Here is a 144,179-nt window from a genome sequence, read left to right as displayed (position 1 = left end):
ATAATAATAATAATAATAATAATAATAATAATAATAATAATAAATGCCCTGATGCTGTACCAGGCACTGGCTCTCATGGCTTCTGATCTTAACTGATTGGAAGTGTTATCATGTACATTGTTTTATCTTGGTATAAAAGATGGGCTACAGCAAATATTCTACTCAATACCACAGATTTGCTTATCAGTTGCTTGACCATAACCAGTTGACCATGTCCCTTGGTGGCTGACGGTATGTGCATCTCTGATCATGAGCAGAAGTAGTGGGGGAGCATCATAGCCATGTGTTGAAAGGAATTCTTGGAGGTTTGGATAATTCACCTTCGGAAACATGGGTAGTTTGTTCAACATCCTTAAACAATCCTTATTCAGGGATCTTTTAAGCAGGATGGGCTACTCGACCAGAAGAAAATTCTAACTGGGCCCATCTGCAAGGTCATGTGCTGTTTATCTTGATATGAGATCACCATGTCGCGCACAAATGGTTGTGATGCATGTGCCTGGTGTACCCTTATCAGAAGGGTTGTCATGATGGGTATACTGGGCTTCATATATTTGTACCCCAGTGTCACTTTCATGGCATGCACTGCTCTCTCACTCAATAATAATAATAATAATAATAATAATAATAATAATTCTTTCTTATAAAGGCACAAGGTCTGGAATTGGTGGGAAAGGGACTAGTCAATTACATCAATCCCAGTGTTCAACTGGTATTTAATTCATTAACCCCGAAAAGATGAAAGTCAAAGTTGACCTCAGCAGAATTTGAACTCAGAACACGAAGATATGAAATACCTCTAAGCATTTCACCTGGTGTGCTAATGATTCTACCAGCTCACCAATCCTTTCTAAGGATTAAAAGCTAAGTCAATCCTTTATAAAAATATATAACTTTATCTTACTCTCCAACTCACTTTCCTTTGTTTTCCAACTGGGTGTCCATGTTGCTACTCTACAGCAAGACACATATATCTGTCCCCTCTAGACCTTAAATCTCTCAAATGGCACAAAGCCACCAAACCCCACTAATAATACCTTCCCCCAGCTGAGGGGTTTTTGTCTTACAAGTTACTTGGTGACCCTGTCAGTGCTGGTGCCATGTAAAAAGCACCCAGTGCCCTTTGTAAAGTGTGGAGCTTAGGTGGAGCCGTGTGGAGCTTAGGTGTTTCGCTCATAAACTCACACATTACTCGGTCTGAGATTCGAACCTGCGATCTCTCGACCGCGAGTCCACTGCTCTAACCACTAGGCCATGTGTCTCCACAATGATAATGACATTATATGTAATAATAATGTCTCCTTTATTAACCCCTATGGGTTGACAAAAAGTTTAGGGATGGTACACGACAATACTATGTGGGGTTACATAAAGGAGCAGGAAAAAAAAAGGAAAACAGTAACTCCAACAAAGAAGAGTTCCCCAAAAGAGGGAGACTTCCTAGGACTGCTTGTGGAAACCCCACAAAACCACAGTTACCCTGACTACTAGAGCAAGTGCCTGCCCCTCATCCACTTCATTCAATCTATAGCTAAATACTTAGAGAAGGCCTTTAACCACTCAGACCATTTTTGCCAATCTCACTCATCTTTCAACAAAATTGCTGGAAGGCACCACTTCCATGTTGACCCACAGTTTCACAATGGACTCAACCAATGGTCAGATCCATCCTACACGTGACAGCAGGTGTTCAAGACAATGCTTGGGCACTGGACAAGAGCAGCAGAGCAGTTTCATTGCTCTGTGTGCATCTCCAGCAGGTACAACTGATGACAAGCACCAATCTCTTCACGAACATTGGCCAACAGAATCAAACACTGTTACCTTTTCGTTGATCGGTGTATCTTTGCTATGCTCTTGCTTGATCCTTTGTTGGTCAGTGAACACCATATGTCCATCTGGTTGCAGCCCGACCATGTCTAGTTCTTCATATAACACTGCAAGTAAGAGTCAGGGCAATATAGTTAGAACAACAACAACAACAACAACAACAATAATATTAATAATAATAATAATAATAATAATAATAATGATAATAATAATAACAATGATCTTTTCTGCTTTAGGTATAAGGCCTGAAATTTTGGCAGAGAGGACTAGTTGATTACATCAACACCAGTGTATAGCTGGTACTTATATCATTGATCCCAAAAGGACAATGACCAAAGTCAGCCTCGGCAGAATTTGAACTCAGAACATAAAATGCTGGAAGAATGCTGCCAAACTTTTTGTCCATTGTGCTAAAGACTCTGTCAGCTCAGGACCTTAATTTGAAGAAGAATGAAATCAAAACCCAGAACTATGGAGTTGTTAGCCACAATTCTTCACCCCACAATCATCAATGCAGAATATTTGACTGTTAGAAATAGCAGCAGAAGCAGCAACAACAACGAAGTCTCGGATTTGTGAGTTGTGTCTACACACACACACACACACACACACACACACACACACACACACATATTGATAGATAGGTAGATAGATGGATGGATGGACAGACGGACGGACGGACGGACAGACAGATAGATGGATGGATGGATGGATGGATGGATGGATGGATGGAAGGACAGACAGACAGGCTTTCTTTATTGACCAAACAGGGCTGAACACACAGGCAGATAGATAGATGGATGGATAGATAGATGGACAATGGATGGATAGATAGATAGATGGACAAATGAACAGACGGATGGACAGACAGACAGACAAATAGATAGAGGGGTAGATAGATGGACGAATGGACAGACAGACGGACAAACAGACAGATAGATAGATGTATGCATAGATAGATGGACGAATGAACAGACGGACGGATAGACAGACAGAGGGACACATAGAAGACGGATGGATGGATAAATGGACGATTGAACAGACAGACAGACAGACGGACAGACAGACGGACAGACAGACAGACGGACAGACAGACGGACAGACAGACAGACGGACAGACAGACGGACAGACAGACAGATAGACAGACAGACAAATAGATAGATAGATAGATAGGCCTCATGAAGGCAAAGTGGCTGAGTTCCATTCGAGCATTGGGTCTCACAGAGGCAATGACCGAGACCTTTGGCATTATGTCGTGCTTGAGAAGAAGGCCTATCAAGTCAAGTAAAATCGCAGTCACAGCAGATACTAGCATCACACAAATGGCACACGTGCTAGTGGCTCATACAAGCAGCCTGGTGTCATGCAAATGGTACCAGCCCCAGTGGCACATAAAAGCACTCATTACACTCTCAGGGTGGTTGGCGTTAGGAAGGGCATCCAGCAATAGAAAACCATGCCAAATCAGACTGAAGTCTGTTGCAGCCTTCCAGCTTACTAGCCCTGGTCAAAATGTCCATTGTCCATGCCATCATGGACAATGGAGATGATGATGATGATGATCATCATCATCATCATCAAAATCTCAAAATATCCCATCACATAGATAGATAGATAGATAGATAGATAGATAGATAGATAGATAGATAGGCAGTGAGCTGGCAGAAATGTTAGCACACTGGGCGAAATGCTCAGCAGTATTTCGTCTGCCGTTATGTTCTGCATTTAAATTCCACTGAGGTCAACTTTACCTTTCATCCTCTCAAGGTTGTTAAATTAAGTACCAGTTTTGCACTGGGGTCGATGTAATCGACTTAATCCCTCTGTCTGTCCTTGTTTGTCCCCTCTACGTTTAGCCCCTTGTGGGCAATAAATAGTTAGATAGATAAACAGGTGGTGGTGGTGGTGGTGGTGGTGGTGGTGGTGGTGATGGTGATGGTAATCAAAAGTGAGAGGAGAGAGTAGGAAAGAAAGAAGAGAGAGAGAGTGAGTTGTAGTGATGGCAGAGGATGAGTGGTATTGGAAGGGAGGAAGGGTATGAGAGAGGAGGAGGAGAAGAGGTAGGTGTTAGGTTGTTGAGTGTTACGGGGCCCCCGGAGTGGAGAGGTAGGAGGAGTTGTAAAGTTAGGGGAGGAGGAACGAATGCTGAATTCCTGGTTGAGACATAGAAAATCTACTCACCAATATACGGGGTATTCTGCAAAGACTTGACAGCTTCTCTGCATAAGGCCCAGATTTCAATTTCATCAAAGTACAATCCACTGACGTCAATAATGTCCTGCAGTGTAATCACCTACAATAGGCAACACAAACACACTCATATACACACATATACACACATATACACACATATACATAGACTTGTTATATATAAAAAGGAATACCAAAAATGGTACGAGAATGCAAAACATCCAGACAGTTAGATGATACAAAAAAGGGACAAGAAAAAAATGGACGGGTCATTGAGAGTTTTCTTTCGTCAGTCGAGTTCCAGATTATCTTTGCAGTTTCGGATATATATATATATATATATATATATAATCATTATAATCATCATCATCATTTAACGTCCGCTTTCCATGCTGGCATGGGTTGGATGGTTTGACTAAGGACAGTTTGACTGGTGAGCCGGCTGCACCAGGCTCAATCTGATCTGGCAAAGTTTATATATATATATATACTACCAGTATCGCCCGGCGTTGCGGTTTGTTTAGACCCTTTAGAATTGGAATTTTTGAAAAGTAAAAATTTGGCAGTATGTAGCTTGTTATTCTCTTTATGTGAAATACACCGAAAAATGGCAACACAGCAGTCAAAACATTGTAAAAAATAGGGATTTTCATAGAAAAAAGGCACCTTTTTGATGCAAATAATTTTTGGTGTTAACATGGTCTGATTTGAATTTTTTCTTCTACGGAAGGAAGAGTTAGCCTTCTTCTATCATACTCTCATATATATATATGCATATATGTATATATATATACATACATATATATATATATATATATATTAATACAAAAAAACCCTCCAGGCTACATCCCGAAAATTCATTTCTTTGCCAAATTTCTACAATGGTTACGGCGATTCATTTTTATATCTTGATTTTTTTATTTTTCATGCAATTTATGCATGCTTGCACGCGTGGTGAACACAGTTCACGTCAAACAGCTGACTGAGTAAAGTTCACTATTCAATGCATGGGATAAGGCCTAAACAAACACATTATCGATTTTTTCACTTGCGAGATGAATTTCGGAACAGAAATAGCGCAGTTCAATTTTCATTCGCTTAAACTTTAAGTGACCCATTTTTGGTGGTTCTACAATTTGTTGGCTAGGAGGAGATGTGCCGGGAAGTTAAACACAAAGACACACACACAGATACACACACAGACATACAAGTTGAGTTTATATATATATATATATATATATATTATATATATATATTATATATATATATACTTTCTGTATATATACAGGGTGGGCCAAAAGTCACGCACCAAAACATTATACTTATGTTATTATTGTTGTTGTTGTTATTCATTTTCTCCATCTTGTAAAAGTATGTGTATGTGTGTTTATTGTTATTGTATTTATTTTATTCAATTTTAGAAAATTTGAAGCAAGTCTTTGACTCTTCCATAGCCTATGGAGCTTCTTTGGTGCGTGACTTTTGGTCCAATAACATATACATGTATATATAAATCTATGGGAGGAGGGTGGTGGGAGGGGAAGAGGAGGATGGTGATGAGGAGCAGGTGGAGGAGGAGGAGGAGGAGGAGGGGGAGGGGAGGAGGATGGGAGGAGGATGGGAGGAGGAGGATGGGAGGAGGAGGAGGAGGATGGGAGGAGGATGGGAGGAGGATGGGAGGAGGATGGGAGGAGGATGGGAGGAGGATGGGAGGAGGAGGAGGAGGAGGATGGGAGGAGGATGGGAGGAGGAGGAGGAGGAGGAGACGACATTTACCTTGGTCTGAGCAATGTTTCTTAATTTCCTCTGGGCCTCTTCTGCTGTGATGTGTGTTGGATCCTGCATCTCTTCCAACAGAGACTCGTTGTTATCCTCTTTTCCCTCGTCATCCTCATCCTCATGCTCACTGTCAGGGCTGCCCTGCTTTCTGCAATTCTCTCCACTTGCCATTTCTCTGTCTTCAGTGGCATTAATTCCTTCAGCTGTGCATGTCAGCTGCGAAGTATTCTGACATTCAGGAATCTTGTCGAATGATTCGTTGATGAAGTTTGTACCAGAAAGAACGGTTGTTGTCTGAAAATTAAGGCTGGCACCAGACATAATACTTGTTGCTTCTTGAGTAACGCTGGTTCCATATGTGTCACAAAATGTCTGAGATTCTCCACTTAAAATTCTTGAAGTGTTTCCACTTGTAGAAATATTGGTTTCTTTGTCAAATGTCCTCTTTAGTTCTATTCTAGGGTTGTCTCTCTTAATTGACTCATTCTCACCATTATCTCCAAGTATGAGATCAACAAGGTTTACTTTGCCCTCCTCAAAATTCCAGAGAACACTACGGTCTGCATTACCAAGACGGATAAGTTCCACAGCAGAACCGTCATCTAAATTGCTACAGTGATCATTGGCCAAAATCTGTTTCCCATGTGTTTCTGTGTTGTTAGGTAGGAAATCGGTTGCATGATCTTGTTGAGTTAGAATGTTGTTATTAAAGACTGACCCTTCACAACTTTGGATTCTTTCTGTTGTGACATCATCATCTTCATTATCAACATCACCCTCATCAGCCTCATTATTATTGTCACCACTCACAATGTCATCTGCTTCTACGCTTGACATTGACCCACGAATAATATCTGGATTATAAATTTTAAAATGTTCGCTTTGGGAAGGAACTTCTTCAAAAGTCTTTACAGATCTACCCTTAAAACTGTCCACCTTTAATTCATGACCCTTACTCTTGTTGTTGACTTGGTTTGGTGAGAAATTCAGTAAAATATCTCCCTTTTTCAGGGTTTCTTCTGGGACAGAATTCTGTTTGTCTTCCTGGTTGCTTTCCTTCAATTCACAAATTTCAACACAAGAGAAATCAGCAACTCTTTCACAGCTGACTGGTTTTACTTCAACAACAGATTTTCCAACAGAGCATTCCACTTTGGTAAATGGTAATCCAGATTCCAGAGGGAATGAACTTATCTGTGGTTCTAATTGCCTGCAACTTTCAATTCCTGCTTTAGAAGAACATCCTTGGTGGTATTCGCCTGCCAGTTTGGTGTCTTTGAGGGCTGAGAGTTTTACATCATTTGGTACCAGTTTCAAAAAATCTGCTTTGGATAATTCTTGCTTTATGTTCTCAGCAAACTTAACACAATTATCATGGACACCTGGAAATAATAAAATCATGTATATATATGAATGTATATGTATATGTACATATAAATGTATACATGTGAGTGCATACACACACATGTACACACACACGCATGCATGCATGCACACACACATGCACACATTCACACTTACAGACATATATATTTTGTTTTGGGCCCCATTCATTCTGTACAGGTTTCGGTGGAGTGGGCCCTTTGTCAGGGGAACCTGTGGTGCTTCATGGAGTGGTTTGTCCACTTTGGTCCTCACCTGACAACCACATCTCACCTGTGGCTCCTTGAACTTATCTGCATGCAACAGTGGCCACAGCCCAGATAATGGCTTCCACAGGCTGTCTAAACCATGATGAGGGTAGCCAATGGATCTCAAACCCTTGGTGAGTTAGGGCTTGTCTCCCTAATACTGGGCCCAACAGACTGTACAGAGGGAACCACCAGATTGGTTGACTGGACAGGAAAAAGTGGACCAGCAAGCATCGTGGGGAGCAAACAAGGCACATTGTGACACAAAGGACATTGTGGCCATATATATTACACACTTGCACACACACACACACACACACACGCACACACTCACACACACATACACACGTGCACACACACACACATATATACACACATGCACACACACATATACATGCACACACACATACGTGCACATGCACATACAAATACACACACATGCATGCACACACACACGTGCATGCACACACACACGTGCACATACACATGCACACACATACACACACACACTTGCACACACACACACACACATACACGCACACACATACACAAACACGTGCACACACACACACACTTACACGCACACACTCATACACACACACGCATGCACACATAGTCTAAAAAAGTCGATGAGAAAGTAGAAAATTGATATAGAAACTTCCCACACCTGAATTGTGTTGCTGCTGCGGCTGCTGCTGCTGAGGGTCAGTGTCCACTGCTCTGTTGAACAATTTCAGACAGATGGCTATGGGGTCCTCCCTTCCTAGTGACTCTAAACAAACTCGTTCCACCTCCTCCACACTGGGTCGTTCCTCTGGGGCACGGGAGGTCAGCCTGGTCAGTAAAGTGTTGTAGGTGTCACTCGTTTCTCTTGGTGGATGGGGCTTGGCTGAGAGGAGAGTCTTGCCTAAGGAATAGAGGTGAGACTGGAAGAAGAAACAGAGATGAAGAAAAGTTAGAATCCATAACAAAACGTTTTCAGTGGTAATGATGGTGATGCTGGTGCTGGTTATGGTGGTTGTGGTGTTGGTGGTGGTGGTGGTGGTGGTGGTGGTGGTGGTGGTGGTGGTGGTGGTGGTTTTGGTGATGATGGTGGTGGTGGTTGATGCTGGTTGTGATGGTAGTAGTGGTGGTAGTAGTTGTGGTGATGGTGCTGGTGTTGATGGTAGTGGTGTTTTTGCTGTTGGTGGCGGTGGTAGTAGTGGTGGTAGTGGTTGTGGTGATGGTGCTGGTGTTGATGGTAGTGGTGTTTTTGCTGTTGGTGGTGGTGGTAGTAGTGGTGGTAGTGGTGACAATGGTTGTGGTGCTGGTGATGGTGCTGGTGTTGGTGATGGTGGTGGTGGTGGTGGTGGTGTTTGAGATGGCAGCAGTTGTGGAAATGGAAATTGTCATGGTGATCGTTATTGTTGTTGTTCTTTAGGCCTAGGTCAGCATTCCAGCCATGACCATCCCAATATTTTGCTAGAGGATTCTAACCCAAGAACATATTATTCAACAAATGTTTTTTTTTAAATAATGGATTATGATTTTGAAGGAGATTTGTTTGCCATTTCTAGCAGGTCAAATGACCATGCTCTAAGGCTCCCTCCTTGACTCATGATGAGAATCTTTGAGATTGTGATGGAATAATTGAGTTCATGATAAACGATAATTATAGGGATCATCATCATCATCATTATCATCAATCATCGTCATCACCATCATCATCATCATCATCGCTAGCATCACTATTGTTGTCATCGTTATCATCATCACCATCATCATCATCACCACCACCATCATCATCGTCGGTGTCAACAGCAATTGACAACATCCATGCATCCACTTTTCATCCTCACCTTGTAGCTGTTTCCTTGTATCTCGTATTCTGGGGGTACAAACTTCACATCTGGGTCTGTAAGGCAAGAGACAGAGAAAGAAAGAAAGAAAGAAAGAAAGGATCACTAAAAGATGTCTTCCAGTGATTACACCAAAACTTATGGATGAAAATTGGACATATTATCCATAACCATATAATTTTTCACATATAATTTATAAGTTGTTTATAATTTTAACCTTTAAAGGTATTTTTTAATATGCTGGCCATTGATAAAATATTTTTTTTCGAAAAAAATTTTATCCTACATTAAATATAAATTTAATTGTTCACTTCCGGACTCTTTCACTCAGTGAGAGCCTCAGTTCAAATCACACGTGTCTTTAATGGGCTGGAGTATTTCTATTTTGGATATATTTGGGGTACTTAATTGTGCTCATGACTTAGTATTTTACTTCTTCCATGGGTATAAGTAAGTATCTCATTTATTTCTTTTGCCACATTTATCACTGACGAAGGGAGGGTTCTTACGAACTAACCCTGAAATCGGTCCGATATGGTAATAATGGAATTTTTTAGAAATTTCTATCGGTTTTTTTTTCGAGTAGCGTGCGTATTGTGAAAAATTATATGGTTATGGATAATATGTCCAATTTTCGGCACATTTGGCATTAGAAATTTTTTCGTTTGCCCTTATTTATAAGTTATATACATATATATATATATATATATATAAAGAATACACACAAAAAAAAACAAAAGACGAAGACAGGTGGTGTAGACAACAAACAGATGTATTAGTTTAACGCTCGGGAAGTAAAAAAGTTTTTAACTTTTCGAGCCTAAGCTCTTCCATAGAAAGGAACACAGAAAGAAACAAGGAGAGAAAATAAAGAATGTGTAGTGGCTAGCAATCTATCATAGATAGATAGATAGATAGATAGATAGATAGATAGATAGATAGATAGATAGATAGATAGATAGATAGATAGATAGATAGATAGATAGATAGATAGATAGATAGATAGATAGATAGATAGATAGATAGATAGATAGACAGACAGATAGATAGATAGATAGATAGATAGATAGATAGATAGATAGATAGATAGATAGATAGATAGATACATACATACATACATTGACATATTCCTCCCCATGAACTGTAGAGAAGTTATGTACCTCTGGCCAAAATGTCTGACAGCTAATGGTCACTTTCTGACCAGCCATAGCAACCTCCTATATATATATATATATAGAGAGAGAGAGAGAGAGAGGGTGGGATGGATGGATGGATAGATAGATAGATAGATTTCTTTATTGGCCACGCAGGGCTGAACACAGAAAGAACAAAATACAAAGTAGAGCTTTTCTTTTTGGGAAGAAGGAAAGAAAAGGGTGGGGGGCAATTCCGATCAAAAGGGATTGTGAAAAAAAAAAGTGGGGCCAATCAAAAGGGATCGTGTATCACAGAAATGTCAATGTAAAACGGGGAAACAAATTAGGTTTGTCCGTGGATAGAACAGCCTATGGAAAAGACCACGGAAACCTTGGGCAATAGGGTCATGCAAAAAGAAAACACATTACAGTAAGTGGCTCTCTTTTTTCCTTTCATTTTTCTTTTTATAGATAGATAGATAGATAGATAGATAGATAGATAGTCAGATAGATAGATAGATAGATAGATAGATAGATAGATAGATAGATAGATAGATAGATAGATAGATAGAGAGAGAGAGAGAGATGTAGACAGACAGATAAATAGATAGATAGATAGATGGATAGATAGATAGATAGATAGATAGATAGATAGATAGATAGATAGATAGATAGATAGATAGATAGATAGGTAGATAGATAGATATTTCATGTTAAACAATGCATGTTATTGGAATTTCCAACTCAAGCTGAACAGAGCAGACAGCTCCAAATCTTTGTAATAGTACCCGTGTAGATGGAGTTAGGACTGGTTAGTTTAGACTGGCATCATGGAAGAGAGAAAAGGGCCAAACTGAGGAATATTTTGCATGAGAGATAAAATTCTCTTTTTATCTATTGTACAATTATCTGAAACATTGAATGCATTCAAAATATCACTACTTTGTTTGCACACACACACACACACAAACGTGTGTGCATGTGTGTATATGTGTATGTGTATATCATCATCATCATCATTTAACGTCCGTTTTCCGCGCTAGCACGGGTTGGACGGTTTCGACCGGGGTCTGGGGAGCTCGGGACTGCCCCAGGCTCCAGTCTAGTCTGGCAGTGTTTCTACAGCTGGATGCCCTTCCTAACGCCAACCACTCCGCGAGTGTATATATATATATATATATATATATGTAGGTCCCGGGTTGAGTCAGGGTTAACCACAGTAAATAAGGTACTCAATACATAGCAGAGTAAATAATTTATTTTATAGAAGGAGCTTCTACAGGACTAGAACTGTTTCATTCAGATGAAATCTTCCTGAAGATTTCATCTGAATGAAACAGTTCTAGTCCTGTAGAAGCTCCTTCTATAAAATAAATATATATATATATATATATATATATATATATATATATATATATATATATATAAAAGAAGTTTGAAAGTGCCACTATATAAGATAAATTTTAATTTTCTTAGAAATTTAAAAATATGGAGCACTTCATCATCCTTGTCCAGGGGCCATGCTAATCTTCTCTGTATCGTTCCAATTTTAGTATATGTACTGCCGAAGCATTACAGTATTGCTTCGGCACTACATATACTAAAATTGGAATGATACAGAGAAGATTAGCATGGCCCCTGCACAAGGATGATGAAGTGCTCCATATTTTTAAATTTCTAAGAAAATTAAAATTTATCTTATATAGTGCACTTTCAAACTTCTTTTTTATAAATATTTACCTACTCGTATGCCACCTACCCTTTTTATAAATATATATATATATATATATATATATATATATATATGAGAAAGATAGATAGATAGATAGATAGATAATAGATAGATAGATAGATAGATAGATGATAGATAGATAGATATAAATTGTGTCAAGTAGTGTACAGGTTTTATATATATTAAGAAAAAGATGGTAGTCAAGACTTGGATGAAAACTATTTATTTAGTGCTTCAATTCCTTCAGGGAATCATCAGGAATGATTCCCTGAAAGGTACAAAATGGCTACTTCTTCTTAAATACACACACGCACACACACATGTGTATATTAATTCATAAACATATATACACATCTATATAGAGACATACATGACTCCTGTGGTAATATCTGGCCTTACCAAGGTTTATAGAAAGTACCAGAAAAAATAACTTAACATATGAACTTATCCCTGAAAATAAGTACCCCTATGTAGAATTTCCGTTCCCCAGATGCAAAATATACCCTGCAATACTAAGACATAGGCATATATGCAATATATACACAATTATCTAATATATACACACATATACAATATATATACACATCCATATATATATATGATGGATACAGACAAGGAATTATAGCAGCGTTACTTCCTTACCTTTCAGTAAGACATCTTACTTAAGACTGAGTAAAACACTTAAAAAATAATCTTGAAGGTGTGGTGCTTGTGTGTGTGAATGAGTGTGTGTGTGTGTGTGTGTATGTGTTTGTGTGTGTGTGTGTGTGAGTGCTTGTGTGCGTGGTGTGTGTGTGGTTTGTTAAGTGCTTGTGGGTATGTGTGTGGTGTGCATGTAAGAACAATGTCTTAGAGTGCTCTGCTTCCTTCCTGCTGTTGTATAACCCCAGGTCATTCCTACTGAGGACACCTGTGATGAAAATATTCTCACCATGACCATCCCATCTGGGAATACATTATTGACAGTGGCTTTCCTGTTCTCTCTCTCTCTCGTTATCCAAAGTAATTCTCCATTATATTCATCAGAAAGCACACGTGAACACATATAAACATTGCACCATAGATAATTCATATGCACACACACACACACACACAGACATACACACACACACATGTACACTCATACATATACACACATATGCACATAAATGCATTCACATACACACACACACACTGGCTCACTCACAAAACTGCATACACATACTCATACATGTACACACAGACAGCTATGACTACACACACACACATACACACACACACACACACTTATACACACACCCATGTACACAAAACAGTGACCAAGCTGGCCTTAGCAACCAGTACAGTCATTACCAGTAAGTACCCTATTAATAACACTACCACCACCACCATCATCACCACCACTACTGCTACTACTACTACCACCACTTCCACTACCACCAATACCACCACCACCACTACCACCACCGCTACTACTACCAATAACAGCAATACTACTATTGCTACTACTACCACCATGACCACCACCATTATCGTCACAACCAAACAACAACAACAACAATACAAGTCAAGAAGGGAACCGCCTTTGACCTGCAAAAAATAACACCCAAATCCCTACTGTTTCATATAAAGGAAACATTGAACATTGTAGATGTTGTCTGCCAAAAGACGGGATGGTCAAGGATGGAATGCTTTTGATCATGTAACCAGCTCAATTAGAGCTGAACCAAAGGAAGTGGGTGGGGTGGGGATATATACATATATATATATATATATATATATATATATATATATACATATACATACCCATAGGCATACATACATGCAAACATATTTATTTCACATTTTCTCTCTCTCTCTCTCTCTCTCTATATGTGTGTGTGTATGTGTGTATAAAAGTTTATGTGTGTATGAGTATGCGTGTGTGTGTTTGAGAGACAGACAGACAGACAGACAGATAGATACATACATACATAGACTTACTGACATACAAATACAAAGAAAAAGAGAGAGAAAGAAAGAAAGATAGATAGATAGATAGAAAGAGATAGATAGATAGATAGATAGATAGATAGATAGATAGATAGATAGATAGGGAAAAACCTGCCAGAAAAACCTACTTCTTAGGATCGTGTTTGAACATGTCTACCACAAACACACACGCACACACATTACCAGTTCCACTGCCACCACCCACACCCCTTAACCACCCTTGGTTTGTTACATACACAGAATGCTGTGTGGGTTGGTTGGGGGTCTGATTTTAATTATGTTAAGAGCTGCTTTCCTTTCTTTGACTTCCTCTGACCTCTGTGTCATAACCTCCACTGACCTTATTGCATCTCACTCCAGTTCCTTCTGTTGAAATGACTGGACTTGAAGAGGCTTTCACACAGTTTTCACTGGTAACATTACATGTGTGTGTGTGTGTTATGTATGACTGTACACAAGACATCATCATCACCACCATCATCATCATCATCACCATCACCACCATCACCATCACCACCATCATAATCACCACCATCATCATCATTATCACCATCACCATCATCACCACCACCACCACCACCACCACCACCACCATCACCACCATCATCATCATCATCATCCTTTTACTTTTCATCCTTCCATGCTTGCAAGGGTCTGATGAAGTTTTATTGAGGTAGATTTTTTCGGCTGGATGTCCTTCCTGTTATTAACTCTCACCTGTTTCTTAGACAGGTAATATTTTCTCATGGCCAGACTATTCACACTCATCATCATCATCATCATCATAATCAGCCTTTAACATCCGCTTTCCATATTGGCATGGGTCAGATGGTTTGACCAGAGCCGCACCAGGCTCCCTTGTCTGACTTGGCCTGGTTTCTACAGCTGGATGCCCTTCCTAACGCCAACCATTTTACAGTGTGTGCTGGGTGCCTTTAACATGGCACTGGCGCAAGGGCTTTTATGCGGCACCAGCACAAGACACTTGCAGGCCAATCTTCTTCACCAGGGAATGTGGCCCTTAACACTTCTGCTGTGGAGCCAGGTGCCTCAGTTCTGGAAAGGAAAGGCACTGCTTGTATGAGAGTGACACTTGTTTTGTAACTCTTACACAATGTTAAGACAAGGAAACACAAATATACATACATACACACACTCACACACATGATGGGCTTCGTTCAGTTTCCTTCTGCCAAATTCACTCACAAGGCTTTGGTTGGCCTGGGGTTATAGTAGAAGACACTTGTCCGAGGCACCTTGCAATGGTATTTTATTGCTTTTAATGTTTAATGTTGGACCAACTAAAATTATGATCAAAATCATTCCAGCCATGACTATCCCATATTTTTACTATGTCCAAGGAACCCAGAACCATATTATCCCACATGTCCTTCTTTTAACACAGTAGGAGGATGTGATTTGAAGAAGATTTAGCTACTATTACTAACAGGCCAAATGACTCCCTAGAGACTCCCTTGCGTATATGACTACACTAGTATACATGTGTAGATGTTTTAACATATGTGTGTTTGTACATATCATCATCGTCATCATCATCATCATCATTTTAATGTCCACATTTTCCATGCTTGCATATTTTAGACAGAATTCACTGAGGCAGATTTTTTGTAGCTGGGTGCTCTTCCTATTGCCAACCCTCGCCTCTTTCCAAATATACTCTTTTACTTGTTTCAGTCATTTGACTATGACCATGCTGGAGCATTGCCTTTTAAAATGTGTGATGCTTACAGCATCTAGATTTCCCAAGCAGTCACCCATCTAAGAACTCACTAGGTTCGACGTTGCTTAACTTCGGTGATCAGACGAGAACTGGTGCTTTCAACATGATATATGGGAATATTTCCCCCATGGCCTGGACATGCTTTCACGGATACTGGAAATTAATGACACTGCTTGTATGACTATCACATAATATCAAGACAAGGAGAAACAAACACATATACACACACAACACACACACATAACACACACACAACACACACACAACACACACACATAACACACACATACACACACAACACACACACATAACACACACACACAACACACACACACACAACACACACACATAACACACACACACACAACACACACACATAACACACACACACACACAACACACACACATAACACACACACACACAACACACACACAACACACACACATAACATACACACACAACACACACACAACACACACACACACAACAAACACACACAACACACACACACAACACAGACATGCACACAACGCACAACACACAACACACACATGCACACAACAGTCACAACACACCACACACACACACACACACACATACATGTACACATACTCACACACACAACAGTTTCAGTCTACCAAATCCACTCACAAGACTTTGGTCATTAGAAGATCCTTGCCCAAGGTGCCAAGCAGTGAGACTGAATCCAGAATCATGAGGTTGGGATGACACACGCACCAGACTTCTGTATCAGTTTTGGCAAGGTTTTTACTACTGGATGCCCTTCCAAAAGTGGTTGACATTAGGAAGGGCATCCAGCTGTAAATCCCTTGTCAAAACTGACCTTGTCTGTGCTTGTGCCACTTGAAAATCACTCAGTCCATGCTGCTGGGTGGGTGGTGTTAGGAAGGGCATCCAACCATAAAAACCCTGCCAAAACAGACACAGAGGTCAGGTGCAGGTTCTTGCCTGGCCAGCTCCTGTCAAACCATCCAACCCATGCCAGCATGGAAGGTGGACATTAAGTAATGATGATGGTGGGGGGGGGATATCATCATCATCGTCATTTTATATTTGCTTTCTATGCTGGCATGGGTTGGACATGTTATCATAGCTTAAGTCAGTCCCTATTTGGAGTTGCCACTCTCTTAGATGTGGAGGTGAATAGCTTAATGGTTAGGCTGTTGGACACATTCTCATAAGATTGTGGTTTCGATTCTTGGGCCAGGCAATGCATTATGCTCTTAAGCAAAACTCTTCACTTCACATGGATCCAGCAAACTCAGCTTGCAAAAGGGAGCAACTTTGCAATGGACTGGTGTCCTATCCAGTGGTGTTTTATATACACCACAGAATCTGGGGAAACTGGTTTTATGAGCTTATGGCTTGGAAAAAACCTTTAATCCCTTTTTTTTATTTTACTCTCTTAGATGAACCAGAAGACTGTATTCCCCTTGTGGGTTTCATTTTTGACTTGGTATCTATGGTTGGATGTCCTTTCTAACAACTTTACAGATGCAATTTATCATAGTACTAGATGTTAACAAACTCTTCACCACAAACTGCATGATCCCTGTAAACTAATATATACATATATATATGTATATATATATATATTATATATATATATATATATATATATATATATATATATATATATATACATAATAATAATAATAATAATAATAATATAATAATAATAATAATATAATAATAATAATAAAGGGTAAAATTAATTAATTAATTAATAATTAATAATTTTACCAAGTAGTTCGGTATGTTAAAAGAACCATTATCAGTAAACTTATACATAAAAATCTTATAATTATGAGTATAATTATAATTAGGGTTCAGCAAAAATTTGCTTCGCCACATACCGAAATTTAGAAATAGCAGTTAAAACTAACTATTTCACTACCATAAGAAAAAATCCCTCATTATAATTATACTCAGAATTATAGAATTTTTGTATAAGTTTACCGATAATGGTTCTTTTAACATACCAAAGTACTTGGTAAAATTATTAATTAATAATTGATTAATTAATTTTACCCTTTATTATTATTGATAGTATAATTCTCTCCCTGATAGTAAACTGCAGTTTTTTCTGTGGAATTTTACTCGTTATCACACTTGGGTGAGTAAGGAGGAATATGAGATCTCATCCATCTGTTTGAATTCGGGAGTACTGGTCGTTGGATATGTGTTATTTGATGTCGCTTGGTCAAATGAGTATGTTAATTTTTCAGTGCTCTCAAATTTAAAATCTTGAATTACTGTACTGAAGAGGAGAATGAGAGAGTAGAAATATGATTTTTACATTTTTCACATCTCTCTAACTCCGAAACACGTATACAGTTAATCAAAGCTGGTTGGATTCGTTATTTTTTTCTCTTTACCTGCGTGAGTTGTTGAGTATTGCTGTCTTGGAGATTTTTCTTATGGTAGTGAAATAATTAGTTTTAACTGCTATTTCTAAATTTCAGTATGTGGTGAAGCAAATTTTTGCTGAACCCTAATTATAATTATACTCATAATTATAGAATTTATATATATATATAGTTAATCCAAACATGAAAACACAAAGAGAAAACACAACACGAGGACGTGGAACAAGTATAGTATTATTGGATGCTCAGGAAAGAAGGAAAGAAGGAGGGTTTAACTTTTCGAGTGGAGCTCTTCGTCAGAAACATAGGTAAAGGAAAGATCCAAAGAAGGGAAGACGGAGGAAAAAAAATCGCCAACGGTATGCACGCGGTCACATTTTGAATGACCGGAAGGGAATGGGTGAAGATATCGTATTAAGTATAGGTAATAAAGATATAGTATTAAGTATAGGTAATAAATCTTATTAACGGATCATAAATCCCAATGAAAATACTGGTTAGTTACCAATCCATAGAAAGTTCAGCTATAAGGTAACCATATAAACCATCATGGTTCATTTATGTTTTTAAAGAATAAGGAGAATAATGGAGAGGTAATTAATAAAATTGTTTATTAATTATAAAATCTGACAACATCTCTGACAGCTGTTAACGGGTGTATAGCCATTATCTCAACATGTATTTCTAATCGGTATATCCTTACTACCTCTGAAGAGATTCATCTTATAATGATTTTAATTTTATAAATTAATTATCTAAAGATTTCTGAATTGAAACAGCTGCCAGAGATGTTGTCATATTTTATAATTAATAAATAATTTTATTATTTACCACTTCATTTTCTCCTTATTCTTTATATATAAAGAATAAGGACATGATACATACAAACCCAGAAACTTGGGTCCGTGTGTATCACGTCAGGCTGGAGATGGGAATGATGACTTCCCTTTGCAAATACTGATAGAGCACAGATAGTGTGTCAGCAGCCAGCTGGAGGAGATGTCTTCTTGGGGCTACAAGCTACAGTAGCATCAACCCTTAGGGGTTAGCCACATTTAAGTGGCAAATATACTTCACGATTTTGTGCAGCTACTGTTTATACCTCGCTCGAAGATTTATTATTGCTGTGTGTGTGTGTGTGTGTGTGTGTGTGTGTGTATGTGTGTGTGTGTGTGTGTGTGTGTGGTGTGTGTGTGTGTGTGTGTGTATCTTCTTAAGCAAGAATATCATTGACAGCAACTTGAGAGTTTCAGCCAGCTGGATTGTCTGATGACAGCTCAACTGACTAAAGTCACTGACAATAATATTCCTGTTTAAGAATAATAAATTTGTATTCCATGAAAGTATTGAGTCACTCCATCAGATTAATGCAAAATTGTTCATATTATAATGTGAAGTATATTTGCCATCTAAATATGGCTAACCACTAAGGGTGGATGTTACTGTAGATTGTAGCCCCAGGAGAACATCTTCTCCAGCTGGCTAGTGACATACTTTCTGTGCCCTATCAGTATTTGCAAAGGGAGGTCATCCTTCCCTCGTCAACCTTAGTGATATGCACAGACTGCAGTTTCTGGGTATTGACCCGTCATCAGCGCACAACAATCACCGGTTTTCGATGGAAGGGTCCCAATGCAACTAAACATAAAAGCAAGCATTGATTTATATCATCATCATCGTTTAACATCTGTTTTCCATAGTGACATGGGTTTGTTTGGCAGTTTGACATGTAGTGTGCATGTGTGTGTGTGTTTACATGTGGTGTATGCACATACATGTTTGTATTTATTATATATTCTTTTACTCTTATATTCTTTGATCTGTTTCAATCATTTGAGTGCGACCATGCTGGAGCACCACCTTTAGTCGAACAAATCGACCCCAGGACTTGTTCTTTGCAAGCCTAGTACTTATTCTATCAGTCTCTTTTGCCAAACCACAAAGTTACAGGGCTGTAAACACACCAGCATCAGTTGTCAAGTGATGTTGGAGGGACAAACACAGACACACCAACATATACACACACATACATACATACATACATACATACATACATACATACATACATACATACATACATACAACGGGCTTCTTTCAGTTTCCGTCTACCAAATCCTCTCACAATGCTTTGGTCAGCCCGAGGCTATAGTAGAAGACACTTGCCCATGGTGCCACGCAGTGGGACTGAATCCAGAACTATGTGGTTGGTAAGCAAGCCACTTACCACATAGCCACTCCTGCGCTTATATGTGTCTATACTATCAAATAATTAAGAAGTTTGTTTTGCAATTACTAAGTCCTCAGTCTGATCCTGCTACATGGTGACTAGAGCTATATGGTGCCTAGAGCTACATGGTGCCTAGAGCTACATGGTGCATAGAGCTACATGGTGCGTAAAGCAAGTGGTCTCTACCTTAATGTCAGTTCAGCCAAAACCTGAGCAAAATTGAGCTGAGGGAAGCAGTTTGGAAGCAGATTATCAGAAAGAAGGACTTTATCTGAAGCTGAAAGGGCTAGCCCCTTGCCAGACAGCATGTCACATTGAACCTGCCTCAGGACTGCCTTGTCAATGGTGTAATATAATGTATGGCAGTGGAGGCAGAGTTTGTGTAAGGAGTGGAGTATGGTGTATGTATCAGTGATGTGATGTATGGCAGTGTAAATTTGAAGACCTGCAGTAAATGGAGAGATGATTGGTGTTGTGCAGCAGTGAAGGTGGTGGTGGGGGGGATTCGTAGAGACTGAAAGGAACATATGGTGTATATATTCAAGGTATGGTGTGGTATCGCAGTGATGGTAGAGAACTTTCAGGCTTAGTTCCTATGAACTTATTTCGTAAACTATCACACACATAAACACACACACACACACACATAAACACACACACACACACACACACACACACACACATGCACACACACACACACACACCGACTTATAAGCACATTTCCATTGACACATCTATATTATGAGGTTACTGTGATGGTAGTTAAGGCGGGAGTGATGGTGCAATGGTATTAGTAAAACAACAGTGGACATTGGCGGACAGTGTTGTATATGATATGAAGGTCAAGAAATAATGGACTTACAATGACATTTGTAGAGCTGAATCATTAGTTTTACTCACCTACATACAAATCGAGAAGCCGCAGGTGACCAGTGTCCAGTTCAAAGGCAAGAGTTGAAGGCGTGATACAAAGCGTTTGGAAAAAATCACCAAGTTTGTTAACCTCTCTTAAGATCTTCACACTCTGCCAACAGACGGCCCATAGTTCTGAGCTTGTGGGTCCTCTAGAGCCAGGGAGCTTGCTTAAGAGACTGGCAAAATTTAGGGTCTCATCACCTTCATTGAGAGGGGACAGTCGATATGTCCCAGCCATTCATAAAACCTATAGTTTTGCTACGTTATCCAGAGAGGAGCCAACACAAATGAAATGACAAGAGATGGTGGGGGAACAGTGAAACAGGTGGTGGTGGTGGTGGTGGGTGATAATCAGTTTAAAATTTGAGACATTGATCTGGCCGGACTGGCTAAACTGATGTGAACTGACCGATCAGTAAGAACAGTTTCAGGTGTCTGTTTGTCATGTTATGATTGATGTAAGAGGATGATGATATTGATGGGAGGGGGGACAGTGGTGACAGTGGGGAGGCATTTGTGGTGGTGGTGGTAGTGGTGGTGATGGTGGTGGTGGTGTTATGTTAATCAAGACAGTGTTGTGGGGTGGGCAAGAATAGTAGTGTTATGGTATAGATGGTTGTAGATATGGCAGCAGTAATTACAGTAAGGGTTGGTGGGAGGGAAGGAGGATTGGTGGGAGGAATTTCTTGACAGATTAAGAAGGGAGATGTTGGGGATGTAAGATGATGAAGATTAAAAGGTGAAGATAAGAAGAGCAGAGGGGAGGGGTGTTTACATAAAGAAGAGGAGAGGATACAGTTGTGACGGTGATGGTGGTAGAGTGTGTGGTTAAGGTTGCTGTGGTTGTCATGGCTGTGGTTGTTATAGTAGTGGTGGTGAATGTGGTGGTGGTGGTGGTGGTGGTGGTGGTGGTGGTGGTGGTGGTGGTGGTGGTGGTGGTGGTGGTGGTGGTGGTGGTGGAAAGTTAAGAAGTGAAATGAAACGTAATTCCACAACAAACACTGTAGTAGAGATATATATGATTTTATTAATGAAACAACATTTAACACCAGACATACCCACACACACACACACACCCGCCACACCCCTACACCACAACCCCTACAATATCACACTCTTGCACTGGACCAGTGCACCATATTAGTACACTGCACCACACCTCCACACTTAATGTTACCTTTTCTACTACCACAGTGACTGTTTACCAACACTTGCAATATATGTTTACCAACATTTACTGTGACTCTTCCCCTACATCTGCCAACACCTGCTGTGTCTGTTTTCCTACAACTATTATACACAGCTGATGTATATTCACCTACATGACCAGCATCTGTGTGTTCACCAACAGCTCCCATTTTTATACAACTATAGCCATTCCAAATCTCAGTTACAGTGTATGTAAAACCAGATTGTTCTGTATTTAATGTTCATTTATCATGTTTTTGTGATTAAAGTATAAATTTGATTTTATCTATCATACTTGTACTATCTACACAAGAAGCTGCACTCTCCAATCTCCCACTTAAACAGACTCTTTCATTGGGTATTTATTACACTCGTTACTGTTAATTGAGGGAGACAAAATCTCCCACCTAAATGCAATTAATCCACTGAGTGTCTTGATCAAGGAAGACTACTAAACAGAATATGTAACTTGATACCAGCTTTACCATTTATTTTCTCAGAATGTCTTTCCACATCTACTTCCCATAAGATAAAACAATAATCTAGATACCATTTTCCAATTTCCTGTCAAATAATTATCAGAATAGTTTCCATATGTCTGCTTGGATTTTTCACATATTTTTATTTCAAGGTATCCCTTTACTAAATTTGCTTATGTTGTTGTTACTTTGGTTACCATTGCTGCTCCTAATTTTTGTTTTATATATATATACTCTTTTACTTGTTTCAGTCATTTGACTGCGGCCATGCTGGAACACTGCCTTTAATCGAGCAACTCGACCCCGGGACTTATTCTTTTGTAAGCCCAGTACTTATTCTATCGGGCTCTTTTGCCGAACCACTAAGTAACGGGGATATAAGCACATCAGCATCGGTTGTCAAGCAATGCTAGGGGGACAAACACAGACACACAAACACACACACACATACACACACACACACACACATATATATATATATATATATATATATATATATATATATATATATATATACATATATACGACGGGCTTCTTTCAGTTTCCATCTACCAAATCCACTCACAAGGCTTTGGTCGGCCCGAGGCTATAGTAGAAGACACTTGCCCAAGGTGCCACACAGTGGGACTGAACCCGGAACCATGTGGTTGGTAAACAAGCTACTTACCACACAGCCACTTCTGCGCCTTATATATATATATAACTCATGAGGACATTTATTCAACAACAAAAAAATGTTTATGCAATATATTTGAATGCAAGTTAGCTACATGAAAAGTAACTATTAAGGTTTCTTAATTCATTGTACATAGAAGGTGGTTTAATATATCTAAGTCATATTTTATGCACCCTTGTATATGTTTTGAATATGGTTTTAATGATATGTCAAAGAAATTGCTCAGTCAGTGAGTTTCACAAAATGATTTTGCCACTATTTGTTGTAGTTTTAAATCCTTTAAACAAGAAAATGAGGTTTCTTTACAAGCGTAATTTATAACATTACCTTTTATGAACGTTTGGCAATCCATAAAAATTACTTGTTTTACATTTTAAATTGGTTAAGTAATCATATTCTTTATTAGTTAAGTCTTTTTATAAATATAAATTGACTTGGAAAATAAGTTTTTGTATTATTATTTTGCTGATTTTGTTGTTAACTTTTTTCTTTTTGTTGCTGCTGTTGTCATGAAGCATGAATAGCCCAGGGTTTGTTATAGTAGTCATTTATCAGCTTCTTTTATTACCAGTTTTATGTCAGGTTTTCAAGGTGTTAATATCTTCTATTCTTTGACACTGAAATTAAAATATAACTTATATTTTGATAGAAATTCATATGGAAAATAAGTTATATGATCACAAAAATAATCAAGTTCTCTATTCCTACCTTTTTTGTGAATGACATTTAGTTTTATTTCTGATTAAAGATTCCATGGTGTTGTCTTTATCAGACATAAATCTTAGTTTTTGGCAAAAGTTTGTAATGCTATCTTTGGTTTTACTGAGATTTGTATTTTGTGGAGTTGGTGTAAAAATAAGTCCTTTACAGGTGTGTTTGTTCTGTTGTTCTTTCCCATGTTTTGCTTGCTCCATCTGGTGTTGTTGTTTCCTTTGACAGAATCTAAAAAATGGTTTGGAAAGTTTCAATTTGGTAGATTTGTGCTGTTTCTATGTTCACCATTGTAATCAACAGAATTACGTTGCCTGTCATAATTATTTACAAAGTTCTTTCCCCTGAATGTCTTTTCAAAATTTCAAATATTATTTTCAAATGTATCCGAGTGTGATTGTTGCCAGAGCAGCTATCTGGCCTCTGTGCTGGTGGCACATAAAAGACACCATTCGAGTGTGATCATTAACAGCATCGCCTTACTGGCACCTGTGCCGGTGGCATGTGTAAAAGATTCGAGAAAGGTCGTTGCCAGTACCGCCTGACTGGCCTCATGCTGGTGGCACATAAAAGCACCCACTACACTCTCGGAGTGGTTGGCGTTAGGAAGGGCATCCAGCTGTCGAAACTCTGCCAGATCAAGATTGAGGCCTGGTGCAACCATCTGGTTTGCCAGCCCGCAGTCAAAATCGTCCAACCCATGCTAGCATGGAAAGCGGACGTTGAACAATGATGATGGTGATGATGATGATGATGTTGAATGATGATGATGATGATGATGATTTCTCTGTGAATTAATTTTTCTCATTGCAAATATTCTTTAGATTCAATAATATATTCCTCTCTTCTGGACAGCTGGTTTCTATGCCTTGATTTACTCACAACTCTGTCTAGGTTAGTTTCTATATATTTTAAAGGTATCACAAATATATACACATGATAAACTAGGCTGCTAAACTTATAAGCCAACTGGTTTTCTAAATTAAAATCAGTTTTATCTAAGGTGAATTTGACAGTTTAAAGAAATAGATTTCAAAAGTCCACTGATGACTGAAATGAACATGAAGACTGTAGTTTCAATTCCTGGTCATGAACCCATTGTATATCTCTTATAATACACTTCTCTTAGTGATCTTGTCATTAAAAAGTGAAACAATGTGTGGGGTGGTTATATTTGCTCACCCGGACAAAAGCTGGTCACATGGAACACATAGAGCACCCCACCCCCTGAAATGAAAATACAGAACGGAAAATTTCAGACTGACGAGCATTTGTAAGGAGAACAGAATTGCTGTATTGGAAATAAAGCTTTATTCAACTTCTTTGACAAATGCAGTAGACAAATAATAATTTTTGCCAGCAAGTTGAGAATGAGTTAACAACAGCGACATAATGCAGTTTGGCAATGAAAAGCTTGCCAAAATAGTTATGTATAAAAAATATATACATGAACAGCATATATATATTCGTATAAACATGCAAACACAAACAACATAAACATGCACACACACAGTTCACTGCATTCTCACAACGTTCTCCCCCACTAGAAAACAGAAGTCCAGGGGTTGAATGGATAGGCACAGAATGTTTCAAACTTCTCTACTGCGTAGATTATATGGTCTGGTTCTGAAGTCACTGATAGATTCTCTTTTCCAAACATGCTGTTTATGAGGTGTCTGTTGTTCTGGCTGCTCAACACGTTGATTAATATTATCAGTCTCTGGAGTGTCTTGGGGAGTATGTTCAATGTTTACCTCATTACTTTCAGGTGATTTCTACAGTTTGTAGTTTCAAAGTACGTGTGTTTTGTTGATCGATCAAAGTCTCAGGGATTGGAGCCAGCTGTCTCAGTGACACACTTGTTTCCCGTCCATCAGATAAACGTACATGTGCATATGGAGGGTTACAGTCTAAAAGTTCTACTTCATCAACCAGGGGCTCGTACTTGGATGGTCTGACAGCCCTTTTTAAGTTCACAGGTCCGGGAGTGTTGTTCCCATCGTAGATTTGCAGTTGGAGGAAAACAGGCATTCGTGTGGAGTTTCATTTGTAGCTGTGCAGAGCAGCGACCTGGTAGAGTGCAGAGCATCTGTAAGTACTTGCTCCCAATGAGTGATTGGCAAAGCATGGGATTTGAGGGATAGGGTTATGGCTTTCCAAAGCGTACCATTCAGCCTCTCCACCTGACCATTGCAATGAGGATTCTATGGAGTTGTGCGACTTGTTGCTACTCCTCGCTGTAGTCAGAAAGATCTCAATTCCTCTGGCATAAACGCAGGTCCTCTATCACTGTGGACATATGATGGCATTCCAAAAATAGCAAACAGTTGAGAGAGGCAACAAATGACAGTAAAGGCAGAAGTATCAGCACAGGCAAATGCAAACGGGAAACGTGAACGGCAATTCTGTTCTCCTTACAAACGCTTGTCAGTCTGAAATTGAGGAAGGGAAATGTTAGATGCGAGTGTTTGCAGGAAGGAATGAAACTCCTACAAAAATTTATCAAAACCAGAAATTCAAGCAGATTCCTCAATGATATAAGTGCTGAAAAATCCACAAAGGACTCTACTTCCTCAGGGAGTGGGTGCATTCTCTCCTCATTGATGATGGGTCCAAGGAATGATAAAAATGTAACTCAGTATACACACCTGTTGAGGTTAATAACAATGCCAGACTCAACCAAACATTGGAAAAACAAATACTTTTCATGTTCTTCAGAATAATTTGCTAAACAATTGATAAATGCTTTGACAAAAAGACACCACACATTTTACAGTATCAATAAAACAGTGGAATGTCTGTGTGGTATTATGTAGGCCAAAAGACATTCAAAGAAATTCAAAATAACTGAAAGATGTTATGATTGCTAGTTTTGTAATATCTGCAGGTTTGACCAGGATTTGGTTGTATGCTCTCACAAGATTGATTTTCAAAAAAATACGAGTTCCATAGAGAAAACTAGAAAAATCAAGCAAGAGAGGGATTGAGTAGGTATTGTACGATGCCGTTGTTGAGTGTACAATAATTCCTGCAAGGGCACCAATCCCCTGCTGCTTTCTTCAAGACCAAATGTAGTAGCAATCACAAGTTGCTATTTGATGGATGAATAAGTCCAAGGGCTAGCAACGTGTTGGAATTCCTGCTATGAGGTCTTCAAATGATCTGTAGGGAGTCTTCATGGTCTCACAGCAGTTGTTGAGTCTCAATGTGGTTGATAATACTGTGTTTGAGTTGTCTCTATACACTGGATGAGTGGTGTTTCGATACATGAGGATAACAACAGTTGCACTGTGTGATTGCTGCCTGCAAAATAATGAGGCTGACTGGATATCCGAGCAGTTATGTGGCACGTAATGATATTGGTAGCAGTATCAAGAAGCTTGCAATGTCTAACATTTACTAAAAGACTGAACTGACGATGGAAATCTGCTGCTAATATAGGAACCAACAACTTAATGGTGACAGAAACCATTGGAAAACAGGATGAAGGCCTAGGTCTAGAATTTGTCAAAAGTAGAAATTGGAGAAGAACTGATTATTGTCAAAAAAATTGATGATGGTATTTTTGTAAATGGTGTTAGGGAAACTGGAATGATGCTGACTTCAGGGCCTGTGTCACCAAGGAAGGAGGTACTTGTGAAATGGTTATTAATGAAGAAAAGGCGACTTTAATAGCAGACAGATGCATTTGTTGCCCTTAATCCATGACTGTCTTGTTTCCCTGAAGGAATGGTGCCTTGTCTCTTTAGAAACAGAACAAGGAAACTCACAGAAACAAATGCAAAAATCAAGGTTCCTATTCCTGGTCATAAATCCATTGTATATCTCCTACACACACACACACACCACACTCTCTCTCTCTCTCTCAAACACATACACACACACATGTATGTATAAATATATGTAAATATGTGTGTGTGTTTGTGTTTGTCTGTGTATGTATAGGTATATATACACGTGTGATTGCAGCATTAAAAACTGTGTATTAATAAATACATAAATACATACAGCATTGCTAATTCTCTCTCTGGCACCCAATACGCTCTGCAACTTGGTTGGCATTAGGAAGGGCATCCAGCTGTAGAGACCATACCAAAACAGAGAGTGGAGCTAGGTGGAGTCCTCTGGCTTGCCAGCTCCTGTCAAACCGTCCAACGCATGGAAATCGGACATTAAATGATGACAATGATGATGATGATATATCTATATATCATGTGTGTAAATATGTATCTATATATGTATACATGCACACACCCATACATACACATATATAAATATATATTCATTACAATCATGAGGAATTTGGGGTCAGTCCAACATCGCGTGGCACCATGTGCAAATGTCTTCTACTAATGACCCTGGCTGACCAAAACCTCATGAGTAGATTCGGTACGTGGAAACCCTTAGAAACACGTCATGCGTGTCCGTGCGGGCGTACACACATATAGTGTGTGTGTGTGAGTGATTGTTTGTCCCCCCCCCAACCCCACCCAAGATGTTGGTTAGTTAACATCCCTGTAACTTAACGGTTCGTCAAGACAGTCCGATAGAATAAATACTAGGCCTTAGAAATAAGTACCGGTGGTGGGGGATGATTTGCCCAGCTAAATTCTTGAAGGTGGTGCTCCAGCATGGCTGCAGCAGTCCTATGACTGAAACAAGTAAAAGATGAGAGAGAGAGAGAGACAGACAGAGAGACAGAGAGACAGAGAGACAGAGAGAGAGAGAGAGAAAGAGAGAGAGAAAGAGAGAGAGAGAGTAAGAGAGAGAGGGGAGAAAGAGAGAGAGAGAGAAAGAAAGAGAGAGGGAGAGAGAGAAAGAAAGAAAGAAAGAAAGAAAGAAAGAAAGAAAGAAAGAAAGAAAGAAAGAAAGAGAAAGAAAGAAAGAAAGAAAGAGAAAGAAAGAGAGAGAGAGAAAGAGAGAGAGAGAGAAAGAGAGAGAGAGAATTAGCAATACTCAATATATATACGTTTAGTGATGTACAATTAGAAATGCTGCAATTACAACAACCCACACACCCGCGCACACACACACACACACATACGCCCACATGTAGTAGGAGAGGGTGAAACAGAAGGGAGACAACTGGAGGTAACAGTCATAACAGCCAGCTTCGTTCCATGTTACCTCATTGACGCTGTCCAAGTGTTTATTTTTTTTTTATTTCCCCCCCGTTTTTATTTTTTATTTCCGTCTGTCTTTCATTTAATCTATCTGTTAGCATCCTGTCTACTAATAGTCTTTAATGCCTTCTCCTAATTAAAGAACTATGGCGTCTTATTCTCCGTTTGAACCGTGGCGCTGGCAGCGCAAACGAGAGCTGGGACTGAAACACGCACTTGGCGATCTGTCACAGATGTACTGTGGCCTTTATTCCAGTTTCGAAGCCGTACAGACGTGGGAACCAGATAAGACCTCCGAGCACACGCACCACGGAGGTATCTTCAACTTCGATTTCTCTCCAGAAGGGTAAGCAAACCTGCTGCTGTCCTGATAGATGTTGTAGTTGTTAGTGGTGGTGGTGATGCTGTAGGTTCGTTCCTATCACACGACACAATCTTTGTTTCTCCACCCTAGGGACACGACCACTTTTATGAGAACCTTGCTAGCAATAGTGATGCTGTTCATAAGGTGATATTGTTTATATATATATGTATATATATATATATATATATATATATATATATATATAATATATATATATATATATATGTATATATATATATGTATGTGTGTATATATATATATGTATGTATATATGTATGTGTGTATATATATATGTATGTATATATGCATGTATGTATATATTTATATATATATATATGTATGTATGCATATGTATGTATATGTGTATATATATGTGCTATGCATGTGTTTATGTATGTCTGTATATATCATCATCATTTCACGTCCACTTTTCCGTGTTAGCATGGATCAGACAGAATTTGTTGAGGTAGATATTCTACACCCAAATGTCCTTCCTGTTACCAATCCTCACCTGTTTCCAAACAAGGTGGTATTTCCCCCATGGCCAGACTTGTTTTTCGCGGAAGACTGGAAATGAACAATTTCGTTTGTATGACAAGGCATCTCGTTTACAACCATCGTGTAATCTTCACACGCACTCTCGCGCGCAGAATGCGCTTCTTTCCGTCATCCATCAACCAAATCCACTTACAGGCTGTTGTTCGGCCCGGGGCTATAGTAGAAGACACTTGCTAAAGGTGCTGCACAGTAAGATTGAACCGTAGACCACATGGATTAGAAACAAGATTCTTAACCACACAGCCACTCTTGCTTACCATATAATATATATAATGTATCATCGTCTTTATCATCATTTATCGTCAGTATTCCATCCTGGCATCAGTTGGACGTTTTGACAAGATCTGACAGAACAGAAGACTACATTGGGTTTCCATTTTCTATTCTGGCATGGTTTTTACAGGTTTGTCCGCTGGATGCTTTTTCTAACACCAACCACTTTACAGAGTGTATTGCATGCTTTTTTGTGTGTCACTGGCATTAAATAGTGAAGTCACTGTGTAGCTTACACAACCTCTTGATTGAGGAAGTGTAGTATTGTGGGGGATGGCGTGAGGAGATGAGAGGATGGTAGAAGGGTAAGAACAGGTGTCTTGCTGAAGAGAAGATATATGGCTGCTGCAGATGGAAACGGAAGGAAGGTGGTGGTGAGGTGTCTGGATAAAGATGAGGGGCAATGATGGTCTGGACGACCCTTAAGGTACAAGACAGTGAATGTGAAGGGTATAGGGAAAGGAACAGGTGCAAAGCAGATAAATTTGTAAGGGTGTAAGGTGAGGGACAGATGGTTAGAGGTAGGGACAATAGATGATGGAGTGAATGGTTAACAGGGAAGAAGTGGGGGTGTGGTCAATGGTGAATATCAGTTTGAGAAAGGGAAGAAGGTGAAGGAAATAGGAGTGGGTCGGGGAGGAGGGTGTGGTAAATGGCAGTACAAAAAAGGTGATGGACAGGGTAGGTGGTAGGGGAGGTCGATGGCTAATATGAGATGATTTTCAATAATGGTATGGGATAATATTGTGAATGGGTGGTGGGTGACATGAGGAGGGGAACTTAGTAGTCCAAAAGTGTTGGAGATGAAGTGTGTGCATCTCTGTTCATAATTGCAACAGCTGAATAAACGATGCTGTAGTTAGAGGAACAATAGGGGGATGGGTTGTGGGGGACGGTTGGAATGGTAAGCTTTTTGAACCCAGGGCCGACTAGCAAATTACTAGCCATCTTGGACCATTCTCATAACTTCTGTGAAACTCAATGTCCTGAGGTCAATCCTCACTACTTCATCCCACATCTTCCTGGGTCTTCCTCATCCATAGATCCCATCCATGTTATCAATTGCCATTTCTTTCATACACATGCACACATACACACACACATTTTGTACACATACAAACATATGGTATATATACATACACACACATATAAAAAATGTGTGTGTATATGGTGGTGATATATCATCATGATCGTCTTAATGTCTACTTTTCCATGCTTGCATGGGGCAACCAGCTTTTACTGAGTCAGTATTTCTACAGCCAGATGCCTTTCCTGTCACTGACCCTCACTTGTTACCAAGCAAGGTAAAGTTTTCCCAGGACCAGACATGATTTTCATGATGGAAAGTAAATGAACTGAACTCGTTTGCAACACACACACACATAAGCGTGTGTGTGTGTGTATCCTGCCTACCAAATCTGCTTGCAAGCTTGGGGATAAAGTGGAAGGGACTTGTCCAAGGTCGCATGCAGTTGGGCTGACTCCATCACCACATGGCATGACTGGGCAGAAAACACAGCCGTGCCTGTGTCTATACATAAAGGGTTCAGGCTATATTTGACAGTTTTGCATAAAGAAAAAGAAAAGACAAAATCTCAAACAAAAGTAAATGTATTTTAAAAAGTCCAAAAATGTCTCCTCAGAGTAGTACTAGCCCTCATATATATATATATATATATATATATATATATATATATATATATATATATGAGGGCTAATACTACTCCTCAGAGTATTATTAGCCCTCATCTTCCACCACAGCCTCAAGGTGGTTCTGGAACCTGGTGCACACATTCCTCACTGTGTCCCTGGGAAGATCTTCAATCTTCAAGCATCTCCCTGATTTTGGCCACCAGCTTCACCTTGGTGTTGCAGGTAGAGCGATTGGTGTCCTTCTCGGTCATGCCCCACACATAGTAATCCTTGGGATTATGGGGCCAGAAATTGGGGCTGGTGAAGTCAGCAATTCATTGACAATCACTTCTGATCCCTTCCAGATGCATGGCAGCTTTGTGGTGTTGTGTTTGTTCCTCTTTGCAAAAGAAGTGGTATGGTTATTTAATCTTGCTTTAAAGTTACCTTCTATAAGCCCCATGTACCTTTTAATGCAAATGGTGTTGTCCACTCTGGTTGATGCTTTGAATATTATAACCTTAGTGTTTGGTAGTTTTCTCTGTCTTTGTAAGAACAGCCTTCTCTAAGGCAGAGTATACTTATGTGAAAACATGCTTTTGAAATATTTTTTTAGTTTTTGATCTTCATCATACACAGCCTTCACTTGTGTAATGATCTTTTGACCAAAATTTCTTACTTATGTTTAGCAGAGTTGTTCCCCTTAAATGGGGTTTTGCAGGCATATTTGGGAGACACTGGCAGTTTTTCCTGAAACAGCCAAAGTCAGCAGCTGAGAACCAGTGGCATGCGTGTTGATTATTGATTGGATGGTGGATAACTTGATATCTGTGGCTGCCAAGAAACAACCAAGTAGCATGGAAGTGCTGTTATGAGAAGCTGATGAAAGTGGAGAATACATGGAATAAAGAAGAGTTACCTCATGCTAACCTTAGAGAGGGACCAGCAAATCCAGTTGCCAGCATTGTGGTAGATAAAGCGATTAAGGACTCGAAGAGTGGGAAAGCTGCAGCTTCATCAGAGCTAGTAGCGGAGATGCTCAGAAGATCTGGTGAAGTAGGATACCTAATTACCACCTGGATAATTCATCAAGTTATACAGGAAGGTGTCATACCCAATGACTGGTATAGCAGTATCATCCATTACAGTAAATTTAGATGAGATGCAATTTGTCTCCATGCTTGAAAGCGGTATCAAGGAAACAACCACAGGAGAACTCCTTAGCTAAAAGTAAACCCCTGCTCCTGACATTGATTCAAAGGGGGCTTTAAACTGGGTACCACTTGCTGTGATTTGGTGATTACTTGGTGTGGATGAATAGCTTGTGGAGGCTGTACAAGCGATGCAGCAACTTTCAGTGAGTAAAGCGAGAATCAACATCAATTTCAGTGAAGAATCTAGCCTGGTGGCATGAGTGCACCAAGGTTCAGTCCTCGCTTAGTCACCTTAGTCCTGTGGGCCAACACAGAGGAGTTTATGACTGGCTGTCCATGGGAGTTCCTATATGTTGATGCTTTAATTCTCCTAAATGAATCTATTGGGGAATTAGAGAGGAAATTCCAAACCTGGAATGAAGAGGCTTCACAATAAATTTAAGAGAGACTAAAGTTTTAGTATGCAGGAAAAAGGACAGGACTCTGGTACCTTCAGGGAAATGGCCTTGTTCGATATGCAGGAAAGGAGGAGGTATATACTCCATATGCTGTACCCTATGTAAGCCATGGACATACAAGAGAGGTAATGGAATCTGAGGCAGACAGAGAAATTGAACATCATCTGTGATAGATGCACTGGAGCAGTGGACATTATAAGTACGGTGGAAACAGATTCTCTTAAATGTCTGGATACTCAACTAGAATGAGTCAATAGCTTTTCTTACTTAGGAGATGTAATTTTTAGGGGAGGTGGTTGCTATAATACAGAATATGACAGGGTTGGGGATAGTTCAAGGAGCCACAACCACTATTGGTAAGAAAGGTTTGTTTTTTTTCCCTCAGAGTGAAGGGCAGGTTGTATGATGTTTGTTTTAGTACTGCAATGTTGCATTGTAATGGGAGATGGGTCTTGAATGCAGAGGACCTGAGTAGACTGGAAAGAAATGAAGTGAGCATGCTCCATTGGATGTACAATGTGAGCGTGCATGAATGACAAAGTACAAATGTGTTGAGAGAAAAACGGTATTAAGAGGAATCAGATGTGCAAGAAAGAGGACTCGAGATGGTGGCTTTGTGGTAAGTAGCTTGCTTACCAACCACATGGTTCCGGGTTCAGTCCCACTGTGTGGCACCTTGGGCAAGTGTCTTCTTCTATAGCCTCGGGCCGACCAAAGCCTTGTGAGTGGATTTGGTAGACGGAAACTGAAAGAAGCCCGTTGTATATGCATATATATATATATTTATGTATGTATGTGTGTGTATATGTTTGTCCCCCCAACATCGCTTGACAACTGATGCAGGTGTGTTTACGTCCCTGTAACTTAGCGGTTCAACAAAAGAGATCAATAGAATAAGTCCTGGGGTTGACTTGCTCGACTAAAGGTGGTGCTCCAGCATGGCCACAGTCAAATGACTGAAACAAGTAAAAGAGTAAAGTGCTGATTACTTAATGTGAAGGGACCTTGTAGGAAAGGGAGACCCAGAGAAATATGGGATAAAGTGGTGATGGCTAATTTCAGGATCTTGAACCTTCTGCAGGAGATATCAAAGGACCAGGATGTCTGGTGATATGCCGTTCTTGCAAAGATCGACCCATTTCAGCAAAACCTAATATTCTGAAAATGCAGTATATTTATAAATATATTCTCAAATGGACTTTCTCACCCAATTTCCTCCTCAAGACATCCCCACCACTTCTCTAACTACAGAATTTTCTTGCTGTAATTAAATGTGAGCATAACTGCATGCTTCACCAGGTTTTCCCTGATATCATATATCTTTCTCCCTACCTAGAACCATTTCCCACTTTAGTACCTCATCTCAAGCGTAAAGCCACCAAATACTCTTCTGTAACTCCACTCATTTGAAAATCATGTCTTGCAAGCAACATGGTAACCTCACGAGTGTTGCTACCACATAAAAGACACCCAGCACACTCTGTCAAGTGGTTGGCATTAGGAAGGGCATCCAGTTGTAGAAATCATGCCAAATGAGACAGTGGAGCACAATGTAGTCCTTAGACCAGATGCTTCTTATCAAACTGTCCAACCAACCCATGACAAAATGATAAGGAGGACCATTAGAAGTAGTAGATCGCTTCTGTTTTCTAGGAGACCAAGTTAGCAGAGGAGGAAGAAGTTCTGAAAGCATAGTTGCTAGAATAAGAACAGGCTGGGCAAAGTTCAGAGAGCTATTTTTGTTGGTAACTAAGGGCCTCTCCCTCAGAGTGAAAGGCATATTGTTTGATGCCTGTGTATGTACCACTATGTTACATGACAGTGAAATATGGGTTGTGACTACAGAGGTCTTGTGAAGGCTTGAAAGAAATGAAGCTAGCATGCTCTGTTGGATGGGTGATGTCAGTTTGCATGCATGACAAAGTGTAACTGATTGAAGAGGAAAACTGGGCATAAGCATCATTGGATGCCGTGTGCAAGAGAGAAGACTGCACTGGTTTGGTCATGTGATGCATATGAATGAGAAATGCTGCATACAGAAGTGCCAACTTCTAATTGTGGAGGAAACTTGTGGAAGGGATAGACCCAGTAAGACATGGGATGAAGTTGTGAGAAAGGATCTTCAGATACTGGGCCTCACTGAGAAGGAAATGACAAGGGACCGGGAGTTGTAGTGATTTGCTGTTCTTGAGAAGATGCATCAAGCCAAGTAAAACCACTGTCATTCACACATACAGGCCCGTCCTTTACAGGTGCCAGTGCCACGTGAAATGCACCCATGCCAGCGATACATAAAAGGCACTCAGCATACTCTGTAGAGTAGCTGGCATTAGGTTGGGCATCCAGCTGTAGAAACTGTCAGAAAAGACAATTGGAGTCTGGACAACTGGCCAGCTCCAGTCAAACTACTCAACCCATACCAGAATGGAAACTGGACATTTAACAATGATGATGATTTGTATATAAAAAGGATGAATATATATATATATATTAGAAGGTTTGGAAGTGATGTACAGGTATTATATATTAGAAGAAATGTACTCAGAAATCTGGATGGTTTTATATTTACAGATATTTATTTGTATGTTACATGTTTTTTTATAAATCATATGCAGGTGGAACGAAAGGACTCCACAAGAGTAGACAAAAGCATTAATATATGATATATGATTTATAAAAACATGTAACATACTAATAAATATCTGTAAATATAAAACCATCCAGATTTCTGAGTACCTCATTTCTTCTAATATATATATATATATATATATATATATAAATGAGTATGTATATATGTGTGGATATATATCTATGTATATACATGCATGTATATGTATCTCTATGTATCATGAAGTGGTGAGGACTGACCTCAAGAAACAAAAAGATGAATAGAAGAGAGAGAAAGGATGAAGTGTACCTTATCTCCAACTACCGTCTACTAATAAACATACACAGTATGATAATATTTTACTTCACAAGTCACAACTGTGAAAAAAAGAAACAAACTGTGGTTAATTTCAAAATATGAAAGCCAAAACAACATGCCTAGCACCACCAATTACAACTGTAACACTCCTTCTTTTTGCCCTCTAAATGGAAACTGTATTACAAGTAATATCATCTGTAGGATAATTGTAATCATTAATACTACAACACCAACCACATTCACATATATTGTATCAACAGCAAACCTGTTTAAAATGTGATATAGCCATCACACACATTCTTTTCACAACCTAAACAGGAAAAATTACACTTTTAAAAAATATCCCATTTAGCATTAATTGGAAAGTATCCTCCCTTGCACAATCATGCCAAGAAAATAAACCTTGCCAACTCTGCACTGCTGAATCCTACCATATTTTCTTCATTCAAGACCCAAATACTGAATCATAATTCTGAATTACTCTAGTTATGTAAACACAAAATTTTCAGAACATTTCAAGCCTACATATATATGAGTGTGCGTATATTATGCATGTACAAATGTGTATCATCATCATCATCTTAATATACATTATTCCATGTTAGCACAAACAGGATATGTCTCATAACATGTCACAACACCATAACCTGTCAGAACAGCCATTCATTAGCATTCACCTTTCTCTGTTGTCTTATCCCAATATCCTCTTTTATTCACCTTTTTGTACTTCAAGCGCATGCTCTGATACCTCACTGCCATCACCTTTATCTCTCTTTCCAGTTCCACCCCTATTTCTTCTACTTTCTCACAGAAAGTAGCCTCTACAGCAACAAACCTGGTTTTATCCTTTCCATCATACTTTAAACTCTCGGCTTTTAGCAAAAAGCCACCTCCCTCTCTCCTATAGTTCCACACAGTAAAGAAGGAACTCTATAGTCTTGCAAGATACATGGAAACCTCACTCATGCTGGCACTGAAAAAAAAGAAAAAGCACCCAGCACACTCAGTAAAGTGGTTGGTGTTAGGGAGGGCATCCAGCTGTAAAAGCCATGCCAAATCAGATACATCTCATCTGACTGTCTAATTCATGACAACATGGAAGCCGAATATTAAAGGATGACAGCAACGATGACGATGATGATGATGATAATGATGTTGATGTACATAGTCTTCTTTTTTCCAGATCAATTCTTGTTGCTGCCTGTGAACGTCAGAGTATTTTGCTGTTTGACCCGTTTAATGCAAAATTAATTGGACACAAGAGCCGGGCTCACACTGACTGTGTCAACTGTGTAAGGTAAGAGCACCATCTTTTTCTGTCTTCTTTAAATGTGTGTGTGTGTGTGTATATATATATATATATATATAAAGTAATGCCATTTTGTTTAGGACAGGAATTACCAACACAGGAACATGTATCATACATCAAAATGAAGCTGGTCCTCTGTGGATCACATCCCTACTTCTCAACATAGTCACCGTTTCTCTAAATAGCAATGTTCCACCTTCGAATGAGAACATGTATCCCTGCCCCGTAAAATTCTGTTGAGTGTTCTTTGAGCCACTTTTTCACTACAGTTTTTACTTCCTCATCACCAGATTTAGCGTCTTTGAGAGGCAAACATTATTCCAGTGACAAGGAAGTGAAAACTGTAGTGAAGAAGTGGCTCAAAGAACAGTCAACAGAATTTTATGGGGCAGAGATACATGCTCTCATTCAAAGTTGGAACATCGCTATTGAGAGAAACGGTGACTATGTTAAGAAGTAGGGATGTGATCCACAGAGGACCAGCTTCATTTTGATGTATGTTACATGTTCCTGTGTTGGTAATTATACCTGTCCTAAATAAAATGGCATTACATTTTGACTCACCCTCATATATTTATATATATATATATGTGTGTGTGTGTGTGTGTACATATGTACATATAATGTATGTATGTATATGTATTTATGTATGTGTTTGCGAATGCATCTTCATAAACACTGTTTGAGCCAAAATGGTGACAGTCACATTCTCCAGTAAACAGAAGTCCTGAAATTCAGCCATTTCATTGCTTTCAATATATGAGGACTGATGGAAGGGAAAAAACCTTACTTGGGGAGTAAGTAAGGGTTGGCAACCGATGGAGGAGGAGGGATCCACTCACTGGATATCTGCCTCTCTAAGTTCCATCTAACTCATGCTAGCATGGAAAAAACCAGACATAAAAATGATAAGGGTGATCACCATCACCATTCTTGATTACACATACACACACATTCACACATAAATTCTTTTTGTGTTTTGTTTCAGATTTTTAGACTCGCGAGTGTTTGCTACCTGTTCGGACGACACCACTGTGTCGTTGTGGGACGTTCGGTATCTGAGGCATGAAATACGCACACTTCGTGGCCATTCGAATTGGGTGAAGAACATAGAGTATGATGCTGATCATTGCCTGTTACTTACATCTGGTTTTGATGGCAGTATATACACCTGGGACATAAACAGGTGAGTCTGATTGTATAAACTTCTGAGTACAGGTGTGGCTGGGTGATTAAAAACCTCATGCTTGGGCGAGCAATACGGTTGAATGGATACACTACTTCTTTGACTCTTATTCTGACTCTTCAATTTATGGTACCACTGACTCCTCTATTTCTATTTATAGTAATTATCTGTTGGAAGAAATGCCAAGTTCACACTTCATGTTTTTTCTCTCACAACACACACACACACATGTATGTATGTATATATCTATATATAAGTATTCATATTGTCTCTTGCAGTTATTCTGTAAATGAACCAAATTTCAAACGAGTATTCCACACCAGTGGATTGATGCGTTCCAAGTTAACGCCAGACTCTTCAAAAATTGTCATTTCAACAACAGAAGGCTATCTGATTGTCATCCACAATCTCGATTTATCGTATCTGGAACAGGATTTACGGGGATTCAAACCAAAGTTTTACCGCTTCATGCAGTTGGAGCAGATCCCTCGTCGCAACAGCACACTCTACAACCATGTCTTTGAACGGCATCGGAACCGTGTTGAGTTCATCAGTGACTTTCCCGGCCGCGATGAAGCGTGTGTGATTGCATCCCTTCAGGTCAGTGCAGCAGCCCCACCCAGGGCTGGAACAGTGTTGATTGGGTGGGGGAGGGATGGAAGGGTGGGTGGGGGAGGGACGGAAGGGTGGGTGGGGGAGGGATGAAAGGATGGATGGGTGGAGTGATGGATAGTGGGGCAGATGGGTGGGTGTTCAGATGGATAGATGGTCAGGTCGATCGACAGATGTATGGTTTAATGGTGTGGTGTGGTGCATTCTGGAAGGCAGTGTTTTGTTGATGGATGGATTAATGGTGCACCATTAGTGGAATATAGCTGTAAGTGAGGGAAATCAATGGTACAACATTGAGGTCAAATGTTAACATATTGGACCTAAATGATTGAGAAAGAATTAAGAAGAAAGGTGGGTTACAACATTGTAGATTTATCCAGCTTTTGCCAATATGGAAATATTGGAGATGATGATGACAACACCAATAGTGGTGATGCTGATGAGGAGAGATGGGTCTTAAGATATTCTTTGGTAAGATTATCTTCTCTCAGCCAGCTTTCCTGGCTGCTTAAGTCTGTTTATAGATTTTGTTAGCTTGGTGGATGGTTCATTAACCAGAGCAGTAAAAGAACAAAACTACTTGACAATGATTTCATCCTTTTGTGTTTAAGTTCAAAATTTCTTGATGTCTTTAAGTATAATGTGTTGGAGAAGTTTTTGACAAATTCTGTAGTGTTCATAGAACTGACTCAAAGTTATTGATCTTGTGGCAGTGGAAGGTTATTGGAAAAGTGATTGGATTTAGAACTTATAAATGGGCGAAACTAAATTTTGTGGAGTATTTAGTCTGTTAATGTTATTGGAATAATAATAAAAGTGCTAAAATACACACAGGAAGAGCAACAACAACAACAGTAATAGTAGTAGTAGTAGTAGTAGTAGTAGTAGTAGTATCTTTACTAGTGATATTTAGTCTGCTACTACGTTCTGAGTTCAAATTCCGCCAAGGTCAACTTTGCCTTTCATCCTTTCGGGGGTTGATACAATAAGTACCAGTTACACACTGGGGTCGATGAAATCAACTATCGCCCCCCCCCATTTCAGGCCTTGTGCCTATAGTAGAAAATATTTATGAAGAGAGGGCTACTCTGCAGATAATATGTGAAATGCCTCAGACTGCATTCTAAACATTTAGTTTTTGTTATAAACCGCATTGCATTGCCTAAAGTTACTGATAAACTAAATTTAAACTGATTAATGATATGCTAAATCTAATTCATCATCGTTTAACGTCCGTTTTCCATGCAGCATGGGTTGGACGGTTTGACCGGGGTCTGGGAAGCCAGGAGGCTGCACCAGGCTCCAGTCTGATCTGGCAGTGTTTCTACAGCTGGATGCCCTTCCTAACGCCAACCACTCCATGAGTGTAGTGGGTGCTTTTTACGTGCCACCGGCACAGGTGCCAGGCGAGGCTGGCAATTAATATGTATAAAATAATGTATAAGTTGAAGTTTATTAATGGCAATTTCACGTCTGATTGTTGACTTTCTACAACATTGAGAACTTAGAAAAAATGGTTTTCGGTTTTATTGGAAGGTTGTGTGTTTAACAATGAAAGAAAAAGTAAATAGAGAATATTTGCATGAAAAAAATTCAATAAAATGTTGCTTGAATAGTTTTTATTGAACCAATCAAATGGTATTGCTGTAGCTGGGTCTTTGCTTTTAGTGAAAGCTAAAACTGGATTTGGAAACCTTAATTTATTTCTCTGATGACCAGTTGAATAAGTCTAAGATCTGTGCTGGTGCCACACAAAAAGTAACTTTAACGCTATTACCAGTTTTCAAGACATACACCAGTTTTAAGGATATACATGTGTATTTCTTGTTGTTGCTGTTGCCTTGCTTTCATCTCACTTCCTTTTCTTGTTTTTCAAATAGATCCACCCCCAAGGCTGGTGTTGCTTATCTCGAAGTACAAGCAGTGATGAAAACTCAGAAGTAAGTCATCTCACCAGACATTATTCACACCATAACACATCATCATCATCGTTTAACGTCCGCTTTCCATGCTAACATGGGTTGGACAGTTCGACTGGGGTCTGGGAAGCCAGAAGGCTGCACCAGGCCCAGTCTGATCTGGCAGTATTTCTACAGCTGGATGCCCTTCCTAACACCAACCACTCCGTGAGTGTAGTGGGTGTTTTTTACATGCCACCGGCACAGGTGCCAGACGAGGCTGGCAACGGCCACGATCGGATGGTGCTTTTTACGTGCCACTGGCACAGAGGCCAATCGGGGCGTCGCTGGCAACGGCCACGTCCGGATGGTTCTCTTACGTGCCACCAGCACTGGTATCAAAACTACAATTTCCATTGATGTTGATCAACAGATTTCTATTTTGTTTTTGTTGTTTATCATTATTGTTTTTACCATTTTGACCTGTAAGTGCTAAACTTTAGCACACACAGATTGGGAGGTTGAAACCCCACTCCTAATTACTACAGCCTTGTCCGAGTATATTGTACATAACTCTGCCTCAGTCTGTGTGACTGATAAACAGGTTATACACCTATTTTCTCCAGTCACTTTGTACAAGCCCAAGTCCTTTGACTTCTTACTGCAGTTAAGGCAAGACAATTGCCTTGCTGATGACACCTATTGAGGTAGAAACAGGCGCCCATGACTGTCTTCTTGTCTCCAGACAATAAACTTGTCCTTTTTCCTTAATGGCATCTCAACTTTGAAAAGTTCTTAATTCTTGCAATTATCTCCCCTCCTCATATGGAATTTTGTCTAAGTCATTCGAAAAATATCTTAGGAATGAGAACCGAGGTTCGAAATTTCCCCAAGACACCTGAAGAAGGCTGGGGGGTATATCAGCCGAAATATTGTGTTAACAACAAACAAGATGAAGACATATCCGTCAAATGAAAATAATGTAAATAATTCCTCATCTCTTAAATACCGAACTGTATTCTTCTGTCGTCTCTTACTCTTGTATTTTTATTTAATCCTTTTCCAGTTGAAACTTTCTTCTTATTCTTCTTTTCTTTCTTCTTCTAATATTTCCCAGTGGACATGTCTGCATGACATTCAGGAAATGAAGATGGACACTTCTGTAGATGAACAAGATTTTGAAGACTTTGATGAGGAAATGTTGGACTACAGCCCGCAGCCATCTACATCCAGTGGACCAGTGCTTGGTCGACCTATTGGTTCCATGTCTCCCATCCCCACACGTTCACCATCCCCGACCTCAAATTCACGCTCGTCCAGTCCCTCCTGGCTTATCTATGTGCGTGTGCAATCACCGACCCCTGAAAATTCAGCTTCTGACGATGACGACAATAATCACCACGAACGTGATGATTACGATGATGATGATGATGATAATGAGGGTAGTGGTCGTGGGGGTGATGATGGCTCAGATTCTGACTTTCTGCCGAGAGGTCGTGTGAACCCAAGTCGACCTACTCGCAACCGGATTCTATATTATCGAACTCCCCGTGTCGACCTCAGCCCTTCCTCGTTCTCCACATCACACCAACGGGGCCAGAGTATCCCAGGCAATGATCCCGTTAGAGGATCAAATGCATCATCATCCCAAACTGATAATAGTAGCAGGAATGTGACCAATGTAACAACACAGAATCGTTCTTCAACATTCGGTGAATCAATGCAACCAACTTCAGCACCAAACCGTTTTTCGCCTGCGCAGCAGCAAGGAATGCGCCGAAGTGCAAATACAAGTAATTCCAACCAACACGAAACAGTAAACAGTTCCTCTCTATCTTCTTCCTCCTCTTTGTTAAGGCACCGTTCCTCAAGAGGGGAAGTGAGCTCCATGGAAACTGGCCGTCCTGAGGCGAGCACCAGTGGGGGCTCGTCCCGCATGCCTGCCGATTACACCTTAATATTTCGTGCTGGACAACAGCACCATCAGCAACAGAAGCGGATGCTAGCTGTTTGCTCGGGTGTTAAGTCATATCCTTCGCATCTTTATCGCATTCACAAAAACCAGCCACGTCTGCTCTATTACAGCGAGGAACCGAATGTGGGTCGGGGCTTCATTAAAGAGCTCTGTTTCAGTTCCGATGGCCGACTCATTTGCTCACCATTTGGCTTTGGGACACGCCTGCTCGCATTCAACCCACAATGCCTCGAGCTACCTGATTGCGTGCCACAGCGACCACTGAAGATGTGTGAGGTGGCATGCAACATGGCACACACCAATGTTGTGGTGACGGCCAAGTTTGCACCAAATCACTGCATGTATGTGGCAGGGTGCCTCAATGGACGAGTCACGTTTCACCAACCTGTCTTATGAGTCTCTCTCTCTCTCTCTTTCTTTCTCTCTCTCACTCACCTCACTTACTCTGTCCCTCCACTTTCACAAATATGGACAGTGAAACAGACTTTCTATAGATAGACAGAAGCAACTTGTCGCCTCTATCGGCCTACCCCACCCCTCTCTTCTGCACACTTGCACAAACACACATATAACACATGCACATTGCAGCACAAAAGTGCAGTTGCGGACAAGTACTCACACACACACATAAACACAACAGTGAGTAAACCGCACACAATCCAAGAGGTGTTGGTCATGGTGGGGAGGGAGAAACAAAGTAAGGAAACTAAACATTAGGTTAATTTCCTTTATTTAAAGAAAATTATTTTAACTTATTATTGTCGTTGTTTTTATTCTTCTTCTAATTATTCTTGTCCTCATTTCACATGCTGTCTAGGTTGACTCTGCCTTTTATACCACAGGGATCAATAAAATCCTGTACCAGTTATATACTAGGCTCTTTAGTCGACTGTATCTTTCCTCCCTTTTCTATTTGGCCTTGTATCTATGTACACTGTTATCATCATCATCACCGTCATCATCAGTAGAATCATTAGAGCTGTGGGAAAATTCCAAGTTCAAATTGTGCTGAGGTCAACTTTGCCTTTTATCCATCTGAGATTGATAGAGTGAAGGACCAGTTGAGTAGAGGGGTCAATGATATCAACTGACCCCACTTGCCATCAGTATTACTGGCCTTGTACCAAGATGAGGCGCAATCATTTTTAAGTGTAGTGAATTGGTGGATTTGTTACAGGGCCAGACAAAATGCCTGTCGTCCTTCCAGAGTAGATTACATAAAAAGTACTCAATCAAGTTACTGGGGTCAATGTGATTCACTAAAACCACCCTTCAAAACTTCTAACCAGAAACGATTATTATTATTAGTGCAGTGAGCTGGCAGAATCGTTAGTATGCCAGGCGTTTTGTCTGTCTTTACATTCTGAGTTCAGATTCTTCCTGGGTCAGCTTTTTGCTTTCATCCTTTTGAGGTTGATAATATAAGTACCAGTTTTTGCTGGTCTTCTGCGAAAATTTGAAACCATTATTATTATTATTATTATTATTATATTGAGGAGTTCAAATTCTGCCACGGTCACCTTTACCTTTCAAACTTTCGGGGTCGATAAAGTACCAGTGAAACACTGGGGTTGATGTAATCAACTAGTCCCCTCCCTACAAACCTGAGACAGAAAGGATTATTATCATTATTATTATTATTGGAGCAATAGTTATTAACAGACTCAATTGTATAATGGACAAGATCCTTTGAGCTATTTCGTCATATCATAATAATATCAGTTCAAATCCCTCTTGTTTTCTCTGCACTTTTTGTCTTTTTCCTAGGTGTAGGGTGGGAGCTTAATAAAATAGAGTACCAGTCATATACTGGGGTAGATTTAATCATTGACATCCTTCTCTAAAATTTGTGGCCTTGTGTCTCAGAAATCATTCAAACCATAATTATTAAAACTGCAAGGACCAACGACAAACATTTGCCTACTCAGCCTACATCGACTCAATGCAGGAGGTGAGGCTGGAAAAGAAGGTGCTGCCCTCTATAAATTTGTTGAGAGATGAGTGTGAATGGTGAGCTTGGCTTGAGTGAATGAGTCTACTCTCAGCATGTGCCTGTATGACAGAGAATCAAGCTGGAAGAGGGCATTCGGTAGTCAGGGCAAACCTGGATCTTTGAGCTCCTAGGTTTACCCTAGGGGACTATCCCCACTCCTGTTGGGGATCTTTTCCTTGTTGATATTGTATTGTTATTTGTTGTTACTGTTACTTTTTTTTTTGCCCAATGTAAACCCTGCTCCCCGCTGTTTTATATCTTGTCCTTGTAATGTTTCCAATGCCTTGGGCTCTTGTGGCCAATAAAAGATTATTATTATTATTATTATCAGTCAAATACTGGACTTGATTTAATCAACTATACCCATGCTATCAAATTTTTATGTTTGTACTTATCTAAGAAATTATTATTATTATTTCACTTATGCACAACAAGTAATCTTAGATGCCAAAAACCTTCTTAAGTATTCTAGTTCTTCCTGTTATCATTATTATTATTATTATTACTATTATTATTATTATTATTATTTTGTGTACGCACAACTGATTAGACTGTTGGAAAAGAAAAAAATCCTAACATTAGGCTACAACAAGTAACCTTAGATACCAAGAACCCTCCTAAGTATCCTAGCTGTCCCTAATAACACTGTTTTCTGCAGTACTAAACTGGGTTTTATACCTATTTCCTCTATCCATCTGTTCAAATCTTTAGGGACCTACGACTACTGCAATACATTTCACCTGCACTTCCCCTAGCTTCTGTAACACAATGGCTAGGTTCTGGTGCTTTGCTAGTTTCTCTATACCTCTCATATTGATTTTTTTTCATCATTTGGCACTGTAAAGTCAATTACCTGATACTTTCTATTCTCTTTGTCTACTTCTACTAAATCAGATCTTCTCTATTCTATTATTTTGTCAGTCTGAACGTTAAAAGTCCCACAACATCTTGTATTTCTTACTTTACTAGGTTTGTGTTCCTCCCATTTATCAGAATGGTCGAATGCCGGAGCAGTCATCATCATTATCGCTTAACGTCCGCTTTCCATGCTAGCATGGGTTGGACGATTCTGACTGAGGGCTGGCAAACCAGATGGCTGCACCAGGCTCCTGTCTTGATCTGGCAGAGTTTCTACAGCTGGATGCCCTTCCTAACAGCTGTAGAAACTCTGCCAGATCAAGACTGGAGCCTGGTGCAGCTGCCTTGAAGAATTTCTCTTTAGTCAAATGAATCAACCCCGGTATTTATTTTAAGCCTGGCCCTTATTCTGTCATTCTATTTTAACAAAGTACTATGTTACGGGGACATAAAAACACCAACACCATTTGTCACGTGCTGGTGGTGGACAAACACACACAGATATATATATATATATATATATAGTAGGCTTCTTTCAGTTTCCATATACCAAATCCACTCACAAGGCTTTGGCCAGCATGAGGCTATAGTAGAAGACACTTTATTTACATTTGACGGATATTTGTCCTCATCTTGTTTGTTGTTAGCACGTTTCAGCTGATATATCCTCCAGCCTTCATTGAGTGTCTTGGGGAATGAGAACCCTGGTTCGAAATTTCCCCAAAACACCTGAAGAAGGCTGGAGGGTATATCAGCCGAAACGCGGGGTTAACAACATACAAGATGAGAACAAATATCCATCAATGTACATAATTCCTCATCTCTTAAATATAGAACTGTAGAAGACACTTGCCCAAGGTGCCAAGCAATGGGATTGAACCCGGAACCATGTAGTTGTGAAGCAAGCTTGTTAGCACACAGCCATGCTGGTGCCTATATGTAAAAAATCTGAATTTGTGTTCACTTTTACTCTTTAGTAGGGTAAATTATCGTAATGGTTGATGAAAGTTACCAAATGCATGAAACACATTAGGTTAATACTAGCGTAAGGAAGTGTGCAAAAAAAAAAAAGCTAATTAATTAAAACTATTTTGTAGTGAGTAGAAAGATATACCAGCTCTGTGACTAATGTTAATCCCAAATGCTTATTGTCATTATTTGTTTAAAATCACGTGTTGACTGACTACAGGTGTAAGTTTTGTCAATTAAAATTCCAGAGCTGATTTAATTAATGGTAATCATTGAATCTAATGTTTTCCTCCCCTCTTAGCAATGTTAATTAATTTTTAATTGCTGACTTTATTATGTCAGCACATAATTAGCTAAAATCTGTGCTTGAAATATGTCTTAGAACTACACCTAAATTGGAATATCATGGCAAAAGTTTCCTTGAGTTTGTGACAAAAAACTGACAAATGGAAATAATATAAACAAATCATCATAATCATCATCATTTAACGTCCACTTTCCATGCTAGCATGGGTTGGACGATTGACTTAGGGCTGGTGAACCAAGAGTTTCTACAGCTGGATGCCCTTCCTAACGCCAACCACTCCGAGAGTGTGGTGGGTGCTTTTACGTGCCACCGGCACAGGGCCAGCTAGGCGGTACTGACAACGACCTCACTCGAATCTTTTACACATGCCACTGGTATAGGTGCCAGTAAGGCGATGCTGTTAATGATCATGCTCGAATGGTGTCTTTTACGTGCCACCGGCATGGAGGCCAGATAGCCGCTCTGGCAATGATCATGCTCGGATGGTGCTCTTAATACCCTACTAGCATGGGGCTTGAATGCCAGTAAGGCGACGCTGGTAACAATCACACTTGAATGGTGTCTTTTACGTGCCACTGGCACAGAAGCCAGTTAACCACTCTGTCAACGATCACACTCGTATGGTGCTCTTTGCACCCCACTAGCACGGACGCCAGTCATCGAATTTGATTTTGATTTTGATTTCACTTGCCTCAACAGGTCTTCGCAAGCAGAGTTTTAGTGTCCAAAGAAGGAAAAGGTACACATAAGTGGGCTGGTTACGCCCCTGGCATAGGCCACGAGATTATGGTCTCATTATAAAAATTAAATCTTCAACACCAAGTGGATGTGGATATTATCTAACTCAAAAAACGTAGGTTCTGACTTCATTGAAGCTGATGAAATCCAACCAAGTTGAAATCAAGGTCCCTCATTATTAGGTCAACTTGTTCTCTTCAAATCAGTGCAGGTGTGGCTGTGATAAGTAGCTTGCTTCCCAACACATGGTCCCAGGTTCAGTCCCACTGCTTGGCACCTTGGAAAAGTGTCCTGTGCTATATAGCCTAGGGCTGATGAAAGCCTTGTGAGTGGACATTTAGTAAATGGAAGCTGAAAGAAGTCTGTTGTGTTTGTCCATCACCACTGCTTGAAAACTGGCGTTGGTGTGTTTATGTCCCCATAATTTAGCCGTTCAGCAAAAGAGACTGGTAGAAGAAGTACCAGGCTTTTCAGAATATATCCTGGGGTCGATTTGTTCAACTGAAATTCTTTCAGGCGGTACCCCAACATGGCCGCAGTCCAATGAGTGAAACAGGTAAAAGAATGTGTGTGTGTATACATACATATATACATATACATGTATATATACACAATGAACAATAAATATATATTTCTTTATTGCCCACAAGGGGACAAACAAGGACAGACAAACGGATTAAGTCGATTACATCGACCCCAGTGCGTAACTGGTACTTAATTTATCAACCCTGAAAGGATGAAAGGCAAAGTCGACCTCGGCGGAATTTGAACTCAGAACGTAACGGAAGACGAAGTACCGCTAAGCATTTTGCCCAGCGTGCTAACGTTTCTGCCAGCTCGCCACCCTTTGAACAATAAATATGGACAACATAACAGGAACAAATAAGGTATTAGCTTAACACAATAATAGAAAGAGACAGATCCATTATCATAAGAAAGTGAAAGAGAAGTAGCCAATGAGAAAACAAATGGGTGGAGGCTTAGAAAGTAGGGGGTGGAGTAAGCTGTTCTATGGCATGGGAGTTAAGAAGGGAGGAAGAGGTAAGTACAAGAGTTTGGCTGTAAGTGGACATATGAGGAAAGCTGCGTGTGTTGTTGGTATGGCACATGCTCAGAGGTCTGAGTGGAGTTGTATAGAGTTGTGATGTGTAATCATTAGGTGGGTATTGTGGAAGCAGGGAGGGGAAGAGGTGAAGAGCAGAGTGTGGGGTAAAGACATCAGGGAAACACATGGGATGGCAAAAGGGATTGGAGGGTGTTGTTGGAAAGTGTGTAACAAAAGGACAGAGTGGTGTGGAAATGCTTTTTCAACAAAGAGGGAAGATTTAGATAAAAATCTGAAAAAGAGAGAAAAAACCTAAGAACAATGAAAAGGGAAGAAATTGGTTCAAACTACACAGTAATGGTAAAAGATGCAAAGAGTTTGATTGAGTGTCCAGAGGAGAGTAAGAAATTGCTAAAATCTATAGAGAAGAAATAGGAAATTCGTTTTTGTGTTTGTCGGGGAAAGACAAATTAGATGCCATGAGATGTTGGATAACCAAGGGGAAAACATTGCAGCCATGCTGGAGCACCGCTTTTAGTTGAGCAAATCGACCCCTTTGTAAGCTTAGTACTTATTCTGTCGGTCTCTTTTGCTGAACCGCTGAGTTATGGGGACGTAAACACACCAGCATCGGTTATCAAGTGGTGTTGTGGGGACAAACACAGACACACAAACATATACACACACACATACATATATGTGATGGGCTTCTTTCAGTTTCCGTCTACCAAGTCCACTCACAAGGCTTTGGTTGGCTTGAGGCTGTAGTGGAGGAAACTTGCCCAAGGTGCCATGCAGTGGGACTGAACCCAGAACCATGTCGTTGGTAAGCAAGCTACATGCCACACAGCCACTCCTGCACCTATATATATATATATAAAACATTCGAGTGTGGTTGTTGCCAGTGCCACTGGACTGGCTCCCATGCAGGTAGCACGTAAAAACACCTTTTGAGCGTGGTCGTTGCCAGAACTACCTGACTGGCCCTCATGTCAGTGGCATGTAAAAAGCACCCACTACACTCTCAGAGTGGTTGGTGTTAGGAAGGGCATCCAGCTGTAGAAACATTGCCAGATAAGATTGGAGCCTGGTGCAGCCTCCTGGCTCACCAGTCCTCAGTCAAACCGTCCAACCCATGCCAGCATGGAAAGCGGATGTTAAGAGACAATGATGATGATGGTGGTTTATAGGGCAACAGACATTCTTGCAATAGCAGCAGAGTTACAGATTTATTCATGTGTGACTGATTATGAGCATATGCGTGTGTGTATAAGTATATACGTGTATAAACTGGTTGGCATTAAGAAGGGTATGCAGCAGTAGGAACCAAGCCGAAACAGGTTATGGAACCTGATGCGGCCCCCTGGCTTTGCCACCACATGCTGTCAAACCATCCAACCCATGTATGGAAAACAGACATTAAATGTTGATGATGATATATATATATATATATATATATATATATATGTACATATATCTATATGCATACATATGTATATGTGTGTGTGTGTGTATATATATATATATATATATATATATATATATATATATATACATACATACATATACATACATACATCCAAACACATATATACATATTTATGTATGTGTGTATCTACATCCCCATTACTTAGCAGTTTCACAATAGCAGAAGACACTTGCCAAGTAGTGAGACTGAACCTGTAACAAGCACACACACACACACACACATACATTCTCACAAACATAGATTTACACACTGTCACATAAAGCAACAGTTACGTAGTCAAGCCCAGTTCTGTAATATACTGCAGCAGTTATACACTGTACTGCCCTACACAGTAGAGTTGTGCTACACTGTTCGGTTGTACCCTGCTTTACACAGGTGGCTATGGTGGTGGTGGAGGATAAAGGTAACAGAAATGGAGATGTTAATTGGTGGATAAGTTGGGTGTGTGTGTGTGTCTCACCTGACCATCATATGCCAACATACACTGACAGATTGACAGGAAAGGTAAACAAAGCATCAGTTTACATCCTCATTGACACTCACTCCACCTCCCTAAATACATCTATGTTTGGGCATTATATAAACACACACCCACACTCATCCATAAGCACCACATGACCTTACCAGTTCAATCTTCACCGTTGCACATCAGATGCTGCCTATGCCCAGTTTTCCCCTCACACACTTTGTACATGCACACTGATACCACCCATCCAGATGGTTTCATTTCACATCTTCTACATTCACAGCCCACATTTCACAACCAAGTAGCAATGCTGTCTTTACACACACATCATACAATCTGCCTTTCACGCTGAGAGATCGTTTGTTATCCACAGAGGTAAAAGTTCTTGGAACATTCTCCTTCCTATTCTTAGTCCCACAACTATATTTTCAGGGCACTCTCCTCATTTGTTAATTAGGTCACCAAGGTAACAGAAACTATTTAAACCTCTCAGTGCCACGCAGTAGGACTAAACCCAGAACCATGTGATTGGGAAGCAAGCTTCTTACCACACAGCCACACTTGTGTCTATAATACTTATTTACTGTATACACTCGATGTGTTGATGGGTGTTTCATCACAGTTACTAAAATGGATGCACAGGAGAATATGCTGCAAACCTGTGTGCATCTTCGAGCACAATAAACACATGCATCATACACTGTGATTCATCGTGGTTTTGTTTTTATTCGCTTGGAGATCAACTGGGCTTCTGCTACTGATACGGTATATAAGTAAATATATATACCGTATCAGTAGCAGAAGCCCACGATGAATCACAGTGTATGATGCATGTGTTTATTGTGCTTATGAAGGCGGCGAGCTGGCAGAAACGTTAGCGTGCCAGGCAAAATGCTTAGTGGTATTTCGTCTGCCGTTACGTTCTGAGTTCAAATTCCGCCGAGGTCGACTTTGTCTTTCATCCTTTCAGGGTCGATTAAATAAGTACCAGTTACGCACTGGGGTCGATATAATCGACTTAATCCGTTTGTCTGTCCTCTCTGTGCTTAGCCCCTTGTGGGTAGTAAAGAAATAGGTATATATATTTACTTCTCAACGATGTGGTCTCATGTTCAATCCCACCACATGGCACCTTGAGCAAGTGTCTTCTTCTATAACCCTAGGTTGTCCAATACCTTACAAGTGGAATCGGTCAACAGAAACTGAAAGCCCATTGTATATATGTATGTGTGTGTGTTTGTGTCTGCTTGTCTTGAGACTGAATGACAGTTGTAAATGAGTGTCACTGTCATACAAGCAGAGTTGTTCATTTCTGATCTTCCACAGAAACATGTCTTGCCATGTAGGGAAATATTACTTCTCTTGGAAACAGGTGAGGGTTGACAACAGGAAGAACATCCAGCCACAGACTTTGTCCAACCCATACCAGCATGGAAAAGTAGACATTAAATGATGACGCATAAATATAAATATGCAGGTATCACATAAAAAGCACTCAGTCGACTGTGAAATGGTTGGCATCAGGAAGGGCATCCAGCTACAGAAAAAAATGGTAAAACAATCTCAGAAGCTGGTGCTGCTCTCTAGCCCTGTACCCACAAGGGGCTAAACACAGAAGGGACAAACATGGACAGACAAACGGATTAAGTCGATTATATCGACTCCAGTGCATAACTGGTACTTATTTAATTGACCCCAAAAGGATGAAAGACAAAGTCGACCTCGGCGGAATTTGAACTCAGAACGTAGTGGCGGACAAAATACCACAAAACATTTCGCCTGGCGTGCTAACGTTTCTGCCAGCTCGTCACCTTGTCAAACCATCCAACCCATGCCAGCATGGAAAACAGACGTTAAATGATGATGATTGATACACACACACATGCATATTTATCACTTGCATCAACCATACTATTGAATGCCATAGTACACTGCTCATCACAATGCACTTGTTGCCATTATCGTACTGCTGCCACTCCACTGGTGAGGAGGGAGGACCAGCATTTCACCGGAGCTAAACTTTAGCCTGTCTCAGTTCCCCATACATGGTTGAATAAACTGGAGCAATGTAAATTCCAGTGTTTTTCCTCAAGAACACAGCAGACTGCCAGCCTGGGAATTGAAACCACTCTCTTGCAACCAGGAGTGCAACATCGTATCCATGTGCCTCCACACACACACAGATACTAATATAAACATATATCATCATCATCATCACTTAACATCCATTTTCCATGTTGGCATGGGTTGGACAGTTTGACTGAAAACTGGAAAGTTGGAGAGCAGCACCAGGTTCCAGTCTGGTTTGGAATGGTCTCTGGTTGGATGCCCTTCCTAATGCCAACAACTCCAAGAATGTAGTGGATGCTTTTTACATGCCACTGGCACGGGTGTCAGTTACCTGATACCAGCATTGGCCACGACTACGATCTCACTTGGCTCAACAGGTTTTCTCAAGAAAGGTATATTGCGAACAGCCTCGGTCACCTGTCATTGCCTTCATGAGGCCCAACGTTCAGTGCCTTTTACATTCCACCGACAAGAGTGTCAGTCACACAGCACTGGCATCGGCCATGACTACTATTTTACTGGTCTTGACTAGTGTGCCGGTGGCACGTAAAATGCACCATCTGTACGTGGCCGATGCCAGCACCACCTTGACTGGCTTCCGTGCAGGTGGCATATAAAAAGCACCAACCGACCGTCGCCAGCCTCCCCTGGCACCTGTGCCGGTGGCACGTAAAAAGCACCCACTACACTCACAGAGTGGTTGGCGTTAGGAAGGTATCCAGCTGTAGAAACACTGCCAGATCAGACTGGAGCCTAGTGCAGTCTCCTGGCTTCCCAGACCCCATGCTAGCATGGAAAACGGACGTTAAACGATGATGATAACATACTACCAACATATATACATCTATATATACATACATGCATCTGTGTGTGTGTGTGCGTAAATTCAAATATACAGCTAGGATTGCTCAGGTACATGAATGGGTTACCTATAAACACGATACACAAATATGGAAACACCTATCAATGTAACCTTCGCAGGCTCAATAAGACTGCTAGAAACATCAGCCAAATGCCCCTCAGATTACACTCTACCATGTTAAATAAAACGCTAAGAACACATTTAACGTAGTCCAAAATACATGGTCTGAATTTTTTTTTAAAATCATCAATAAAATAGTATTTTCACAGCTGGAACACCTTTGATCCCCTAGATCTGTTCAATCGGGGATGACCAGGGACTAAACAAACAAGTCTTCATTAGAAAAGCACTCACACATTGTTTATATATATATATATATATATAATATATATATATATATATATATATATGTGTATATATATATATATATATTATATATATATATGTATATATATATATATATATATATATATATGTATATATATATATATATAAGTATATATATATATATGTATATATATAAGTATATATATATATATGTATATATATATATATATAAGTATATATATATAATATATATATATATATATAGTATATATATATATAAGTATATATATATATATATATGTATATATATGCATATATATGTATATAGGGTTGCATTTACAACCCCTATCTCAATTTGTATATATATATATATATATATATATATATATATTTATATAATAAACAGACAGATAGGTAGATAGATTATAAAGAAAAATGTCCCATCAATTCCATCAGTCTATATTGTCTGGACAATACGGTAGCTTGCCGAATTTAAAGAGAGGCCAGATCTTGAGGCATACTCTGCCCTTCAACAGTCCATAAGGAACTGGTCCGTAGAAACGCGAGTCACTTGAGTTTGACTTGTTGTCCCCTTCCAACCAGACATGTCCACGGGGTACGTACTGGAAAGAGTTGTCAATGTCGTTGAAGATGCAGTCGCCCTCGAAGGCCACAAGTCTTTTACAGATGAACGATTTAGGATTCTCGGGAGAGACAGAAACAACGACGTCACCTTTATGGAGCCTGTTTCGTCTCACCGAGATCTGTTCAGTGAGGACAATGTCTCGATTGATTATTGTTGGTTCCATAGATGGTCCGGAGCAGTAAACCACACTGCCGATATAGCTGTTCACACAGTAAGCCATACAACCTACCTGGACGAGAGTGAAAGAAAAACGGCCAAATTTGGTCAGCAAGGACACTGGCCGCCATTTCATAGCTTCGCTTTCAGTTTATCAGATTTGATTTGGAGCTAGCTCGTTTCTAAAACTGAGCTGTAGAAGATGACCGATAGTCAACGGCTTCAGAAATGAACCAAAAAATTAGACGAAAGAAAGAAATGATGGAGAGAGTTCAGTTCCATGTAAAAGCAAAAGGACGTGTTTCGATCCTGTTGGAGAAAATTGATGTTAAACCAATGACAGTCAGCCGGTGATGTGTTTTTCTTGACACTAAACTGTTTACAAGCAAAGCAGGCATCGAAAAGTAAGAGCGCAACGAGAGGACAAACTGACAGTTTAGTTTGAAGTGCAACATAGACACTGGAAATAGTTTCTGGGATCCAAAGTGTGGAGGACGATTAAAAATGAGAGGGGACACTAAAACAACAACACCGAATGTCACGTGCTGTAACAGAGGCAGTCGTTGTTTTGGTAGCATTTGTTTCGTATTTTGTCTTTGGAATAATTTTTTCCTGAGAAAAGACGAGTACATTGACTGATGTATGTCTTTATAAAGATGTGTGTGTGTATAAATCAAGAAGAGTTTTTGTACCGTGAGGAAATGCGTGTTTCATGTTTCTGCCTGGCTCCATCTTGGAAAATTATAATATAAAGTTTGTTGGACAGCTGTGATAAAAGTTCAACATCGTTCTTCTCGTTTCTTATGAAAATACTTCTGTCGAGAACTAACTTTTCCTCGAAGCACACCAACTTATAATATTTCTTTCTAGCTATTCCTGCCGTCCAGGATAGCCGTGTGTCTCCTTTGTGCCAAAACACCTTTCCTTGTCCCTCTATCATAGCTTAGCTTCTCAACACATGGCATAAAACCAACCCCTTCTTAAATACTCCCCCTACTTAGTTGGGGGGGGGGGGCTTTTTCTTGTTCTTTTCTCATCTTGCAATTTACTTGGCAACCACATTTGTGCGAGTGGCTTGATAAAATAAAGCACCAGTACACATAAGAAAGTGGTTGGTGTTGGGAAGAGCAACCGGTTGTAGGGATCATACCAAAAATGACACTGGATCTTAACGTGGTTCTGGGCCTCACTGGACTCTATCAAACCGTCCAACCCATGCCAAAACGGAAAACAGATGTATTTTATCATCATCCTCATTTAACGTCTGTTTTCCATGCTGGCATGGGTTGGATGGTTTGACAGGAGATGACCAGGCAGAAGATTACACCAGGCTTCAGTGTCTGTTTTCACATGGTTTTTACAGCTGGATCACCTTCCAAACACTAACCGTTTTACAGTGTGTGTAGACAGGGTGCTTTTTATGTGGCATCAGAACTGGTAGGGCCACCAAGTAACTTGCAAAACAAAGATCCTTTGAGAGAGGAGAGGGCATTGCAGGCAATTGACTGGCAACCCTCACAAAAAACTTCAGTTCTTTTGCCTATATCAGAAAAGATTATCATTATTAATAATCAGTAGAAGCTAGAGAGTAACTTGAGGTTCCAAGGATTGGCACAAATCAATGTAGTAAGCGCCAATGCACAACTCCAAGCTCTTGACATTATTTACATTTGACAGATATTTGTCCTCATCTTGTTTGTTGTTAACACAATGTTTCAGCTGATATACCCTCCAGCTTTCATCAGGTGTCTTGGGGAAATTTCGAACCTGGGTTCTCATTCCTAAGGTATTTTTTGATGTTGTTGTTATTATTATTATTATTATTCACGCCACTGCCTGGAATCAAACTCGGAATCTTGGGGTTAGTAACCCATACTCTTAACCCCTATGCCAGATAATAATAACATCAAAAAATACCTTAGGAATGAGAACCCAGGTTCGAAATTTCCCCAAGACACCTGAAGAAGGCTGGAGGGTATATCAGCCGAAACGTTGTGTTAACAACAAACAAGATGAGGACAAATATCCGTCAAATGTAAATAATTCCTCATCTCTTAAATATAGAACTGTATTATCTAAGCTCTTGAGTCACAAACTTCTGCCAATCATTTGCATCATCAAACTATATATATATACTTATAGTTCAAATTTACAGAAAGCAAAAAATGAAGACCAGTGTAGGAATAACAAGCAGGTGTTTAATGCTTGGGAAGAATGGAAAAGTCTTTTACATTTCAAGCCTAGGCTCTTCAACAGAAAAGATTAAGAGGAAAAAAGGAAAGAGAATGAAAAAAAAAACACAGAGAGAGAAAAAGATGTTTAGGGATTAACAGTTTATATACACACGTATGTATCATCATCATCATTTAATGTCTGTTGTCCATGCTGGCATGGGTTGGATTATTTCATTCTGATTTGACATGGTTTCTATGGCCGGATGCCTTTCCTAATGCCAACCACTTCATATATACACACACACACAAATCTATCTGTACATATGAGGGGTGTATGAAAAGTTTTGAACCTTGAAGTCTTGTAACATTTTGTTTTTCTGAGGCTCAAGACTTTTCATACACCCCTCATATATATATATATATATATATATATATATATGCCGGTGGCACGTAAAAAGCACCAACCAATCATGGACGCTGTCAGCCTCCCCTGGCACATAAAAAGCACCCACTACATTCGCGGAGTGGTTGGCGTTAGGAAGGGCATCTGCTGTAGAAAGACTGACAGATCAGACTGGAGCCTGGTGCAGCCTCCTGGCTTCCCAGACCCCGGTCAAACCGTCCAACCCATGCTAGCATGGAAAACGGACGTTGAACAATGATGGTGATGATGATATATATATATATTGTTGTATTTAGGAATGGTCATTTTGCCAGTTTAGCCAATAAAAACACACACACTATATATTTGGTGTTACTTTGCTTCAGCGTTATTTATTTTTTACATTAATCTTAATCTTATTTCGGCCAGACTTCTTTCGTCACACTCCTGTGACCGCATCAGTGGTCCTTTGTTTTCTTCTTTCTTATTTGTGTCTCTCCTTACTAACCGTCAGCCATTTTGTATTTCTTTTGTATGTCTTCATTTGCGCATGTGTATATCTCTATGTGCGTCTATGTTTAGTTAGTGTGTGTGTGTGGGGGGGGGAATGCCTGTAATATTTGTATCTCCTGTTTATATACGTTCGTGTAATATGTTTTTGTTTATTCTTATTTTGTTCATGTGTTTACACCCACTTATTATTATCATTATTATTACTATTATCATTATTATTATTATGTATGTATGTAAACATAGTACGGATTAAGGTTGTTGAAAAGCCAGGCAACCCTATCAAATCCATAATCGGTAGAACCTACCCTTTTAGTAGAATCCCCTGTACGGATAGGTATTGTACTGTGTGTAGATTTAGCCCACAAACAAACTGTTGTTACAGTCGTTGATCCTGCTGAGGAGATCTTCCGTGCTGTCACAAACATCAGGTGACATCCGGATTATAGGGCGTATGATCATTGAGAGGAAGTAGGAGATTCTGTAGTTGCATATATTATATTCATAAGTGTGGTTCTCTCTGTTTGTGTCATGATGTTTTTTTAATTTCTCTTAAAAATATACGTTTGCGTTTTTCTTGCTCGCTTAGCTCTTTGTATATTTTGTTTTTAATATTCACCAACAGCGTTCTTTTTAGCTTTTCAGCTTGGCCTTTGGTGAGATCAAATTATTGTGTGCATGTGTGTGTGTGTATATATATATACATATATATATATACACACACATACATAGTTTACAGTTTCAATATAGGTAGGATCAGCAAAAAAAGAACTCCATTCAGTCAGAGATGAATATTATTTAATACACACAATTACAAAAGAGCTATTAATAGTTTCAAGATACATTAAATTGACAGATTTGCATAATATGCCATGTATCTTCATGCCATCTTTCCGACTCAGTTCATAACATTAGATGTATTTAAAAACCAGGAGGCTGAACTAGGAGAAAATGTTGTATAAATCTGCTAATTCAATGTACCGTAAAGTATAAAACTATCAGCACCTCTTTTGTAATTGTGTATATTAAATAATAGTGCTGTTGACACCACCAGATTGAATGGTACTGCCCAAGTGTCGAAACCATAATGATATATGCATGGGCAGCTGATGATGGAGGTATGTTGGATTATTGGTATGGCTGTGGAATAGTATTATATAGTTGAAATTTACAGAAAAACAAAAGACGAAGACAGGTTTATAAACAACAAGCAGGTGTATTAGTTTGATGCTTGAGAAGTTGAGAAAGTCTTTTACATTTCAAGCCTACACACTTCAACAGAAAGTGAAGAAAAAAACTTGTGGATTTAGCAGTCAATCATGGTGACTATATATAGAGATAGAGGGGGGGAGGGAGAGAAAGAGAAGCCTATATATGATGGTGCTTCTAAATCACTCACCATAGCTTTGAAATTCTTAATGTTCATATTGTAGGCCTTGATGCGAAGCTCTTCCCCAAAATATGTCGAGTGTTTCAGTAACTTAGATTTGAAAGTTAGTAAAGAATTCAAAATATTTAAAGGGAAACTACTCTAATATTCAATATACACAGAGGTGGGGGTCACTTCCACAACATTTAAACCTGGACATGTGGCTGCCTTCAACTTTTTCTATCTGGAAGGATTTTTCAACCCAATATTTGTGTGCCATTATTTATAGATTTATGTGTTTCAAGATCCTGTTTCAAAAAAGAAGTATTTTGGGTGTTCTCTCAAAAGTTTATAAAGTCCTGATGTCTGTATATATAAACCTGTACTCACTTCTATTATATGCACAAACACGTGTGTGTGTGTTGTTCAGGTTAAATTTGATGAATTTTATGTCTCCACATATCTCTGTTTTTCAGGAACATCCTACTGTATTAGTGAACAGTCAACGGTGTTGGGGAGCATAAATATTAAAGTTGTAGTTGAGAAAAAACTGGCTGACATTGGGGATTGGAAGCCACCTGAATAGTGGAGAATAGTTACCTGTACTATGATGATTCCCAATGGGGGTCCAAATGCTGACATTGTAACTGCTGCTCAATACTCTGTGGACACCATAAAGGCTTTAAGACATGGCACAGATATCAAGAAAAGCAAGTTCCTCCAAAACTGTGATGGTCTTTCAGTGTGTTTCCAGTGAGGGTGGCCTCATGCCATCTCACATCTTTGTAACAGAGCCTCAGGCTCAATTCACACCGCTATGTGAAGCTGATGGAGGCTGTGGTCCAACCCTGACTGCAGAAGGTTATGCTGGAAGGCCATATGTGTGGCAGCAGGATTTGGCTCATTGCCATACTTCCATAGAGTCAGAAGTGGTCATTGCAGAATTGCTGACTTCACTAGCCCCAAATTTCTGGTCTCCTGATTGTAATCCCATGGTTTTCTATGTGTGGGGTATGGTTGAGAAAGACACCAACTACTCTGCCTGCAACACCAAGATCAAGGATGTGTTTGAAGATCTTCCCAGGGACAGTAAGGAAATAAATGCACCAGGATCTGGAGCTATCTTGAGGCTGTAGCATAAGCCACGGATGGTTATGTTGAGTAAACAGTTATTTCCCAGCCATAATCTAATTGATATTTTTTAATTACTTTTGGTTGAGACATTCTGCTTTCTTTTCTTTTAATGCAAACTGTAGAATTTAGCCCACACACCAGATATCTCATTTCAAATACACAGTATGAAGATACGATCTACAAATGTAGCAGTTTCAAAGACTCCACCAGTCAACTGAGTCCAATTAATACAAAAGAATGCCATAATGGGAACTTTTACTTTCTCTTAACTACACCATCGTTTAACGCCCGTTTTCCATGTTGGCATGGTTGGACGGTTTGACTGGGGTCTGGGAAGCCAGGAGGCTGCACCAGGCTTCAATCTTGATTTGGCAGTGTTTCTACAGCTGGATGCCCTTCCTAACACCAACCACTCCGTGAGTGTAGTGGGTGCTTTTACGTGCCACAGGTGACTATAACAAAAATATGAGAACTTACTGAAGATGAAGTAAATACCCATTGTGAACAAATAAATTATAATAAAAACGCTTCTTCAGAAAGACAGGAAAATTCTTTTCTCATGGAAGTAAAGCCAAAAGTGACATACACTGCTGGCTTTAGAAAGAGCAACACTCAAAACAGAGTTATGGCAATCTGAACACTGTTGCATGTGGTAACTTCTCCAGTTTAAGATCTGTATAACTAGGCAGGCCATTGTTGAAGTAATTACAGAGGCAACATATAATTGAATATTAAGGCAACATTTGCAATTGGACGAGAGTTTGATCTGGCAATAAAAATTCTATCCATGTCTTTTATAATGTTGATGCCAGTTCAAGTGAGAGCAACCATACTTTGACTGTTAGTGTTGTGGTTTTAGTGGGTAACATTTTGCTTTTCATACTCAGGTTTTGCTTCAGTAGTAGAATATTTTGATGGATAATGTGGCACATCTCCGTATTTCTTGGATTATGTGATGCAAGATAGCATATTTGTATTTAAATTGGCTTTTTTAGCACATTGTATTCCATTATCAGTTAACCTTGTTGGGTACAAGTGTTCCACCAAAAATCAGCCTGCCAGGACCTCTTTGTCCATTGCAAATTGGCCCTCCCCATCATGGCTAAGATCAGCTACACAAGAGATGCAATGACAGCACCAGCCAGGACACACATGTTGCTCAGTTCCTAAAGGTACTGGACACCAACTGATGATATCCGACATCTGTTAACTCCATACATGAACATAAGCCAAAAGAATATGGCAAGAAGGATCTAAGACCTGCTTTTTGTAGATTCCTCACTTTAATGAGAAGACCACTTCCATCATTTACAAGGCCTCTACATCCTACTGGACCATTCAGGGTCATCCTTATCAATGAGGTGGTCATGCCCAGAAAAACAGCCTTGAACACTACCCCATTCACAACACTAACATGTGCTTCCATATATAGTATACCAGACATGATGCTCCAAATACAACTGTTACATCAGTATCACAGTCCAACCACCCTCCACATCCAAATGAAGGAGTACTTCACTACAGATGTGTCTTCCTCCTGCAAATACCACCAAAGAGAAAGACGCCTCCATAGTAGTTTCGGAGAGGAACACAGGAAATCTTCATATCAAAGAAGCTATACTGATCCACCACCTCAAGCTGAAAAATCAATTGTCGATCAGAGATGAGCCAGTGGCTCCTATGAATACATCATAACATACGCCACCAACACCGTCTTCCACCACCAGGTGAAAATACAACGACCAACAGTTACTAACCCAAACACCGAGCAGTTTAAAATAAAATCTATGAAAATACATATTTCTTTGACTGCTTCCTTCAAAATGGTTTTTTTTTTTTTTGTAAAACTTTCTGCATTGTTAGAAGCTTTCCTTATTTTCCTTTTTTTATTTATTTCAAGAAGTTTGTTTTGCTAGAGTCCTTTGAAATGGTTTATTATATTCTTCATGATTTAAAGTTTTGCCAGGAACTGGCTGGCAAGAAATAGTGAGGTATCAGAATAAATTCATTTGTTTCTTTCCAACATTATTTGAATTAACCCTTGAGCATTTACACTGGCCATAATCCCATCAAAATATTCTCCTGGTTTTATGTTCAAACTGGCCGGATCTGGTCTCTCACACTTACCTTACAATGTCATTTTTAAAATATACAATCACATCATTGAAATCTTAATGCTACAAGGTAATGCATGACTAATTCGAATGCAAATCACATTTGATAGAGTAATGTGAATGCAAAAGGGTTATTTTTATCAAAAGCATTTTGTGGGGGGAGGGGTTAAAAGAAAAACCTTTATTATTTTGTAGCTGTTCTGCCTCTATAAGTTTTGTTTTTCATTTCTGAAATTAAAATAAAATTTACCACTTTTCAAACCTGACAAAATGCCAAGTAGAACAAAAAAAAAAGAGCATTTTTGATGTTTGTTTCTCGAATCAAAGTTCCAAAGCTGTCAATGTCACTCAGGACATTTGTACGGTATATGGAGAAGGCAATATTATTGAAAGAACTGCACAGAAATGGTTTTCAAGCTTCAAAGAGAGAAAGTTCAATTGGCCAGCCTGATGGCTGAAAGAATGAACTCATTCACAAGGACTCATGCCAATCCACAATAAAACTGTCCCCACAAATGGAGTACTTTCATGATACCATTGCCCATTACCCTCACTTGATGGGTAAAGTCCAAAACCCAGTGCAATATGGCAATGCTCATCTCCACATCACTGATTTGACCAAGAATGCTATTCAAGAGCACATTTGGGAAATTCTACAGCATCCACCATATTCTCCCGACATAGAGCCTTCAGATTATCACCTTTTTCAGTTGCAAGGCATTTCATTGAACAGCAAGGAGATGAACACTTGACTCAAAGGATCCTTTGAGTCAAGAACCAGTGATTTCTATCAGCAAGGAAGTGACAAGTGAGTGGAATGTGGGCAAGAAGTTGTGAACAATGAAGGCAGTCGTGTATGCCTTTAGCAGGACACAGGTCAATGGATCAAACGTGTTGATGTGCAAATAAAAACAAGACAAAAACCGTAGAGCTGTTTCAAAGTTTTACTACAGCTTTTAAGAAAGCTCAAGAATACAAACCTAAGAAAATAGCTGAATTAAGAAAAAAAGTTAGACTTATCACAAAGAGGATTGCTTTTTTTTTTTTGAATTTTAGTTCATGTTTTTTTTATTTGTATGTATGCATGTGTGTGTTTTTAAATGAAAAAATAATGAAAGAAAAAATTTAAAATAAAAATTATGATAAAATGTAGTAAAGACATTCATTCACCTGTGTCAAACTCCTCCACCCACCCACCCATCCATGTGGCACTCATCATGCGCTGGATGATGATTAAGTTTGGTAAAGAAAGAGAAAAACCAAAATAAAGAAAAAAAAACAAACAAACAAAAGGAAAACACCATCTGAAGGCAAAGATATCTATGAAATATGGAGGCAGAAGGAGATGTGACGAATTGTTATGATGCCAAAGACAATTTACAAGCAACCACTTAAAGAGAAAAACAGACCGTTTCAGTTTGAAGAACTATTTTTTAAAAATTGTATAAAGATGTATTTGTGTGTGTGTGGTGAGGTGTATATATTTATGCAGGTATATAAACACATGATGCCATGTGTGTGTGTGTGTATATATATATATATATATATATATATATATATATATATATATATATATACACATATACATACAAATATTCTATAATTATAAACATAATTATAATCAGGGGTCAGCTAATTGCTTCACCACACACCAAATTTAGAAATAGGAGTTAAAATGCTTTTTCTGCTACCATAGATGTAACTAATCTGAGTCGTGTGGATTCATTAGTTTTTTTCTTTTTGCCTACGTAAAAAAGTGTTACTGTCTGGGAGATCTTTATGGTAGCAGAAAAGGCATTTTAACTCCTATTTCTAAATTCAGTGTGTGGTGAAGCAATTAGCTGACCTATGATTTTAATTATGTTTATAGTATAATTTTACCTAAAAAGGTTATTTTAACGTAGCGATCTACTTGGTAAAATTATTAATTAATTGATTGATTAATTAATGAATTAATTAAATTTTATCCTTTTATTATTATTATTATTGATATATATATATATATATAAACCTTCCAAGGATAGCATTTTCCAATATAGCCCCATCCATTTTCTATATAGTCTTGGAATAGTGTTTCTAAATATTTCCATTCTGTACCAACGAAGGTGACAGAGAAACACAGGGGCTTTTAGTGAAAGAGACAAGTCAAGCATGTTCCACGTCCTTCAAGACAAATCAATGGCCACTTAGAGAGCTGAGTTTGAAGAGCCCTAAGACCCGGAATGACCATCAGAAACACTTGGGTTGATTTCAATCAAAGGGAAGTGAATTGCAAAATTTTTTCAAAAATTCTTATATGAAACCCAATTGACAGTAAAGTAGGTGCTCGTGTGTCGATTGTTTTCTTTTGTGTGACGGACTTCCAAAAGATGAAGTCCTCAAGAGAGAATTATTCCTAAAATGGTCCACATTTCAGTGAAATGCTGCCTGATGAAGTGAAATGTGAGAAACCTGAAATTTGAAGCCAAGCCATGGGTCAGCTGTGAAAATGCATTTCATTGTTGTATTGGTACATACAGTTGTTATCAAAATGCTTCCAGTCACTGAGAAGTCGTCGTTAGTCTACAGCTGACCCTTCAAGAGTCACTTTAAGGAACACTTGAAATATACGTTAAGATAGAGTTGTCAGAAACCAAGGATAAAAGGAGGTGCACGACTTGTCTCTTTGACAACAGGAAATTAGTACCTTTATAAGTACACACACACACACACGTGTATATTATGCTGTATGCGTAAGAATAGTACACATTAACAACAAAAGTACAAATGAGCAGAGAGGAAAAACGGTATAAAAAGAATCACATGTAGCTTTGTGCAAGAGGGGGGAAAAAAAAAGAGAGATATATAATGGATGAAATGCATGTGGAGGCGGACATTTGGATAAAGAAGTGCCAAGTGAACCAAGTGGAAGGAATCTGCCAAAGAAGACATAGAAAGAAGCAGTGAGGTCTTATTTTGGGAGGGTGAACCTCATGAACGCAGTGACGAAAGAAAAAAGATAAACAACAAATTATGAAACATTGTGCAAGAGATAGTATGGAGGTGGGGGTGGGGGAACAAGACATTGAAATTATGAGAGGGGGGGGGCGAAGAAGCTGGTAAAATATGAAAGCAAATTTCTTAGGGGAAGGTAGTCAGGACTACATTGCATTATTGTTCAACATACACCTTAACCAAACCGTTAATTGTTAATTAAAGTTAACATTTTCATTACTGATTTAACTTCTTCATTAACTTTGGAAATTATTATCAGACTAATTAACTTCCTTTACATTTAACTTCCATTAAATCAAGTCAACTTGAGTTAATGGAAGTTAACTTTCATTCAACTGAAGTTAACGGATTTTATAGTTTTGGCACTTTTTAAAGGTGTTTTTAGAGCGAAAACTGATAGTCTGTTTTTCTTTTTCTATAATAAAAATTAACGTTAACGGTTTATTGATAACTTCTGCTACATTAGGAAATAATTAACTGATTAACAGTTGACAAAATTAACTTTTCAGTAAACGATGCCCACATTTGACCTTAGCTATAAAAATAATTAAACAGCCATAGGAAATAAAACATTATTATTATTATTATCAATAATTACTGAAAGAATATCTTAGTGAATTTTTTTTTTTTATATATATAATGCCATTTTTTTACCCTCATTTCTTTGCAAAGGAAATATACAAAATGAATTTATTTTCATGCTTTTGATCTTTCACCCTAAAATGTCACACTTTATATGGGTGGTACCACTACTCAACTTGATAATGGAATCTCCCTGCGACAGACAAGGTGTTTGTTCCACTATTTCCCACCCCCACCTGGCCTCAATCCCTGTTGCATATTTCATCTAGGTTCTTATCTCAGCACCATCTTCAGTTGTCTTCAACCTTCAACATTTATTCAAATTTAGTCACTGTCACCACAGCCATCACCATGACTATTGTTGTAATTCATCAATAATTAGTAAGTTTCGTTTCCATTATGAAAACTAATTTATTAATTAATCATCCCCTCTATCCAAAAGTTAATACCAAGTCCAAAAATAATCTGCCAAAACAATGGTAATTCCAGTTTCAGGAGTTGTGACACTGGAGAGGACTCCAACTCATTATGGGAACTCACTCTGCCCACTTATAAAGGGATAGGCGGCAAGAGAAAAACCTAAATTTGTACCTAAAGAAACTGAGATGAGGAAGCAATTAGTCAGGTCTCACTCCCTGACACATCATGGACGAGAAACAAACTCAAGCTCAGGGTCCCTGCTTATCTGAAAACATTATTTACACTATGACTTGTATTCACACACATGCACAGAGCAGCCCCCTTGAAGACAATCTGGAGAAATTCTCAATCAATGAAAGAACCCAGTTTCTAAACCCTTAACACATCAGGGATTTGAGGACAGATGGGAGTGGGGGTAACACCAAGTGAGGATCATGGGAGCAGTAATGAAGGAAGGAGAACAAGTGGTTAATAAGGTTAGGGATATGAAGATCAGTGGAATTGGGGTGGGACACCAGGAGGGTCAAAATCAATAGAATTGTGAAGGCAGAGAGGACAGGAGGGATTTAAAAAAACTTTTTTTTTATTTTTAAATCAATCAAATTCCAATTCCTTAAAGAGGTGAAATGTGTCCCCAAATAAACAATACATACTTTTCTGAATGTGAGTGTGTGTGTGTGTGTGTGTGTGTGTGTGTGTATATATATATATATATATATATAGGTATGCACATGTATTCGCAAAACCTGCTTCTGAGTGTGTGTGTGTGTGTGTAAGGTTGGGATAGGCCAGGTGAATAGAAATTGGAGATGCAAAAGTGGAAATATGGAAAATCTAGATGAGATACAGTGAGTTGAAGAAAAAAAAACCACATCCTGAGATCTAATCAAGGATGTTGCAGTTGTGGAGTTTAGGTAGGTTTTTCGTTTTTGTTTTTTACTGGGTGCTATTTTTATGATTTCAAATAATATATTGGAATACTGTTTATAATAAAGAACAGAGGAAAGTGGGTAGGGGCAAGAAGAAAAGTCACAAGTCAATACAGTAGAAAAATAGATACACAGATACAAAAGTTCTTGCTTCCATGCCAAAGTTTCATTCTGGCATCGAGGAATTTGGGGACAGTGATATTCAGCATCATTTTATAGAAGCTCGTCTTCTGCTTTGCAAACTGCAATCAAAGTCTACTGAATAGCAAGATCCTAGATGTTAGCATAATAAAATGGTATGGAGGTAACAACAGGCACTGAACACGTTTCATTTATATGGGGAAATAGATTAAAGAGAAAAAGTGAAATTGACTGAGACACGTAAGAGGCAAAGAAGATGAGGACAGACAGCGTGGGTGAGCATGCGCGCAAGGGCTGAATGTGCCCCAGTTACGCAACAACTGGCACATTGCACATGCAAAGTGACACCGCTATTCCAACTCACCCAAATAGATCCTGTGTCCCATATACATTCCCTAGATTCTCTCTCCTCCTATGCACAATTTTTCTCAGCCTCTCATCACATTCACCAACCAACACAGCATATCTTTTTCACAGCACTGCATCTGTCATCACAGCTTGTTGGGAAAACAATGACAAGTTGAAGACTCTTGTGGTTAGTTTCTCTTACAAGATGAATCAGTGTCTCTGCTCTTAATCTACTTGGGTTGGGATCCATCGGTCCAGTCCCCTTCATCACCATAGATATGTAGTCTTTTGTCTTTCCTGCTTATTTGTATCAACTTGCAGTCTAAAAGGGGATAGTGTAGTGACAAAGAGCTATTTTGTTATCGTGGCATTGCACAGTTGTGCTACTCTCACTTCAATCAGTTAGAGCTGCCCGCAGAAGGATACCAGTAGCAACTTCAGCCCAGCAGTATTTAGTGCCCTTTTCAAAGTTGCAGCATTGCCTCCTTCAATGTGCTTACTATTTCAGTGTACACCACTTATGCCGTGCGATTCAATTCATGGTTATCAGTTTTCACTCTGCTTCATATAAACAACTGAAATATTTTAGCTTAAGTCATGCAAATTTGCATGACTTAAGCTAAAATATTTCAGTTGTTTATATGAAGCAGAGTGAAAACTGATATTCGTGAATTGAATCGCAGGGCATAAGAGTTGTACACTGAAATAGTAAGCACATTGAAGGAGGCAATGCTGCAACTTTGAAAAGGGCACTAAATACTGCTGGGCAGAAGTTGCTACTGGTATCCTTCTGCGGGCAGCTCTAACTGATTGAGTGAGAGTAGCACAACTGTGCGATGCCACGATGACAAAATAACTATTTTGTCTCTCACTACAAATGGAAACAATAAAGGTGAAAAAAATTATAGAAGTGAGAGTTTATTGCCCTATGTTATTGTAGCTATCACAGCTTGAGATCTGGTCTTGAGGTTGGGAAGATAACAAGGATAGAGTGAGGACAGAAGAGAAAGGCAGTTCAAAGAAAAAAATGGTATAAAATTGACTTGTGTGTGTGTGTGTGTGTGTGAGTGTGCACATAACAAAAAATAAAGAAAAAGTAAAAACAGCTGTCATTTGCAAGTAAGTTTGACCTGGCAACATGCACCGTAAATTTGCTAATTGTCTTTAGATATTTAGATATGAGCAGGCTTAGACAGGGTCTTAATCTAGCAAATCCTCAAAGAAGCGACGACTTAAGAGAGAGTAAAGTGTGCACAGATGCTAAGATGGTATTCGGAGACTGGACCAACATTAATGAAGCACCTTGCTCAAGAAAACAATGTGTTGTCTGGTCCTGTAACTGAACCCACAATCTTATGATCAGGAGTCCCAATACTGTAATTAGTAGGCCAAGTGCCTTGAGATGATACTTATCAGTGACAGCTTATGTGTAACAACTGTGAAAGAAAAACACTGTATTACCAATGTGTGGGTTTGTGCAGACACACATGGTGCATCCAGATGTCAAGAAATGAAAAAAAACTCAATCAAACACTGCCGTATTTAAAGAACAAAAGAAAAAAAAATTAGAGGGTAAAAAATGCAATATAAAAGCCACAAAAAAAAGAATTTATAAAAATAAGAATTACAACTTAAAAATTATTTTTTGATAAATCTCATTTGTCACAATTTCCTAAATCTTTCTAGTATTCTAGAAACTGAGTTAAAGGGGTGGAAACAAAAAGAGTTATATACACACACACACACACTCACACTAGTATGCCTTCACAAATACAGGTTTTATGTATGTGCATGTGTGTGCGTGTGTAAAGAAGTTTTATTTTGCTAACACTTCTCTATCTTTAACACTGGAAAGTTATTCTGAAGCCAGTAGAAAAAAAAGAGAATGGAGATGGGATGGTCACATACGGGATGTCTACAACTTCCTTATAGAATTTCCATTTATGTCGGTATGTCAGGGTACCCAACCTATCCATCCACCCGGTAGCAGTAGCAACAGCAGCATCATTTATTTAATCCTAAGACCAGGGAACCTATAACAATCAAAGGCATTCCAGACATGACTATGCCATCTTATAATCATATTCAGTGTATCTGTGTTTGAAGAGCAGAAGATGGAGGGAAGAGAGAGAGAGAGAAATGAGAAGCAAGGTAGGTATGGGGTAGAGTTTAGCCAATGTAGTCGACAGGTTCCTCACCTTAGGTGAGAATGAAGGTCTCAAAAGTTGAGTTTTTCCTAAACAAACAATATAAATACTAAAATTCAAAAGAAAACTTCAAACATAGCTTGCAGTGTGTGAACAGATGCACACACACACACACAGTCTATGTGCATAAACAAATGCATTAACATCACACACATTCAAACATATATATATATATATATATATGTATGCAAGGACCATTGCACATAGACGTGCACACATACACATATATATATATATATATATGTATATATATTATATATATGTATGTGTATATATATATATTGTATAAATGTATATGTGTATATATATGTATATATAGATATATATGTGTGTGTTGTATATTTGTATGTGTGTATATAGAGGGAGAGAGAGTATTAAAAACAGAAGCAGTATTAACAGAAGGGTGGTGAGAGTCACCCTTAAAAATGATCAGCCAGGTCACTGTTGAAGTGATCAGACATCTAGGGGTGAGCAAATACTAAATGTCAGGGTGGAGGGGAATGACAAAGGGATTGAGCACACAACTGAAGAAACATGAAACGGGGAATGGAAAACAATTGCAATACCAATATTATTTAGTAAATAATAATAATAATAATGATGATTTCTTTTAAATGTTGTCCTAGCTTAGGAAAAGTAGGGTGGTATAGTAGATTAGAGTGGATTATCCCAGCCTCTAACTGGATGGGATTTTATTTAATCAACTTTGGAAGGATGGAAATCTAGATTCACCTCAGCAGAATAAGAACTCAGAACATAGAAGGAACCTAACAAATACTGTAAGGGTAAGTTATTTGTCCACTGCTTTATTAACTCTGCCATCTCCTGCCCAAATAATAATAATAATAATAATAATAATAATGATGATCTAACTTAAGGCCAGAAAATTTAGGGGACGGAGATATAGTCAAATCAATCCCCAGTATGTAACTGGTATGTAAATAATAATAATAATAATAAAATGAAAACCAAGAAAAGGAAGTGTTTCATCTCGCCCCTCCCTCCCCCCCTCCATGCCACATCATCATCATCATCAATGGTTACAGCAGTCAGACAGGTTTGAAACAGGAATGTCCATAGTCGTTCAACTGGCACCGGGAGAGTTGACGGAAACTTAGTTCTGAGAATCTTTGATACGACCACCATCACCTTCTGAGACGAACCGTTTACGGCCCCTGAAAGAATACAGCAGAAAGGAAACATGAATAGGGTGGGGTAAATAGAGGAAACAGAAGGGAGAGACAGGAGACAAAGAAAAGGGTGATAGAAGACAAAAAGAAAGGGATACAGGAAACAGCAGAAAAGAAGGATATAAACAGCTGTAAAAGTGATAAAAAGGGAAAAACAAGAGGGATCATAATTTATTTGAATGTAATCAAGTGTACACACATCAAACCAAAAAGCAAACATCCAATTGGTTCACAAAGACAACCAACACAACAACCATGAACCTTATGCTTCTAAACGTGTTATAATACACTATCAACAAGATACACACCATTCGCACTCAAGCCAACCATTAAAGTCTCACTGCCCCATCAAGACCTTGCACAAAACACTCAATCCTTATCCTTTCCCAACTTCACAGCCCAGATTTTCTTCTACAGTTGTCAACCTAAGACATATCAAGGAAAGAGTCACAACATTAGCACTCAATCTGGTAAAAATAGCAGCCAAATTTGCTCTTAAATCGCACCCTACTGTCTTCAAAGAAATATTACACAATATGATATTGGTGTGAAATTTCGGCAGCAATTTGGGGAGAGGGCCACATCAACATGTCAATTACATCAATGCTAGTGTCCAACTGGTATTTAACCCCAAAAGGATGAAAGGCAAAGTTGATCTCAGCAGAATTTGAACTCGGACCATAAAGATGGACAAAATATTACAATGCACTTTGCCCAGAACTTTAACAATTCCACCAACTCACCACTTTCTTACACAATATTATCCGATGAATGACCAATGGTCTTATAACTTCCCAATCAAGATCAACTTATGGTGAAACAGGAAATTGGAGATTCATCAGAACACAACACACACTTCCAAAAACTTACACAGGTATAAACACAAACAAACAGTAACCCAAAAAAGGAAAGAACTGACCCCAACAGATTTTTGTGATAAAAATACCGAATATGGTACAAACCTCTGAGGTAGCTCTTGGTACAATTCTCTGGACAGCACACCAGACTTAAAGCACATTGTTGCAAACTTCTCCAGAATTGTATAGGCAGCAGGAACATCTAAACAGATGTCTGGCATTGCCTCATAGACCCTTCGGAATCCCTATAAGAGTTGAAAATAAAACATAGACACAAGGCAATGGAAGAGAATTTAGTGATGCTTCAAATATCTCAATACATGACTGGTACTTAGTTTATTAACCCCAGGAGGCTGAAGAGTGAAACTGACCTTAATGAGATTTGAACTCAGAATGTAAAGGAAAGTAACTAAACACAAAGCATTTGATTTTTAAATTTTTGTACAAAACTACCAATTAAGCAACAATTTATAATAACACGTCACATATAAATATTATTCCTTCATTCCTTCTACATCTGATTATCCATGTCAGCATGAGTTGGATGAATACACAACAATTATTGAGGTAGTGTTTTAAAGTAAGATCCCTTCCTAATATTAAGCCTTACCTGTTTTTCAAATAAAGCATCTTTTAAAACTCTGCTTTTATTTGGAACTGCAGAGTTAGAGGACAGTTTGTTGACAGGAAATGCCAACATGTCACTGTTTTAGTTCAATGCAGTTTTCAGGACATACTTCCATTACAGTATTGTTGCATACAAAAAACAAAAAGCACCCATACTGATGCCACCTATAAAGCACCTGTGCTGACAGCATGTACAGAGCACCTGTGCTGACAGCATGTACAGAGCACCTGTGCTGACAGCATGTACAGAGCACCTGTGCTGACAGCATGTACAGAGCACATGTGTTGGCACCACATACAAAGTGCCAGTGCTAGCTCCACATACAAAGTGCCAGTGCTGGCTCCACATGTAAAGTACCCAGTCATAGAAACCATGCTAAAACAGACAGTGGAGCCTGGTGCTGCTCTCCAGCCTTGCCAGCTCCTTGTCAAACAATCCAACTCCTGCCAAGCAAGAGAAACAAACATTAAATTATGACAATGTAAAAATAATCAAAAATGATTGAAGAGACATTTACAATTCTTAAAACAATTCATTAAACTTGGATTTGTTCATAATACGAACCTGACTCATTTGTTCAGGAGTAATTATCACAGCAACACACAAACTTTTAAGCAGTTTACACATCATTTCAGCAGCTCTGTCACTGGAGTCTTCAAGGACCATAACAGTTGCCTACAAAATGAACCATCAGCCATCTTAGAATGAAAGCTTCAACAAAACCTTCAACTGTTAAAATTCTTTTTATATGTGTAAATGATAACTCGTTAATTTTATTTTTTTTTTTTTTTTTTTAATATACATCAATTCATTATCTTTTCTTCATTAAACATTGCAGTTAATTAGCAATCTGCTTTTTAAACATTTGTTATAAAACGTCAGCCAGCAACAACCTGCTTCATAAAATACGTCAGCTCATTAGATATTCGTTTTATCATTCACCCACAGCAATAACAGTATGGGGGGACATGCACTGTCACGTGCTGGGGATTCCTGCTGGACAATGTCTGCACACCAATTGGTGTGACAACCCTCCAGCTTGTGGGTCTCTGTGTGTGGTCACTGCTGGTGAGGTTTTTACAAGGTTGGAGTTCAAATCCTACCTCGACCCCTTTCAGTCACCTTTTATATGCAGATGAGATGTTGGGTCTATTTTTTATTTATGTGCTAGTGGGTGGGTGCATTGAATGTGACCGACTGAAAGCAGCAGCAGTAGCAGTATCAGTAGTAGTAGTAGTTACTAACCTCATAGACTAGTTCATGGTGAAAGTGTGGTACATCCAACTCTTGCAGACAGCGTGTAGCTTCAGCTATATCACCTGAGGACATGTACTCCTTCAATAACAGAACAATCTGGAACAACAACAACAAGGTACTCACTACTGTAATTTTACATACACACAAGGCATATAATATATATAGGGACATCTAATACATGCATACATACACAGTAAGTATCTAGATGGTATGCAGTATGTGCACGCACTCACAAGGTTTCACATATCTTCACATATACACATGCCATAGCATGCACACACACACACACACACACACACAGAGGGTATCATCAAGTACTTTCACATATATACATATGATAGCATACACACACACACAGGGTATCATCCCATGCTTTCAAAAATACACATACCATAGCACAAACAGAGAGTACTTTCCATCCCGTACTTTCACATATACAAATGCCATGGCACACACACACACACAGGGTACCATCCGTACTTACACATATACACATGCCATAGCGTGCGCGCGCACACACAGGTATCATCCCATATTTTCACAAATACACATGCCGTAGCCCATGCACACACACAGAGTATCATCCAGTACCCAAACTATGCATACACGTACATACACCCAGCATCTCATGCATACATCTAGCCACACACACCCAGCATATCATGCATACACAAACACACACATGCAAGGTACAATCCAGCACCCACCTACACACTAACAACACTAATCAAACACAAAACTCCTCCCCCTCTACTTACCTGTTTGATAAGAAACTTTACAGGTCGCACACCACCACCAGTTCCCCACACTGTGTCTAACCTCACAATTCCATGTTTCATAGTTAACAAGATGTCAGCTTTATCAAGGGCCTCTCTGCAATAGAGAAATAAACATTTATCAAAAAAAAAAAAAAAAAAAAACACACAGAACAAAGAACAGAACTTCGAAACTGTTTCTTGACATGCTAAGCACAACAACCAAATCTTTCTCAACTTACATCCTACTACCTTAAACAGAAATGACACACAAACTTATGCACCCCTAGATACACAAGGGAGTTTGAATAAGAAAACAATTTCAATGAAATGTGTGCCGGATCAGAGCTGACCTGTGGTTAAACATAACAGTTGGATTAATACTAAATTGGTATGCTCCAGAAGAGAACTGAACCCCCAACCATTTACTCAACAAACACACTGTATACATTATGTGCGTTGGATATATTATATTTGTAATTATTTCCCATCCACTTTCCATGCTGTCATGAATTGGACATAGGTCATTAGGTCTTTGCCACCTGATGCATGTTGCATTTCACTTGGTTTCATTCCAGTTTTGATCATTAGACTGGATTTGAACTGGAAACCTTTATTTCTAAACTAGTAACAAGATGCAACAAACATTCAAATCTACATTTTATATATATATCATCATCATCATCGTTTAACATTTGCTTTCCATGGGTTGGATGATTTGACTGAGAACTGGTATGCCGAGAGGCTGCACCAAGTTCCAATCTGATTTGGCAAGGTTTCTACAACTGGATGCCCTTCCTAATGCCAACCACTCCGGGAGTGTAGTGGGAGGTTTTTGCATTCCACCAGCATAGGTGCCAGTCAGGCAGCACTGTTATCGACCATGCTCAAATGGTGCTTTTTACATGCCACTGGCATGGGTGCCAGTCAGGTGGCACTGGCATCAGCCATGACTGCAATTTCACTCAGGTCTACAGGTCACAAGCATGGCATATCGCCCAATGATTGAAGGGTGCTTTTAAACCAGCCAGTTATGTGACACTGGCATCGGTCAATCTCACTTGGCTTGCCAGGTTTTCTCAAGCACGACATGTCTCCAAAGGTCTTGGTTGCTTGTCATTGCCTCTGTGAAGCCCAACGTTTGAAGTTTGTGCTTCACCACCTCAACCCAGGTCTTCCTGGGTCTACCTCTTCCACAGGTTCTCTCCACTGTTAGGGTGTGACAATTCCTCACAAGCTGTCTTCATCCATATGCATCACATAACCATACCAACACAATCGTCTCTCTTACACACCACATCTGATGCCTCTTATGGCTAACTTTTCTCCCAGGATGCTTACACTCTGTCATGCTAACATTACACATCCAGCAGAGCTTACTAGCTTCATTTCTTTCAAGCCTACACATGTTCTCGGTAGTCACAGCCCACATTCACAGCCATGTAGCATGGGTGTTTGCACACACACACATCATATAATCCACCTTTCACTCAGAGTGAAAGGCTCTTTTGTTACCAGCTAAAGTAGGAGCTCTCTGAACTTTGTGCAGCCTATTCTTATTCTAATAGCTACGCTCTCAGGGCATCCACCCCAGCTACTGACTTGGTCACCTAGGTAACGGAAGCTATCAATTACTTGTAATTTTTCCCCCTGGAATGTGATGGAAGCTGTTTTCTGCACATTTTCAGTGTTTATTGTCCTGAGCATTTGCCACACACAAAAACTATCTTCCCAGTTAGCCTTACTACACAGTGTAGTAAGCCTTACTACACAGTGTAGTAGACAAAATCAAAAATAAAAGATATGCATGCGTAAAATTAAAAATTTTAAATGGCAATTTACCCATCACACCCTGTGTGTGCGAGCATGCATGTGTGTGTATATACATATGTATATAAGATATTTGCATTAGGAAAAGCATCCAGCCATAGAACCCTTGTCAACACAAACAGTCCCATGTCTTGCCAGCCCGTCAAACTGGCCAACCCATGTCAGCATGGAAAATGGATGATGATGATGATGATGATATTGTCGCTATACATACCTGGCATGCGGGCAATCTACTTTGCCTTTGTAACTACTGACAAACTTTGGAGGCAGACAATCATCAGCCACAGCTCGAGCAATAAATTGACCAACAACCTGGACAGCAGCAACAAAATAAATTAAAACAGTTGTTAGTTAAACAAGCAGTTAACATAAAAACGAGTAAAAAAAGAAAGGTCCCTAACTATATTACTTTACATTTACCAGTATCAAAATATAAACCATGAGACAGAAACCTACACATTGATATGAAATCAGTCTTATACACTGGCCACATGAGACAGCAGTCCAATATATTAGCCACATGAGAGTAGTTCAGTACATTGACTGCATAACACAGTAGTAAGGTTGACCCCCACCCCACCCCCACCATCTTGATATTTCAATTTCTAGAGAGAGAGGGGGAGGGGGGTGTTTGACCCTGAAAAATACCCCTGCTTGCCATCCACTGGATTTTAAAGCAACTGGGCCAAGCTCTGTTAAGAAGGACTCCAGATGCTGCAGATAAACCGACAATATTGAAATCATCCACACTGTACTCTCGTGTTGTCTAGGTTTACCATAAAGTTAATTCTGATAGATTTATACACAGAAATGTATTAGTACACTTGTTTCATTTACTTTAATTGTATGTCTAGTGGCAGCAGCAGCAGCAAAAGTGTTACTAACAGTAAAGTGACTTAAAACATGCAGAGCATGCCACTGACATTCACTCTGAACTGATATATTTTCTTAATGAACAATTTTGTTTCACTTATTTTTTTCATCCTGTATATTTTTTTTTTATTAATAGTCAAGAAGCCTGCTTCCCAATCACATGGTTTTGGGCTCAGTCCCATTGTGTGACATCTTGGACAAGTGTTTTCTACTACAGCCTCAGACCAACAAAAAGCCTTGTGAATGGATTTGATAGATGGAAACTGAAAGAAACCAGACCTTGAGATATATGTGTGTGTGTGTGTGTGTGTGTGTTTTGGCCCCTCACCATCAGTTTACAACCAGTGTAAGTGCATTTACATCCCCATAAATTAGCCGTTCAGCAGAAGAGATTGGCAAAATAAGGACCAAGTTTTAAAAAGAAGTACTGGGGTTGATTCCTTAGACTAAAAATTCTTCAATGGTGGTACCCCAGCATGGCCACAGTCTAATAACAAACAAGTGAAAGGATAAAAAAATACTGTCATCAATAACAAGTCATACCTAATACCGAAGCCAAGCTGAGAGTGGGGTATATAAACTAAAACTAAAATTTAGCTGATGAAAGTGAATGCAGGGGCCAACTATGTTACCATTCCAGTGAATGTCCTTCAAAAATATAGAGGAAACAACTTTCAAAAGGTGCTTTACTATCACTTACCAATGGGGCTTCTGGTGCATCTAAGGTTAACTCTGAAAGGCTTCTTAAGACATTGTCAAAACCATTAGCTATGTCTTCATGAGAGAGATAATCTCCGTAGAGATCCGATATCAAAACAGATGTCATCTCTCTCTGCAATCCTTTTCGATCCAGTGCCAGATTTATAGCCATCTCAGCAATCTGCGGCGTGTACTTTGACATGTTTAAATCTTCAAGAGAGTCCTGACAAAGACAGGAAATAAAGCAAGTTTAATGACATATTGATGAACCAGACTTTCCAAGGAATTGTTTATACTTTTGTTAGATCAGTGCATAAAAACATATTAGATTTTACGATATCCTGAAAACAGTTTATTCAAAATAATATTTGGGTTGTATCCAGAAATGCTGGCACAAGGAAAATGGGTGACAACTGTTTCAAGGAGTGAATTTCTTGTCAGGCCAAAAGAGTAGACAAACATTACTTGACTATCAATCAATAACAGCAACTGGGAGATTATTTTGGAAATAATATTGCAATCATTTAAAATAAACTATTGAAGAAGGAGGAGGAGGAGGAGGTGACAAATGCCCTGATGCAGCACCAGGCAGTGGCACTTGTGACTTCTGATCTTAACTGATGGGAAGTGTTATCACGTATATGTTTGTCTGGGTATAAAAAATGGACTACTGTAAATATTCTGCTCAATATCAGAGATTTGCTTGTCAGTTGTTGTTTCATGTCCCTTATTGGCTGATGATGTGTATAGCTCTGATGACATGCAGAGGAGCATCATAGCCATGTGTTGAGAAGTATTTTCTGGGGTTTAAATAATTCACTTCTGGAAACATGAGTATTTTGTTCATCATCCTTAAACATCCTTTATTCAAGGACCTTTTTGAGTGGGATGGGCTACTCAACCTGAAGAAAATTCTTACTGGGCCTCACCAACAGGGTCATGCACTGTTTATCCTGATATGAAGTCACCCTTATCAGACAGTCAGTCATGAAGGGTTTATTGGGCTTCATATATTTGTAGCCCATCACTTTGAAGGAATGTGCTGCTTTCTCATTCAATAATAAGAGTCCTTTCAGGATCAATAAAAGCAGCACCAGCCAATTCCTCAGGTCAATGTAATCGACCAACCCTGACCATCAGTTTCAGGCCTTGTGCTTATAATAGAAAATAATAATCAGTATGAATGCAGGCATAAGGCCAGGAATTTGAGGGGAAGGTTTAATTGACCCCACACACTCCACTACTTGTGTTTTTTTTTGTTCCATTGACCCCAGAAGGATGAAAGGGCAAAGTCAACCTAAATAGGCTTTTTTATTTATTTATTTTTTAAAATTCAGGACATAAAACAGTAGAACAAATTTGTGGCAATATTTGACAGGTAGTTTATTTTTATCAATTAGGAAGGATCGCAGCTGATCTTGGCAGGATGTGAACTCAGAACATAGACATCGCTAAACACTGCAAGATAATTTTTTGGCACAATATACCTTCCATCCATAATTTATAATAGGAAAAAAAAATATATATATATATATATATATATATAAATGAACCCAGTAATAGACCATTATAGATAGGAAATGGGTGTAATACCTTATATTTAGCTTGAATGACAAAGAAAACACTAGACAATTTTATATGCACCTCAAGTGGCGGAGTTAACACCAAAGTTTATATAAACCATCCCATTAAGTTTTAAGACAGGAGTTCATCATCATCATATAACATCCATTGTCCATGCTGGCAAGCATTGGACAATTTGACCAGAGCTGGCAAGCTGGGGAGCTGAAGCAGACTCCAGTCTGATTTGGCATGGTTTCTATGGCTGGATGCCCTTCCTAATGCCACCTGTTTTTGCAGAGTGCGCTGGATGCTTGCTGCATGGGCACTTTTATGTGGTGCCACACGGGTGCTTTCACATGGCACAACACAAGCACTTTTATGTGGCACTATAGAATTATTATTACTTCCCCCTTTAGCATTCAACCCAGCCATATCCAGCCTAAATATTCCATCAGTTCAAACTGACCAGATCCAGCTTCTTGCACCTACCCCACAATGTCATTCTAAAAGCAAAATGATTATATCATCAAAATCTCAAAGCTATGAGACAATACATAATTAAAAACAATTTGAAGAAATAAGCATTACATTTGAATGCTAAAGGGTTAAACCAGCCATATCAGGCCTCTCTTGCCTACCCTACAATGTCATCTTCCACAATATTGAAATCTCAAAGCTACAAGATAATGCATGATTAATTCAAAACAAATTGAATAAACAAACATTGTAGTTGGCAGAGTGACCCAAATGCCAAAGGGTTTCAACATATTAAGAAGAAAAAGGCTCAAACCCTCACCTTGAAATCACCCGTGTCCCCATGTTCAAAATACTCAAGTAGGATAGGCTCTACCAATTTTGTAACTTGTTCATCATCTATTTCAGGTTCCGTTTCCTCCACAATGTACTCATCCTGCAGAAAGAAAGAAAGAAAGAAAAAAAGAACAATAGAAATATATAACAAAATAAAACCTCACAGGAATACACTGATCACTGAGGGAGGGGAAGGTGGGGTATGACGGTAAAGTCCGTCATAAAAAAGGTGGCGAGCTGGCAGAAACATTAGCATGCCAGGCGAAATGCTTAGTGGTATTTCGTCTGTCGCTACGTTCTGAGTTCAAATTCCGCCAAGGTCGACTTTGCCTTTCATCCTTTCGGGGTTGATAAATTAAGTACCAGTTACGCACTAGGGTCGATATAATCGACTTAATCCGTCTGTCTGTCCTTGTTTGTCTCCTTTGTGTTTAGCCCCTTGTGGGTAGTAAAGAAATAGGTATGACGGTAAAGGACAATCCTGTCTGTATGGATGGCTTGACATGTCCTAAGCTCAGTAAATTGCCAGAAGCCTTAGATCCTTGTCACCTCCTCCGTGAGGCTCAACCTCTGAAGATCTCACACACACATTGGAATTTGGTTCGACAATCAATTGGAATATTTGTTTACTAATTTAATGAACAGCCACTCGTTATCTAATGTTCTACACATCATTCATAGTAAATGTAAAAAGCATTGGAGCTGGTCCAACATAAAAAGCAGCCAGTACACACTGTAAAGTGGTTGGTATTAAAGCTGCAGAAACCACGCCATGACAAACTGTGGTCTCCAGCTTTGCCAGCTCCTCTCAAACTGTCCAACCCATGCCAGCATGGAAAACAGGTGGGGGGGGAAGCAGCTATATTGTAAAAATAGTGACCTAGAACTTCTCAAATCCCACCATATTGTCTTAAAAATGGCAGAACAACACACTGGATAATGCTGCCCTAGATACAGAAGATCTGAAAGGAATGGCCATGACTGGAATGCCCTTGATAATCTAAAACTTAATCAAGACTGATTTGAAAGTAAACAGCAACAGTCGATTCATTTACATACGTGGTAGCAATGAGACATTAAAACATTCCTTAGTTAGCTAATAGCTATCTATCTACCTACCATAAATGTAAAAATACTTCAAGTTGCTTAGTGATTGAGCCATTAAATTAATTCTAAGCAACTTAGGAAGAAAGGTGATGCAACACAGTTCAATAATGTCAATTTAGAAACGAAGAATAAAGTTCCAAACTGCCACACTAATTCAACCTAACCATTTCTCTAAACTCACCTCTTCCTCTGATTCCCAAATTATTTCTCTCACATCAACACCAATTTCATCAACTTTACCTTGTAACTGAGTAAAGCATAACTGAGTAAAGACTGAGTTATCTGTCAAAACTGAGATATAAAGCAAACATCTGTTGCAAGTTTTTAAAATAATCTTCCTCCCCAATGCTAACTATGGGAGTCTGTGGATGCAAAACTAGCTAAAAATAGCAACCAAATCTTCTTCATATCACATCGTATCATCTTAAAAAAAAAATAGATATACAGAATATTTTTGTCTAGAGAACATTATTCCCGAAGAAAAAAAATGCAAGGGCCAACTTTGGGTTCAACAAATATGAAGTAAGAATTGAGTCTGTTAACCAGTCAGATGGAGACGAGGAAGCATAGTTGTGATTTTGGTTCAATTGAGGAACTTACTTTCAAAACCAGTGTAAGTGCATATTTGGTTGATTTCATGATAACCATTAAAGCACAATCTACAAGCTGCTGGCTTCATGCACGTGAAATGTGTTTCAGTCAAACTGGGATAGATGCCGTATAGACAGGAGGCGAATCTTAGTCTTGCAATCAAAATCAGATATATCCAGGTGGTTGTTTTAAACATCATTATCATCATCATTTAACGTCCGCTTTCCATGCTAGCATGGGTTGGACGATTTGACTGAGGTCTGGCGAACCAGACTCCAATCTGATCTGGCAGAGTTTCTACAGATGGATGCCCTTCCTAACGCCAACCACTCAGAGTGTAGTGGATGCTTTTACATGCCACCGGCACGAGGGCCAGTTTGGTGGTACTGACAATGGCCACGTCCAAATGGTGCTTTTTACGTGCCACCTGCACAGGAGCCAGTCCAGCAGCACCTGTGACGTCCTCAAGTCATTCCAATGCATAGATCTGGTTTTGAAGGTAAACTCTTCAATTATTAAATCAATACAACAAGAATAAAGAAACTAAACAATTACCTGGCTTTCAGGATCATAATTGGGATCACGGACATCTGTACAAATACCATCTTCATATAACTCTTCACCGGGAAGTCCCCAAGTGCCTTTGCCACCACCACCACCTGAATGAGAAAAAGACATGAAATAAACATGTATGCCTATGTGTGGTAGCCAAATAATTTACATATAGGTATCAATTAGACACCAAGCGTTTGATCAGAGACACCAGTTAGATCCAGCAATGTACAGACATGCAAGTCTAACCTCAATGAACAGCATCAAGACACAGTTACTACACACATCCAGCCTTTCACTAAACCGCTAGCATTTAATCTGACCGTATCTGGCTCAAATATTCTACTTTGTTTTATGTTAAAACTGACCAGGTCCACCTTCTCACTCCAACCCTTCAATGTCATTCTAAAAACATACAAACACACCAATGAAATCTCTAAGATCTGAGACAAAAGCATGATTAATTCAAAACAATGTGAATAAATAAGCATTACATTTGTCAAAGAAGTCTGAATGCTAAAGGGTTAAACCTGATCCTTGTGCTGGGATACACAACAGAAATACTGAGGGGAGAGGAACAAGAGAATTCACAACAGATTCAAACTTCTGTACCAGACACATACAGAAACAGACGAGATGGAATAGAAAATAAAATTCAATGTATCCAGGCTAACAAGTTGAACTGTATACAATTAAGCAAAGCATGCATCCAGAAAATACGCCCAACTCAACAGAAATGGAGTGTATCTGAAAGAGCAGATCTTTAGATTACATTTAGACATTCGTTGGTGACCTACATATCATATCTGCTAGATCAGTGCTAATAGAGGGCTACACAACAACAGCAGCACACCCTATTTACAAACACACACACACACATGATGGACTCTCAAATTTCAACACATGACTATCCAGGTGTTTGATCAATTGGACAACCTTCTCATTGAATTAGCATGTGAAGTGACTGAGTACTCCACAGACACACGTACTCTTAACGTAATTCTCAAGTAGAATCACTATGACAGAATGTGACAAAACTGCACCTTTAAATTACAGGCTCAGTCCATGCAACAATCTTCTCCAGTCTCCCCTTACTCATCTTCTTCCCTCCCCTGGCTTTCGGTCAACGTGAGGTTATAGGAGAAGCCCTTGCCTAAGATGCCACACAATGGAAGCAAAGCTAAAAGCTCAGCCCCCTTTACAAAAGCTACAATTAATTCATGATCACAGTCTCCACATAAGGTTGTGTTGCTGCCTTAACTGAAACGAGCATTATTAAAACTGTAGCACCAAAGAACAAACATAAAACATAAACACTTTGAACTACACAAGCCTTCTTTAGAAACTATAACCTTGGCCTGTTCTCACTTTATATAGCATCATCACTTTACTAAGTAGCGAGGGCATGAGGGCTTTGTAATAGTTGTTTGTACTCTAATGTAATAATTACAGTGTGTTTATGTGGGGTGCTCAGTGTCTGTTCTCTGCTTGTTTTCCTAAGCTGCTGAGATTAGACGGATGCTGAATTGCAGCCATATTTTCACAGTTGGATACTCTACCTATAACCAACACTCACCTGTTTTCAAAGAAGGGATTTTTCTTTTTTATTTCACCTAAATCTTTAACAACAGAGCTATAAGATGTAATGTTCACATGGGGGAGGGGGGGATGCCATTTTTAGTTCAAGTAGTCTCGTGAGAAGGCAAAATGACAACTTTAAACACACACACAATAAAAATAATTTATCAAAAGGTCAAGACATGCATTCTGAAGCAGAAATGTATATTAATATTTAGAATTTTAGGTGTAGGAGTGGCTGTGTGGTAAGTAGCTTGTTTACCAACCACATGGTTCCAGGTTCATTCCCACAGCGTGGCACCTTGGGCAAGTGTCTTCTACTATAACCTCGGGCCAACCAAAGCCTTGTGAGTGGATTTGGTAGACGGAAACTAAAAGAAGCCCATCGTATATATGTGTGTGTGTGTTTATGTGTTTGTCCTCCCAACATCGCTTGACAACCGATGCTGGTGTGTTTACGTCCCCATAACTTAGTGGTTCGGCAAGAGACCGATAGAATAAGTACTAGGCTTACAAAGAATAAGTCCTGGGGTCGATTTGCTTGACTAAAGGTGGTACTCCAGCATAGCCACAGTCTAATGACTGGAACAAGTAAAAGAGTATAATGTAAACAAAGAAAAGCACAACTTGGGGTATAAATATATCAAAGCGTGTGGGTGTGTATGTTGCTTGCAATTATGGTCACTTCAAAGTGGAAAGTTAACAGTGGAAACTGAAGCAATCCAGCTAAGCTACACAAAGAAGATCGTCTCAATGTGACATGTGTCAGCTACTGGGAAAGTCTGAAAAAGACACTACTCCCTCGAATGAAGGCAGGAAAGATAAGCAGTGAGGTATATATATGGAAAATCCTGGAAGGTCTTGTCCCAAACTTTGGGATTGAAAATTACACAAACAAAAGAACAGGGCACCACTGTATAGTGCCAAAGATGCCAACATCGCCATCAAGATACAGAACCAGATACTGCAACAGATCAACTTGGCCTTTCATTCTTTGGGGTTAATAAAAATAAATACCACTGGCCTGGTGCCAAAACTGGAAACCATTGTTAGTAATAGATTTCGGTAACATTTATTCTTGTTTGTTCTATTTGATGGTGGTATGGGTGTAAAAAATCAATTACTACATTAAGAACTGTTACAGAATGTGAAGACGGACCAAAATGCCACTAAACATTCTGTCCAGTTTGCTAACAACTCTGCCAGCTTGCCACCTCCTCAGTAAGTCAACTAATGGTAATAATAATAATAATAATAATTGTTTCTAACATAAACACAAGGCCTAATATTTAAGAGGAAGGGGTTTAAGGTCAATTAGGCTGACCAGGCCAGTACTTTTAGTCTATTGAGTTTGGATGAATGAAAGCCAAAGTTTTGACTTTCAAATTCATCATCATCATCATAAGTCCATTTCCCATGCTGGCTTGGATCAGGCCTTTTGACAAGAGCTGGCAAATTGAAGGGCTGCACAACACTCCAGTTGTCTCTTTTGGCATCATTTCTATGGCTGGATGCCCTTCATAACACCAATCACTTTTACAGAATCTACTGGGTGGTTTTTTTTTTTTACGTGATGGGTGCTTTTTATGTGGAGCCAGAATATAAAAAGCCAGAACAAATAGTGGAAGGCATTTTGTCTGATGCTCAACCGATTTTGCCTACCCATCACCCACCAATTAATAATATATATTTTAAAAAAAAGCATTAAAACATCTTGAAATGAAAATTCCCTCATTTAAAATTAACCAATGTACAAACTAAATCTCTCTATCTTCCAATTTCATCTATCAACCTAAACCAGCAGTTCCCATCTGCAATAAATTGGTTATAATTTCTACAATACACAACATATTTTACAATTCCTAACGATATCTTTATATATAAAAGAGAGGTTGTGTGCTGTCTGTCTCCTACGATTTAGATTCCTAACTACTCCCACATTTTGCGGTGCAGTTTAACCAAAACCGGGTATCTTATAGTCGTGATTCATATCGAGCCCTTCTGGGTATTAGCGCGCGTCTACGATGAGTCTACGATTTTTAAAAATATTTACCATCAATTTTTCCCATTTTTAATGCATTTTTGGCATATATAAGGGAAGTAACTCTCTAAAAATTTATTAAATCTCAGAACGTAAAAAGCTACCGTAACACCACCCTTTGTGGTTAGCCATATTGACATGGCTATTATACTTTACGTCTCTAAAAATGCTTATATAGTTATTTCCCTTACAAACCCGAGCAACGCCGGGCGATACTGCTAGTTTAAGTATTAAAAAAATACTGAATGGTCAAGAAGGTCCATCCGAGTTAAATAGCAATCAGAGTCCAAAGGCAAAAAAAAAAATGGTTGAGAAACAATGACCTAAATTTAATGTCGAGTTACAAATTCTTTCAAATTTTGACATAAAGCTAGCAATTTTTAGAGACGAGAGCTAATTGATTATATCGATACCAGTTCTCAACTGGTATCGATTACGATTGACCTACAGATATTGTTTAGCTGCAGGTCCGAGGTGACAGAAGTCGGTGCAGTGGTAGAGAGGGCAGCATTAAAAAAACCTTGCTTACCTCCCTTGAACAAATGATCACGCAATCTGCTAGAAATGGTAGCTAAATCTTACCCGATTATAGTTCACATTCTATTATTCCTTCCCTCCTTTCCCCTCGGAGCTGATAAAAGAGGAGTCATTCAAAGTATCTTTAATACACTGCAATCCTTCCTACAAAACTCCGTGTCAATGTCTAAAACATCCAACGAAAACTGTCAGGAATATTTGGTTAACAACCTTCTGTTCAGTGGTTCAATTCTCACTGAAGATATTTTTACTTTTCACTGAGATAAAAAAATATAAAAAATCAATGGATACGTTGTTAAACTTGTTTTAGGTTTGGTTTTGCTATTTATTAAATTGTATAAGGAATTAGGTAGACAAAACTTCTCTGTGTTCGCCACTTCACATCCGGCGTTGGTTTGTTTACGTTCCCTACCTAAGCGGTTTGGCAAAAGTATCCGATAGAATAAGTGGTACCAGACTGAAAATAAGTACTAGGTGATTTTTTTAAAACTGAACTCTTCAAGACTGCTCCAGCATGGCTGCAGTCCAATGACTGAAACAAGATTGTATACATACATACGTGTGGGTAATAAGCTTACTTCCGAACCACATGGGTTTCAGTTCAGTCCCATTGCGTGGTATCTTGGGCAAGTGTCTTGTACTAAAGCTCCATACCGACCAAATCCATTCACATGGCTTTGGTAGACGGAAACTGAAAGAAGCCCGTCGCATCTAGCAATCTATATCTGTGTGTGTATGTGTGGTGTTTCTCCACTCGCACCATTTGACAACCAGTGTTGGCATGTTTACGTCCGTCACCTAGCGGTTCGGCAAAAGAAGTAACAGAATAAGCACCAGGTTTTAAAAAGTAAGTACTGGCCTCGATTAGTACGACTACAATTAAAGACAGTGCCCCAGCTTGACAAATGACAAAGACACACACACACAAATGGATGTCATTCAGTTTATTTGAAGATTTCTTACCAATAGAGAAAGAACCGGTTTCTAACCTAGATCCACGGTTCCTTCATTGGAATTTCAACATCAACAACATAGAATTTTTGTTGGTTTCTATGTACGTACGTAGGTACGGTTAGTTTGGCAGACGGAAATCACAGAGACACACAAGCATTGAAAAGTGGACGTGTTTACACTTGGAATGCTTTTGAAGATAGGTTTGTCAATGAAGGCCAACTCGACCAACACCATACTATAACGAGTACCCTGGCAGAACCGTTAGCACGCCAGGCGAAATGCGTAGCCATATTTCGTCTGCCGTTACTTTCTGAGTTCAAGTTCCGCCGAGGTCGACTTTGCCTTTCATCCTTTCGGGGTCGATAAATTAAGTACCAGTTACGCACTAGGGTCGATGTAATCGACTTAATTCATTTGTCTGTTCTTGTTTGTCCCCTCTGTGTTTAGCCCCTTTTGGGTAATAAAGAAACATATAACGACTACCCTACAGTCAGAATATCACTCACTGCACGTCACAACACTGTAAACAGATGAGTTAGTGAAATGGTAATATTACACACAAACACAAACACACATTCTCGAATCTGATGATTCACTCCATCGCTACTCGTTGTGATGATTCTCCGGACGACAAAAAGATGCGTTCAGATGCGTGCGAGTGCGCATATATTATACGGTACACTTGACCCCCATAAATTTAACAACTACAGTCACACACACGTGGTGGTATTTTTCAATAATAATTAGCAGAAGCTGTAACAACACCAACACCAGCAGCAGCGGTAGTAGTAGCGGTAGCAGCAGCAGATCGTGGCGGTGATGGTGGATGAGAGTATGAAAAGAAACCATCTCCTCCCGATCACACGTAATAAACAAACATACACACAAACACGTGTGGAGAGAGAGAGAGAGATGCAAAAGAGCAATTTTGATTGGTAAGTTTGTTCATAGCACTGATGTCATATATGAGTTGCGTGACAAATGAGGATGATGATGATGGTGGTGGTGGTGGTGGTTATAAGCGAAATAGTACAACCGACTATTTACCTATTTCTTTATTGCCCACGAGGGACTAAATACAGAGGGGACAAACAAGGACAGACAAACGGATTAAGTCGATTACATCGACCCTAGTGTGTAAATACAGAGAGGACAAACAAGGACAGACACACGGATTAAGTCGATTATATCGACCCCAGTGCGTAACTGGTACATAAATTATTGACCCCGAAAGGATGAAAGGCAAAGTCGACCTCGGCGGAATTTGAACTCAGAACGTAGCGGCAGACGAAATACCGCTAAGCATTTCGCCCTGCGTGCTAACGTTTCTGCTAGCTCGGCGCCTTGCAACCAACCATTTACCCTCAACTCGACATTATTGTAATTGTTGCCTGTCCGAGGGCCACCACCACCACCACCACAACAGCCAGCGGTGTAACAATAACTGAACTCCCAGCAGCGGAGGCAGTATGGTCTCCACAGCACAATACACTATGCAACTTATTGCGTCGTGGACCACCATCACACTGGCAAGTTACTCGACCTACAAGAAATAACAACCAAATGTCACTCCAAATCAAACCCTATAGGATGATGGTTACAACGCGTTTGATCATAAATTTGTTAGCTCAAGGATAAAACCTGGGGCTGAACACCATATACAGCATCACATTATGCAGCGACAAGGCAGTGAACCAATCTCAATATGTAATTAGAAGGCAGTGAACCACTACTAACAACATCACCACGTGCTGTATAAGTTTCTCCTCAGTCGACATACGTTTACGTATTCTTACATAAATTAAACAACCACACACCCAAAACTGACGTGATTGGAGGAGGGGGAGAGCAAAGTTTGCTCATCTCCACATCACGTAGGCCCTTGTTCTAACATGCTTCGTTTTATAAAAGAAAGATGAAGTGAGAGGAGGGGGCTGGGCAGAGTATTAGTCCTCCTCCTCCTCCTTTTAGGGGCTGGAAGCTTTACATAACGATGGTTTATTGAGAGCAAGACTGCTGACACCTGGAATTATTATTATTTATGAAGAGGGCAATGTCCCCTGTGACCTTTCCAGTTTGATGTAGGGCAGAGAGAGAGCTTTGAACATCTGTCAGATCGACGGATGGAAGTGAAATGTGGACAGAGTCGTTACTTGCTTCGAAGATAATGACAGGGTAAGGTTTGTAAAGGGGGAGTAGTAGCAGTAGTAGGGACGGGATGTAGCAGCAGCAGCAGCAACAACAACAACAACGAGGGTGGCGGAGAAAACTGAGGATTGGTAACAGGACGAATAGCAGGAATGACGTCGTCGTGGTAGTAGTAAGACTGGTTGTGGTAGCAGAGGGGGGGATACAGAGACTGGTTGTTTAATTATCGGTGGAATAGGGGTTTTTTCTTGTTCTTTTTTTTTATCATCACGGGGAAGACAACATCATTATTTTTAATGTAACCACTGGAAAAAAAATCTATTTAAGCGGTGAAGAAAATTTAGCCTAGTAACTAAATTAATTTATCTGATCTTGGCAAATATGGACAACTCCCGACACGTTTCAGCCTTACTAGACCTCCACAGCAAAGTAACTTTTTTTTTTAGAATTCGCAGGAGATATTGACAAGAGAATTGCTATATTGATGGATTTTTGCACTATGAGCTTCCCTAATTTAATAGAGGAGCCAGTGGCAGATCACAACTAAAGTATTTTCTTATGCATACAGAACAGGAAACCTGAGTTTCCATGATGCCATCTTGACAATGTCGTGTGTGTCCGCGCGCGCATATATATATATATATATATATATATGTGTGTCCGCGCGCGCATATATATATATATATAGTGGTGTTGATACAGTGGTAGTGAGTGGCATTGAGGTGACTGGCAAGAGATTGTTATGTTTATAAAGAGGAGGTTTTCAAAGTATTTCATCTATTATACCCACTCCTTCTTTCCCAAAATATTGTCCCTCTGGAATTTTTTCTCCTTATGTCATTTTTGCTGGTGTTGATGTGGAATATACATAGGTCATGGACACTGCCCCCACCCCTTCATCCAGACTCTGCAAATAAAACCTTCATAGGTACACATATATGTGTAATAAAGCAGTGATCTCAGCCCTGTCTCAACTGTCGAGGCCTTTAGCAGAGGTCATTACTAAAAAAACATGAACATTGCTCCTTAGCTACACTAACATAGGAATTTTTTTTTTTGCTTCATGTTTTTGCCCTGTTGGCATGTATATGGCCTTTGACTGCAATTTGGTGACCAGTTCACCTTGGAATGTAAGGAATAAAACATCAAATAGTGTGTTTTCTTAGGTAATAACCTGCAAGTGACTATTGTTATCCAGGTAGAGTGTGTGTGTGTGTGTGTGCATGCATGCATCTATACACTGACATGGTTCTGAGGTAAAGAGGTTACTTCAAAACCATGTGGCTTCAGGTTCGATCTCATTGTATGGCACTTAAAGTAAGCATCTGATCTAGCCATGAACTAACCAATGCCTTGTTAATGAAACTGGTTGAGGGAAACTACAATGAAGCCTTTCACCATAAATAAAATGTCCAGCAGCCATTTAACGTCTGCTGGCATGGGGGGGGGGAAAATTCCGTGAAAAACAATTAAGGCTTGGCATCAAAAAGGGCACCTGACCCAAGAATACTGCCCCAAGGATCTTCCTCAAAACCATGCCAGAATGGAAAAAAAAAGGAGGGGGGTAAAAAGAAAATCAATAATTGAAACTGTTTAACTACCTGGGCATACTCAGAGGTATGTCCAGGTAGTTAAGCAGTTTCCTTTACAATCACTTGGATCTAAGTTCAATCTTGCTGCAGAGCAAAAGAGCACCTCGTGTGTTATATTTGGTAAATCGAGAGAATATTTTCCTATCCTTCCTTAATACCGGTTCCCATAAGCTATTCATATCTGCACTCGGTCTGCTTAGGAGGTTGTTGTGTCCTAGCATATGTGCTGCTTCTTTTAGTTTTTGTATTTTCCAGTGGTGTTCTCTGTCTATTATTTTAACTTAATCCCACAAGGGGAAGTGGTCTCCGTTTTTCCATACATGATCAGCTATACCCGATTTATCAATATCTCTTCGTGTCACAGCTTTGCGATGTTCCTCTACCCGTATTTTGAGGGGGCAGCATGTTTCGCCTTTGTATAACCTACCACAGCTGCATGGGATGGAGTGCACGCAGTCTTTGGTCATATTCTCTTCTCTTGGTGGTTTTACCCGAAGAAGATATTTGCAAAGTGTTGTACTACTCTTGAATACTGTTCTGATGTCATATGACACTGTAGAATCTAAAACAGGCAGAATGCTTGAGCCAAATATATAACCAATTTAAATGCTAAAGGGTTAAAGATTTGTACAGGATTCTTCAGAAAAGGAAGAGTGGCCTCAGAATGTTTTCTATTTTGGAAATGCTTGTCACAACACTGACTGACATCTAGATTAACGATTCTGTTGCCATCAACCACATCTCACAACATAACACACATTGCAAACTAACCAAGTAGAAATAACAGCCAAATCTTCAAACCACTCTCAACTATTTTTAAAGAAAGAGCAGACAGGATATTACATAAACACCTGAGAAAGGTGAGATGGAATACCTGTGATTATAAGTTTGCTCAGAACTCACCTGAAACTAAACAACAGCCAAATACACCTAAAACAGATTATGACTCTTATAACAGTCATGCTGGTAGAATAGGATACAGCACTTTCATTGCAACACCAACATCTCGTACCATATTCCATTTGATAGATTAAACATTTCTTCACTCCATACAGTAATAGCATCTCTCTCTCATTAAACTATCACAGACATGACACACATTTTCATCAATCCTGCCTCCTCAAAATTACATCCCACTGGAATTCCCTGTCTACACATATTGAAACCAAACTTCAGCCACATCAAACCCAGAATCTAGATAGGGCTCAGCTGTATGGGAAGATTTTCTTGAAAGATCTTGACACTATCCCGCTCCACCTAGGACTATACTTAACACTATGAAATCCATAAACCTTTGTATGGTTGTGTGACCCACTAGAAATAGCAACCAAATCTTCCTTGAATCACTCCTATTGTCTTCAATAAGGAAAGTGTGCACTGGATAGAATACTCGGAGTCATAGCCTTAAAAAGATAGGTTGGTCACAACTGGAATCCCTTTTCATTGTAGTTCAGCTTGATTGGGGTTGACCTAGGGTTAAAGAACAACAATGAAATCTAAGTGTTGATCACTAACCATATTGATTATTGATTTATGAATAGATCAACTCATAACAGGATAAATACCTGCAGTACCAAGATATACCATTATGAAGGTGGCAAGCTGGCAGAATTGTTAGCACACTGGACGAAATGCTTAGCAGTATTTCGCCGTCACTACGTTCTGAGTTCAAATTCTACCGAAGTCAACTTTGCCTTTCATCCTTTCAGGGTCGATAAATTAGGCACCAGTTGCATACTGGGGTCAATCTAATCGATTGCCCCCCCCCCCCTCCCCAAGAAATTTCAGGCCTTGTGCCTGTAGTAGAAAGGATTATGTCGGCATAAGACACCATGAACACCACCACAACCCTGGATGCTTTTAGCCGAGTCCACTGTTCCAATCAGTTGGTCCAAACCCCATAACACTTTTCTTGTAAACACAGATTTCCACAGAAACTAGGTCCTGTAGTCATCAGTCACTTTCTCTAGATAGGGTCACATGTAACACCTCTCCCTCTCTTCACTTGTCTCAAACAAAAAATTTCCAGGCCTAGAGTGGTTAAGGTATTTGGCTCATGATTGTAAAGAGAGTTCAATTCTTGGTGGAGGTATGTTGTGTCCTTGAGCAAGACACTTTATTTCACATTGCCTCCAATCCACTCAGCTGGTAAAAATGAGTTGTACCTGTAATTCACAGGGGGCCAGCCTTGTCACACTGAAGCTCCTCGAGAACTACCTTAAGTGTTCATGTGACTGGTGCGCTCAGCCGTTTGCATGTTAATTATATGAGCAGGCTGTTCCATTGATTGGATCAACTGGAATCTTCGTTGTCAAAACTGACAGAGTGCCAGTTTTAAACAAAAAATGTCCCAAGTTTTAATACAAACACAGATATTTTGAATAATATCCCTGAGTTGTGAACCAGAGTCAAATGAGATCGACGGGGATCTTTGCAGCAAGGTCAAAGTGGTGATCAAAGCCACTGATTTCCCTATCGGTACAACTCCCTTCCATCATGCTGAAATGAATTAGTTAAAGCCTGCTTTACTAAAATGTAAACAGAATTGTGTCAGACAAATATCATTTGCATATTAGTGCATAGCTAATGAATATAGTGTGTTTTATACATCATTTATACCTATTTCTTTATTGCCCACAAGGGGCTAAACACAGAGAGGACAAACAAGGACAGACAAACGGATTCAGTCAATTACATCGACCCCAGTGCGTGACTGGTACTTAATTTATCGACCCTGAAAGGATGAAAAGCAAAGTCGACCTCGGTGGAATTTGAACTCAGAACGTAACGGGCAGACGAAATACCTATTTCTTTACTATCCACAAGGGGCTAAACACGCAGAGGACAAACAAGGACAGACAAACGGATTAAGTCTACTATATCGACCTGATGAAAGGCAAAGTTGACCTCGACAGAATTTGAACTCAGAACATAGCGGCAAACAAAATACCTATTTCTTTACTACCCACAAGGGGCTACACACAGAGGGGACAAACGGATTAAGTCGATTATATCGACCCCAGTGCGTAACTGGTACTTATTTAATCGACTCCAAAAGGATGAAAGGCAAAGTCGACCTCGGCAGAATTTGAACTCAGAACATAACGGCAGACGAAATACCACTAAGCATTTCGCCCGGTGCGCTAACGCTTCTGCCAGCTATTTAATGTTTGACTGCCATGCTGGCATGGGTTGATAGAACCAAACTTTTAGTCAGCTCTTATGTCTACTCTGGCATGGTTTCTATAGCTGGAGCCCTTCCTTAGACCAACTGCTTTTGCTTATTTATGTGACACCAGCACTAGTGAGGTCACAGATTAACTTGTACAACAGCAACGAAAAAGACTCTTGACCGAGTAAGATTGTAAGAGAGAGAGAGAGGTGGTTTTATGCAAGGTGTTGAGAGTTAGACAGTTGCCCTGCGACCTCATACTATGTAGGGGTGGGTGGAAGTAGTTGGGAAGACAATGATGGTGGTGATGGTGTGTCCGAGCATACCCTCAAGATACAACATGAATTATAAGAGAGAAGATGGATAAAGAATCGGGGAAAGTGTGGGTGGAGGAGTTGATTAGAGTGTGAGAGAAGAGTGATAAATGGTTTAGAGATGGATGTTCAGGTGAATATAGTGGATGAGGAAGGAGGCTGGAGATGTGGTTGATGTTAAGTATCTGTAGGTGGAAGGTGAAAGAAATTGGAATGACTCAAATAGGAAGAGGTGATATGAGGCAGGCCAGGAAGATTGGAGAGCAGCAGTAAGTTGTAGGTAGATCAGAAAATAGGGAAGAGGAAGAGAGAGAGAGAGAGGGAGATACACAGCGAGAGAAACATGTTAGAGGTATGTAGGGGTAGCTATAGTGAGTAGGGCGCAAAGGTAGGAGGAAGCTGTCAGCAGAAGATAGAGGATGTTAAAGATAAGATATGGCAACCCTAAGATGTAAATCTGAAAAGAGGGAGAGATAACCAGAAGCACTGAAAGGGGTGATTAGTGGGAAAGAAGTTGGGAGGGGATGATTTTGAGAAAGATAGGGTTTTCTTTTTTTTTTTAAAGAAAGAGGTTCCAGCAATAGGGAGAGGTAAATGGTAGCACGGGGGGGGGGGACAGATTCTACTTTCTGCTATGATTATAGCAGCTAAAGAGTGCCCTTGGTAAGGAAAGTGAAGTGAGGCAAGATGGATGTTATAAGGGTGAGAGGTGAACAACTTGACAGGGGCAGATTGAGGTAGGACAGGAGGACCAAATGACTGTATAAGCACTGCTTTTAGGACCTTCATGTTCTCTGTGAAAGACCTTTTTGAATACAACGAATCATCAGATCAGCTTGGTCCCCCATTATCATCTCCATGAGGCTCAACATCTTGAAATTAGCTCCACATATTTTTGGGTCTTCATTTCCAAAACTTCCATCTGCATATAGCCATTGGCACTTCCTTACACAGCTCTTCTCATCCATATGCATTCCATGAGCAGCACAGTTTTCTCTCTTCCATACTACATCTGATTCAAGGCTGGGCAAAGTGTGGTGAGCATGATCCATAGAATGTGTGCTATGCACAAACTTTGAGGCATAAATGAAGTGGGAAGAAAACTGGCCAAAAGAGGAATCAACTGCAGAGTGTATGAGCAAGAACTAGGCTGCTAGAGACATATAATCCGTATGGAAGATGACAGGTGGGTGAAGAAATGCTAGGAGATTAATGTTGGAGGATTCGATGGAAGAGAAAGGGGTGAATTGGTAAGGCTGATCTGAAGCTGAACCTTACCAACAAGATCTAGATAGGGCTCAGCAGTATGGGAAGATTTTCTTGAAAGGTCTTGATACAATCCCCCTCCACCCAGGACTATATTTAACACTATGAAATCCATAAACCTCTGTATTGTTGTGTGACCCACTAGAAATAGCAACCAAATCTTCCTCGAATCACTCCTACTGTCTTCAATAAAGAAAGTGTGCACTGGATAGAATACCCGTAGTCATAGCTTTAAAAGACTGCAAGACGATGTCAGAATGCTGTGTTGGGGACAACTCATCCAAACCATGCAAGCATAGGAAAACGGATGATGATAATATCTACTGAATCACATCTCTCTGGGTCTAGTCTTGCTGTGAAATCAGATGTAGAATGGTCACAGTTTGGAATGATTCACATATTTATTCCTGTCTTGTTACACTCAGGTTGGTCCACGGCCTTTTGCTCTCGTGGTGATTGACTAATTAATATGTGTGTTGTAGCAATGAAGTGGAACGTGCATGGTCACTACTAGTCTCGTTACAGACATTTTAATAACTATCCACTTGCTGTGGCCAGTTGACTTTTACCTGATGCCACAAACGACAATGCCAGGTTGGTTGGTTTCATTATATTCTGCCCCCCCCCCTTCATTTCACCACTAATCAGAACAGTCATCGTGTGTCAATGAGAGTGTCTGTGTTGCTGCACAACCTGATAGCACTTGTACTGTCCCGAACATGACCGTTGCCAGTGCTGCCTTGACTGGCCTCCGTGCCGGTGACACGTAAAAAGCACCAGCTGACCGTGGCCGTTGCCAGCCTCGCCTGGCACGTAAAAAGCACCCACTACACTCACGGAGTGGTTGGCATTAGGAAGGGCATCCAGCTGTAGAAACACTGCCAGATCAGATTGGGCCTGGTGCAGCCTCCTGGCTTCCCAGACCCCGGTCGAACCGTCCAACCCATGCTAGCATGGAAAGTGGACGTTAAACGATGATGATTCTTCCAGGATTGATAAAAGCATGACTGTGCAGTTGAAAAGTTCACTGGGACAAAATATCAGTGGCCATGCTACAGCACTGCCTGGGGGAATTTTTAGTCTAAAGAACTGACCCCAGTGCTTTTTTTTTTTCTTTTTGTAAGGCCTGATACATATGTTACAGGGATGTAAACAAAGCAATACCAGTTGTCAAGCAGTGGTTGGGAACAAATACAGATACACTCGGCCTGAAGCTATAGAAGACACTAGTCCAAAGTGCCACACAGTTGATCTGAACCCAGAACTATGTGGTTGGGAAGCAAGCTTCTTACCACACACCCACGCCTGTACACACACTAAATATATACACTTAGTGTTTGTACCTGATGTGAAATTGTCGCTTAGCTCCAGGTCTGCCCTAATCGTGAAAACCTATGATCAGCCAACAAGCAGAATAGCATTTTAAGGAAAATTTGTCACTATTTTTAGCAGGTCATGCAAACACCCAGAAGCTTTCTTTGTACAGTGAATGATGTTTTGTGTGTGTGTAGCATGCGGGTGTATAATTTTTCCATTTTTTTTTTTTGGATATGCAAATTGTTTTGTTTTGATCAACGGTGGAAGAGTTGAGAAATGGAAAGGGATGACAAAATGGCGATGGTGGTGGGGGTGATGTTTACAATCAGCAGCAGCAGTAGTAGTGGTGGTAGTAGCAGCAGCAGCAGCAGCCAACACCAGCACAACTCCACGTGATAATCCTCTCGTCAACTCGGTACAAACCTAGGCTGTTCCACCACCTCGACCTTCTCCTCCTAACGACCCCCGCCCCGCCCCCGTCCTTCACATTTTTATTTCGGTTCAATTCCATAACAGACATACTGAAACAACATATGGAGCAAAAAATATCGCAGCCAATAATATATAAACAGTATGTAATACGGCTGGAGTATCACATATGATCTCTGTTGATAAGGCTATGGATGTATGGGCGAATGGGAAGGAGATATAGTAGGAGAGGAGAAGAGGGAGACTGACTACGAAAACATACATATAAATTTAATTCAAGGATATGATAACCTCGTGAAGGGATGGCTGCATGCAAGGAAATACTGGTTCAATCCCTAGTCTTGTTGCGGAATGAAATTCCCTTAAAACAATAAATAAATATTAAGCATATAGTTTTATATCCAGCTATTTTCCTCCTTTAACTGGACATAAACTATTTATGTACACACACACACATATATATATATATGTATATTTATATATATATATATAATAACAAAATAATAAATAAAACATATGCATATATACATACATATATGTACGTACCTACATCTATATGTATATATATACAGGCATATATGGGTACAGGACACCAAAAAAAACGTCGAACACAATGAGAAACGAAAACATAAAAACAACCATGGAAACGGACATTTTTTTAAACAACGAAAATACAGAGTACAAGACATACAACACAAGGAAAATTCCCCTTCTTCAGCCGCCTCCGTTTCGTCTACTCCGTGTTTCATATATATATATACTGTGTATAGTATCTAGCGATACACCATACTGCTAAACCCTTTATGGATGGGAAACCTAAGGTAATCCCATAAACCGGTTTTCCCCATTTTTAATATATATACACACACAGTTTACACAAGGTTTGTGTGTGTGTGTTGAGAGAGAGAGAGAGAAAGAGAGATGAGGTGATTTGAGAAAGGGAGCTAAAAAGGCTAACATTGTGGAGGCTGTACATAATAGTTGTTGAGACAGATTCCAATGTGGTTAATAACAAATGCACACGAGCCTTACTAATAACATCCTGTAGCGGTAGCCATCACTACAACACCACCGCCGCCACTACATACAGTAGCCATCCACCACCAACATTAACGAACCAAACAGGGAGGCCTCTAAAGCAGTGGTTCTTAGTCGGGGGTCCATATGGCCCTTGGGGGCTCCACGTAAGATTTTGTTAAAATTTATGTACAATAAATTGCCTATACTTTTCTAAAATGGACAAAATATTAAATTTTTTATAAAATTCCTAATAATATTTAATTTAAAAGATACAGCAGGATTTTTGTTGTAATACATCGAATGTCTAATGAGGTTCGGGAGAGTAAAATAGGGATGAAATGGGACCAGAGGCAGAAGGAAATGGTTGAGAAGCACTGCTTCAAGATGGTCGCTGAATTTGCTTGAAATAGCAGTTAAATCCATTACCTTAAACAGGAATACACAGTATACACATATATTATGACTGTAAATAGTATGGAAAGGTCATGGATGGAAATTATTTACAAGTGCTCAATCAGAGCCTACTACCACCACCAAAGCAGAACAGTACCACATCCCCCTCCCTCATAAGTAGAAATAGGGGAACCCGTTTCTAAAACACTGAACAGAAGGGAGCAGCGACATTGTGATAGTGGTAGTATAGTAGTAGCAGTGAGAAAAAGGAGGAGGGGGAAAAGGGAGCAACTGTACACCCCCTCCTCTCCACATTTTCTTATAACAAACGGGCTGGATAGAAGGGTTTTGTGGTGAGGGAAAACGAAAAAGAGACCAGCGTAAAATGGTGAGTGTATGATGTGAAGTGAATTAAGAATAAAAATAAAAGCTAACTCTACAATCGGAAGACAAGCAGTTCGCCCTCCCTGCTGCACTATTAAAGGTGAAGGACACACACAAAACACATACATAACACACTGTCCTACATTGATGTTGTTTTCTATGAGTGGATAACAACATAAAACCTGCACATGATTTTTATAAATAATCAAAACACTCACACACATTATCTCTCACTCTTTTTGTGTATGTGTGTTTATATATATATATATATATACACACACATACTTGCCTGCACGCACATATACACACCGTCTTCGTTGTAGCAATGTTGAATTTTAAGAATTACTAACGAAACGTTTGTGTGTGTGTGTGTGTGCAGCAAGCACGTGTAGCTGCATATCTCAACACTGCTCGCTGACTAACCAAAGAAAGCCTCTAGCGGTTGCTCGAGCAGTTAGAAATAGCAACCAAAATCTCTCGAAATAAATACACACGACAGTCTTAAAATAGAACGGACGCATTGGATGTGTGATCTTAGATGTGCTATGTCTGAAGGAAGAAATCGGGATTGGAGAGTCACAAACTTAACATCTTAGATCAAATATTTACTGGACTAGGGTGAATATATAACTAAATAGCATTTACTGCGCAGTCAATAGACCTACATATTGTATGTGTGGGTGAACTTAATATGGTTTTGAAATAGTCGGAGTAGATTACTTCAGCAAACTCTCACTCTTAGTATTTAAACATAAAATGAGATTTTTTTTTTCGTCTCTCCCCATGTGACTACTAAAAAGTCTAAGGGAAGTCTCAGAGGAGATAATGAAATCTAGACATCATTATTGCAAGGATTGTGGCACCAGAGATTCAAAAATGCAGTCTTCTCACTCGAAAACACATATGCACTCCCTAAGACAGGGAGAGAAAAGAAAAAACTACACAGATTGCTATGCGGGATCAAAACCATTTTCTGTCACATTAACAGAAAATATAACACTTTCTGTCATGCATTTCAGGGCATTTATAAAACAGATATAAGCATGTTTGGCGGGGTTTCTAATAATATTTTCCTTGGTTGAGTTTAGCTTATTCTTTATATTGTTACTATGGATAGCAAAAAGTACACTTGAAACACACCAATAATATACAGTACACAACACACACTCGACATACAGAGAGAGGGGGGCGGGAGAATTAGGGACCAAATGAGTCACTGAAAGATATACAGTATGGCAGTTGCTACTATCTTGGACAATATCCCTCAATTTTTTTTTGTAATATGAACCAATGAGATGCAGTTAAGGGATTTCCTTAAGCCCACATAATATATAATTTTACAATGAGAACCCGATGTTTTAGCAGCATAAGGACCAACATAAAGGATGGGAAGTCTGCCTTGAATTGTAATGACACATAAACAGAGAATTGGATTACACACACACACATATATATATATATATAGAGAGAGAGAGAGGGAGATGCAGATAAACATAATTAGGCATGAAAAACAATATATATATATATATATATATATATATATATATATAGACACATATAACTACATATATTCAGGAAAATAAACATATATAAAAGCATATTCATACACACACATGTACGCGCGCAAGATTTGTTGTGGTTCTTAGGCATATTGTATGCGAATAAAACAAAATGATAATAAAAAAGGAGTCCACAACTGTAGGAAAATTGTGAGGGTGTATAATATTGTTTAATGACGATCACAGCTAACAAACGATGCCCAAGACTCTTCGGGCAGAGTTCAAATTTCACCCATAACCTACACATCTGACGATTAGCTGTACACCAAACTCGGAGTCGTGAGTACCGCTTGTTAATAGGATCGCCATTAAACTAGATCACACACACACACGTGTGTTTCGGGCTCAGTAAATCAGTCTTACATTAAACCCTAAATATCCTACTGTGATACAGGATTAAAGTCACATAACGAAGTGAGAAAAGCAGAAAATTAGGCATTTTTAACGTCTTTACAGAGTTAGTACTTACCGTATTTTAAAACGTGTATAAGGAACCTTTTTTTGTCAAAAAGTTAGGTTAAAAAATATGGGAGTTTCTTATACATGGTCAGTAAGTATTATAATCCCTTACAAAACCATTTTTCCAAATTTTAAGCCCCCCCCCATGAAAAAAATTAGGGGGTTCCTTATACACGTTAAAATACGGCAAATCGTCGATTTAGCGTCAAAACACCTGTAATTAAGCAAATACAAACAAAAAAAAAAAGAACAAATAAGGAGCATCATGTAACAGATCAATATTGATAGAATCGACGAGAGAATGGGAAGGATAGTTAAGGTCCAAGTAAGCAAAAAGCAGAATTCAGATCAAAATAGGATGAAAAAATAGTGAAAATTAAGAAAATCTAAAACTCAAGATTGTTATAACAGAAGCAATAATAAAAATCACAACCTTTTTTATAGCATTTAAACTGGCCATACCCGGCCCAAATACCCTACTTGTTTTACATTCAAACTGGCCCAATCCCACCTCTCACACCTACCCTGTAATACCATTCTAAAAATAAACAATCACATCATCGAATCTATGAGAATGCATGGTTTTGCAATATTTCTTCTGGGTTCAATTCCCACTGGAATTAACTTTTACCTTTCATCCCTCCAAAGGCGATAAAATAAAGTACCAGTTGAGTACAGAGGGTGATGGCATCGCAACCATTTTTTATCCATGGAGCATCATGGCCATTCAATGTTCAAAAACCAATTTTATAGAAACTTCTTCCAAAATTCTGAATCAATGGCTGGAAATATGTGAAACTATGTAAACCATTCAAGAAAGAAATCTAACCGTTGCATGCAATAAACATATGTAAAGCAAAATTTTCCCAAAGACCCTTAAAATACTTCTGTGGAGCCCCAACTTGCTATTCTGCTTGCATGGACCTCCAAAAATCTTATATGAACCCCGTTGAGAACAACTTGCCCTATCCACAAAACTGTTGGTTCTCTGCCTATATTAGAATCCGATATATATTTCTTTATTGCCCACAAGAGGCTAAATATAGAGGGGACAAACAAGGACAGACAAAGGGATTAAGTCGATTATATCGACCCCAGTGCGAAACTGGTACATAAATTATCGACCCCGAAAGGATGAAAGGCAAAGTCGACCTCAGCGGAATTTGAACTCAGAACGTAACGACAGACGAAATACCTATTTCTTTACTACCCACAAGGAGTCAAACATAGAGAGGACAAACATGGACAGACAAACGGATTAAGTCGATTATATCGACCCCAGTGTGTAACTGGTACTTATTTAATCGACCCCGAAAGGATGAAAGGCAAAGTCGCCCTCGGCGGAATTTGAACTCAGAACGTAAAGGCAGACGAAATACGGCTACGCATTTCGCCCAGCGTGCTAACGTTTCTGCCAGCTCACCGCAATATTAGAATCCGATATAACTCACAACCACCAACGCCTTTTCTATGTTCTAATTCTCTCTAATTTTATCTTTTGATTTATATCCCACTTCTTGCTTATCTCGGCCTCCCTGGTTGATAATATGTAAATAGATTTGTTTGTACACTTTCTTATTTGTTTTATTGATTTCCTTTTTGTGTAAGTTGTATGATTACAAAAATATGAGAGCATGCACTACAACTTAAAGCTTGTATTTTTTGCCAAAGTACTAAGGCATAAGTATATTGAAACTTAAGGTATGCATGAAGGCATAAAAATATTAAATATGTTTCCTGCATATTCTATCTCTTATTTTTAATACATTTATATAGTATAATAAAGAAAGCTGCTCATTAATTAGTTACAATTATATAACTTTTGCTAAAAGAAAGCAAAGTTTATACTGTCTACAAAATTCTTATAAATTCCAAATTTAATTTAAAAAAATCAAAATGTGGTTTTCATGATTCTTTTATTATTGAATATTTCAACTACATGTTTAGATAATAAAACTTATTTTTATTGACTGTGATACAGTCATAACACGAGATAGCATTTTCTCACATCTCTGTTCATACTTCTGGAAATATACATTACATTCAGTTCTCATTGTGCCTTGTGGCACTTGAGGCAACAGCGAGATTATTCTGCCTTCTAACACTAAAAGTGTCCTTGACAGCTTCTTCCATTGTTTACCCTCTGCTTTTAAGCTCTTTTGTTATTGTTCTCCACTGCATTTAATCATCATCATCATTGTTTACCGTCTGCTTTCCATGCTAGCATGGGTTGAATGATTTGACTGAGGACTGGCGAACCAGATGGCTGCACCAGGCTCCAATCTGATCAGGCAGAGTTTCTACAGCTGGATGCCCTTCCTAACGCCAATTCAAATATTAATTTCTGAAGACATATCAGTAAAATTATTTCTCCAAATTATAAGTTTAATCCAGCATCAAACAAATTATGTTAATTCTTTCTTATTTGTTGGGTGTTAATGAAGAAACAAGATGCTGAATAAGGAAAGGAGCTTTAATTTATTTCCATCAATTGTATCAAGTATAAACTTGTCTCCTTTTCTTTCAACTAAAATATTTCATGATTGTGCACAATGCTTTTTAAAAATTAACCATTACAGGAGATTGTTACAGCACATGATAGGGACTCATCCTCATTTAACATCCACTCTCCATACTGGCATGGGTTGGACAGTTTGACAGAAGCTGGCAAGGCCAAGAGCCACACCAAGGTTCCGTTATCTGCTTTGGCATGGTTTCTACAGCTAGATGCCCTTCCTAATATCAAGCATTTTACCGAGTGTACTGGGTGCTTTTTACATGGTACCAGCACTCTGACAGTGTCACCAAGTACCTTTCAAGGCAATTCCTCGCCCCCAACTGGGAGTGGGGAATAATGTTGAGGTCATGGGGCTAAGTGCCAGTTGAGAGATTTAAGGTCTTGCTGTAGAGTAGACACATGGATACTCCAGTTGGAAAACAAAGGAAGGTGAATTGAAGAGTAAGATAAAGAGAGTGATAATGAGAGAGATGATGGCAGAAGTGTATCAGAACCTGCCCTCAAGGGACATTGGGGGTGCTGAGAACAGGAGAGCTGATAGGGAGGCTTGAGCTGGATGAGGTGATTGTAGAAAATGATTCTAGCATGAAAGTTGTTACAGGTTTCCAATCATCAACTCCTTTGCTAAGATCTCTACTGTTCATGTTATCAAAACTCCTATGATGAACAGGAATAAAAAAAAAAACATTTTATATTTCTGCACATAACTGCGTGTTTATGTAAGTTAATACTGAAATATACAAATATATATCATCATCATTGTCGTCTAACGTCTGCTTTCCATCTTGGCATGAGTTGGACAGTTTGACTGAGGACTGGCAAACTGGGAGGCTGCACCAGGCTCCAATCTGATCTGGCAAGGTTTCTACAGCAGGCTGCCCTTCCTAATGCCAACCACGCTGAGAGTGTAGTGGGTGCTTTTTATGTACCACTGACACAGGAGCCAGTCAGGTGGCACTGGCATCAACCACACTCAAATGGTGTTTTTTACATGCTATCAGTATGGAAGCCAGTCAGGCTGCACTGGCATCGACCATGCTCGAATGGTGCTCGGCACAGGTGCCAGTTAGGCAGCACTGGCCACGACTACAATTTTACTTGGTTCAACAGATCTTCACAATCTCAGCATATTGCCCAATGATTGAAGGGTACTTTTAAATGGGCCAGTTAGGTGACACTGGCATTGGCCACAGCTACGATTTCACTTGGCTTGTCAGGTCTTCTCATGCATACCACATCTGATGCTTCGTATGTCCAACTTTTCTTTCAGGGTGCTTACACTCTGTCATGTATGCACAGGGACATTACACATCCAGCAGTGTATACTAACTTCAATTCCTTCATGCTTATATATATATACTGCGCAGGTAGCACTTTAAAAGCACGTACTACACTCTCGGAGTGGCTGGCATTAGGAAGGGCATCCAGCTGTAGAAACTCTGCCAGATCAGATTGGAGCCTGGCGCAGCCATCTGGTTCGCCAGTCTTCAGTCAAATCGTCCAAACCATGCTAGCATGGAAAGCGGACGTTAAACGATGATGATGGTGATGATGATATATATATATGAACAGAAAAGTAATACATAGCAATTCTATATTTAAGAGATGAGGAATAGATATTTGTCCTCATCTTGTATGTTGTTAACACCGTGTTTGGGCTGATATACCCTCCAGCCTTCATCAGGTGTCTTGGGAAGATTTCAAACCTGGGTTCTCATTCCTAAGGTAATTTTCGATGTTATTATTATTCACTGCTTGGAACTGAACTCAGAATCTTTGGGTTAGTAGCCCGCGCTCTTAACCGCTACTGGCATATGGCGTAGTAGTTAAGAGCGAAGGATACTAACCTCAATTTCTGAGTTCGATTCCAGGCAGTAACCTGAATAATAATAATAATAATAACACCGAAAAATTACCTTAGGAATGGGAACCTAGGTTCAAAATTTCCCCCAAGACACCTGAAGAATGCTGAAGGGTATATCAGCCAAAACGTGGTGTTAACAACAAACAAGATGAGGACAAAGATCCGTCAAATGTAAATAATGTAGCAAATACTAAATTATACAATTACATGTTTGAATCTACAGTAAGTTTTTCAATTTGATTTTTTCCAGTACCATAATAGGTGTACAATGCAAAAACATGAAATCCTTTGATATGTGTGTATGGTAAATTGAGAACGTTCACATGACTACCTCAACACAATACCCATTTTTCTTTTTGTTTTTCACATTTTAATGCTGTCTTTAGTGTTTGGTATTCAAACTTTATTCACTGAACAAGTGAGCGCTGTTAGAGGAATAAAGCAGATGAAGGATACAAAGGAAAAATAGATGTAACATAGGAAAATTACACAAAATGGGAATGGAGTAAATATTAGACGACAACAGAGCAGAAAGCAGCCTGGAGGACAGTGTTTTGGTTATATTATAATTATATACACACACACACAACATATAAATGCCCCAACAACATAAATAAATGCTGATCTGAGAAAGTATGCCATAACAATACAACACACATTCAGAGGAATTGAGCAAATGAGGAAGCTTCGTCAGGATCATTTGCTGTGCTAGAAGTAGCAGCCAAATCTCACTCAAATGATACTCAAATGAATAATGTAGCCTTAGATACACCATGATAGGGAAAATTCTAGTTATAACAGGGTGGTCATATCTGGAATGTTTGTTCTTGACAATCTCCGAGTTAATTTATCACAGCAGCACGTTATAAAGAAACCTAATTTACATAGGTGAAGACTTACCTTTCTTGGGCAGACCCCTGCCCTTGCCATTCCTCGATCGACGGCTGTTCTTAGAGAAGGCCAACCTATTTCCAGTGTTAATGAGAGTGCCCGTACTAGAACCCCCTCCATTCTGTAGATGGCCATGGCCTTCCACAGCCTTGCTTGGCCGTTTAGCCTTGCGAATTATTCTAAGAGGCTTTATATTGTCCAACTTCATATGTTCTTCAGCCTCCTCATCATCAACATCCTTACATCTATCATCAACGTTGCCATTGATTAAATCTTCACTGTGTTCATATCCTCTCACTGTTTCAACTAATGCCATACTGATGTTAGCTAAATCTCTGGTCCCTTTTAGCTTCCTGTCTGAGCTGTTAACTTTTGCCTGGCTATGAACCTTTTTGCACCTGCATGAATATAAAAAAAAAATATATTATAGGAAGACAGACATCGATGCAGAAATGGTTAATGTAGTCAAAAATCTGCACTCGTAGGCACAATGCATCGAGTTTAATTAGCTGTTTCAGTCGTCTGATTACTGCAAAAAACAGTACATGTAATTAATGGGGTCCTAGCATGCCAAACATGTTATGAATGAGTTTAGGGGTCAGTAATTGCTTCCACATTAAAACTCCTCCTTTATCCTATGTGATCTCTCTCTATATATATATAACACAGGAAGTAGAAACTCGTTACCTTTGCATGTAAAAGAAAAAAAAAAAGAGAACTTTTCTTATTCTATGATGTTGCAAATATTCGGTGGCAATTTTTATATAATCTATAGCTACTATGAAGAAGCTTTTAATTATGATCAATATTAGAGCAAACTATTTGTTGAAAAAATATAAAATAATTTCAACAATATCAGCTATTCTACAATAAATAAATTCAAGTGCATGTAAATTGTGTTGTCTGAACAGATATTCAAAGTAAAGTGGAACAGATCTTTCATTATGTGTTTTTGTATCTGTTGGTGCAGTGTAAAAAGCACCCAGTTCACTCTGTAAAGTGGTTGGCATTAGAAAGGGAATTCAGCCAAAGAAACCTTGCCAGAGCAGCTCTTTGGCTTGCCAGTCCCTGTCAAATTGTCCAACCCATTCCAGTATGGAAAAACCAATGTTAAATGATGATGAGAATGATATCAACACAAAAAATGTTTCCAAAAATATAAACAGTTTGGGCTGCTATGAGACTACTTGGGATTCCATCACACTTAAGTAATGTCATAGGTTAAATTTACACAACAAATAACTGATAATTATTCGATAATTCCCATGACTAAATTAGGCAGATCTTGTGAAGTGATTTAGCTTTCCTATGTTTTTCTGTTCCACATGTTCCTTCTTGAATTGTTGGGCACTTCTGTACCAATCTATCATCCTCCAATCGCATTATGCACAACAGTGCAACACTCTGCACTTTTCTTGCATGCTACATTTGATTCTTTTTGCTCAGTTCATGCACATCAACATTACACATCTAGCAGAGCAAAAAGCAGATTCACTTCATGTTTTGTTTGTTTTTTTTCCCCCAAGCTGCCACACATTCTCAACATTCAGTGCCTGTTTCACAATTATGTGTCCAGGGCTAACGATGAGTCATAGATTAATCACATATTTCTTGTTATTGATTAAAAGCACACAACAAGCATGGCCAATGAGAATAATGATCAAGATAGTTTTAACACTCTAACCTATAAAAGTTGAAGCTTAGAAGCTGTAGCTATGCTGTTAGGACTTTTTTATATCACTTATTGAAGAAGTTACAAACAATAAAACATAAGACAAAACTTGCAGAATAAAAAAAAAAGCTGTTTTATCAAAGGGTTATAAAAATATCATAAAATCAGGAACATCTTCCTTCAAGAGTTAATTCAAAACTATATAAAAAGTACAAAGTTTAAAACTAAAAGAAGACTGAAAACAGAAATCAACTGGAATCGAACTCAGAATCTCGGGGTTAGTAGCCTGCACTCTTAACCACTACTGGCATATGGCGTAGTGGTTAAATGACTAAAATTAAACCTGGTTTCAGTATGAAGTGATTACATTAAATGAAATATCATTTTGATCATTACCATTTTACATGTGCTTTCAATGTTGACATGGATTGGAAAGATGGTCCAAGACATTGATTATTGGGAATTATTGCTTGTGAACATTGGTGCTGGTACATTTCTATGACTCAATGCCTTTCCTATTTCCAACCACTTTACAAAGTGTACGGGGAAAATTTTTGTAGCCCCAGCACTAGGAAGGCAAATGGTATGAAAATTATTTTGTAAAATATTCAAAAGTTTATTTCTACAAAATTTATTGAAGAAATATTGTATCTATACAATAAAAGTTAAATCAAAAATCCAAATCCAGAATTTACTAACAACTTAATCTTAGAAACAGAACTACCTCAACCAGATCCCCTCTAATTGAGATTTGATTAATTTCAGATAAAAAAAAAAAAAAAAATTTTTTTCTATGAAATTGTAAATATTAACATTATTATAATTTACTTTATGATGTTATTAATAAATTATTATTTAGGTCACTGCCTGGAATCGAACTAGAAATCTTAGGGTTAGTAGCCTGCACTCTTAACTACTACACCATATGCTAGTGGGCATATGGCATAGTGGTTAAGAGCGCTGGCTACTAACCACAAGATTCCAAGTTCGATTCCAGACAGTGATCTGAATAATAATTACAATTTATATTTAGTAAGCCTGTCAGTAGTTTTAGCAACTCAAACTCTAGGAACACAATAAATGCTTCTAACTCCACTGATAAGCAGCATTGCATTTTATGCAATCTACCCTTCACATGGAAAGAACCAGGTTTCCCTCCTCCAATTTTAGACAGGATAGCAAAGGGATGTGACTTAGTGGTTAGGGTATTTCGCTCACAACTGCAAAACTGAGAGTTGGATTTCCAATGGTGCATTGTGTTCTTGAGCAAGACACTTTATTTCATGTTGCTTCTAGTTCACTCATCTGCCTGTAATCCAAAGGGCTAGCCTCGTCACATGCTGTGTCACACTGAATCTCTGAGAACCACTTGCACATAAATTCCACGAGCAGGCTGTTCTGTTGATCAGATCAGCTGGAACACTCGTCATCATAACTGATGGAGGCAGAATATTATTCTTTCAGAGAACACTTTCACAGCTATTCATGTCATCAACAAATGCCATCAACTACTTCTAAGGAACCTTCAAAGCATTTCAAAAAAACTTCATTGGTCAATGTCACTATTACCTGCTCCAGTCCATCTGTCATCTACAAAGTCTTCCTGGTAACCTGCCCATCATTCCACCTCACTTCTTGCACACAATTTATGCACAGAGAACAGAGTACAGAATTCCAATCTATTTCTCATCTGTAGGCAGAACAATCCCATACTTTATCTCTATCATCATCATTGTTCAATGTCCGTTTTCCATGCTGGCATGTGTTGGACGGTTTGACTGGGGACTTGCAAGCCAGGAGGTCGAACCAGGCTCCCAATCTGATCTGGCAATGTTGTTTCTACAGCCGGATGCCTTTCCTAATGCCAACCACTCTGAGTGTGGGGGTGGCATCGACCATGTTCGGATGATGCCTTTTACATGCAGCCAGCATGGGGGGGGGCAGTCAGACGACACTCCTTGTTTGAAATTTCTTCTCTAAGTCAACAACTTATGAGAACTCGGTAATCAGCACACACAAGCTCAAAAAACAACTCCTCTTATGACCTGAAGAAGCAGGGGGTTAGAGGACTGACCCCCCAATGGATACTTAACTGTAGGCCAAATTCCTTACTTATTGCTAACTCTCTCACCTTGCTGGTGACATCTCTTTACGTGGCATGCACCAATTCTAAAAAACCTTTCATTTACATCAAGTTTCTTAGAGACCACTGAGCAGAGTCACCGTGTCAAAGAAAGGCCTTCACCAGGTCAATGAATGACAGATGGTGGTGATGGTGTTCTTGTAGCTAATAATTTCTGTAGTTGTTCCGCTAGGAAGAGGGCATCAGTAGTAACTGATCCAAACACCTACTAAAACTCTTCCTGTCCATCCATTTCATAGTTGGCTTCTTCCTAGGCTAGCTTGTAGCAGCTGATGATGAGTCAGTATGATACCTTTTCTTTCTGACAATGCAAAGGACTAGCATCTGTCATTCAGATATTTTCAGCTTCTCAACAACTATCCATGATGCTTTAGCTCAGCGCTTCTCAACTGGGTTCCATATAGGATTTTGTTGCCAAACTTTATGTGCAATAAATTTGTTACGGACTTCTACAATACACAAAATATTTTTTATCATATTTAATTATAAATATCTAATGGGATTTTTTAAAGCATTGAATGACTATGGAGTCCAGCAGAGGAAAATGAGAATCACCGATCTAGCTGCTTTCTTGGCCTTCATATCATTAATCACAAGTTCAACCATATAGCTGTTTAATTCAATAGCTGGTCTCTTTATTGGGTCTACTTGCAGTAGGCCTTATCTCGCCCACACACTCATTCCGCAATTTCTCGTACTAACACTGCCAGGTCTCCTTCTTGTTGTTGTCATTGAGAAAAGTGGGTTACTCTCTTTCCAAATGAACATTTCCCCCACCATCATGATTTCTACCTGACACTGAGATTTGCAATCCAATCCAATCCAGGCCTCTGAACAATTGACAAGCCTCAATATTTTCAGCTTCTCTCTCTCACACAAGTGGCAATTTTTCGGTATTGGTACACGACGTCATTCACTCACACAACCTTCCCTCATGACATAACTGAAAAAGAGGGTGAATGACGTCGTCTCCTCATACCAATACTCTATAGATCAATACCGAAGGATCGCCATGTAAGTGTCTACATGTACGGTTTGTAAGTTAAAAAAAAAAAAAACCATCAGCCAATACACTACACCACCATCATGCTAAGACTGAGTTCTGTGCTGCCACGACGGCCGGCACTGTGTCACTGTACAGTGCGAAAGAAGAGAAGGGCAACCACCAATCCATACAGTACCACCACACCAGCAGTGCCCTTCCAACGGCCGACTAAGTATCACTCCATTATTCAATGCAGCCTCACAAAATACCAATTAAAATATTAGAAGAAAGATAAATTATGAAAACAATAACACTTGTTTATGTCACAGGGAAGGTGTGGGTGTGTTTACGAATGCTATATAAAAGTACAAGTTTATTATATGCTCCACAGACATGTTCGTTCATAGACGTGACTGTGTTTAAAGAGATATATGTACTGATGTGTTGTTCTACACGCAGGTTTGCAAGTGCTGCCGTGTGAGTGTGTACTAAATACACAGGCATCAGTGTTTATATTTGTGTACATCTCAACGATGTGTGTGCATTAAATGCGCGCGAGTGAGTGTGTCAATAGCTGTAAGCGAGATGGAGCGATTAAATTTCTTCTCCGCCCACAGTATTTCCTCTTTCTTTTCAATAATATTGTTATTGTGGCTTAATATAAGTAAATAAATCCCTGTTTATATACTAACCCACAAATATATATTTGCATGTGTGTGTATGTGTGTATATGTATATATATAGTCTTACGTCATATTATGGGCGGAGAGAGGTCTGGCCGATTTTAACGACTCCAAGTACTTTAATAACCACCAAAGGAAGAAATTAGAGCGGACAAGCGTGGAATTTGAACTAGAAGGCAAAGATGTGCCACTAAATAGCAATTCTGACAACTCATCACCTTTATTAAGAGATATTTCAGGAAGAAAAAAAAAACAATAATTAACCAATTATTCGTATTAAATATTACTTCCCCGACTTTCCTCTCTGTTTTCCTTCATGGAAGTAATACAGCACCAAAGATAGTGATGACGAAATAAATAACAAATATGTACACTACGCACATACGCACGCACACACATACACATATAAACACACAGAGTTTGAGTCTGTTGTTGTAAATTAACGATGTTTATACAGTTTCAAATACAGGCTGTGCACTTCTCAATTGTCTGCTTATTCCTCGTGTATACCTCACCATACCCGAGTAAACAGCAGCCTCCTGTTATTCTACACTCCTGAGAGAGAGAGAGAGAGAGAGAGAGAGTGTGTGTGTGTGTGTGTTCACCTCCACCACTTGACAACTGGCTGTGGTTTGTTTACGACCTCGTAACTGAGATGTTCGGAGGAGAGATCGACAGAATAAATACCAAACTGGAAAAAAAAAGTACCCAGTTCGCTTTGTTCGACTGAATACAAAGCGGTGCTCCAGCATGGCCTCAGTCCAATGATTAAAACAAAAGAAATAATAATAAACGATACATATATATATATATATATACACACACACACGCATGTATATACATATATATATGCTTACACACAAACACATGCAGAGAGTCAGGAGTTTCGGCCTTGATTGGGGCGTTTGAACATCCCAGACCGAGAAGAGAGTAAAAGCCATCCCAGACTGCCGGATAAGATGTTTGTTGCATGTTAAACATGTAAAATATATTTTAACATGCTTCACAACTCTTACATTAATTATAATCTCTCTCTCCCTATACACACACACAATCATAATTACAGATTGATGCCCCGTTGATCTCTGACAAATTTATACTTTCATAACGAAATTTTGCAGGATTCCTTAAGATTCGCAAATTCTCTAGTGCGCCAAACACAATCTTTCCTTCGAATCTTAATTTCTTCCCTTTCTGTTTTTACCATCGTAGATTTCCAAGATCTCTTGAATTTGAAAAAGAAATTTTTTAAATAAAAAAATTCCCTCCCTCCCGCCACACAGCTTTTTTTCCGTCAATTTTCAATTTTGAGACTTTTCTGTAAAGTTAAATTTTTTTTTACACAATGTATAAGAATTATAATTTCAGAAGACAGAAATAGAAACTGAAAAAAAAAATCAGATTTAAAAAGAAAAAGTAGAAATTTACAAAAGAGACTTCTGTCTTCTCAAAAGACTTTTGCAGATGTTCAAAAAACCAATGGAACCCTGAAGAAATTAGGTTTTGGGGGCACTCCATAGTTTCCAACTCTATAACACTTGACCGTTTTCGAAGGTGGACATTACGACTAGGATGATAAATTTTAGGAATTTTTTTTTTTTTTTTTAGTTTCCAACCTTTCTTCCCCACCCATTTTCTTATCACCAACATTAGTAAATTTAGCAACCTACCCCATAGATTTATATGTTTGAAACATCAACATTATATAAATCTATTTTCTCTGTAAAAGTATTTCTGCAAAAATTTCATTAAATTATTTGCATTTTAAAGAAAGTTATGAGAAAAAGTCTAGGGCATCTGTTATTAATGCTCTCTCTATCTCTCTCATATTCATATATATATATATATATATATATATACACATACTCACCCCATTTGATTTATATGGATAATACCATACAAAATTCTGGTGCCTTCTGCATTCAACTTAAGTACCATATTCATCTGAATCTAAATTTTGCTGAACTTATATATATATATATGAGAGAGAGAGAGAGAGAGATGTGTATACATATACATACATGTATATTATGTCGAGTTCAAATGAAAACAATTTTACATTGAAGTGGGGAATGACTCAATACTTTTTGTAGAGAACATATTTATTATTCGTTGACAAGAGAATAGTGTTGGCAGGGACTTCAATGCCAAACAGGCTGAAAATTCGAAGTCACTGTCAAACAACTATCCTTGTTAAAGTATATATATATTATAGATATAGATGCGTGTATTGTCTTTTTTATTTCTCACATTTAACCACAACTGCTGACTATTATAACTTAAACTTGTTATTCTCTCTCTCTCTCCGCCTTCAATAATCTCCATGGCTGTCAACTTCTGCATTCATTTACAACCATCATCTTCACATCAACTTGTGTTGTCTATTCCATTCCTCCTCTCATCGCCATTCTCATTGTTTACGTCTGCCATTTCACCACAACCCCCGCCTCCACCTCCTCCATGTTTATGTTTGCCTTCTTCTCAACAAACCCCTCTATCTATTTCTAGCTTCTCAACACCCTCTCTCTCCCTCATTTATACCCCTGTCTTCTATATTTGCCACTCACTTTTGCCCCTATAATTTATTTCTAAATCTGAACCGTATGTCTACTTACGGGTCTAGTATTATCATGTTTGTTTTTGTTGTTTTTTATCACTGCGCCTTTCTATATTTATTATAACTCAGTCAACACGGGCATATATACATCATAAATAACATACACACACACATATGCAATTAATAACAATATCCTTGTATATATATATATATATAATATTTATACACCCCTCGTTCCCTATTTAATGTAGCTGATCCCACATGTCAAGCGGCTGTCTCCTTTCGTCTGTCCGTTGTCAATGTCTCTCCCTCGACCGACCAACCTATTTTTATGGCAGTTGAAATTCGCTGCTTTCTGAAACAAAAACAAAACAAAACTCCAAAGACAAAAACACAAACAACGCTCAAGTCACACCAATTCCACTTGCCTTGTTCTTTAAGCACTTCAAAGCTCTCAGTTTTTGGCTTCACTCCACACTTCAGTCAAAGTGCTACTCCACACTCGAGTCAATGTTGTTGTTGTTAATTGCTGCAGCTAGACACCACAGTGTTGTTGTTGTTGTTGTTGCAGCTACACTTCACTCAATGCGTTGTTGCTGCTGATGCTGCAGTGAGACTCCACACTCCAGGCTATGTTGTTGTTGTTATCGTTAACTAAACTCCACACTCCAGTTCGTTGTTACCCAACTCCACTCCACTACAGTTCAACTCCACATTCGAACTAAATATTCTGCCTCAGTCCGCACATAGGCCACCAAAACTAAATTGTGCAGGTATGTAAAGGCAACAACTCCGTTGTTTACTACCAGCACACACACTCAATAATAAAACATTCACTCTTGTAGTAATAATAGAAAATGACAGCAACAACATAACACGGCGATTTGATTGGTCGACAACAATGACGCTTTCCATCGTGGCTCCAAGACACGCGATTTCATTGGTTGTTGCTGAGCTAACATGGTAGCACGGCTACGAGGAAGAAAAAGACTTTCTTCGACGGCAGACGACGACATCGAGTGACATTTGTTACAGAACTTTCCATTGGTTCGCATGGAACACCTCTCATTTGCATACATCTAAAACAACTTTAAACGGTTTTCGTGTTCGTCCAACTGTTTGCTTTGGTGCTTCACGTGTAGCCATATATGTATGTGCGTACGTACACACACACACACACACGTAAGCCAGGCAGGTGGGGGTGGGCACTTTTATGCATTTTCACGTAGCATGATATATATATATATATATATATGGAGATAGATAGACAGACAGATAGATAGATAGATAGATAGATAGATAGATATCATATTTATCATATATATATATATAGTAAGAAGAGTGATATAATATCCAAGCTGATACCGAATTTATACATATATATATATATATATATAGAGAGAGAGAGAGAGAGAGAGAGAGAGAGAGAGAGATTGTTGAAGAAGACCAGCAGTTGCCCTGCACATGTTGGTCTTCCCTCTCCACGCCAACTATGTTTATCCAAGATGGAAAGACTGCCAACTCTGGCTGATACAGCTTGGCGCCAGTATCGTCACAGGCGTTCATGTCGGAAGCCAAAGGGCTGGGCTATACATTGCCAGACTTTTCGTACCGACCCTTTAACAGTTGCGCTAGTTCACCGACTTGGAATGGCTGATTTTGTATTGACTCCGAAAAGGCGAAAGACAAAGTTGGCTTCAGCGGGATTTGAACTCAAAGCCAAGATAGTCGGAACAAATACCGCAAGGCTCAAAACTGAAACGATTCCGCTAAATGAGTCTTCTCAGGGGATGAAGAGCTTTGATGGAACCACCTGCCCGGATGCTTCTAAGATCAGCACCATGGATCTGAGTGTTTGTATATCATCGTCGTCGTCGAAGTCGTTTAAAGTCCATTTTCCATGCTGGCATGGGTTGGACGATTTGACAGGATCCAGCAAGCCTCAGGGCTGCACTGACCCCTCAATGTCAGCTTAGGCATGTCTTCACGGTTGGGTGCCCTTCGTAACGCTAACCACTTTACAGTGTGAATTGGGTCGCCGTGTATCTTGCCAGCCAGAAAAGAACAGGCAAGAGAAGAAACCCCTACGACTAAGTAGGGGACATATTAAGAAGGAGGAGGTGACGTTATGCTAGCTGCTGAGATGCTAAAGTATGACAGCAGGACAAATGCAAGTGTCTTGCTATAGAGGAGATACCCAGCTAACCAACATTGCATGAGAAAGTAACTAGGAGGATGAAGATATAAAAGGAAGATGGTTGTGATGATGATGCAAATGCTGTAAAAAAAAAAGAGTTAACGTGTGGCAAGTCGCCTGGGATCATCTGTGTGAACATCTTGAAATGTGGTGTTGAAAACCTGCTTCAACGTCTAAATAATTCATGCCAAAAGTTTGAACGGAAGAGAGTGTCCGAAATGGTTGGAAAGATGTGCTGGTGGTCGTTCTCTGTAAAGGGAAACGTAGGTCGAGGAATATTTCTTCTCTCTGTTGGAGACAAGGTGTTGCGTAGGATCCTAATGAAACAGTCTTCTCAACAACATCGCTGCTTCCCCACCACATGGTTCCGGGTTCAGTTCCACTGTATGCCACCTTAAGTGAGTGTCTTCTACAATAGCCTTGAGCCGACCAAAGCCTTGTCAGTGGATTTGGTAGACGGAAACTGAAAGAAGTCCATCTTATGTATATATGTGTGTCTTTGTGCCTGTTTTTGTCTTTCACTATTGGCTAACAACCAGTGTTGGCGTGAGTACGTCTCCGTAACGTAACGATTCGTTGAAAGAGACGGATAGAATAAGTACAAGCCTTAAAAAAAATGAGAATTGTGGTAGATTCGTTTGACCAAAATTTTTCAAAATAGTGCCCCAGTATGGCCGTAGTCTGATGAGTGAAACAAGCGAACGAATAAAAGAATACGTGGGATCGAGATCAGATATTGAACAATAGACAGGGTGTTTAATACAGAACGCCGCTGCCAAAACAATGATGATCTCATCTCTAATATGCGAGTTCCTGTCTGCCGGCGGCTGTGATCTTGTTGCTCACTTTCAGAGTGACATGCAGCATTTTGTGAACTCTTTCACAGCAACAACGTGCAGTGCATTGGGTCGAACAGCCAACCTGAATACAAATAAAAAACAGTCATGATATATCTACCTGAACCAAGTAAAGCCTTCTCTGAGCCCAACATTTATTCGTATGGACAGACATTGCAGGTTGTGGATAAATTCGTGTATTCAGGCAGTGAACATGACAAATGCTCTTGGTGTTGAAACTTCCCTCCGAATCAAGAAAGTTAGTGATGCATTCGGAAAATTGGATAGTCGTTTATAATCACAGCAAGAAATTCGAAAGTGGAAGACAGCGCTGGATTAACCATTAAGCAAAATAGGCATGTGCTTAGCGCATCAAGGGAAATGGAGGGCACCGCAGAAATGGTAATTGGCTTACAGCACAAAAGAAATCACTTTAAACCTGCTAAAATAATATTCAGAGTTTTACGCCCTTTCCTTTCAACTTTTCCCTGAAGAAGGACAATGTCTGAAACATTTGCTTTTTCCCTTCTAACAACAAATTCTCCGTTCTCTCTCTCTCTCTCTCTCTCTCTCTCTCTCTCTCTCTCTCTATATATATATATATATATATATATATATATATATATATATATATAATATATATATATATATATATATATACACACACACACACATTCTTCCTCTGATGACCGTTCTTGGCCGTACTCTGAACTTTACTGATGAAACTTTACTGGAACTTCGAAAGTTCCAACAAAATGTAAACTTCTACTCTGAGGAGAATTTAACACGACAGTACAACGACGAGTGTTCCAGTTGATCTCATCGACGGAAGAGTCTGCTCGTGAAATCAACGTGCAAGTGGCTGAGCACTCCACAGACACGCGTGCCCTTTACGTAGTTTTCAGGGAGATTCAGTATGACACGGAATGTGACAAGGCTGGTCCTTGTCACATTACACAGATTACAGGTATAATTCATCCTTTCCAGCTGTGTTTGTGTGTGTTTTATACTGTAAGGTATGATTTGAGGAAGGTTTCTCAGCTATTTCTAGCAGATCAGGGGATCGTCTATAAGTTTCTACTGCATGTATTTCAGTTCGGCACATGTTCTTAAAAATCCAACCTGCGACACTTTTATCACGGACACATGCAAGCAGAGATGGGTGTTGTAGTGGTGGTGGTGGTGGGTCTTGCCCCACAGTGTCTATCGACATGCTAGAAACAGCAGTCAAATCTCCCTCAAATCAAACCACACTATCTTAAAATGAAAACAATATATTCGGGCGCTGTATCTAAGTGAAAGAGGAGATGGCCACGACTGGAACATCTTTTGTCATAGCTCTATTCGGAGACCGACGTTTGCCTACTACTCGGTGCTAACAATTAAAAAATTAAAAGCGCTGTAAATCATCGGTTTCGATGTTTAAATGCATGTGGCTGAGTATACCACGGACACCTGTTCTCTTAACGCTGAGGAGTAGTCTTGCTCAAGGACAACGCGATCGTGAGCTGAATATCTTCATCATGAAGCCAACACTCCGTCGGTTGCGACGACGAGCGTTCAAGTTGATCCGATCAACGGAACAGCCTGCTCGTGAAATTAACGTGTAAGTGGCTGAGTATTCCACAGACACGTGTATCCTTAACGTAGTTCGGGAGGGGGGGTCAGCGTGACACAGTGTGAAATACAGGTACAATAGAAACAGGAAGAAAGAGTGAGAGAAAGTTGTGGTGAAAGAGTACAGCAGGGTTTGCCACCAGCCTGCCGGTGCCTCGTGGAACTTTAAGTGTTTTTACTCAATAAACACTCACAACGCCCGGTCTGGGAATCGAAACCGCGATCCTACGACCGCGAGTCCGCTTCCCTAACCACTAGGCCATTGCGCCTCCACACAGATGATTATTTACAAACAAAACGCAACAAACACCCACAAACAGCTTCTACGTGACTGCTCGACTTCCTAAAAATAGCAACAAAATTTCCCTTTTAAATTACATCAGCTATCTTTATCTGTCAGTAACTTTATTATTAATTTCGCGAAAAAGAAAATACGAATGCGATTTTCGTCATCAGAATGGAAAACTTCATCAAAACTACATCTTTTGAAAATATTCTGATGAAAAATGATAACTCTTCAAGTGGTTGGAAGAAATTTAACAAGGGTCAGGGACACATTAGATGAAGGTGACCCAGATGCTGTGTGTGTAGAAGAAAAAAAACACGAAACAAAACAAAACACGACGAGGTGGTCTGAAGTAGAATGTCATTAATGTAAAATTGTTCGATCAACACAGATTTGGAACAAACAAACAACAATAACAGTGACAAATGCGAATGTTTACACACAAACACATGCGCACAGCCATGGGGAGTCATGAAGAAAAGTAGGTACTACTAGCGAACAGTGGTCCCGGTACGCGCTATCCTACAACGACTTGCGTGTATGTTTGTATTTCAAGGCTGAATACATATCAAAGAAAATTAAATAATATTTTTCGAACAAAGTAAATAAAACGCAAGTAAATAATTTTTAAAACTAAGTAAATATATTATTTTTTAAAACAATGTAAATAATTTTTTTACACAAATTAAATATTTTTCGAACAAAATAAATAAAACGCAATGTAATTTTTTAAAACTAAATAAATAAATTATTCTTATAAACAAACTAAGGCGAGGGTTAGGGTTAGGGTTAAGATTAAGGTTAAAAAATTAGGTTTAGGGTTAGGGTTAGGGTTAAAAAGTCGTTGTAGGATCGACTACTTACGACTAGCTAGCTCGGATGCGCGAGTGCGCGCACCGGGACCACTGTTCGCTAGTAGTACCGAAAAGTAAACCCACGCTAGTCATTAAGAAAAGTGAAAATAAAACAAATTTTGAAATTCAAATAAAATGTTATTCAAAAGTAAACGAAGATGTTTTAGAATGTTTTAAAAACATTCATCCCCAGTTTTCCCACATTTGTCCCTCTAAAGAAACTCATTTGGATGGGATTCAATCATATTTGTTTGTACTCCCGTCATACTCTTCAATCTGCGTGTTATATATACAATTCACCGCTTTGTTCTCCTTTAGAAATTAATATACAGCATTAAAACTCTGAATATATGGCAAAATATCACAAAACATTTTAAATAACAATATATTCGAATGATATGCTTTATACGCACTTTTGACAAGTTGTGGTGCACCTGAGCACTGTATACAATAATTTCATTATTATTATTATTTTATACCGAAACGAATAACATTTTATTTCAATTTCAAAACTGACTTATTTTCACTTTCTTAATGACTAGCGCGAGGGGTTCTCTCTTCTTCTTGAGTACCCAGCCGTGTACAAAAGCAAAATGCACATACATATTCGTACTGATACAGAAACGTGTACACGCACGCACGCACGCACAGAGGTATACACAGGCATACACACACACGCGCGCACGCATAATCCCACATGCTGACTTGGCTAAACAGCGCCATTTCCTTCCATTCACCCCGCTTCATTCATTGTCCTCGCTTATCAAGCGCGCCAGTGTATACGTGCGTACGTACATGTACAAACAGTTGTACGGTATACGACGGCGAGCTGGCAGAAACGTTAGCACGCCGGGCGAAATGCTTAGCAGTATTTCGTCCGCCGTTACGTTCTGAGTTCAAATTCCGCCAAGGTCGATTTTGCCTTTCATACTTTCGGGGTCGATTAAATAAGTACCAGTTACGCACTGGGGTCGATGTAATCGACTTAATCCGTTTGTCTGTCCTTGTTTGTCCCCTCTGTGTTTAGCCCCTTGTGGGTAGTAAAGATATAGGTATTTCGTCTGCCGTTACGTTCTGAGTTCAAATTCCGCCGAGGTCGACTTTGCCTTTCATCCTTTCGGGGTCGATTAAATAAGTACCAGTTACGCACTGGGGTCGATGTAATCGACTTAATCCGTTTGTCTGTACTTGTTTGTCCCCTCTGTGTTTAGCCCCTTGTGGGTAGTAAAGTAATAGGTATACGATGCATTTGTGTGTAATCCAACCGACATTTACACATGTATGCAAATATGTATACCTACAAAAGTTTGCCCTCCGCCCTGAGTTTGTTTCCTCATAACTTCCAGAAAAATGGATATTTTTTAATGAAAGTTTCTACAAATATGCTTCGGATGATGTAAATTCCATTTATATCTGAATTCGTAGTGAAAAAAGTTTGTCCGTGGGTTGGGAGAGGAATTTAAAAAAAAAACTGATACGAATTAGTTTTGTTTCCTCATAATTTCCAGGAAAAGATGGGTTTTTCTTTCCATTTCTTTAAATTACAAATACGTTTCGGAGTGCGTAAATTATAATTATATAGGAATTTAACATAAGAAAAAGGAAAGAATAAAAGACTCGTACACATACATACTGACACACATCGCATATATCAACAATATAAAATCTGAAATTTCGTAAAGAAAGTGTGATGTGTATTTATTTAAATGCATCTATGGGTGTATCTTTGCATCTGTATTTGTCTCACCACCACCACCACCGCCGCCGCCTGGCAATTGGTGTTGGTGTGTTTATATCCTCGTAAATTGGGTGATTCAGCAAAAGAGATCGATAGAATAACTACCAGGCTTTACAAAAAATAAAGTCAAAACAAAACTGGGGTCGATTTGCTCAGCTAAATTCTTCAAGGAGGTGCCCCAGCATGGCCGCAATCTAATGACTGAAACAAGTAAAAGATTTGTGTGTGTGTGTGTGTGTGTGTGTGTGTGTGTGTGTGTGTGTGCACAGGAATGTGCAGCATTTTGACATGTGTTGGAGGCAACACCGATTGATCATGAAAACTTAACACCACAAAGTCGTCAAAATCCTACTTCATGGGCAATGATTTGCTGCTGTGAACACCTCATGGTACAGCCTTATTATATCTATTTCTTTACTACCCACAAGGGGCTAAACACAGAGAGGACAGACAAACGGATTAAGTCGATTATTGACCCCGAAAGGATGAAAGGCAAAGTCGACCTCGGCGGAATTTGAACTCAGAACGTAACGGTAAACAAAATACCTATTTCTTTATTACCCACAAGGGGTTAAACATAGAGGGGGAAAACAAGGACAGACAAACGGATTAAGTGGATTACATCGACCCCAGTGTGATTCTGGTACTTAATTTATCGACCCCGAAAGGATGAAAGGCAAAGTCGACCTCGGCGGAATTTGAACTCAGAACGTAGCGGTAGACAAAATACCGGTAAGCATTTCGCCCGGTGTGCTAACGATTCTGCCGGTTCGCCGCCTTAGAACAGCCTTATTATATCACTAAGAAGGAAAAAATCATGTCAAATAAATGAAAGAAAAGGATTTGTTTACCGTGTTTATGTATCTTGTCTAGCTTAAGCGGGCGCGAGTATGTATGTACGGTGACTGTACGTATGTGCATATATATGTGTTTGTGTAATATACGTATGTAATATACGCATACTTTGTGTCGATTGAATGACAAATGAGTGCTCTGTAGATGTGGAAGAAATTGCTTTTGTTGTTAAGCGAAACAGAAACCGTGAGTTTGTTGACTGAAGTGTCTCGCAGCGGCGTGGCATTCGCGACACATACATACATACATACATACATACATACATACATACATACATACATACATACATACATACATGTGTGAGTGTGTGTGTGTATGTGTGTGTGTGTGTGTGAGAGAGAGAGAGAGAGAAGGAAAGAGAGAGAGAAGGAAAGAGAGAGAAAGGAAGGTTTTTTGAAACCGAAACTGGAAATTTGATGATTCAAGTTTCCGGCAGTAACTTGATATTCGAATCGAATAAGTTTCAGTTTCAAAACATATACATGGAATTGTGTGTGTGTGTGTGTGTGTGTGTGTGTGTGTGTGTGTGTGTGTGTGTGTGTGTGTGTGTGTGTGTGTGTGTGTGTGTGTGTGTGTGTGTGTGTGTGTGTGTGTGTGTGTGCTTCCATTTCTAATACTTTGAACTCTTCCTCATACGAAGGAGTTGGTTTCTACAATACAAAACTCCAGCGCTAGAACATAGATAAAGAAACAATGTTACGTGTGCTGAACTTCAGAAACGTCTGACAACTGAACGTATGTGTGTACACGTTTGTTGTTCTTCCTTTTTAATTTAGAGTAATTTTAACTGCCCAATTGCTTCTTCGCTAGGTTCTAAAAGAAGGCGTCTTGTTTAGCTCATTATCCATTAACTCTTTAGAATGTCTTACAGATTTTCGTTTTCCTCAGCTGTCATTTGTACTGTCAGGAAAGCAAGTTCATCCATTCTTTGCTCCAAACTGGTTTGCATGTATGCTGTTGCTCCTGTAATAACTGGCATGAAACAGAAAGTATATCTTGGGTACTGGATTTGGAAACTCCTTATCAATGGTCCGTAGATGCCTTCTTTCGTTTGTATTTTTCTAACCACATTAGTGTCCGGGGGGCAGCTGATTTCCACAGCAGAACATATCTTTTCTTTGTGATCCCACACAACAATATCTGGTTGGTTGCGTTGTAACTTGACGGATGTTTTAATTCTTACGTTTTACCAATATTCCTGTGACCCATCGATCTCAATATAATCAACTTCGTCTGTTGATGTTTTCTTTTTGTTATCCTGTTCCTGACTGTTCTGGCTGCCACATCCGGCTTCATGGGAAGATAATGGCTGGAAGACATTCTTCTCTTGCAATTGATAATAATTTGGTTGATGTCGTTTTTGTTTTTCACAGTCTACATTTGTTGTCTGTCAGCGTCTTCTGCCTTTTATGCTGCAAGGTCCTTGGTGGGAGATCTCTTGATCTAGAATTGTATAAAGTTGTCGGTACTCTTTGACAAGCTTTTAACATAGTTTATTCCCTCTGTAGATTGGGTCTTCCCTGCCAAGTACCCATGCGCAACCTTCTCAGTGAAATGATGCATTCTGTATGTTTTGCTCTGATAGATGAAATTTACCAATGCTTTTTGGGGAGAGATCTGCATCAGCTCTTATTTCATACATCTCCTCAAGTTCATTAGCTATCCTGATGGCGTGTGTGTGTGTGGAAGAGTTAAAGAATGGTAGCCCACGAGAACTCCTATATGCCGATGAATTAGTTCTCGTTGCTTAATCGGTCAAAGGTTTTGTGAAGAAATTCCAAACCGAGAAGACGACCTAGAATTACAGGCCTCATAGGAAATCCAGCAAAGACAACATTTTTTGTTTGCAGGAATGAAGACGTGGGGAGTAAAAAGAATCATGCTCAATGGAGTTGGCAGGAACTCCGCCCGGTGCATCAGTTGTAAACTATTGATACACAGCATTTGCAGCGGGATTTCAAGCAGAGTGAGAGAGAGAGAGAGAGAAGGTATGTTTCGTATGTGTTAGTTGAACTGGAATAGTTAGCTGTCGGAAATGGAAGAAGAGAGATACCAAGGAAAAGAGGACCATGATCCAGGGAGAAGTACCGCACCAGCTGGAAGAAAGACGGTCAACAGCTGTGGAGCTGGTATCTCAGGGAGCTTGGAATACATGGGAACCTCCCCAAGAGGAAGTTCACATGGACTAAAACCTTCTTGCATCTCCTCCCTGTTGCGGGCACTGTATGAGGCACTCCTAACCCCAAAAAACCTGCACAGATGAGATGTGAAAGGGGACCGCCAGAACAGACTTTGTAGAGAAAGGGGCACCCTCGCACAAATCTTGTCAGGGTGAAAAACAGCACTTACTCAAAAGAGATACAAGTGGCCCCTTAACAAGGTGCTAGCAACACTCACATACATCCTGGAATAGGAAATACTCAAGAAATAACAACAGCAATGGAGGAAAAAAGCACCAGAAATCAAGTTGGTGAAGGAAAGGGAAAAGACTGACAACAACAAAAAGGACAGTCTATTACATGGGGCCTAACCATGGGATTTGAAAGTAGACCTGGAGAAAAGATTGCAGTTTAGCCATGTCATCCAGACAATTCTGGGGCCAGATGCGGTCTTGTGGCCAAGAAAAGCCATAAAAATAATCCTGATCGAACTTACAGTCACATGGGTAAAAAGATACGATCAAGCCTTTGAATGGGAACATGCCAAGTACCAGAGCTTTTACAAGATTGCTGGGAGAAGGGATGGCGGTTATGGTTACTCGTAGTTGAGGTTGGTTGTAGGGGATTGCCTGACCAGTTAGTAGAGAGGATGATGATAGTCAGTGGAGTAAGAGGAATAGGGCGAAGGTGGGGGCTGTGCAGAGGACCGGAGAGGCAGCAGAAAGAGCCTCTTGCAGAATATGGAGCAAGAGAGAGGAGTAAAGCTGGAAGCGAGGAAGAGATGATGAGCAGTGATATGGTCACCTCTGCTGATTCAACAACGCGATGCGTTATGGTTCAGCGTCGAAACACCCGGTGATCGTTGGATACCGTCTGATGACATAAATTCCTCCTGGCCAATACTACATTCACCAAGGTAAATGGAGAAGAGGCATCTTCCTTTAGATGTTATCAATATTATTATTATAGTGAATTTCATTGAAAGTAACTTCGTTATTTGGTGAAACTGACAGCTTACCAAGCTGCCCTCCATGACTTCGAAGTCACTAACAATGAAGTTGCCAGTAACAGATTCTACATTCAGATAGTGTTCGTTTTTATGCATTTATAAACACTTTACACGCACACACATACACACATATACACACAATTAATTGTTTTGGATTATATTAACATCCTTCCCGCCTTCCTAGACTGGCCATTTAAGTAGATGTGGCAATGTGTGTGTGTGTGTGTGTGTGTGTGTGTGTGTGTGTGTATCTATCCATCTGTTTATATCTATCTATCTATCTATCTATCTATCTATCTATCTATCTATCTATCTACCTCTCTCTCTCTCTATATATATATATATATATATATATACGCGCGCACTCTCTCTCTCTCACACACACACACACGCACATACACACACACACACACATACACACGCACACACATACGCACATATTATTATTATCGAGTGAGAGAACAGAGCATGCCATGAAAGTGACACTGGGGTAAAATATACGAAGCCCAAAATACCCATGATGACTACCTGTCTGATAAGGGTACACGAGGCACAAGCATCACAACCATATGTGCACGACATGGGGGATCTCATATCAAGATAAACAGCGTATGACCTTGCAGGTGGGATCCAGTTAGAATTTTTTTCTTCAGGTCGAGTAGCCCATCCTGCTCAAAAGGTCCCTGAATAAGGGATTTTTAAAGACGTTGAACGAAATACTCATATTTCCAGAGGTGAATTATTTAAACTCTAAAGAATTCTTCGGAACACATGGCTATGATGCTTCCCCACTACTTTTGCTCGTGATCAGAGATGCACATATCGTCAGCCACTAAGGGACATGCCCAACTGGTTAAGGTCAAACAATTGACAAGCAAATCTGTGATATTGAACAGAATATTTATTGTAGCCCATCTTTTACACCAAGACTTCACAAAGTCACTTCGTCAAAACAACCCCCCCCCCTTCCTCCAATCAGTTAAGATCAGAAGCTGAGAGCCAGTGTCTGGTACTGCATCAGGGCATTTATTATTGTTGTTGTTGTTATCAATGCGATGAGTTAGCAGAATCGTTAGCACGCCGGGAAAAATGCTGCCGAGGTCGATTTTGCCTTTCATCCTCTCGGGGTCGATAAAATAAGTACCAGTTGAGTAAATCGACTTACACTCTTCCCCGATCTTGTGGCCTTTACATAAAGAGTAAACTGTAGGAAGAGAAAAATCCCAAACATCGTTCTTCACTAAGAACTTTCCTATATATCCTAGCTGTCCCCAATAACACTGTTTTCTGAGGCTTTAAGATACATGAGTCCCGATTCAAACAGTTTTAAATAATTATAGTAGCTCCCACTAAATGTGTAGAGTCTGCCATTCTTTCGTGTGTCTAATCACCAATGTGTGTCACACACACACACACACACACACACACACACACACACACACACACACATACGCACACACACATACACATATATTTTCTTTTATTCGTTTTACTCATATGATTGCGGCCATGCTGGAGCACCGCCTTTAGTCGAACAAATCGATCCCAGGACTTATTCTTTGTAACCCTAGTACTATCGGTAATCTATCACCTCTCTTGACGAACCGCTAAGTTACGGGGACGTAAACACACCAACAAACACAGACACACACACACACACACACACACACTGATATCAGTTTCCATTTTACTAAATCCTCTCACAAGGCTTTGGTCGGCCCCAGGCCATAGTAGAAGACACTTGCCCAAGGTAGCACGCAGTGGGACTGAACCCGGGACCATGTGGTTGGGAAGCAAGCTTCTTATCATACGGCCACGCCTGCGCCTATATATATATATATATATATATATATATTGATGACGTCGTAAGAATTCATAGATTTCGAGAGAATGAAAAGGAACTATTATTTGGAACGATGAAACTCGAAGCTGAAAAAGCTATAAATAAAAGTTTGTAAGTGTTGGTTTAAAATACCTTTGGATAGCAAACGTAAACACACAAACTCACACAGACAAGGTGGGATGAAAGACTTGACAATTTGATGATGTACACGTGTGAAATACATCATACCAAAATGACCTAATTTATTTACTGTTACCCTCAGAATAACACCTCAAAGTCACTTCGTCAAAACAACTCACTTCTCCTCCCCTTCCTCTCTCTTCTTCACTCATTCAACCTCACAGGCTCTCTATTTTCCTTTCACTCTCTCTTTCTCTCTCTCTCCCTTTCCGTGTCAATCTGTTCCCATCGCTCACGTACATTTTTCCACTTTTTCCTCAATACCACCCTCTCTCTCTCTTAAACCATATTTCTCCAGCTGTTACTCAAACAGCTGCTATTTCCCACCTCTCTCTTTCTTTCCCCTCTCCTCCCTCTCTCTTTCTCTGTACATATATGATACATACATAACTATATCCATCCATCCATCCATCCATCCATCCATCCATCCATCCATCCATCCATCCATCCATCCATCTATCTATCTATCTATCTATCTATCTATCTATCTATCTATCTATCTATCTATCTATCTATCTGTCTATCTACCTGCTTGTCTTTCTATTTAGTACATCCTGTTTAAAGCGGATCCTGTTAAGCTGGATATAGAATAAACCGGATGAAATCTGAATAAGAAAATGGCTGCCAGTCTTGATCTGCTACCCTGTTTGCGTATGCGTTTGTAAGGCTGTTATATTATAGTTACGCGCTTTGAGTACCTCACACCCAGCAACGATAGGGAATTCATAAAAAATGTTAAAACCAGTCAATGATATAACCAATGGTAATAAAGCAAAACTGGCTTTTCTGGCTAATCATGCAGTTCAGTGTCATGAAAAAGGGAAAGTAAATTGCAACAGAAATTGAAAGTGACAGCAAGGAAAATCACATAATTTCATAATAATTATGCAACATGAAAACGATGCACAGATCGTATGTATAACTTTTTCATTGTCACTGAACGTATTTTGCCTCAAGCTCATACAGATACGGCGTAGACAAAGCATTTGTCATTCAACAGTGTTACACGAATTTCTTTTTGGCGAGCATCCACGGCCCTTCCAAAGTCTGTACAGATTCTCTCGTCATTGGATCAAAGAAGATTTAAAGAACGGCTCAGCACTTCACGTCTATCTATGGGACATAAACTAACCCAGGAAGCCCACCCGTGGGATATCAAATGCGTCCCTGTGGTTTTTCACGTGATATTGTTGGGTTACACTACGTTGCAGCGGTGTACCTCAACTGCTATTTTAGAAATGCTCATTTTGTTATTAGAAGACACTAAATAATTAACTGTTCCTAAGTTTATGAAGTTTTGAGGTTTCAGTATCGTCACTTCTGGCGCAATTTATGTTCATTTTGTTTTTTACGACACTGAACTTCATGTGAACAACTTTTTTGTCTCCTGTTATGTAATTTGTGGCGATCGCTCTTTGAAGGCACATGGCGTAGTGGTTAGGATATTCGGCTCACGATCGTAAAGTCGTGAGTTCGATACCGAGAAATGTACTGTGTCCTTAAGCGACTTTTTTTTTTCACGTTGTACCAGTAATTCGAAGGGCCAGCAGCTTTGTCACCTTTTGTGTCACGCTGAATCTTCCTGAGAACTACGTTAAGGGTTACGCATGTCTGGAGTGCTCAGCCACTTGCCTGTTAATTTTACGAGCAGGCTGCTCCGTTGATCGGATCGACTGGAACACTCGACGTCGTTACCGACGAAGAACCAGTGTTCTGAGAAATCCCTAAACACCTCAGGTAACTACACCACAGTGGAAGGATGATGATAGGACGAAAGGAGTGTAAGGAAAACAAAGAACAAAGGTGAGCAACATTTCACTTGTACACATCGCATTTATAATTCCCTTATTTATCCCTTTCAGAAATATTCCCTTTCTTTCTAACCCCTATCAACTGATTAACCTTTAGTTCCTTACTTTACGAATTCATTCACCCCCTCCTGTCCTGCTCACTCCTTGGCTATATTCTTTTCTACTCTAGGCACAAGGCCTGAAATTTTGGGGGAGGGGGCAGTCGATTAGATCGACCCCAGTATGCAACTGGTACTTAATTTATCGACCCCGAAAGAATGAAAGGCAAAGTCGACGTCGGCGGAATTTGAACTCAGAACGTAACGGCAGACGAAATACCTATTTCTTGACTACCCACAAGGAGCTAAACACAGAGTGTACAAACAAGGACAGATTAGATCGACCCTAGTGCGCAACTGGTACTTAATTTATCGACCCCGAAAGGATGAAGGGCAAAGTCGACCTCGGCGGAATTTGAACTCAGAACGTAACGGCAGACGAATTACGGCTACGCATTTCGCGCGGCGTCCTAACGATTCTGCCAGCTCCCTTCGCCTTCACTCCTTGGCTATATTCTTCCTGCTAAACATATGATGTGAGATAATGATGTTGTCGTTGTGGCTGCTGTTGCTGTTAAGCGAACCATCTTCGTCCCAGAGCTCGCAAGATGGGGGAAGTCCAAAACGTGGTCCTTTGCTATTCGTAAGACCCGCAGAAGAGAAAGCAGGTCAACCCGCGACACCGAGAGCATCGACAGATGGATGATTGCGCATCCAGGCTCAGCGGTTGCGTAGGAAGTCGGAGACAAGAAACAGGAAGAAAGAGTGCGAGAAAGTTGGGGCGAAAGAGTACAACAGGGGTCGCCACCACTCCCTGCCGGAGCCTCGTGGAGCTTTAGGTGTTTTCGCCCAATAAACACACTCAACGCCCGGTCTGGGAATCGAAACCGCGATCCTCCGACTGTGAGTCTGCTGCCCTAACCACTGGGCCATTGCGTCTCCACTGTCGTTGTGGCAGTCGTGGTTGATGCTGGTGAATAAAAGTGTTTTTTTAGGGCTGCATGTAGAAGTAATTATCAACACTCAGAAGCAATTAACAGAAGCCTTATTTACTGCACTCAATGTTTTCTGTGTTGGCCTTTGATAAAAACTAACTGCAACAGTTATAAACTGCTGGGATCTACGACATTTTAACTGATTTAGCAATTACGGCTGGCCCACCACAACTATTTTCATGGTGACAATCGCGCTATTCTCATGTCTGCTAACCATTCGAATTACTGATATAACTCATTGCTACCAGCTGAGTATACTGGAGCAACGTAAAAAAAAAGACTTGCTCAAGGACACAACACATTGTTAAATATCGAACTCATGATCTTACGATCGTAGACCGAACACCCCTCACCACTAAGCCACACGGCTTCAAAGAACGATTGCCACAAACTTCATGGTGACAAAACCGCGGTGAGAAAGCCTGTGCTTTCTATCTGTCAACGGCTGGTGATGAAATGAGAATTGTTCGTATATAGGAATTCATTGGAAATATATTAGCTTCTGTAGGTTTTCTTTATAATATTTCTGTTCTTGTTAGAATCTGATTATAATTTGTTTTCGAATCTAATAATACGCATTCAGAAGAGAGGATAACGTCAGATTAAACTAACCAATTGGTTTCTGTTTCTTTTCTGTTCATACTATACCAACACTAGCTGAGTCAGCGATGTAGCACAGTGCACACTCCGGGAAAATAACCGCCACAATTACGCGGCACAGCTTAATGTTATTTGGCAATTTTCATAAATATTCCTGTGATTTGCAGCATTTTCATTTTCCTATTTTAGTAATAATCAAAAGAAAGAAAGAAATATGTTCTCCTCCATCTGTGAAATGAAAACTGGGACTTCGAAGGAAATTTAGGGCTGATGCTTGTATGGCAAAATTTTGTGGAACGTATGGTGTTAAAAAGCAAACAGTTCTGGACATGGGTAACGCTAATGTCAAAACTGCATTTCGATTGGAATATAATTCTTTCTACTATAGGCACAAGGACGGGAATTTGGGGGATGGGTGGGGTGGGGATAGTCGATTACACCGACCCAGTGTCTCACTAGTACTTAATTTATCGACCCTGAAAAGATAAAAGGTAAAGTCGACCTCGGCGGAATTTGAACTCAGAACGTAAAGACGGACGAAATACCTATTCCTTTATTACCCACAAGGGGCTAAACATAGAGGGGACAAACAAGGACAGACAAATGGATTAAGTCGATTATATCGACCCCAGTGCGTAACTGGTACTTAATTTATCGACCCCGAAAGGATGAAAGGTAAAGTCGACCTCGGCGGAACTTGAACTCAGAACGTAACGGCAGACGAAATATGGCTACGCATTTCGCCCGGCCTGCTAAAGTTAAATCAATATCTTAGTGGGTGGGGATAAAGAAACGTATGAGATTTGTAAAAGATTCAAAACCTGAGGAAGCTTTATCGATAAATGCACGTGGCTTAGGTTGCTTGGCCCCCGATTGTAAGATCGTGAGTTCAATATGAGGAGGCACGGTGTGTTTTTGAGCAAGACATTTTATTTCACGTTATTCCAGTCCACTCAATTGGCAAAAATGAATTGTACTTCAAATTCAAAGAGACAGCCTTGTCCCAATCTGTTTCTCGCTGAGTTTCCCTGAAGCTACGTACGCGTGTCTGCGGAGTGCTCAGCCATTTGCACGTAAATTTCGCGAGCAGGCTGTTCCGTTGATCGGATCAGATGGAACACTCGACCATCGCAACCGACGGAATGCCAGTATTCTCATTTGTTAACAATGTCCGAGATGTAAAAAAACAAAAATCCTGCTACCAAGCGAGTGAGGCACATTGGGGGGCATAAAACACTTCGAAGCTAATGACAGTTAAGGCAATTCAAAAACTGCCGTGGAATGGGTAATGAAATGACCCATGGTAAAGTAGGTAGTGCTCCGAACTAGGATCGAACCATTCAGGAAGAGATTAAATGAAAGTGTGAAAGACTCCTACTTTTGCGTGTAACAAATCCGTACACAACTACACCAATCACTTATTATACAGAAATATGTTTTCTGTAATTAGTATTTTTATTTTTAGAGTCGTCCTGTCTGTCTGTTTGTCTATTTAAAAAACAAAATATTTTATGATACTGCGAGTCGGCAGCATTTCAGTTGTTGCGCTTCCAGTTGTCTTTCATAACTTTAGAGAAAAGATATAAGTAAACATTACCGGATCTGTTCGGCTATAGTTCAACCAAAGGCAGTTTTTATCGTCAACGAGTAAAGACAGACATTTTCTTAATGTTTTTTCCCCTCCTAACGAGCAACAGAATGTTGCAAGTCTACTTTATTTTAACTCAATACAACTCTCTGTCTGTCTGTCTGTCTGTCTGTCTGTCTGTCTATCTCTCTCTCTTCCCCCCTCCCTCTCTCTCTCTCTCTTCATTTCTCTCCCTATCTCTATAAATATGTATGTATGTATGTATGTATGTATGTATGTATGTATGTATGTATGTATGTATGTATGTATGCACTAGCGTAACTAGAGTGTGTGTCACTCGGGGTGACCCTTCTGTTTACCGCCTCCGGACCCAACAAAAAACCCCCCACATATTGCCGACAGCTGACCCAAAAGTGCCGCCTGAGGCGGACCACCCTTACTCCCACCGCCAGCTACTCTAGTATATGTAGGTATATCTATATGTGTGTGTGTGTGTGTGTGTGTGTGTGTGTGTACATACATAGATACATACATACACACATACATACACACGCGCACACATTTCACATTCAAGTCATCAACATCGCCGCCGCCGCCGCCACCACTACTACCACCAATACCACCATACCACTCCCCACCACCACCACCATCACCACCACAGCCGCTCGTCGTCATTGTCATCGATGACATGATCAATATTAATAATCACATGATACAGTTTTGCTCTAGTTTCATCCGTTCTTCTATTTATTTATGAATTGGAACAATCGATTTGTATTTCTTTGCCATGGAGCAAAATGTAAAATGTCCTTTCAGCATGTCCAGACACTGCCATGCACTGTGAACGTTCGTTTCTGTTGTATTGATGAAACAATGCTGACGTATTGACCTAAGATCCTGTCAGCTTAACTTAATAGTAATAGCTCGGGCGGTGTCGCCGTCGCTGTCGTCCTCACAGATGTTATTCTCTCTCCATCTTCCCCATCGATGTCTCCTCTCTAATGAGACCAATCACGAAGCTTCAACAACAGATTAAAACAAAACCTTTCGTGAATAATTGTTTTGAGAAGAGGACACATTTGGACTTCCAGTCAGCGATCTCACAACCATATTTGCACGAACGACTTTTCCAAGGAATCTAGTGCTCTTAGCTTAGTTTTTCCTTGGGGCTGGCCAGATTGGAGCAATCTCAAGATTAATCAGCCGAAATTGCGAGAATGATCCGGTTCTTGACTAAAGATTAAAGGCTTCGAATGACCCAGCCATACTTTTTGTATCGTATTCTGGATGTTTTGCGTTCTTGTCCCATTTTGTATTTATATATATATATATATATATATATATATAATGTAATAAATAAAATATATGCATACATACAAACATATATGTACATACCGACATCTACATGTATATATACATGCATATATAAATATATATACGTACAGGACACCACAAAAAGACGTAAAACTCAACAGAAACGAAAACGGAAAAGCCATTTTGTTACAACAGAAGGACAGAGACGTGGAACAGAACGAAAACGGGAAAAACATAATGTACAACAGAAAAACGAGGTACAGGACATGCTACACAAGGAAAAATCCCCTTCATCAGCTGTCACTAGCAGACATAGCGTGTTTCGAAAGCAAGACAGGACACGACCGGTAATGCTAGGCCTTCCTGCGAGAGAATTAAAATAAAATAACCTCGCAGAGGGGTAAAACAAGCAAAAAAAATGTAACACAAAAAGGGACGTAACAAAGAACTGCACAATAAAATGCAAGAAAAAAATACAAATATATATACATACATACATATATATAACGGAAGGTTTACGAAAATAAACAAAAGACGAAGGCAGGTGGAGTACAAACAAATAATGTATTAGTATGGCGCTCGGGAATAGAAATAAAACAAGTCTTTTACGTTTTGAGCCTACGCTCTTCGACAGAAAGATACACAGAAAAGAAACAAGGAGAGAAAAAAATTGCGTGTAGGGGCTATATATATATATATACACACACATATATATATGCAATTTTTAATTTAGTTCACAGACCCCACTCCAGGGGTCAGCGGACCACAGGTTGGGAACAGCTGCTCTATGTCATGCGTACAACGAACCGCTTCTGTCTCACATTCTGACACTAACACGTGACCATAGTCTAATCGTGATTCGTTGTTCAAATTTCAACTCGATGGCTGAAAATATTTTTTTCCAGAACCTATTCGCTAAATAATTTTTTCATTTAGTGTAACATTCGCATATACGCTTCCAACATTTGTACGCGTGTGTAGTCTATTCAAAGTTTGTTGCTCGAATTTCAGCTCGCTGAACAAATGTGCTCTCAATCTTTTATACGAGTGAGTAGTCGGCTCGTTGTTCGTTCTTCGTTCAGTTCGTTATGCGAGTTTAGTTTTCTTCAGAAAACCATTCATTATTCAATTTGTTCGTTTAGAGAACCGTTTGTAAATAGCTACCCCACCGTGCATGTGTGTGCGCGTGTGTGTGTGTGTGTTCGTACGTGCGAGCGTGTGTGTGTACGTAGGTGTGTGTGCGCGCGCGTGTATACACACATATGCAAGTATACGCATACGTAAGACATACATACATACATAAATACATGGTTACAAGTATGTTTATGAATATTTATATGCGCGCGAGTGTAAGTGTACGACTGTATTTCTTTCTCTCCCTTTCTCTGTGTGTGGGTATGTGTGTGTGCGTGCATGCGTCTGTAAGTGTGTAAGTGTGTGTGTGTGTGTGCATTAGTTATGTGACCCAACGACACAATTTTTACGGAAATAGTTCCAATGTCACGCCACCATCTTACCTGACCTCTTCGTGACCCTGGGTTTTACCATAGTTATAGAGCACTAGTTTATGAATGAACGTGTGTGTGTATAAAAGGGAGGGGGAGACAAAGAGAGAGAGAGAGAGAGAGAGAGAGAGAGGGAGGGAGAGGGAAAGGGAAGGTTTGTGTATGCATGTGGGGGAGGTGAAGTAAGGATGTTTGTGTGTTTGCGAAATATTATTTCATTGAATCTAAAAATAGTCAACAGTAACAAAGCTCTCCCACCTGGCCCACCCACCCCTTTTTCCATGATATCCGATAACAATATACAAGGTAGGCACTTCTGTTTTTACCTCTTTCTTAAAAATGTTGACCTCATTATGTTCATTTGTCAGCTTTTAGATATTTTCTTCTCTCTTGTTATACACATACCGAGTGACTCTGTTTATCTGTACATATCTACACACACACACACACACACACACACACAACACACACACACTCTCACAAACATATACACAAGGGTTAATCAAATGGTGTCAGTCATCGGACTATGGCCCCGGTAGACATCTGTCATGAAGCTTATAGTTTCTACTGTATCTCATTGCTATTTATTTCACGGACCCTTGGAAGATGGAAGGCAAAATCAACATGGGTTGGATTTGAAAGTTTAACGCAAACGGAAAGACACACATGGGTATTAATAGTTTAAACTTTACAGCAGTTACAAAATATGTTGAGGAAACGACAGCAAATGCTGCCTGCCGCTTTCCATGTATGGTTTGGACTTTTCACCGATCCTTCATTTTACAGTGACAGCTGATACTTTTGTCTTTTATTTACCATATGTGTTGCGGTAGTAATGTTTCTATATCTCTATCACAAGTCATACCTACATAACTACTGCAACATATATGGTGTAGTAATACTTAAAAGAAAAAGATATAAATGATGTCACTATGAAATGGAGTATCACCGAAAAGACCAAACCAAACAGAGCAAACAACAGCAGATGCTGCTGTTTCCTCTGTTTGGTTTGGCATATCTGAAAAGTTATTAACTACACCAGCCAATGAGTAAGAAAGAAAATACTTCTATGCACCTGAAGTGGAGAAATTTCAGTCTTTCATCTTAAAGATTCATATTCCTGTGCCAGATATGAATTCAAATGTCCACCACAAGCAGAAAGAAAGCTCTCTTTCGTTAACAGCTGCTCAGTATATTTGCTATTTTGTCTGCTGAAATTGGCATTCCGCACCTTGCATCTTCGGATAAGAATCACGCCAGATAGCCGAAGTGGGCTTCGAAGTCTATCATCATCATTAGTCTTTTGTTTCTTCGAAACGGTTCTGCAGAATCCTACTGAAAAAAACCACACACGCACCTCCTTGGACTTCCTCATCTCTAACACTTTACATCCGAAGCCGTTTCTACGTGCCTCTTATCTGCTGACACGCTCCTCCTATTTTCTACTTTCTCCTTGCTACTTCTTTGATGAAACTATTGAGTACTGCTATGATTATTCCCTTTCGCGAGTCCCTCCATCTGTTAATGAAAGTAAACCCCTGTCAAATACCACTAATGCAGTATCTGAACGCCTCACAGACCCAAAAAGTCTCGTTCAGCTTCTGGTAATCAGACCACCATATGATTTATAGAACCAACAACTTAAAACTGTGGAGAATCACACTTACCTCTATCGATTAACCAATTATCGATTAACCAAATGAGATTTCGAAGTCTGCACAAATCCATTTGGTGATACATGTTAGACAGTTGGCACCATTTGAACAAATCTCCCTCATTCGAGATTTAACATCACCTGCTAACACTAATAAGCTCTACATTCTTAGAAATGTTTCTCGTTACCTTACGATACCACAAACTTCACTGCTTTTTGCATCAAGAACCACCGACTCCCCACCTGGGGCAATTCGATCTAGGCTTTTCGAAGGTGTAAACCTCGTAGTCGTCCAGAATGAAAGATAAGTAAGTTTCGAAAAATCCTAATTCTTACTTAAGGCTGCCGCATTATGACGTAGTGACTCAAGATTGTTCAGCAAGTGCACCTAATTGTGCACCCACACAAGGCCATTTGCATTTTAGACAGTTTACTCTCAGTATGGCCATGCTAGATGGAGAAGAAATCAAAAACAAATAAGGAGGCGCCACTTACCATGGTTGACAGTCAATCTTTTTCGCGACCCTTGTTCCAAACCCTATGGGGCCAGAACTTTTAAAAGCTCTCATGTAAAGTGGGAAACGCTTTTCTTTTAATGCTATAAGCTTCTGCTAGCTCGCCAACTTAACAACCGCAACAACAACAATAATAATAATAATAATCCTTTCTACTGTAGGTACAAGGCCTGAAATTTGGGGGTTTGGGGACTAGTTGATTACATCAACCCAATGTTTCTCTGATACTAAATTTATCGACCCTGAAAGGATGATAGACAAAGTCGACCTCAGTGGAATTTGAACTCAAAACATAAAGACAGACGAAATACGCTAAGCATTTCACCCGGCATGCTAACGATTCTACCTGCTCGCTGCCTTAAATAATAATAATAATAATAATAATAATAATAATAATAATAATAATATAATAATAATAATAATAATAATAATAATAATCCTTTCTAGTGAAAGCACAAGGCCTTAAATATGAGGGAAGGGATTAAGTTGAATACATCGACCCTAGTATGCAACTAGTACTTAATTTATCGACCCCGAAAGGATGAAAGGCAAAGTCGACCTCGGCGGAATTTGAACTCAGAACATAGCGGCAGACGAAATGCCGTAAGCATTTCGCCCGGCGTACTAACGATTCTGCCTGCTCGCCGCTAGCACCAATAATTATAAAATACATAAGACACTCTATGAACAAATGGCAGACAGTGCTACAACTCCAAACAAAAGAGGAACTCGTGAAAACCAAAGCCATCCCCATTAGAAGAGGAATATTCCAGAGAGACACGCTCTCTCCACTCCTTTTCTGCTTGGCACTGACACCTTTATCTGACATTCTAAATAGAACTGGATGCGGATACAAATGTTACGGCAAAACAATCAACCACTTCTTATATATGGATGACCTAAAACTATACGCTACAAATAATAAACAGCTGGAAATACTACTACAGAGAGTACATGGATTTACCAAAGAAATAGATATGAAATTTGGACTAGAAAAATGTGCCAAAGTAACCTTGGAAAAAAAAAAGAGGAAAACTAGTGAAGAGTAGCAACATCACACTAGATAAAACCAATGAAATAAGAGAATTAGACCAAAGCCAAACTTACAAATACTTAGGAATCCATGAACTAGATAAGACACAACACACACAAAGGAAAGAGAAAAAAAAATATATAGACGAGTTAGATCAATACTAAAAACAGAGCTTAATGCTAAAAACAAGATAATATGTATTAACACTTTAGCCGTTCCAGTTATAAGTTACAGCTACAATATCCTTAACTGGACACGAAATGAACTGACCAAAATAGACAAGAAAACAAGAAAAATAATGACAGGATCTAGGTTACACCACCCTAATTTAACATAGAAAGGTTATATATACAACGTATAGAAGGTGGTAAAGGCCTTATACAGCTGGAAAACTATTATAAAATAACCACCATAGGACTGCAAAATACCTACTTCAGTAGCAAGGAAAACTAATACAAATAGCCACGAAACAGGTGCAAAACAAAAAACTATTTTCAGTATTTAAGGAAGCTGACAAATACAAACAAGAAGTCATACTACCTAACAAATATGAAGTAGAAGAAACAAAAAAAGCTATAAAACAAATGAAATCCAAACTAAAACTAGAACAGCAACAGACCATGATAAAACGACAGCAAGAAAAGCCCCTTCGTGGCAAATACTAGGCTAAAAACTAAATGCAAAAGAAATAGACAGAGAAAAATCCCAGCAATGGTTGAGAAGCTCAGGACTCAAAGCAGAGACTGAAGAATTTTAAGTTGCAGCACAAGACCAAAGCCTCTCCACCAGGAATTACCAAAAATATATAATGAAAAGAAACATAACAAATAATTGCAGAATATGTGGAGATGGACAAGAAACAATAAACATATTGTCTCTGGCTGCCCAGTCCTGGCTTAGAAGGAATATATTCGTAGACACAACAGAGTTGCGGCCTATATACACTGAAAGCTATGCTAACACTAAAATAACAACAGAAAAAAAGCTGGTATAAGCACACGCCAGAAAAGGTCACAGAAAACGAGAAAGCAACCATACTATGGGATATGCCAATACACATAGAGAAATTAAGGCCAATAGTCTAGATATAGTTGTCAGAGATCATTAAAACAAATGCTTTTTAATCGATGCATCAATACCAATAGATGACAACGTTTCTCTAAAAGAAATGGAGACACTTTCAAAATACAAAGACCTAGAAATAGAGGTAACTCAAATCTGGAGTCTAAAAGCAGACACAATTCCTATCAAATACATAGCAAAATCACCAGGACTTACAAATATATATAACATATAGAAAATAGCACTACTTGGCACAGCACACATCCTACGCAAAACACTTTCAATACAGTAATCATCAGAGCATCACAACAAACCACAGCACATACCCAAGGCACGCAGAGATGCGCTCGGTAGTAAAGTGAAAGCACGTGATAAAGATGAGACTACAGAATGATGATGATGATGATGATGATGATGATGATGATGATGATGATAAAAATAACAATATTAGATGTCGTTTTTTCAGTCCACTTGTCGAGAATGTCCCCCTGTTTGATGTGGGATGGCAGGCAATGGCTTCGATTACAGAGCACAATGGTAAAAACAGACAGTGTAAAGGGCTTGTCCCTGCTCTTCTACCTCTGTAATATAAAAGCCACGCTGTCTTCTTTCTTTCTATATGATGAAATACGACAGGCAACGGCAGCAACTGTACGCGTGTCGGGTGTATGTATATTAGATGTCGGGTGCCAGGGATGCAAGAGATGGGTGTGGTGTGAAAGCTATTTCTTATGTTGTTTACTACAGAAATGGTGAAACGATTTTGGTTTGGTGCAGGAAGAGGCGACATGGTAATAATGTCGGTTAATATAAAAGGCTTGTCCTGTTTTTCGTTCAGTTTCTAAACAGTAGCAATTCTTAACTTTTACACACTAAATGTAAACAATTGCATTATTATAGCACATGCGCAAGTGTGTATGCTTTTATGTACGTTTGTGTGAGTGTGTGCGTGCGTGCGTGTGTGTATGGGTGGTTGGGTTCGTGTGTGCGCGCGTGCGTGTGTGCGTGCGTGTGCGTGCGTGTGTGTGTGCATGTGTGTGTGGGTGCGTGTGTGGTGCGTGTGAGCGTGCGTGTGTGTGCGCGTGCGAGTGTGTGTGTGCGTGCGTGTGTTGCGTGTGTGCGCACATGTGTGTGTGAGCGTGCGTGTGTGCGCACATGTGTGTGTGTGAGCGTGCGTGTGTGCGCACATGTGTGTGTGTGAGCGTGCGTGTGTGCGCACATGTGTGTGTGTGAGCGTGCGTGTACGCGTGCGTGTGTGTGTGCGTGTATGTACGCGCGTGTGTGTGCGCGCGTATATTTGCGTATGTGTCTGTGTGCGTCTGTGTGTGCGAGTGTGCGTGTGTGCGTGTGTATGTGTGTGTTTAAAACAAAATATGGAGGTTTATTCAATGCATCTTGTACATATTTCATTAAGAACAATATTTGTTATAAAAGAAAATACCTTATGAACAGATACAAATAGATAAAATGGTTCAACCGGGAATCGAACACGCACTACAGACTAGTCTCCTTGGAGAGGATCACCACTTGGTATACAGAAGTTATGACCCTGTGACACAAAAAACAAGAAGCCTTAACGAACGGACAATTTTAGCGGTCATTGCTTATCTAAATCTTTGTTTATCTTTTATTGCAAATATTTATAAATATCTAATCGTATTAGGATTATCTGACAAAAACTGTTTATCTTGTATGAATGCGCGTACACGGAATGGCAGAATGTTAAACGCGTCGATCAAAATGCGCGGCAACATTTTTTCCAACTCATTGCGTCCCGAATTCAAATTCTGCCGAGTTCGATTCTCCTTTTCAACCTTTTGAGATCGATAAAATAAGTGCTTGTTGCACGCTGGGAGCGATGCAAGCGAGCAAGCTGTCCCCACAAATTCCAGACCTTTTTGCCGAGACCGAGAAGGGCGGTTCTGCAATTTATTGCCGAATGACCTGCACAGATGATATGTTCGTTATTATGGTGATTGAATGGTCATGCTACACATTAACTCAGTTCCTTTATCAAATCATCATTGTCTGCATAGGAGCACAGTGTGCCACACATCAGATGTCCAAGTGATCGCAGAGAGACGTGAAATGAAGTGCTTTGCCCAAGGACACAACGCAACGCTCGGTTCAGGAATCGAAATCGCCATCCCACAATTTTGAGTGCAACA

General features: G+C 39.5%; 4 protein-coding genes and 2 pseudogenes across 4 annotated transcripts in view; 2 read left to right on the top strand and 4 right to left on the bottom strand.

Moving 5' to 3' along the window:
* LOC115219004 overlaps window positions 1-21,872 on the bottom strand; it is a 62,633-nt gene extending 40,761 nt beyond the window's left edge. Inside the window, exons 1-6 of the mRNA XM_029789042.2 lie at window positions 21,368-21,872; window positions 9,270-9,325; window positions 8,099-8,357; window positions 5,798-7,182; window positions 4,013-4,124; window positions 1,825-1,937 (exon numbers count right to left, since the gene is read on the bottom strand). Coding sequence (XP_029644902.1) covers window positions 1,825-1,937; window positions 4,013-4,124; window positions 5,798-7,182; window positions 8,099-8,357; window positions 9,270-9,325; window positions 21,368-21,620 — 2,178 coding nt within the window. The 5' untranslated portion in view covers window positions 21,621-21,872. The remainder of the gene's footprint in view (window positions 1-1,824; window positions 1,938-4,012; window positions 4,125-5,797; window positions 7,183-8,098; window positions 8,358-9,269; window positions 9,326-21,367) is intronic.
* LOC115219598 lies at window positions 11,888-11,981 on the bottom strand (annotated as a pseudogene).
* On the top strand, window positions 11,983-12,076 carry LOC115219595 (annotated as a pseudogene).
* A 7,639-nt stretch (window positions 21,873-29,511) lies between the features above and the next one.
* LOC115218893 (DDB1- and CUL4-associated factor 10 homolog) lies at window positions 29,512-45,088 on the top strand. Its single transcript, XM_029788892.2, has 6 exons — window positions 29,512-29,905; window positions 38,108-38,221; window positions 39,222-39,419; window positions 39,698-40,019; window positions 41,912-41,971; window positions 43,047-45,088. The coding sequence occupies exons 1-6, from the start codon at window positions 29,706-29,708 to the stop codon at window positions 44,298-44,300; spliced, it is 2,148 nt and encodes a 715-aa protein (XP_029644752.1). The 5' UTR covers window positions 29,512-29,705; the 3' UTR covers window positions 44,301-45,088.
* Window positions 45,089-55,391: 10,303 nt separating this feature from the next.
* Window positions 55,392-56,390, bottom strand: LOC115218892 (mitochondrial inner membrane protease subunit 1-like). Its single transcript, XM_029788891.2, has one exon. It carries the CDS (start codon window positions 55,964-55,966, stop codon window positions 55,481-55,483), a length of 486 nt encoding a protein of 161 aa, XP_029644751.1. The 5' UTR covers window positions 55,967-56,390; the 3' UTR covers window positions 55,392-55,480.
* Window positions 56,391-71,919: 15,529 nt separating this feature from the next.
* On the bottom strand, window positions 71,920-117,190 carry LOC115219479 (programmed cell death protein 4). Its single transcript, XM_029789651.2, has 11 exons — window positions 116,751-117,190; window positions 108,292-108,680; window positions 83,850-83,953; window positions 81,583-81,696; window positions 79,225-79,446; window positions 77,866-77,963; window positions 75,825-75,939; window positions 75,055-75,162; window positions 74,374-74,484; window positions 73,287-73,426; window positions 71,920-72,309 (listed from the first exon to the last, which is right to left on the bottom strand). The coding sequence occupies exons 2-11, from the start codon at window positions 108,596-108,598 to the stop codon at window positions 72,249-72,251; spliced, it is 1,380 nt and encodes a 459-aa protein (XP_029645511.1). The 5' UTR covers window positions 108,599-108,680; window positions 116,751-117,190; the 3' UTR covers window positions 71,920-72,248.
* Window positions 117,191-144,179: the final 26,989 nt, after the last annotated feature.

This window comes from Octopus sinensis, linkage group LG14 (assembly GCF_006345805.1).
Source record: "Octopus sinensis linkage group LG14, ASM634580v1, whole genome shotgun sequence".
NCBI classification, from domain to species: domain Eukaryota; kingdom Metazoa; phylum Mollusca; class Cephalopoda; order Octopoda; family Octopodidae; genus Octopus; species Octopus sinensis.
The sequence above is the reverse complement of the archived record's forward strand: the minus strand, read 5'-3'. Positions and strand labels throughout refer to the sequence as shown.

Excerpts from the sequence above, each read along its gene's own strand:
- LOC115218893 (XM_029788892.2), top strand. The coding sequence starts at position 29,706 with ATGGCGTCTTATTCTCCGTTTGAACCGTGGCGCTGGCAGCGCAAACGA. Across the intron at positions 29,906-38,107 it reads TTCGATTTCTCTCCAGAAGG|ATCAATTCTTGTTGCTGCCT; the intron begins GTAAGCAAACCT and ends TCTTTTTTCCAG. Across the intron at positions 41,972-43,046 it reads GCAGTGATGAAAACTCAGAA|TGGACATGTCTGCATGACAT; the intron begins GTAAGTCATCTC and ends AATATTTCCCAG.
- LOC115219479 (XM_029789651.2), bottom strand. The coding sequence starts at position 108,598 with ATGGCATTAGTTGAAACAGTGAGAGGATATGAACACAGTGAAGATTTA. Across the intron at positions 81,697-83,849 it reads ATTATGATCCTGAAAGCCAG|GATGAGTACATTGTGGAGGA; the intron begins GTAATTGTTTAG and ends TTCTTTCTGCAG. Across the intron at positions 73,427-74,373 it reads CTCCTGAACAAATGAGTCAG|GGATTCCGAAGGGTCTATGA; the intron begins GTTCGTATTATG and ends CAACTCTTATAG.
- LOC115218892 (XM_029788891.2), bottom strand. The coding sequence starts at position 55,966 with ATGAAATGGCGGCCAGTGTCCTTGCTGACCAAATTTGGCCGTTTTTCT.